This window comes from Saccostrea echinata, unplaced genomic scaffold (genome assembly GCF_033153115.1).
Source record: "Saccostrea echinata isolate AGI-Se365-2 ecotype Australia unplaced genomic scaffold, CSIRO_AGI_Sech_v1 ptg000062l, whole genome shotgun sequence".
Classification (NCBI taxonomy): domain Eukaryota; kingdom Metazoa; phylum Mollusca; class Bivalvia; order Ostreida; family Ostreidae; genus Saccostrea; species Saccostrea echinata.
The window spans coordinates 1,367,202-1,511,380 of record NW_026889811.1 but is presented as its reverse complement, the minus strand read 5'-3'; positions in this window follow the sequence as shown (position 1 = coordinate 1,511,380).

Genomic DNA, 144,179 nt, shown 5'->3' with positions numbered 1-144,179 from the left:
CACTGGCGTATCGAATCAATTGAGAGATATAAACCCCGCATGCAGGTGTTAAGGGTATATTGCTGCATAAGTTAGGGAAGTTGACGATTTAAAAGTTAAACTCATCACGTTTATCATAAAGCTTGGTTGTTAGATTACCAATAACGTCTTTTTTCCAATAAAATATCCAAATATGAAACAGATATGTCAGACTCTGTGATATGTTTTATCTCAAGCTCACTGGGATATATCGTGTCGACATCAGAATGGAAATAACAATTGTTAATTGACAATACGTCGTCGATATATCTAAATGTCGAATTGAAGGCCACAGCAAGTGTTTTTCTTCTTTTCACGTATAAGATTTTCAACAAATTCTGCTTCATATGAATACAAAAAAAGGTCTACTAATAACGGGGCACAATTGGTACCCATGGAAATTCCAATAGATTGTTGGAAGTCCTGGTCTCCAAAAACCATATAGATATTGTCAATCAGAAACTCGAGCATCTTTTTAATGTCAACTTCAGAGTGCTTGTATGTACAATCAGATTGTTTTTTTTTTTGTTTTGTTTTTTTGTTTTTTTTTACAAATTAATTTTGAAAATGACCAATGACAAGGTAAGTAAATTTACGAATTCCATTTAGATTGAAAAAGCACCTGTCAAAGATATCAGAAAGTCTGGACTTTAATTTATCGTGGGGAATAGTTGTATAAAAAGTTGAAAAGTCGTAATTAAGTTTTTATGTTGCTGATTTTGGTAAAATCTTGTGATCTCAAATGTTCCAAAGGTTCCTTGGAATATTTTTATGTCCACGTCTGATTTACACCACAGTACTCTTGAAGTTTCTCCTTCATTATTGTTAATATCTTAGTGAGGAGTAAAGAAAGAGGCTTGGTAGAACATTTACTGGAGTTGTTTGGGAATATCAAAAATATTCAAAACTGATACGTAATTTTGAAGAATTTCCTCCTAAGAAAGGGAGCTATGGGTATAAGTTGGATTTCCACTTGTAGAATTAAATCCCAGTTCCTCTAAAATACAATGTATATATAATGAACCTTACAAACAAAGATAATGTTGTTACCTGCTTTGTCAGCATGGACCAGTACGTACTGATCGTGTAATCTTTCTAATTCTTTTTTCACGTCTGAATTACTGAATACAGAATGATAGATGGTTTTCATACTGCCCCTCAATTAATGCAAGATTTTAACATATATCTGATACATTTAATCCATTCTGACAAAGTGTCAAGGTCTTCTTTTTCATGTCTGACCCAAAGCCTGGCGTAATCCTCTACAGAATCCATAATATGTATGAAATTACGACGCCATTTAAAGGATCGGGTTTCCCTATATTTAGGACCGTTTGAAATTATTTATCTCAGATCCCCATTATTAACTATATTTACGTCAACAGTAATAACATGTCCAGCATAGTTATAGGGTGAAAAAGAACATGAATACGAAGGAGGATTATGTTTCAGATATCCAGGCCCTGTAAAGTTTTCTTGTAATTACAAAATTTGGAAGCAATAGTCGATGTATATTTGTAGGAAATACAAGGTGTAGTCTTCAACTTGAAATATGGTGGAATACAAGACTGGAATTTTTTTTTGGTTAAGATTATTACTGATATTAACTGCGTAAATTCCTTTCTTGGCATATTGGAGTTTAAGGAAAAAACGGATTGTTTTAGCTGCATTTTCTTTTGTAAAACGTGGCGGTATAAAAAGCCATGATTTGCAATATCCATAATCACAGATCCGAGCCGGTATTCTGCTGTCGAGGAATCAAGAAAAGGACTTTCTTTGACCTCTTCAAGTAGGCTTTGCAAAAGTTTCAAAGGGACAGAGTAAAGTTTGGGTCGAGTGTGATGAAGACTTAAATGTTGATTTACATAAGGTATTAACGAATCAAAATAGACATCGCGTATTAAATGTTTATTGTAAGACCTTGACTAAATTACGTCTCTGTGTATGGTTGAAAAGTCCCATCACACTGACATTGTTACACTGTGGACTGGAAAGATTCCCATCCCTATCGACATTGTCATTGCATCCATAGGGAAAGGCCCTATTTTTGTAATGCAAAATTCTTCGCTGTCTACGGAAAGGTGTACTCAATGAAGGACTGTTTGTATGATGGTAAATCTTTTCTAGAATTCTAACTTTCATTGAAAAAATTGACTGATCAGGTATATTAAAGTGCTTGTAAAGAAGCTGCTGCCCTCGTTGTTTATGTGAAATCTGTGACCCGATATTCGTTCATGAAGTGATAAATAACCTTTTCAACTTCAACTCTGTGTTTTTGTTGTGGCTTAATATCTTGGTTGTATAACATATTTCCTGATCATGACAAGGAGCACAATGCAGATGTGACCGGTCGGCAGGGAATGCTCACTCCTTCATGGCACCTGATCCCACAAAGATTTCAAAACAAAGTTTAAGTAAATTGGAGTTTACAATATATGTCCGTCATTTTTCTTTCTTCATATAATGATTTCTTCATATTGAATGGATTTTCATTTTTTTTATTGTAAATACATGATGTTACAGAGAATATAACACTAATATTATATATGAAATATTAGCCCTAGAATGAAAACTATCAGTTATTTACAAAATATAACTTTTGGTGAAATTGAAGTGACCACGTATCCTCTGTGACAAAATGTAAAGAAACTGGGAAAAAGTGTTTCTTGAATATGATCAACTTTCCCCAAAACGTGTATGAACACGTTACACTCTAAAAAAAACTTATTTCCCAGTTTTCATCCTCATCTTCATTCATATACAGCTTTGTTGTTTTTATTTTTGTTTTATTTTTACATTGATCTTTAGGATGAAATTCTCCTGACATATTTTCCTGTTTTAACTTTCAGACATGTAAAGCACTGTATGGTCTATCTGTTTCTTCAAGTGATTCACCACAGAGACAACCCTCCTCAGTTAAAATAGGGTCGTATTCGCTTGATTTTTGCATATTACTTATATTTACAAGTTGATTTTCTGAAAAAGATCGATGCAGATTGTTTGAAGTTTCCAGAGTCCTCTCCCCTTTATTATTACTTACGCTCAAACGATCAGAACTGTTTTGGATTTTAGAAGCTTCATTCGTTACTGGGAAATCTAACGATCTGCTCAATCTAAGACATACGTACTCCTCCTCATCCTGAATAGGCTTAGTTCTAGCGAAAAAATTATCAGGACTCGCAACACTTTGTTTCTTTGTGAATTGTAATCGGTGATAATCAACATGGAAGGAAATCTTTTCATACAGGCTATGTGTAGGCAGATTCCCATTATCCGAAGTGTCATTTGTTTTTCTTAAAATCACAGAGGGGTTTGACCAAGCACCAGTGTTGCTGCATTGTTGAAAGTGCGATTGATGAATTTCATCATAGTCTTCAAATCTTTCTAAATGTACAGTCTCGGAAATCTCTGTGCCCTCAATGTTTTGGTTGTTCTGCAGATTGTTGTCATTTGTATGATCTTTTTGTTTATAAATTAAAGATTGTATAAGTGATGTTTTTGAAAATGGATAATTTTTACTTCATGATTTATTTCTAATCATTAATAAAAATTAACAGACATGTTTTGTATTAATCCTTACTGTATTATTTTTGTTTGATTTTTAGAGTGTCGGTGAAATAATAATTATAATAATGTTAATTGCTTGTTTGCATACTAATATTCGTACACAAGTAAAAGAAATGAAATGAATATTGGTTAATTTACCCAAACATGAAAATCCTGAATGGCAAGAATTGGACAGTGTACATCTAGGAGAAAATGGAGATACTCTTTGTTATATTGCTAATAATTTTTGATAAAATCAACAATGTTGCCACGAGTTTTAAATACAAAATTCACAAAAAAAAAAAAAAAAAAAAAAAAAAAAAAAAAAAAAAAAAAAAAAAAAAACTCACTGGTTTGATGAACGTAGGTAAATGAAAACTCCGCCAACAAAAATTGCTGATATAATAGCAATAAGAAGTAGGCTAGTCAACATCCAATGATCATTCTCGTTAGCAATCTTTAATGATCCTGACCTTGATCTGGACCTCCCTGTCACTTGGTAAGGTTTCTCCGATAGAGACGATTTTAGATTCTTTATCACTATGCTGGGATTCTTGAAGTGAACATGTGTTGTTGGCCATTCTGTATTGTTTGATTTGGTTTTTCTTTGAACATACTTTTGTGTTAAAAAAGTATATTCAGTTGCATGGACTGAAAATTCTGAAATGAAGGAATAAATATTGTTACATGACATGATATACAGTACATGCCTACAATTTGATCAATCTGTTTGTTTATTGTTGATAGAAAAAAAGATTGATTTCAAGCCTTTTTAATTATTAAAACTTCATATCGATCACATTTCCCTTAATTTTTTTCTTGCGATATACATGTATATCTTTCGGATATACTATTGGACAGTTGTTTAGTGTTGTAATTTTTAAATGTACACAGTAAAACAGCAAACGTGGTTGCTTCTTATACATTTTTCTAAAAAAAGTACATATGAATCATAAAGGAAAGCTTCCACGAACATCCTCATTAATTTTGGAATCTGATTAAAACGACATTGCTTCATCGTTTAAAGTAGCCATCAAATTTGTTTATTTAGTTTATTTTTTTAAGAGGTTAAACAATTTTGGAACTTTTATATACATTTTTTTTAACAGAATCACTGATAGACGCCTTTCAAAGAATGTCCGATTCATTACAACTTTGCTGGGGTTTCTCTAACAAGCATATAAACTTTTTGAATATAAAATGTTTGAGCACATTTTATATTTTTCAGAACATGGCTTATTTTTGTAGCTCATCGTGTACAGGTATTATAAACGAAAAAAGTGAACAATGACCAATCTCAAAAAAATCTATAATCAATACAAATCTGTGTACAGGGCATGAACATGGACACTCAAAAATTCCAGAGCACGGCGAGTGTGACGGGTCGCTAGCGACACTCACTTCTCCATGGCACCTGATCCCACCTCTAAATTTTAAGGTCCTTGTTTGCTCAAAATTTGTATCGTTTCATTGGACTTTCGAGATTGAATACTGTTCGTTATGTTCATATTTCATTTAAGAAATGTTCAGTGTTGTTTGGTGAGTTCTGAAAACAATATTTCCCTCACTGTTTTGTGAAGAGTCCACTCTTTGTGTGGTTGATCCTGATTGTGTTCCTGATTCTTCGGTTACTTTTGTTACCCGTTGTTTCACCTCTGTTGTACCTGTAAAGGCTTTTGATGATGTATTTGTAGCTAGTACAATACCATTTGACAAGCTGTCGGTCAATTTACATCTTTACAATTCATTTTCAATATGAAAAATAAAGTGTATACTACAAGGAATTTTATTTAAGAAAAACATATAAGGTAAATGATATTTTACATTAATAATCTTGTATAAATCGTGCATAAAAAAAACAACATTGATGTATGTGTGACACCGTTAGGACATCCGTTTATATAATGGCATATCTGTGCTTCACAATCACATGGACGCGTGCAAAGATGGCCGTAGAAACCTAATTTGCATTGATGTGAACAATTTACTCCAAAGCTTCCTAATGGACACTCTATCAAATCAAAAGAGTTCAAAATAAAAGTTAATCACAACAGTTTTACAATGTATCACTTGGCTCAGTATATGTGTTTTATCCAGAGCATAAAATAAATATTTTGGTTGAATGTTAAATTTCAGAAGCACTTATGATCTTTAAATTCTGTCCAAACAGTAATAGAGCAACAACAAAGATAAATATTTTCTACGTATGGTTTTGCTTGCTTACCTAAGCAGCTGTCACTGTCTGTATCAAAATAATAATTATAACCACAAAGAGAATGGTTCCTAAGGAAAAAAAAATTCCAATTTTCTTTGGTGCATACTTTTTAATATAAATGTTACGGGTAAAAAGAGGCATGGACAAAAAGGAATTAAAGGGAATTTTCCTCTTACCCTTTTAAAGCATCCATTTCTCCACCGGTTTTTGATAATATAGGTATCAATAAGCACCATTTTACAACAGATACCTTCCCCATTGTACATTTTATCTTTGAGGAAACAAACAAATTACTATTTAAGAGTAAAGTTTCAAATAGGATTATTTTTTTATTTTTGAAAACTGGTTTAATAAGAGGAAATTATTATGGCAACGATAAATTGATTAAATAAAAGGAAATCACTGATTTTATTGACAATGGCTATTGAAAGTTAGTTGTTTATACGAATGGCACCACTTCATACCTGATTTTTTTAACATTACCATTATGCATTTGAATACAATGTTCATCAGTAAAGTAATAATATATACATGTATATTTCATTTAAAAATGCTTCATGAAATATGAAGATAAAGAACAGTAATCAATCTCAATCCTTAGATAAAACTATAGTTAATTATAGTTTACAAAATTTACTATAATTAACTATAATGATAACTTTGACACTCTGAACACTATTGTTAACTATAGTAACAATTTTGACACTTTGATTTACTATTGTGATAACCTTAAAAAATTTTGATTTACTATAGTGAGAGAGAGGGAAAGAGAGATTATTTTGTAGTGTCTGCTCTTTGATATGTGTTTGCATTTATCTTTGCACATGCAATCTGTTGTCTTGTTATGTCAAATACATTTCAAAATCTTTGTTTGTGCTGTTAATAAAGAAAATTTTATTTTCCCTATGATACTAACATTGCTTTAGTTCTGTAGGCTCTGACTCCAAGGATCTATGAAACAAAAATTTCAAAGTAATGATATTCTTACGAATTCGTTTAATATTTGTATTGAATATCACTTTCAAAACTTATTTTCAAAGTCTCTAAACCACGTTAAACAAATACTTGTCAAATATGCTAATTCAGCTTTGGTTCCTTCATTTGCTATCGCAGAGGAGTAGAGGATTCCATATTTTGTTGTGGTGTTGTTTTTGGTTTTGTACTCCGACGTTGATATCAAAAAGGTGCTCCAATTTCTGATTGACAATATCTATGTAGTTTTTGGAGGTCAAGTCTTCCAGTAATCTGTCGGTCTTTCTACGGGTACCAATTGCACCCTGTATTGTGCCCTGTTACTAGCAGACCTATTATTATATTCGAATCAGAATTTATTCAAAAACTTGTACATGAAAAGCAGAAAACACTTCTTGTGGACTTTAACGGCATTTAGATATATCTAAGGCGTATCATAGATTAACAATTGTTACTTCCGTTCATATATCGACTCGATGTATCCCGGTGAGCTTGAAAGCAAAGATGCCACAGAGTCTGACAAATCTGTTTCCTTTTTTGATATTTTACTGGAAAAAGACGTTAACGGTGACCTAACAACAAAACTTTATGATAAACGTGATGGCTTCAGTATTTCTATCGTCATCTTTCCTTATTTATGTTGCAATAAACCTTTAACACCTGTATATGGAGTTTATGTCTCCCAGTTGATTCGATACGCAAGAGCATGCTCTGGGTACGAAAAAATTCTATGACGAGACAAGCTATTATTAAACAAGTTGATGATACAAGGATATCAACAGTTTTGATCGAGGTCATCATCTCTTAAGTTTCATGGTCTATAGAATGACCTTGTCAGCAAATGCACTCTATCATTAAATCGAATGCTGACTGAGATTTTTCATACTTATTGTTAGGCCATTATTTACAAAGTCACTAAATTGCCTACGGATTTTTCAATTTTTCCCGATCATGATAAGGAGCAAACAGCGGATGTGACCGGTCGACAGAGGTTGCCTACTCCTCCATGGCACCTGATCCCACCTTTGGTGTTTTATAGGTCCGTGTTTGCTCTGCTCCCCATTTGTTTTGTTTTTTTAAATAGACTTTCGAGCTTGATTACTGTTCGTTTTCTCCATATTTTAATGTAATAAACATTTCCTCAACAACCATTTAATTGATACTCTAGAAGAAAGATTGAAAAAAAAATATATTTACCTTGAAGGTGTTATAGCTTCTTTAAGGCATTCAACTACAGGGTCACATTATAAAACTTTACTCGTGTAGGACATGACAATTTCAAAACCTACCATATTTTTTTTTCTTCACAAAGTTGTTTACAATCCCCATGCTATGCTTCCATATTTGCATTGCATGTAATTTATTTTATAAACAGGAGAAGATAATGCTATCTATGACAATTTTAATTCTTTTCATAAAAATAATTCAGTACAATTTTAAACAGAAATAAAATCATGATTTTTTTTTCAAATATCAATATCATCAATACGCAAGACTTTTCTACACTCTTTACAAGCATTCCTCAATTAAAAGTATAATTTTTGATGGCATAGACAACTGCTTCTTCAATAAAAATGGAACTCAGAAATTTTCATATATTGTTATTGGTTTTCTTCAAAATCACTCTGATTCTACACTAACAACTGAATTGTATGATAAACAAGATAACTTCATGCATCTTTTCCACCATCAACTTTCTTTATGTATGTATGTATGTATGTATGTACGCTATCACCTGCATATGGTGTTTACTTCTACAAACATATTTGATAATGAAGAGCATGGTCCGAGTTCGATCAATTTTAAAAAGAGGCAAGTTAATGATACTTGATGTTACAGGGATTTCATTAACATTCATTGAAAGTCAGTATTTAGTAATTTCTATATAAATTCAATATATCCCAGTTCACTCGAGATAAAAGACCGATTCATATTTGGATGATATACTGACTGAAGACGATAATGCTCAGCGGTGTGACAAACGGGATGACTTCAGCTCTTCCATGACAATTTCCCTTATTCATGTAGTAATATTGCAACACCACTTGCAATTGGATTTTATGTTTCCCAACTGATCCGATATGCAAGAGCATGTTCTGAGTACGATCGTTTCTAAAAAAAGAAGCAAGCCACTGACAGATACGTTGATGTTACAAGGATTTCAACAATCCCGTTTAAAGGCAGCTTTTCGCAAAATCTACGGTCTTTTAAATATTGATTTTAAATACAACCTATCGTAAAGGTTTATATTTTCCTGACATTTTTCTAAGCATTTTTGCTTGGTAATTGCATTTGTACTTGATTTGACTGCAGGGTACCCATATGTATGAGCAGTGCATGGGGATCACGGCGGTTGTGACCGGTTTGCAGGGGACGATTACTCCTTTTAGGCACCTAGTTAGACCTCTGATGTTTTCGGGGATATGTGTTTTTGCCCTGTATATGATGTTTTTTGTACTGAATTGAGGAGATTGGTCACTGTTCGTTATTATCACCTTTTAAACTTCACTTATTTTATTATTTATCTATATATGATATTATCAATTTTTGCATTTTAAGATTTAAATAAATCTTTGTTGGTATTGTTATTTGAGTCAAAGAATTCGTTAAAGTGGTCTCTACAACCCTGTTGCTAAGTACTTCGGTACTAGCTTGAAAATACGGATATATACTGTAGATTCCTAAATATACGGGAGGAATTAATTATCGCGTAATTACGCGAGAAGCGCCACTCGCAAAATAAAATTACTCGCATTTTTTTTTTTTTGGTGCTGAAATCAATGTATAATCCCTTGATCAACCGTCCACTCGCAAACTATTGTTCTCGCGATTTGACGTGAAAGAGCTATTTCGCGATAATAAGTACTCGCCAAAAAGTAAGGAATCTACAGTATTTAATTGCTGTTGTAAAATTTATAAATTTATTTCAAAATTAAGGGATATCTCCCTCATGCAGTTTCGACGTATTTGGCTCCAATCTTTGGCACCCCCTTTTCAGCTCTTGAAAGTTTATTTTTGATTGAAAAATTTTGGATTTCCAACGTTTCGGAATGAGCTTCAATGAAGAGACATAATTTGTCGAAATGCGCGTCTGGTGCATCAAAATTGGTATCGTATATTATGTACATTTCAACAAGAAAAAGGAACATATTTTGATAAACAAATAAAAAAATAAATATTTATAAGAAGGAGGAGATAAGAAATTAAAAGAACAATAAATGTACTTTTACCTAATGGCGCCTTTCTTTTTATTGAATTTTAGGCTTTAAATGATGCATGTTATTTGTTTAGCTTTTTTGAGGTATGAGATGCTATACGTCAGATGAAAGTTTCTTATCATGATGTGATAAGCTTACTGTATGTTGTTGATGTAGGCTTGACTCACCCGGTTAGTTGGCTGTTGTGTTCACATCCACGGGGGAAAAACTGGTCATGGGGAAGTAGAACAGTACCTCTGCAGGTCCTCGGACAAGGCGAGTTTTACTCCCCATCACCCTAACTGGCGAACCGATAGACGCTTTCGTTTTCCTCTTACTTTGTTTATACCGTTGGCATCTCACTGATAGTATTTCGATTGCAAATTAAATTTCTTAAAACGGGAAAAGCATTGTTGCTGCTTGATAATTCAGAATTTTATGGGATTTTCTGCTAGGGCATCCGGATAGTATATAACTCATATATAGTTGACGCTATCGATACCGGATGTCAAAAACATAATAAAAATTGATCGATATATAAATATCAATTAATCTTGATTTTTTTCTTTTTAAAAATAAAAATATCAATTTATCTTGATTGTTTATTTTTCCGTTAATTGTGAATGGATCACATGTGTTTTTGAAATTAAAAAATGCTTGAAAATTGTACTTAATTTAATGATATATATAGAAAATATTATTATTGTATCAAATGTTTACCGCCGACCCTTGTCAGGTATTTGTAAAACATTTGCTAAATAGAAAGATGAATGGGCTCTTTCTTATAAATAAAAAAAGAGCAATAAGTAAAGCGAGAAACTATAATCATATCATCACCATCTAAGCTTGTTTTGACGTAGATGATCATTGTATTGTGGTATTCCTGAAGTTTATCAACAAATTTAATAAAAACGAAAACTTTTGCAGAATTTGAAAAGTATTTTGTGTAATTTAACTTATTTTTTGTGAACAATCTTTGTTTTACTAAAAACTTTAGCATAATTGCTTAAAATTGAATCACGAAATTCTGTTGAAACAAAATGTTTGTACATAACTATAATCTATTTCCAGAAGAATGGTTTTTTATGCTGAATCATGTAGAGACAATGTTGATAAAAATATGAAGTGTTTAGTAGTATTGATAAGCTAACTGTTTTGTGAAGTTTCCTCTCTCTGTGTGGATGACCCAGATAGTGATGCTTCTTCTGCTATTTGCGGATTTTACACTGTTGTATGTATAAAGGTTAAATGTATTGCAGAACCTCCTGGCACGCTGGTTGTCAATGTTGCATCTTTATTCAAAAATTAAAAAAAAAGTAAAGTAAGAGCGAAAAAAATATTTAAACTTCAGGCTTATCTAATTGCATTTTTCAGTAAGAAAACGAATTTATCGTAGTAAACGGAAAGACACCAAACGAGTACAGGATATACCTTTGAAGCATCCTTTTATAGGATGACTTCTATTAGCTTCAAAACTGACTTGTGGAGTAAGAAATTAAAGTAACTACAAATGTATAATTTGCCTTTCTGCACCTTTATTTTTATTGAAATTTTAGCTTTAAATGATTCATCTAAATCATTTTCTTGTCATTCAATCAATCCTTTATCAATCTAAAGTCAAAGGCATAGCATATTCAAATAATCAATTTCAAAAAAGGAAATGTCATAGCGTTCCAAAGAGAAAAATCATTTAGCTTCATCACTCACTAGTTGAAAAGGCATTTTTTTAAAAAAATGATTAGAAATGTAAACAGGATTATATGCTGAAAAGGTCACTAATTAAAGTTATCACAAATAAAAAGTTCGTTTACCGTATTACAAAAGCCCATCAGATTTAATTGTTGAATTACTTGGCTATTTGTGGGCTTCAGATAAAATGTGACAATAATGAAATACTTTGCAATGTAATCTTATTATATTTTGTCCAAATCTTTGGAAGGATGCCATCTTTTCCATCGTCAGTTGTTTTTATTAATGTATTGATATTTCACAATCACCTGTACATGGTGCTTATGTCCAGCTTATTCGATATAGAAGAGCAAGTTTTGAGTAGAATCAATTTTTTATTAATCGAGACGGGCTTCTGTAACCTTAGTTGATGTAGCTGAGATTTGGACAATTTCGTTAAAAGAATTCCGAAAATTCTACTGACGTATAGCTACTTTGTATACAAATACAGCATATCGTTATTTCGTATTTTGACTTACATTTGACTACGGATTTTTCTGTCTTACTAATCAATACATAGGGCTCACAGCGAGTGTGACCGATCGACAGAGGTTGCTTACTCCTCGTATGTACCTGATCCCAACTTTGGAGTTTCAGGGGGTCCGTGTTTTATGCCCATAATTTTTACGAATTACGAGATCGTTCACTTATCGTTATATTCATCTTTTCACTGTAAAGGCTCTGGAATATGTGAAAAAACAAACGTGTATTCATATGCTAGGCTGAGTTTATAAGATTCTTTTGCCTATATTAAGACTTATTATTTTGCCCAAAATACTGTGTATACGGATAATCTTTTAATGAAGATGTGGGAAGTGTTTTTATGTGATTTTTTTTTTTTTTTTTTTTTTTTTTTTTTTTTTTGGTTCATAGATATTCCTGGATTTTACGAAAGTATAAACGCGAAGGGTAAAAAAGTCGGATTTCATTATCAAAATTATTTATGTCAGAATATTCCTAAACCTTTGCCAAAGTTAATACACATAACCCATTGTAAAGAAAACATCAAACTAGATATTAATAGATTCGAGAGGAATGAAAAAGGTGATATAACGAACAGTGATAGATCTCAGTTAACCCAAAAAATAATTCAAATAGAAAAAAAAAGACTTTCATTTGGCGGGACTACTAATTATAAGCTTTCCAGAGAGAAAGTAACCCTATCAAAAATTTAGTATAGTTAACTACAGTAAAAACTTTGATACTTTGATTTACTATGAAACTTTACTTTGATATCAAAGCTTAAAATCTCTAAAATTCGATAACTAGTGTAAAATTTGGAAATGTGTGTATATACAAATAATATTTCAATTTAATATGAAAAATGTGTAGATATGAATTGAAGAACAAAAAATATAACGCTCTGAAATCCATAGTAAAAATACTTTGATTTTCTATAGTGAAAAACTTTGATACTATAGTAAACTATAGTTAACTATAGTAAACTATAGTTAACTATAGCAAACTATAGTAAACTATAATTAACTATAGTACTTTTTTGTTAGGGAATGGCTAGAACATTTTTTATTGTTATGAAATTTATCAATATTATCGAGAATGTTTCGGTTTGCTTTTTTAATTACTGAAATAGGTTCCTATAAATATCAATTAGTGTTTAAATTTCCGTTCTTTATAATGTAACAAGGATATTTAAATACAGAAATAATTTGTTTTTTTTATTGAATTACAACACATCTGGAAATAATATTAAACGTTTAAATTTATGGATGTTTGATTATCAATATAAAAGGCTTCAAAGTTCAATTTCTAAGGAGAGCATGATATATTGGCGTGTTTTCCTCAAAGCTAAATTGTTGCTAAGGAGTCAAAGAATTTTAACATTTATCAAAAATCATTTTTGTTTTTAATTTTCGTGTGTTCATCATCAAGATTGATTTTATACTAGAAATTTATTTAAAAATTTATATTTGATTGCTCTTTTTAATTGATCTGAGTTTAATTTAAAGGTTGTACGTTACAATTGCATATTATTGTGCAAAATATTTGGTTAATATACTTGATATTTTTAATTTGTACAAGAAACTCGTCTATGTCATATCAAAAATAGAAAGGAAAAGGAGCCCATGTAAGAAAACAGGAAAGTTAAAGCTTTATTATTAAATTTTTAGCACCAAAAGCTTTGACTTTTTAACACTTTATTTAATCAGCCATGACATATTTAACACCATTTGACGTCACAGACAACTGCTCCTTTAAAAAGAAAACGGAACTCGTTTATATATATATATATATATATATATATATATATATATATATATATATATATATATATATATATATATATATATATATATATATATATATATATATATATATATTGATTATCTACAATCTTATCTTGTCATATAATCATTCCGATTCTGTACAAGTACTCTCAAGTTCGTATTAAAAAGTGATTGAGTTTTTCATTGGCAATATCCTGTATGTAGTCTTTGGAGACCAGGTTTTAAAACAATCTGTTAAGAATTCAAAGGGGGAACTAATTGTGTCCTATTCTTACCAGTTTCCTATTCCTATGAATCAGAATTTATTACAAAACGTCTACTTGAAAATGAAAAAAAAAATGTTACTTTGGCCTTCAAATAGAAAATAAAATATGTCGATGGCGTTTTATCAATTGATTAAATTTATCTTATTAAACTCGAAATAGAGGATACCAAGTCTAAAAAAAACTGGTTCATATTTGTATGTTTTTATTAGAGAAAAGACATTGAAAGCAAACTAAAATCTCTACACTTTATTAAAAACTTGACGATTTCGAATTTTCTAAATCAGATATATGGAGATAACGAACAGCAAACAATCTCAAAAGTTCATTGAAACAATACAGATAGGGAGCTGAAGAAACTCGGACCTCCAAAGACATCAAAAATGGGGTCAGTTTCCATGGAGGAGAAAGCATCCTCTGCCGACCGGTCACACCCGCTGTGTGCTCTTTATGTCATGTTCGGGAAAAAGAGAATATCCATAGACAATTCAATGTGTGAACAATGGCCTAACAATATGAATTAGAATCGTCGGTATTCGACTTAATGATGATTTCAAACGAGACTATCGAAATTCTTGTTTAAACAACATGTTTGTCAATAGCCTGCCTCGTTTTAGAAATCTTTCGTACGTAGAGCATCTCTTGCGTATCGAATTTTATATAAAGTCAACATTTCGCAAATTCTATGGTCAATATGTCGATGGTCATTGACACTGTTGTCAAATTCTTGTTATGTCGAATGTTGATTGACGTCTCTAATACAAATTGTTAGATCATTTCTCATACTGCATTGGCTACGTTCTCTGTTTATTGTTAACCCGATCATGAGGAAAGAAAACGACGGATTACCGGTCTGCAGGTGATGAAAACTCCTCCATGGCACCCGAGCCTACCTCTACTTTTAGAGGTCAGTGTTGGTTCTGGTCACAATATATGTTTCTATAATTTGTTTTTTTAACAGGCCCATAAAATACATGAATTATTTTTAGCTCATACGAACAATGATCGATCTCAAAAGATCTATAATCAATACAAATCTGTTAATACGGCATGAACACGCCCCCCCCCCCCCATCAACCCTCCTCCCTCACCCCAACCCCCACTGAAATTCCAGAGGATTTAAGAAATGTTCAGTGTTTTTTGGTGAGTTTTGAAAACAATTTTTAAATTACTGTTTTGTGAATAGTCCACTCTTTCTGTTATTGTTCCTGATTGTGTCCCTAATTCCTCTGATACTTCTGTTACCATTTGTTTCACCTCTGTTGTACCTGGAAAGGCTTGTGATAATATATTTGTAGCTAGTACAATACAATTTGACAAGCTGTCAGTCCATTTTCATCTTTATCATTCATTTTCAATATTAAAAATAAAGTATATACTACAAGGATTTTATTTAAAGAAAAACATTTAAGATAAATGACATTTTACAGCAATAATCTTGTATAAATCGTGCATAAAAAAAACAACATTGATGTATGTGTGACACCTTTAGGACATCCGTTTATATAATAATAATATTTACAATCGCATGGACGCGTGCAAAGATGGCCGTAGAAACCTAATTTGCATTGATGTGAACAGTTTAATCCAAAGCTTCCTAATGGACACTCTATCAAATCAAAAGAGTTCATAATAAAAGTAAATCACAACAGTTTTACAATATATTACTTGGCTCAGTATATGTGTTTTATCCAGAGCATAAAATAAATAGTTTGGTTGACTCTTAATTTCAGAAGCACTTCTGATGTTTTAATTCGGTTCAAAAAGTAATAGTTCTGCAACATGGATAAGAATGTTTTTGCTTATGATTTTGTTCGCTTACCTAAACAGCTGTCACTTTCTGTATCAAAATAATAATTATAACCACAAAGAGAATGGTTCCTGGGGGAAAAAAACATTCCAATTTTCTTTGATGCTATATTTTTAATATAAATATTACGGGTAAAAAGAGGCATGCACAAAAAGGAATTAATAGGGATTTTCCTCTTACCCTTTCAAAGCAAAATATAGGTATCAATAAGCACCATTTTACAACAGAAACCTTCCCCTTTGTACATTTTATCTTTGAGGAAACAAATGAGTTACTATTTAAAAGTAAAATTTAAAATAGGATCATTTTTTTTTATTTTTTGAAAACTGGTTAAATAAGAGGAAATTATTATGGTAATGATAAATTTAATAAATAGGAAATCACTTATTTTATTAGCAATGGCGATTGAAAGTTAGTTGTTTACACGAATGGCACCTCTTCATACCTGATTGTTTTAACATTACCATTGAATGCATTGAAATACAATGTTTATTAGTGAAGTAATACTATATACAGATTACTCGGTCGGAACGATGGTAATTGGTTAGAAAATCTGCAATCGGTTAGTCGGAAAAAATAAAATATTTGTAAGTTTGAAGGCAATTTTCTTAAAATTCACTTTTAGAAAGGAAACCTCTCCATAAAAGTTGATAATTAAGCGTTTTTAAAACATCTATTTAAGCTTATATCACCGGGGAAAATAAGTGTAAAAACTTTCCGGCAACAATGAAACATAAAAATGCTAACGATGGAATAGCACTTTATTATAACTTAGGTCGGTAGGGTGAATTCTGGAAATCCAAAATTACACCCGAACAATCCGAAGCCTAGGACTTCACTGATTAACAATGATGCATGTAACATATAAATAATAAAGTATAACAATGACAATTAGCACGATTCTGAACATGAGTGACAGATGGCCTAGATAGAATAACTCATGACATGTTGAGTAAATTGATTAAATTGGCGCGTTTTGAGTAACATAGTAATTAGCATAATTAAAGTTTTTCGTGATGTTTAAAGTAATTACAGATAATTAAAAGTATATTTCAAAGTCAGGTAAAACATGTCATTAAAATTGTTTTTATCAAAATTTACACTGTGATACTTATGTGGAGGTAATTAAGGCTCCCCGGATTGAGACGGATGGGTAATAAGTCAGTTAGTAAAGTGTTAATTGCTGCTTTTAAAAACATGTCGTTACCCCGACTATACTGTAAATCTTTAATGATATTAAATAAATCATCGTTGAGCACTGTGAATTAGTCATTGCACTATGAATTAGTACAGGGTGTTTTCAGAAAACATGAAACCATTTTGATGTATTACATTTTACTGGTGTTTCAACCAAATGAATACCATCCACCGTGTTAAACTGTCTAGTATCTTTTGCTGTTAAATTTTAAATTATATTGTTAGAAAAACATCGTATATTAAGTTAAAGTTCGGGTATAGTTTTGATTATGGTGATATTGCAGAATTTGAATGAATCATGTGACATCTGCTCCGGAAAATTATCCATGTTTGATTTTTCAGGCATTATTCATGGTTTTCTTATATATTTTTTCTTGTCTATTGAAATCAAAATAAACTAGATGCTGTCATAAGACAGTAATACCCGCACTAAGGTGTTTGCCTCTAAATGCACACGCCTTCATATTGGGCTTACCAATGAAAAAGTCCAAATAATTCCATAATTTACACAGTACATGTATTCGTCATGCTCAGGTGACCATGTGACCCATGAACCTCTTATACGCATTTCATATACTTAATTCATTACCAGTCTGAAATAACAGAATTTAATTAATAATGTAAATTAGGTTTTGATAAAAGGGGGGGGGGTATAAATTTTTGGCCCATAATTGGAACTTTTTAAATTTATTTTCTCAATTTGATTAGGCAAAAACCTCCTTTAAAAGCCATTCCCAATCAATTTTGTCACCCCCCCCCCAACACACACACACAATTTGCCTGTTTTTGGAAATAGGCCTAGATGGCAAAGTTATGTTAAAACACCGTTTGTTATGATAATTTAAAATTTGTTCTTGTACTTTACATGTATGTGAACACCTTTTTGAAAATTTCTACATCACATTGGGCTTGCGTCACCCTACCAGTACTAGTACTAGTTTTGCCATTATCATTTTTAGATTGCACATGCCATGTGACATGGTGCAGTGTTACATGTATATCAGTGGAAATTAATTCATATTTGTGTTTTAATTGGATTATATTTCATGAAGTTGACAGGACCTATGACAGTCGGTAAGTACAAGTTTAAGTATAGATTGGGGTAAAATAAACCGAAATGCAAATGGTTAGGTTAAAGTTTAAAAAGGATCAAAGATCATCAGCAATCTCCTATGCAGAGTTGTCGTTCGTTTCTCTCTCAGACACTGAATGTATGAGCCGATGGTAGAGAGTGGATCATTCTGAAGAGTTATCTCCCGTTGTCGACATTACATTCAGTTACAGGCACAGATCCGGGAATTTTTTTCCGGGGGGATGGGGGGTTCACACCTCGGTCCAAAAAAATTCCAGCCCAGAATTTCCTGAGGAGCAAAAAAAAAAAAAAAAACAACAACAAACAAACAAACAAAATAAAAACAATGATGGTGGGGTCCATGTTTTTAAAGGGGGAGGGCATCCAAAGTCATTTTTTATTTGCTTCTGTAAATCAGTATATAGTCCTATTTAAATAACTCTGCAAATTCCAGGGGGGGGGGGGGGAGGGGTCCAATCTCCCTAGCCGCTCCCTGTCCCTGAAATGGCAAATGATCATGTGACTCCTAAATAGTAGAAAACTTTTCCATTTGACTATACATAATTTTGTTTCTTGTGTTATTATGTCATGTACATCTAATGGTTTAAGGTTATGAACCCCTGGAGGTCATCCCCACTCTCTTAATGAACTGGAAATGTTCATAATATGACTACATCAAATTAAATAAAAGTGCATCAATGATAAGATTACTTGACATTTCATTCATGAATTTGGGTCAACCCATGTACTCTCCTAGAATTAGGATTGAAAATCATTCAAAGAGATGGACCATTAAACTATTTGTATATATTCACATTTTTTTCTATGTCAAACCAAAGTATTAGACTAGTTTGCATACATGAACAAACAGGGGTCTGGGAAGGGGCAAGGGGAAGGAGTTATCTCTTTATATCTTAATTGTTGAAAATTCCTAAAATGAATGTTAACCTCAAATCCGACTTGTACGTCTTCATTACTTTTAAGTGGTGGTGTCTCCGTATGAGTGAAAAATTCCCAAGAGGAACATTTAACAACAAACAAACATTAATGACTTAAAAAACACAATATACATGTACATGTTTATTAGTCAATGGATATACTTCTGATCATATCTCTAGTTCTCCCTTGAATCAGAAATGATGAAATAAATATTTTAAGAATGATTAAGAGTTGAAAAGGTTGTGCATTTTAAAATTCACTAAGCTCTGTGGTTGAATTAGCTATACCAGTTTAGCTTATTTTGCTACTCAAAGCACCTTGATTAACTATTTTTAATCATACTGTTTTCTGAAATGTGAAGTTTTTTCAACATGTATACAAGTCATACCTTTTCAGCTTCTGAAAACAATGCATGAAAAAAAACTGCTTTTCAAATACTGTAACTCTTTCCAAATACTTGTGATCATCAGTTTTTAGCTCACTTGAGTTTTTCTGGTTTTCTGATCACATTTTGTTTGTCATCATCTGTCCGCCTGTAAACTTTTCATATTCTTGTCTTCTTCACTAGAAGCGCTGGACCAATTTCAACCAACCCTGCCACAAAGCATCTTTGGGTAAAGGGGATTCAAGTTTGTTCAAGTGAAGGGTCACACCCTCTTTCAGGGGGGGGGGATAATCAAAAATTAGTGAAAATTTGGTGGTATCATTTTAAAAAAGTCTTATCAAGAACCACTGACTGGGCCCAAAAAGTTGAAACTTTCTTTACATAGACAGTGTAGCTTCAAATTTGTTAAAATTATGACCCACTGGGGTAGGGTGGGGCCACATATGGGGATCCAATGATTTACATAGAAAAATGCAGGGGTTTTTTTCCATCATAAATCTTCTTCTCATGAACAGCAAGGGCATTATTGTCGTCCGTTTTCACAAAAGGGACCTAGGGGACATTAAATCTCATTTGTCTGTCAGTCTGTCCGTTTGTCAGTCTGTCCGTCTGTCACTATAAATTTAACCTTGGTCATAACTTCTGAATAATAAGAGATAAGGGCTTTCATATTTCACATGTACATTACCTTCAAGAACTTTCTAAACATACCATGATTCTTGAACCCATGACCTTGACCTTGAAGTTTGACCCACTTTTCAAAAAATTTAACATTATTTTAAATGATCATTTTGAAAGAGAAAAGATAGGGCATTCATATTATACATGTATATAACCTGTGACAAGACCTTTCTAAATATATCACGACTTTTGACTCTGTGACATTGGCCTTGAAGTTTAACCTACTTTTCAAAAATGTTATATTTCCTTATAACTTTTGATTGAGAAGAGATAGGACTTTCATATTTGACATGTACATTACCTGTAACAAGATGTTTCCAAGCATGTTATGATTTTTTTACCCCTTGACCTTGATGTTTTTTACCTAATTTTCATAAATTTTAACTTTGGTGATTACTTTTGAATGACATATGATAAGGCCTGCATATTTGAAACAATATGACATAAATAATGGCATCCCATCCACTAGGACACGGAAAGCAGGGGACTACAATTCTTTGAATTTGCTTGTTAGTCATTTTGATATGGAAACATCCTCATATAGTGTAGATTCAAGTTTTTTATGCCCTGCCATGAATATGGCCAAGGCATATAGTGTTTATCATGTCCGACTTCAATAAAACGTCATATGCTGATACATACTGATGTAAGCTTTTCAACTGCATCAAAATTTTTGACCTTGACTTTTCCTTTGACCTTGACCTTACTTTTCTGAAATTAGTGTCTAGATCAGTTTTGAATAAACAATTCAAGATATATTTATCAAACTTCATATGCTGATATATACTGCTGAGAGATATCAATTGCATCAACTTTTTTGATCTTGACTTTTCCTTTGACCTTGACCTCACTTTTTTAAATTAGTGTTTATTTACGTTTTAAATAAACCATTTCTGATATTTTTATTGAACTTCTATGCTAATAGATAATACATACTGATATAAGCTTTTCAACTGCATCAGCATTTTGACCTCAACCTTTCCTTTGACCTTGACCTCTCTTTTCTCAAATAAGTGTTAAGCTCAGTTTTAAATAAATCATTCAAGATATTTTTATCAAACCTAATATGCTGATATGTATTAGTGAGAGCTATTCAACTGCATCAAAAACTTTTCACCTTGCACTTTCCTGTGACCTTGATCTCCCTTCTCTTTAATTTGTATTTTGCTTAGTTTTAAAGAAACAATCTAAGATATTTTTATGTAAGTATGCACTTATACATAATTTTGTGAGAATTTATCATCTATATCCATTTTTTTTTTAGATTTTAGTTTCAATTTTAAAGAAACTGTTCAAGATATTCTCATCAAACTTCATACACTCATACAAATTTTCATGTTGCATTAGTAATATACATTCGGCGGGGCATTTATGTCCTATGGACATATTTCTAGTTTTCAAATCATGACCTCCGAGGATAGGGTCAGGCCACAATAAGGGATCAAAGTTTTATAGAGATTTAAAAGGAAAAAAAAATATTCAAAATTCTTCTTTTTAAGAACAACAAAAGCATGATTAATATGGAAACATGCCCAAGAAGTGTAGATTCAAGTTTGTACAAATCATGACCCCATGGGTTAGGGAGGGGCCATTTTTTTCCTGCCCCTATTTGCTATCCACATGGAAATGCAAATTTTAAAACCATTTTACACATCCACAGGACAAAATAAATTATCTTCCAAATGAACATGATTTAAGGCTAGTGCATAAAATATAAAGGAGGTTCTGGGAACCAGGATGTCTAAACATGTTAAATATTTTTTTAAAAAAATTTGACCCCCATTTGACCCCCGGGGGGAAAATAAGAATTCCGAAACCTTACTGCACATCTATAGAACACCACCAACCATCTCCCAAAAGATGATTAGGCTACTGTGTAAAATGTAAGAGGAGTTCTGATAACCAGGGGCTTTTTGCATAAAAAACGTTATTTTTCGACCCCTATTTGACCCCATCGTGAAAATGAAAATTCCGAAACCTTACTGCACATCTACATGACACCACCAAACATCTCCCAAAAGATGATTAGGCTACTGTGTAAAATGTGAGAGGAGTTCAGGGAACCAGGGGCTTTTTGCATAAAAAACATCATTTTTCGACCCCCATTTGACCCCCAGGGTGAAAATGAAAATTCTGAAACCTTACTGCACATCTGCAGGACACCACCAACCATCTCCCAAAAGATGATTAGGCTACTGTGTAAAATGTAAGAGGATTTCAGGGAACCAGGGGCTTTTTGCATAAAAAACGTCATTTTTTGACCCCCATTTGACCCCCAGGGTGAAAAGGAAAATTCCGAAACTTTACTGCACATCTACATGACACCACCAAACGTCTCCCAAAAGATGATTAGGCTACTGTGTAAAATGTAAGAGGAGTTTGAGAAATAAGAGTGTGACAGACGGACGGACGGACGGACAGACGGACGGACAGACATGACTAACAACAATATACCCGAACTTTCTTTATAAAGTGCGGGTATAAACATACATATAGTGTCGTGATCAAGATAATAAACAGAATATTTCTAACTTCTAGCATCTTTTTAGTTTTCCTGTGTATATGAATTGAAAAAAGGCCCCACCAAAAGTGCATATTTTGATACGATTAACCGGTTAATCGGTCGGAACGTCTTGCGGTTAACCGATTAGCATTTCTGTAATCGATTAACATCCCTACTATATATATATATATATATATATATATATATATATATATATATATATATATATATATATATATATATATATATATATATATATATATATAGATCTATCTATCCGCGTAAGCGGGTTATGTAATTTTTTTCTGCAATAGCTGCGACGTTAATTCCCGTACTAACAACCAAAGAAAGACATTTTATTGTTTATATTTATATCTGTATAAATAATCATTTGAAATGGGATAAAAAGATTAATTATTGTATTTATTGATATGTATGTTATAGTATGTTTCATTGATGGAACAGCTACTGATCAAGAAATCTGTACAGGTGATATTCCAAGTGTTGTTCATGAAGTGATAAACGGCAATGGTTTTCTTTAGAAATAAAGGAGAAAATATTCAGTGGATGTATATATATATATATATATATATATATATATATATATATATATATATATATATTAAAACTTTGTTAGAAGGATAGTTTTAGTATTCCTTGTTATATTTACCATATCTGCTGTCTCTTTCTCTGAAGCCCTGTGAATCCAAAATATATACGTTCTAATACGAATTTTGTATTTTATATGATCCTTCAACAAATTTATCCTTTTAGATCTTTTCAACAGTTATAAATTATACATGTCCTTAGTTGAGGATGTTAGGACCGAATTGCTTTCTTCATGTGAAATTGTTGACAAGATGAGTGTTCCATACGTTGTTGTTGAATTTGATAAATCAAAGTGTTTTGTTTTCTCCCACCAGAACCCTACGGAAGATAAAAGTAAGAGGTAGAACACTAACTTACAGTCACCATTGCTGTTGAAAATGGAATGACATTACCACAGTCAATATTCAATTGATTAAACAACAAAATGCATTTCATGTTAACAATGCTATAAGATGTATTAAACTTGAAAGTGTTGTTGCGCTTCGATTTGTGGTTGTTGAAAGGCATCCAACTACTGGGTCACAATAAAGAGAGTCACACGTGCAGGCCAATCTGCACAAATTTTCCGTATTATCCATGCTTACAAGGTTTCTGACATTTCCAGCCTATTCTCCCAGGATTGCATTCTAAAATGAAAAACATTACTCAACGGAAAACAAATGCCTAGGACAAGACAATTAAGATTCATTTAATGAGATTGTCTTTTTTGATATGTAATGTATTGATATATTGAACCTCTACACGTCTTGTTCTCGGGATCAAAGTATTCATTGTAACAGCAAGGGACATCATCTGGTCTAAAAGTATCATAAATTCGGATGAGTTGGGGCAAAATGAATGAAATCTACTAGAGAAAATTCTTAATAAATCTGAACTTTTTTTTAGGAATTCAATCCGATCAGGATTAATAATCATTAAAGGATTAAACGTTCTTTTTTCGGAATTTATCGATGTGTAAACTCATACCTTTGTACTCACAATCTGAATAAAAGTGCGAAGTTAATATAATAAGCTTATAAAAACTCTTCGAATATTGTTTAAGTCAACAAATATCGTAAATACAAGTAGACTTCAAAAGAATTCGTCCTTGACCATGTTGACAATATAACGACAGACGCTCTAAAACGAAAGTAGCAGACCGACAACAACCTTGATTTGCTCTGGTTTGTTCAAAGACGGGACAGAATATAGGATGTAGAAAAATGAATTTGATGCTAATAAGGCAAGAGTCTAAGGTACGTCTCTCTTTCCTATCATAGCGCTACCGAGAATTGAGCTGATTTGTTTTTACTTCAGAGATTTAAAATTCAGACTCGTGATCTGACAGTGACATAAATATAATATTCTCGTCTGTCAGTCCTGTATGTCGTCAGCTTTGTTTTTATTGAATTTCAAGTTTCTGTAATTGTTTAGCTAAAACGCAGAATAGAAGTAACGATTTGTTTCATCTTTTATACAATAGAACCTAGGTCAAGAAAGTAGTTCTGATTGAGAATTTATCGATGTGTAAACTTTTTCTTGAATTTGTTCTCGTCCAATCAAAACACAGGAAATTAATGAATAAAATTAAGATTGGAATTATTTGACATTAAATAGATCTAGCTTCTTTACACTCATTTTATAGTTGAGCTGTGTTTTGATAATTAAAATGAATTTATTTACAAAATAAGAAATGACATAGAGATAGATATGAACATAGAGCATAATACATACCCTTTACCTTATTGCATTAGGTATCAGCCCGAGACATCAATATTGGCCAGAAGGCCGAATGTCTGAGTGCTGATATTGATTAAGGGCTAATACAGTGTGTGATGTGGAAAAAAGGTATGTTTTATTATTAGTAAGTGATGAAATAGAGCACATGTTTTCATAAGCAAATTAATTACTGACTAGCTTATAATATCAAAGAACAGTAATTTAAAAAATGAAGAAAACATGAACGAAAAAATGAGTCTATTATCACAAGTATTGCTTTTAAAGTAAAATATGAAGATAACGAACAGTAACTCTATAAGGAGTTTGATATAAATCCGTATGAACCGTATGATTCGGCTATTGTGACAGCAGGCATATGATATATACCAAAACCCTGTATTTATTACTAAGTATGTAATAAATAAGAATGATTCCTTACCTTCGACATCCACTTTTGGAGGCTAGTATATATGTTATGATGTTTAAAAACACAGAAATAAAATCATGATTAATCTTCATTTTTTATATAGATAAAAATACAATTATGCGCGGTGATCGTTAGATATAATGACATTTTCATTAGAAAGGGTGCTACATGATCATAGGGATATATCCTTTTAAATTTACACGAATCAATACAACTGTATAAACCCCTATAATCCCAATAGAATAACAGACAAAGCAGGTGTATTTAAGTCTGACTGTTTTGTTAATATGAAGCTATTAAAGCGTTGTACGACGCAAACAAGGACATTGAAATAATATACACGAGGAAAATTCTTTTCCCTATCAGGAAGAATGGAATTTGAAAATGATATAACAATTCAATACCAAAAAAGGGATAAACACAGGATGAAACTCTGCCATTCAGTTAACTGGAAGGTGACTGAATGGTAGAGCTCTGCCATTCAATGACCTTTCCAGACCTTTCGATGACCATTCAGTTAACTGAATGTTGCAGGTTCATCCTGTGAAAAATCCGGGATCCTCTTGTAATAAAGCTAATGATATGTGTATTACAAGATGGCGACTTACTAGTAAAAGAAGGAATGAAATGATAAAATTTTATAATTTAATGCGGACACTTTGAAGTACCTGTCTATTTATAGAGGAATTGAGCCATTTCTATATAATGCAAATATATTCTATGTAAAATTCAACTGCGATCTTGTAACACTCCTTTCTCTATTGTTGGATTTCTTAATCAATCTAAACATTGTACAGCGTGAAAGGCTTGTCTTCCCAGATATCAAAATAATCTTTCATACTGATTCTTCAATCATTTTTGTAATGAAGCGCAGTTTTTACGTACGCCCTTATTTTCATCTTCTTGGCAGAGACCACCATTTTGAAAAAGTTTTCAAATCAGTGTAGTTATCATGCTTACTTTGAATAAGAATTTTTTGTGAATACGGTAGGGAAAAGCATGCGGTTTTCGGTTATTATGAGTTCTTGAAAAGAACTTCTCTACTACGAAAAAAAATCAAGTGCTTCTACAATTATTATGATAAACCATATGTTGCATTTCTTATTGAACGACCCTCGTATAAAATATCTTCCCCTCTGATTCCATGAAAATTAACGACAGTAGATGGACAGTAGATGTACATACAGAGTACAGGCATGTAACTCTTATTTTAAAAGGGAAAAGGTAACGAAAAGAAAAAAAAAAGAGGACCATGGGCAACAACGTTGACCTCAGCGTATATGGCCCTACTGTTCTTCATAAGCAGATTTTTTCTGTTATATGTTCCTATGAAAACTTTGAACCCTGTTGTAACCTCAACATACCCCCAGGTGACTTGAACAAGTCTGAATCTACATTATCTGAGGATGCTTCAATTTCAATACGCTTAATCATGGCTTTGTCGTCTTTGAGAAGACTTTTAAAGATTTGTTTCATCCGCCATTATGGTCCACCCTTCTAGGGCCATGATTTCAAATGGATTCCTAAACTTTATAAAAATCCTTTTTAACAAAGATAGACAGTTGGTTCCAATAAATGTTCTGCCAAGCCTCTTTCTTTACTTCTCACTAAGATATTTCAGCAGTGAAGGAGAAACTTCAGGGGTATTGTACAACAGTTTGTTCGAGAAGTGATGTAAATCAGGTGTGGATGCCTGAAAACCCCACGGAACTTTCAGAAAATTTGAAATCACAAAATTTTACCAAATTCAATAGCATCAAAACGTTCGACTTTTCAACACTTTTTACAAGCATTCAAGGCTTTTTGACATGATAAGTAGCTGTTTTTTCAGCAAAAATGGAAGTCGTAAATTTACATACCTAGTCATTAGTCATTTGCAAAATTATTTTGTTAAAGCACATTCTGATTGTACACACAAGTACTCAGAAGTAGATAGTTAAAAGATGCTTGAGCTTCTGATTGATAATATCTATGTAGTTTTTGGAGATCAGGTCTTCCAACAATCCGTTGGAATTCCCATGGAACCAATTGCGCCCCCTTATTAGCAGCCCTATTCATGTTTTCATATGAAGCAGAATGTATTCAAAAACCTTTACATGATAAGAAAAAAACACTTGCTGTGGCCTTCAACCCGACATTTCGATATATCGACGACGTATTATCAATTAACAATAGTTACTTTCATTCATATGTCGACCTGATATATCCCAGTGAGCTTGAAATAAAAGATACCACAGATTCTGACAATTCTGTTTCATATTTAGATATTTTACTAGAAAAAGACGTTAATGGAAACCTAACAACGGAGCTTTATGATAAACGTGATGACTTCAACTTTTCAAAAATCATCTTCCCTTACTTATGTAGCAATATATCCTTATCACCTGCATATGGGGTTTATGTCTCTCAGTTGATTCAGTTGATTCGATACACAAGAGCATGCCCTATGAACAATTTCTAAAACGAGGCAAGCTATTGACAAACAAGTTGATGAAACAAGGATATCAACAGTCTCGTTTGAAGTCATCTTTTCGCAAGATTTACGGTCGATACAATGACCTTGTCAGCACATACAACCTATCTTTGAATCAAATGCTGACTAACGTTTTTCATACTGATTGTTAGACCATCATTTATACACTGAACTGTCTACGGATTTCTCCATTATTACCCGATAATGATAAGGAGCACGCGGCGGGTGTGACCGGTCGGCAGGGGATGCTCACTCCTGCATGGCACCTGATCCCACCTCTAAAATTTGAGTTTCGTGTTTGCTCTGCTTCAAATTTGTATCGTTTCATTGGACTTTCAAGATTGAATACTGTTCGTTATCTTCATATTTCATTATGGTAAACTAAGATAAACTGAAAAAATGTATTTTTACTTAGTAAAATCTTTAGGATTTCAGCTGTTATGCCCTCTTGACATATTAGTATTTTTATATGTTTTTTGAGATCGATCATTGGTCGTTATATTCATTTTTTTTTTATTAGAAAAAATTGCTATTTATTTATAACCTTTTTCAACGAAAAAAAAAGATAAAGATAACAAAGACCTATCGATATCATCTATAAACAATTTAAAAAAACTTGAGAATAAAACACATTTTTCCATTTCACATTTAATATCAGAGAATGGGAACAGTTGCCTATACAGGACACGAGCCTTATTTATTGTTCTGGTAGGTCAAATATCCCATAGTCAAATTTAGTATAAAAACAAAAGTCTCTACAATTTGCATGAAACACCGAATCAGGTAAGTACAATCCATAATAGGTTATATTATCTAACGATTTCATTATAACGATCAAATAATTTACGAAACTGACGTTGAACAAGGTTGTTGAAATTCCTGTAACATCAGCTTATCTGTCAGTATCCTGCCTCAATTAATAACTTGATTGTACTCAGAATGTGCTCTTGAATAAATTTGGATATATGTAGTTGAAAGCTGAATATTACTACAAAGATAATGAAATTTGACGATGGAATCTGTTGTCATCTCGTTTATCATACAATTAAGTTGTTAGCTGGCCTTTTTGTCTATAGTCAGTAAAACATCAAAATATAAAACATGTATGGCATATCCTGTGGTGTCTTTACTTTAATTTTACTGGGGTATATCTACACATATGAATCCATTTTTTTTTTCAAATTTGATTACACGTTGTTGATGTATCTGAATGTCGAGTTGAAGGTCACAGCAAGTGTTGATTATATTTCTATCAGCATGTCAACGATTTTGTTCAAAATGAGTGCAAATACGCAAAACATTCTATTATTTTTGTATTCATATAAAGCAGAATTTATTTTTAAAAAAATCTACATGCAAATGAGTTACGGTTAGGTATAGGCATTTCTATGCAAGCTTGAGATAAAAGACACCACAGAGTCTGACACATCTGTTTCATATTTGGATATTTTACTTGAAAAAGACGTTAATAGTAATCTAACAACAAAGCTTTATGATAAACGTGATGACTTTAACTTTTCAATCGTCAACTTTCCTTACTTATGCAGCAATATACCTTCATCACCTGCATACGGGGTATATATCTCTCAGTTGATTCGATACGCAAGAGCCTGCTCTACGTATGTACAATTTCTGAAACGAGATAAATCATTAACAAACAAGTTGATGAAACAAGAATATCGGCACATGCATATAAAAGAATGCGACATTTTTAAGAAACCTATAAACGTTATCATCTATAAAGTAGCAAAATAATCAAAGAGAGAATATGCGAATACTCAATTTGCAATAGGTCTATTACGGAGATGATTAATTGTTTCATTCAATTACAGAACAATATCTAAAATGTCGAGTTGAAGGCCACCGCAAAAGAAGTCTTTTTCTCATGTATAAAATTTTGAATAAATTCTGCTACATATGAATATAAAAATAGGTCTGCTAATAAGGGGGCGCAATAGGTACCTATGGGAATTACAACAGATTGTTGTAAGACCTGGTCTCCAAAAACCACATAGATATTATAAATCAGAAACTCAAGCATCTTTTTAATATATGTGTACAATTAGAATGTATTTCTTAAGAAGTTTGAAAGGACCATGTAATTTAACTCATTTTTGTACCAATTTTCACATGTGAAGTTTTCCACTCGCTGTGTCGACGTGTTGGATAGTAATGCTTCTTCTACTATCTGTTGATTTGTCTCAGATGTACGTATTAAGGTTTGTGGCGATGTTAAAGTTATTTCAGCATCTCCTGCCACGCTAGTTGTCAATTCTGAATATATATTTTTAAAAAATAAAAAAAAACATTATATAAAAATCATTTTGAATAAAAAACGGAAAAATAAGGATTTTTTAAACATTGCACGAGAAACCTTTAATGCATTCATTTACGCGATTACATCTTTCAGCTTCACATGTGCATGCATTCGTGCACAGTCGACCGTTGAAACCTGCTATGCATTGTTCCGTACAATTCTCCCCAAAACTTCCGAATGGACACTCTATATAAAGTAAAATAACTCATTATAAAACTGTTCAATAGTAATTGTATAACATGACTTTCTAAATTCAGTTTTTCAAATAAGTATTTTTGTAAACATTGTTTATTTTTATCATTTAGTTTGATTTTCCAAGGCATTCAATCAATATTTATGTTATTCAAAGGACAAAGTTGGATAGAAAATATCGAAATAAGATGCTATTAATTTTGAATGCTTTGTTAAGCAGCGGGAATTGTGTTTATCAAAATAGTAATTATAATCACACTTATGATGATTCCTAGAAAGAAAATTATGGAGTTTTTGTCTTTTATACCACGCTTGTTTAATGGTTTGGAATATAGAATTAAGGCAAAAAATGAAAGGGAAATGTAAATCGATCTTACGCCTGTAATATATCAAATATATCACCTTTTGCCTAAAATCAAAACGAATAAGTATCATTTTATAACGCTTGTATCCTCCATCGTACTTTTTATCCATGAGGAAACAAATCTATAAATGATATATTTATGTATAAATATATTATTTTTAACAGGTTTAATAAAAGGAAATCAATTCTTCAATTGCATAAAGTTGACAAGTGACTTGTTGTAAACCGATATCATTTCCGGCATGGCTGTTGTCTAAACATTTCAATAGGACTAGACAGAAAGGAAATATTAATAAACACTTGAATTTTAGGAATTTATGTAAATTAAACTGCATGTCATACAGATACCCAGATGGAACATTCCCTTGTCAAATTCAGTATAAAATCAAAGGCCTAACATTTGGTATAAAGCAAGCCGGCTAAAATACGATCCAATGATATGTCATAATTTGCTTACAAAGTCATTATAAAGACCAGATAATTTACCAAATGTCGGCTGTTACATCAACTTATCAGTGAGTACAGGAATAATTTTGTTGCGAGACATAAGCACCATAAGCAGGTGATAGTGAAATACTACAACATAAAAAAGTTGACGATGGAAAAGCTTAAGTCATCTCGTTTGTCAAACATTTTTTTTTATTATTTTATTATTTTAGATTCTCTCCGTTTACAGATCTGTTCACATGTTATTTTTATCAAAAAATTATTGCATTCCCTTTTAATTCGTAAAATTTTGATGACTATTAAAAACGTTACTGGTCAAAGTGTTTACCCCTGTGAGGACTGTAGTATTGAAATTTCTCTATTTTAACAATAGCTATTTACATTGAATTTCATATGTCGACGCGATGTATCCCAGTCAACTTGAAATAAAAGATACCACAGAGTCTGACACTTCTGTTTCATATTTGGATATTTTACTAAAGAAAGACGTTAATGGTAATCTAACATCAAATCTTTATGATAAACGTGATGGCTTTATTTTTTCAATCGTCAACGTCTCTTACTAATGCAGCAATAAAGCCTTATCACCTGTATGCTTGAGTTCCTGATTAACAATACATTATCTATGTAATGTAATATCAACATAGTTTGCATTACAAGTCTGAGTTAACCATACTCTGTAATTTACTTTTAGAACTATTCTAGCACTGTATGTTCCAGCCAACATGGGAATACAAATATTAAAATACAATACATATTTACAGCAAAGGAAATCTTAAGAATTTCAAATTGGTTCATCCACAATAAATATGAATTTTATACACTGTGCCTGGACCTTTGTGCTATACAACCGTGTAAATAAAACCATTGTTTACAAATTATTTTTGGGACAAAAAAGGATAGCATATAAAAAACACAAGTGCAAGACAATGTTAAGGAGCAAAAGTTTAGTTGCCACAGATTTCCAAAGCCTGTAACATTATTTAGTCATATTTTGTCCAATGCTATTTGCGAGTTTTTACATGTCAGAGCTTTCTTGCATCATATCAGAGAGTGCTTATATACGGTTCCAAACCAATATTTTGTGGCGTACTATAATCAGACTGCCTTCCATTTCTTTGGGGCGTACTGTAATAAGACTGTCTTCCACTTCTAACCTGACGTTCTCTGTGTGACAAAGGAGTATACCCGCGCTCCATTGTTCCGACAGGATAAAAAGTATTCATCCTGTGTGCATACAACTGTTTTAATCCTGTAGAGAAAATGTAACAGAAATTCTATATACTTTTTATTTCAAAGTATTCATTTAACATATAAAAACTAGTGCACCAGATTTAAGGTATTTTTTCATTGTTTATTTAAATTCGGTGACATTACAAAGAAATAATTTATGGAATAGGTTAATATGGTACATATATATCTTACATGTCTTATTATCAATATAGATGGCCTCTTTGAGCCAACTGAAATGGGTATATATATAATTTTTTATACTTTGACGTTTTGAGTTACATGGAACATACCTATAGGTAATTTTGTTTTTCTGGTACGCGTCCAGATGTAATACCTAGAAAATGAGAGGACTATTTCAATAATACTTTATAATATTTTTCCTTCAATACTTGTTCTAATACATGCATACAAGCATTTTTGTTCTTCTAGAGTTATAAAATATAAATTGTTTATATAAACAGTTTATAAAACAATTTTTAATAAATATGAAATAAATTTCAAAAATAAAATCTAAACAAAAGACATCATATAAAAGTAGAACTTTTTAAAATTGTCTTAAAAATTCTTTCTATGGCTAATTCTAAAAAGGAAAAAAAGTATGAAACAAACAGATAAACACAATTAAATTTGCTACATACACCAGGAAAGGAATTAGAATGATGACACAGCTCACAATCAAAAATAAGGAAATGCTCATCAACTGTAGGTGCTTAGATATCTGCTCTAACTCCTCTCCATTATTTTCACTGTTCACACTTTGACCTAAATACATATCAATGAGTTATCATAGATGATGTATTCATTCTTTTTATGTCTTCAAATTAAATATGTTGTCTTGATTGTAAACTGACAAAAGGTAATATTGTTACAATCAATGGCATATGCATATGACTTGTATAGGCTAAAAATTTTTAATTAATTATATTTCAGCGATAAAGTTTTGGAATTATAATTATCTTTCCGTATTTCGATAATTTTTGCTCATTCAGTTAGTTATACTTACGTTGGAGATGTTCCTCTGAACCATGAGGTAAAGAAGTTAATTTCATTCCCAAGATTTGTCCTTTTGCATCTGTTATGGAAATAAGGGATAGATGGTTTCACGTACAGCTTTCAAAAATAAATGGAAATAAAACGAGAGAGAGAGAAAGAGAGAAGGATACCTTTGCTTGTATTTGCTCTTTGTTCGGTTCTATCACGTATCGTTGTGGGTATTTCTGGTACGACTGACATCTTGGTAGGGTCTAGTTTAAGTCAATGTCAAAAAAGTTGAAATATAAATTTGTGCGAGGGCTGTTCGATATGTAATGTATATTGTACCAAACTGCGATACCACGTTGCACGATTTTATGAAAGATGATACTCTGGAATAGCTCTATTTAATACATTTCCAATGGTACATGTATAAACGCTAGACCACAGCTCCATTTACTTTTAAAGTTATAGTAATTTCAATAGATCCACTCGTTTACCACTGTTGTAAAAATGCTTGGGAACGGGTTGAGAGTATTAAAGAAATTAGAGCTTATATAAATGTTCGCACAAAAATGTTATTCAGTAATGTACATTTTTACAATTGGGAAAGTTTTTGGTTCTGATAAGGTATCTTACGGGACAGATTGTTGGGGATAAAGGAGTTTTTGACTGGCACAGAGTCCGTCAAACATGCAGCAAAATCCGGCAGACCTGTGACTGTAATAGGCAAGACAAATATCTCAAAATTCAGGAGAATGATTAAAAGTGATGGCAGATACACTATTCGTGATTTTTCAACGCTGTTGGCATTTCTTTATCGCGGATTCATTTCATTTTGAAACGTTTTTTGAATGTACAAAAGGTTTCAACCGCATGGATACCGCATATATTGACAGATGACCAACAACAGGAACGGGTACAAACAGCTTAGAAATTGTTGAAATGTTACCGGAATTATATCAAAGGCAATTTGCAAACATTGTAACTGGTGACGAAACTTGAGTTCACTATTTCGAACCACTAAAGAAAACTGGAATCGAGATATGGCTAATTCAACACAGCAGAAGGCCTGAATTGCCAAAAGAACCATAAGCACAAAGAAGATTCCTTATGCATATTCATCCCATGTAATGGTATAGCCGTACAAATTCCCGTGCCGAAGGGCAAAAGTGTTACGGGTCGGTATTACCGAGATGCTATGCTAAAAAGCTCAATAAATTTTATCATAAACGACGCCCTGTGTCAGGATGTAGGCATGATCGTCTACCATTGCATATATCTGAGCTTGTGAAGCATTTTTTTGAAGTCGGAGAAGGTTACCACCTGGCCACGCTCATCATATTCTCAAAATCTTTTTTTTGCTTTTTCCAATTCTTAAAAAAAGTTATTTGGTCGTCGTTAGAAGTCCCGACAAGCCATTGGCTCAGCCACCAAACAGTGCCTAAGAAGTCTACCTAAATCAGCGTACCGTGATGCATTTCAAAAATAGATTCATAGATTGAAATTATGTATTGCAACCGCGGAAAATACTCTAAAGGAATGTAATGATGTTTTCAGTATTTGAGTCGAATGCTTTTGAGATAACGTACAATAGACATTACATATTGCACAATCGCGGAAAATACTCTAAAGGAATGTAATGATGTTTTCAGTATTTGAGTCGAATGCTTTTGAGATAACGTACAATAGACATTACATATTGCACAATTCTTTTCATGTATAGTTTAATTGTTGAGATTTTGTTTTCAATAGTAATTATGAATTTACTTAACCTCTACACGTCTTGTTTTCAAGATCGAAATATTCATTGTAACAACAAGAGACGCCTGGTGGTCTAAATATAAATTTGGATGAGTTGAAGCAAAAGAGGAAGTCTCAAATAAAATAAAAGGAACATGTTTTATCAATCTAAAACCCACATAAGAAATATCATTCTCTCGAGGAATAATTATCATTTGATTTTATTTAGACACACCTTCTTTACACTTATTTCATAGTTGGGTTTGAAGAATTCATTTGCAAAAAAGACTTGACATAGCGATATATAAAGAAGAATATGTCCTTACCTTCGACATCCACTACTGAAGGCTAGTATATGTGATATAATGTTTAAAAACACACAAATAGCAACAGGATTAAGCTTCATTTTTACATTAAAATACCAATCATGCGCAGTCCAAAGTCATATATAATGCGCATTTACAATAGAAATGGTATTATATGATAATAGGGAAACATCCTTTTAAATTTTAACAAATCAATGTAACTGTACATCCCACTTAATTCCAACAGAATTTCGGACACAGCAGGTTAATTAAGCCTAGCTGACTGTTAATGAATAGCTATTTAAAAATTGTTAAAAGCAAACAAGGACATTGAAAAAGATTCACAGAATAATTCTTTTCATGATAAGGAAGAATAAATTTTGAAATTGTATTAGGACAAGGAGCATATGGTGGGTGTGACCGCTCGACGGGGGAAACTTACTTCTCCGTGTCATCTGATCACACTTTAGATGTCCTAGTTTTCCCTGCTTCTAATATATATATTGATTCAATAGAATTTCGAGCTTGATTTCTATTCATAATCTTCAAAAGGAAAAAAAAAAGAGAAAATTTGAGATCACGCTGGGTTATCTACAGTTTTTGTCCCCCAAATGTGGGGAATATTAATTTCTCTCTGTCTGACCGTCCGTCCGTCTATCCTTCCGTCTGTATTTCTGTAAGTCTGTAACACTTTCGGTCCAGGCGATATCTGCAGCTTTTGAGCTTTCGCAAAGAAATTTTACATTACAACTCCTTATGGCCTCAAATGACCCCTATTGATTTTGAGGTCAAGAGGTCAAAGTCATAAATTCATAAATTCCCCTATTAAAGTATCCTGCCCCGTTTTTTTTTTTTTTTTATTTTTTTTTTTTTTTTTTTTTTTTTTTGCTTTTTTAAGGCAAGTGCCTCGTTGATGTAGGGGTATGATTCCTGCTTAGCATATGAGAGGTTCCGGATTCAAATCCCGGACGATCCCGTTTTTTTTTCGCTTTTTTTTTTTGTTTTTGTTTTTTTGTTTTTGTTTTTGTTTTTTTGTTTTTGTTTTTTTTTTTTGCTTTTTTTTTTTTTTTTTGATTTACCAAATGATAGTATTCAACATATGAAATGAAGAAGTAATGAAGTCTGGCGTGTACAAACTTTCTTATAAAATCATTATTACAGTGTGATAAATATTTGATATAAAAAGAATCTTTTGTACACATATTAAAGAATAAGCAATCAAATCTATATATTCATTTTGACAAGATTACGACTTGAATAAACTGATCATCTTTCTGGAAATCGGGCGATGAATAAATGGTGAATAATGTATGTGTATTAAAACCGACTTTTGGCAGCTTTGGCTAAGACAATGATGCGCTAATTCATGAACACAGCTAGGAATTCTTCAATAAATAAATTACATGGCTCTGACGTATGCAGCGCTAATTCATGATTATGCAAAGAACTCCATACCCAGTAATTGCTAAAAAACCAAGCCTACATACCTATACCCAGTGAAAATAACGAAGTAATTGATCTAAATGAAAACTACAAACAATCCACATCTGTGAAGAGGGTATAAACAATATCCTAGTAAAGTCCAGAGGTAGAATCGTGTTTCTGGGGAAGTAAGCATCCCCTGTTGACCGGTAACACCCCAACGTCCTATGTATTGACCAAGTTGACAGAACATTCCGTAGTCAAATTTAGAAGAAAAAAGACAAAGACATACAATGAGATGTCAGAGACAGACAAAATATGACCATAAAACTCTCTTGAGCTTTCAGCTCATCAATGTTAAATGGGGAAAAATGTTTGTGGATTTCCTGGATCACCCTTGTCCACGAATTTACATCTTCACGAACAATTATTTTGTCAACATTTTTATTTATTAAATTTCCTGTATATACAGGTTACCCACGAAGTTATGTCCCCATGAACCAAAAAAACTGCTTACCCACCAATATTGATTCCCACGAATTGAAATGCTTACACAGTAGATGAGACACTGCTTTTCCATATGGCAGCAATGAAAATGTCGATAGTGTTGAGAATCTTTCAAGTCAACCGTGTAACAATGTAAATGTAGAGAGACTTTTAAAATAATACACTGAGAGAAGTGTAGTCATGGACATTGGACATACAATATGCCTATTATACACCGTGTCACTACTACCTTATGTGAATAAACAGTTATGTCTTAATTACATTCGCAAAGAAGTTATTCCTTTATACAGTCCCTATGAAGTTTTAATAGTCTGAAATCAAGGATTTGAAGTCAAGATATTTGGATTCCAGACTCGGATCTGTGATTATGGAAATTGCAAATAGGCTTTTAAAACCGCCACGTTTTACAGAGGAAAATACGGCTATAACATGAGTAATATTCTAAATCACAAAAGGGTCCAGTCTTCTGTTTCAACATACGAGGGGTTGTCAAAAAGTTCGTGGACTGATGCGATAAAATTAATACTATGTAGTCTGTGCTTGCAAAATTTATTAACAATATATATATATATATATATATATATATATATATATATATATATATATATATATATATATATATATATATATAACAACAAAAATTTAAGAAATCTTGAAAATTTCAGCTTGATATGATAACAAATTGCCATATTATTATAAAATAAAAAAGACATTATAAGATCACCTGGCGCTGTTGCCGTTTAGTTTCATGAAGTCCGACAACGTCATTGTTTCTCAATGTCCCCACCCTCTACCTCATACACTTATGTAGAGGAGATTCCCTCAAGTTAAGTAAGGACTTAAACCATTCTTGCTTTTATGACTTTAGAATGTCAGAAACAGCTGCTTTAAATGCACAAAATATAGTAAATATATCTATTCACTGGGAAAGATTCTCACTTGATTATGCCAGCAAATAATTGCCTGTCGGAGTTCAATATCTACCACGAATGATAGACGTCACTTTTCGACATGACAAACTTTTGACACTCTTACTAGAAATCGACATTAACTGTGCATCTCTAATCTCTGAGAATCTTTTTCGACCTTTAAAAACAAGTACTCTGGGGGCATTTTATTTCTCTGTAGCCCATTTAAACATTTTCTAAGTCTATACCAGTTTTTCCAGGGGCGAAACTTTATAGAATGTTGGAAAAAGAAACCACTCCACCTTCATGACGTCATTTTCAAGTCATTCATTGTTTTAACACTCCATATAAAATTTGAGATAAAATTTCATAGAACTTACAGAATGAGATAAACATTGCAAATCTTACGAAACAATTGTGTCATATCACATGCCTCAGTTGACGGGGTTTTTGGGATGGCAAATGCTCATATCAAAAGAGTTGTTCTTAGTTACACTCGGGTAGAAAAAAAAATCGTCATGTTCGAAGTTGCGCGACTGGACATACCGTTGCTTACAGAAACATTTGCAATTTATTAAATAATAAAACATATCATTTATGGTTTATTTTAAAGACAGAAAAAATGAAGCTTATTAAATATGCTTAAATTCATTAAATGTGCCTAAAGCGGTTTTAATTTTATGGCGCTAGTGCACGAACTTTTTGATTACCCCTCGTATTCTCAGTTTGAGTACACATCTTGTTTTCCTTACAAATACACATCGACTTTTGCTTCCAACGTTTTTACTTACAAAACACTCTACAGTGCCTACATATCAAAATATCAAACATCTGAACATAATCATCCAACGTGGTCATGTTCTTTTTATCCCCCGCTTTCACTGAAAGTGAAGGGTATGGATTTCGGTCTTTCTGTCCATCCGTCCGTCCGTCTGTTATTCTGTCTGTCGGTAACAATTTCTTTTTTTGCGCGATATTTCGAGAAGTGTGGGAGCTTTTGCAATGAAATTTTACAGGACTACTCCCTATGGCATAAAAAGACCCTATCGATTTTAAATTCAAAAGGTCAAAGGTCAAGGTCGTAAAATTCATACATTCTGTCTGTTCGTATCCGGGTGATATCTCAAGAAACTTTGGAGCTTTTGCAATGAATTTTTTATACCATAGGGCCTCTCTCGCTCCTCTCAAAGTGACTCACAACGTTTTTTTTTTTTTTAATTTATTGTATTTGAAGTCGCGTGGCACTATTTTAGCACAGGAGCATGTGGAGAGTTATTTCATAGGTTGTCGGCGGACTTCGCAGCTCTGCTAAGGCTGCATAAAGGGGGCGGGGCCTAATTTATACGGGAAATGTCTCTGTGACATCACACAAATATAGCAATTCCTCACAACAATAGAAAATGAAATAATTTGCGATTTCAAACTGCATAAGAGTGATAAACTACATCAAAACTTACCACTGCATTCATTTTTGTCGCTAGTTAAATCACACACAGCAAGATATAAACAAGTCACTGATCGCAATGCACTTGTCGACATGACGTCATCATGGTAAAATTTGACGCATTTTATGTGCAGTGAGAGGCGGATCAAGTAATTTTTCCGCAGTGGAAAACGCATTTTATTATTAAACAGAATATTAATTGCAAATCTTAAGTAGACATTAATACAAATCTGAAACCTTTGTTTAGTGCCATTATTTAAAAATCATAGAGAGAGTGTACTGAATTAATTCTACCGTGTTTTTGTGTACAGGGTGTGCATGTTTCACGCCGAGGTGCCTCATTAAATCGCCTTTTCGCAAGGGCATACACTTAATAGATTTTGACCATTTTTTTAATGTGCATAACAGAAACATTCCTTAACTTGAAAAGTGCTGCTGCTTTCCTGAAATCGAGAGCATTACTAACTAAATAAATAAAATACATGGTAAAGGTCACACATATTTCGACTAGGCCCAAATAACTTGAAATTTAAACTAATAAAATGCGAATTCTATTCAAAGCAGCAGCACTTTTTATAAACTACAATTAAGTTATATAGATATAATTTATTACTGAAATTTTTAATTCTAACTAGGGTATGCCCTTGCGATATTGAAATTTGTTTATGACCTACATACAGTACACATTATATGCATTTATCACGTGACTGTCAAATTTAAGTAACCAAACCATATTCTGTACAGAGCGGGGTATACAATGTTATTTCAATTAAAATTAAAGTCATGTGATAATATAGTAGCTTTACAAAAATAAATTCAGTTTAAAAAGGTATGTGTTTATGCACGTTTATATTCCGTTGATTGCTTCGTAGTACGCCTTAACAGTCCTGCGTTTATATTCTAGTTACATCTACTAGAACTGTTTAGTAAAGGCTAAATTAGACACCATGTGTTGTGTAAAATTCTGACAAAATCGAACGTGCATATAAACATGTATATGTTACCCGATGTTTGCATTTAATTTGCTTTGAAGCAAATTGTCTCGTTGGTCTAGGAGTATGATTCTTGCTAAGCAGATGAGGGGTCCTGGGTTCAAATCCCGCATTTTTTTAAATTTTATTTTATTTTTTTTTTTTGGATTTAATTAATGATAGTTTTCAACATATGAAATGAAGAAGATATGACGCCTGGCGTGTACAAACTTCCTCATTAAGTCATTATTATTATAGTGTGATAAATATTTTTACATAAAAAGAATCTTCTGTACACATATTAAAGAATAAGCAATGAAAATCTATATATCCATATTGGCATTTTTTATTTGCTTCTGTTTACGTGTATACATTTAAAAATTGTGCAATGCCAGGGGCAGGTAACCCCCCCCCCCCTTCCTAGATCTGCACATGCTCTTCTTTTTTCCTTGAGCGGGGGACACGAATTCTCTAAATAAGCTTGTCCACTCTACAACTATGAAAAAGAAGACCTTTACGCTATGTCAGAATATATTAACGTATTAGATGCATGCTAAAATCCTGCATTAAACAATTAAAGGGCAATATGGAAACCATCTATCCTTCTGTCTTCAGTAACTCGGCAGTGAAAAAATAATCACACTGAATTCTCTACGGATTTTTCCTTTTTTTTTTTCGATCATGACAAGACACGGAGGGTGAGACCAGTCGGCAGAGGATGCTCACTCCTCCATGGCACCTGATCCCACCTCTAATTCTTGTGGTTGTCCATGTTTGCTCTGTTATCGATTTGTATTGTTAAAATGGATTTCGAGCTTGATTACTGTTCGTTATCTCCATATTTCTTTGATTGTCTTTGTTTGTAAGGCTGATTATTTTAATTGTTTTTTTTCAGAGGAACTGGGATTTGATTCTGCAAGAAATAATCCAACTGCTACCCAAAACATATATCACTTTAAAATATTTTTTAATATTCCTAACAATCAAAATGAATTAGAATAACAACAACCATACCGGATCCATAAACATTATAAAAGTACTTACAAAGATACATAGAGGGTTCTAGTAAATGTTCTAAGAAGCCTTTTTCTTTACTCCTAATAAAAAACGTTAAAAGCATTGAATGATAAACGTCAGGAGTACTGAGCAACAATATATTCGAGAAGTGGTGTAAATCAGATGCGGATGCTTAAAAACTCGAAGGAACTTTCAGAAAATTTTAAATCATAAAATTATACTAAAATCAATGACATCATAACGTACGACTTTTCAAAACTTTGTACAACCATTCCCCACGATAAATAAAATTCAAGGCTTTTTGAGATCCTAAACAGCTGCTTTTTCGATAAAAATTGAATTGGTAAATATACTTATCTTTTCATTGGCCATTTGCGAAATTATTTTGTTTAAAAAAACATCCTGATTGTACACACAAGTACTCTGAAATTGATATTAAAAGATGCTTGAGTTTCTAATTGACAATATCTATGCAATTGTTTTGGAGATCATGACTTCCAACAATCTGTTGGAAATTTTCATGGGTACCAATTGCGCAGAGTTATAACCAGACCTTATTTTGTATTCATATGAAGCAAAATTTATTTTAAAAATTATACATGAAAAGGAGAAAAAAATTTGTTGTGGCCTTCTTCCAGTCATTCAGATTAGACTTTATCAATTATCAATAGTTACCTCCATTCATATATAATTCAGTGATCTTGAAACAACAGATACCATAGAGTCTGACATATCTGTTTCATATTTGGTTATTTACTAGAAAAAGACGTTAATGGTATTCTAACAACACAAAGCTATGACTAACGTGATGACTTTTCTATCATCAACTTCCTTTTCTTATGTAGCAACCTACCCTTGTCACCTGCATACGGGGTTTATGCTTCTCAATTCATTCTATACGCAAGAGCATGCTCTACGTACAAACAAATTCCAAAACGAGGCAAGCTATGGAAAAACAAGTTTGAGAAACAAAAATATCAACAGCCTCATTTAAAGCCATCATTTTGCAAGTTGTATGGTCGAAACAATGACCTTGTCAGCAAATACATCCTATCATTAAGTCGAATACTGACTGACGTATATTATACTAATTATTAGGCATTTATTTACACATTGAATTGTCTACAGATTTCACCATTTTCTTCAACATGTCAAGGAACACACGGCCGATGCGACTAGTCGACTGGATACTACTCTTCCATAGCCTGATGCCGCCTCCGATGTTTTTGTAGGTCAGTGTTTGTTCTGCTCACAAATAAGAGAATTGCAGTGTATTGTTTCAATAAACATATGAGCTTGATTGTTTTTCGTAATCTCCATTTTCATTCCAACTTAGCAACTTCAATTTACAAAATCTTCGTCGAACAGCCAAAAGAGAAAAAAAAGAGAAAATGTCCAAAATCGAAATTAACTTCAATGGTTGATGGGATGAGAAAGAGTATTTGGGTTGTTGAGTAAAGAAAGCAAAACAGTTACATTTGCATGAAATTATTGACTGCTTAAAACACAGTTCTGTGGTAATTTTGAAGTTTTTGTGTGTCATTTGGGAGTTTTATATCACAACGCAGACTCCTCTGCAAATTAATGAAAATAAAAAGAAACTGCAAGAGATCAATGCTAAGTATAGAGAGGAAAATGTGAAAACAAAGATTGTGGGGAACAAGCTCGTATTCCCGAATGGATCTGTGTACCGGGATAAGGTTCTACCACCAAGAGCCGAGGACCTCCTGATGCTCGACAGAGAAGAAATTGAGAAACTAGAAGAAGTTGATGTTAATAAGAGTGATACGGTTACAGAGGATGGGAATGTCTTTACATCGTTGGTTTCAGAAATTCAAACCTATGCACAAGTTAGGAACTTGTATAAAACGTCTTGCGCAATCCAGATTATGCTTGTGCTAATCATAACATTTTAGTGTATAGGTTCAAAGATGCACAGGGGCGAGTTCACGATGGTAACTGTGACAACGGGGAGTATGGAGCCGGGCGTCGAATGCTGAAGGTACTTGTTAATGCGGAAGTATCAAATACTGCAATTATTATTTCGAGGAAAAAATGGCAGGCATTTGGGACCCCGTCGCTTTGAAATTATGAGCGAACTTGTCAAAAAAGCGGTTAGACATGTTACGACTTACAGCTTTATGTTTAGCGGCGTAACATTGTGGGGCTCCTTAATCTGAATGTTGAACGAAAGACAACAGGATATAATTTGTTTTTAATATTTTATTAGATTTTATTCAATAAACATCCAAAATATTCTTCTTTGGCTCTGCGGTCCTCACCTGAAATAAAAGCAAACCAACCACCCTTTCCAACAAATGTTAATTTATAAACCACCCTTAAACAAACCCTTTAATGAATGTAAATAGACCTAATGCCTTTAGGTCTTGAATAAAGTTCCAACTAGTGATTTCTTCACTTAGTGAGTATAAATATAAAATGTCAGGTTATAGCAGACAACTAATTGTATAGGGACAAAAAGTTATGCTAACATCTCAACAAAACTCAATACAATGCACCATGCATTTGTTAGTTTGTTGTTAATAATAATGTCAGGAGTTATAAATATCACGTTCAGATCACTACTTGTGTCTGAATAAAACTCATTAAACTAATAAAGCCATCAAGTGTTGCTAACAAGTCAATACAAATTGAGGGATAATTACCCATCTAAACTCCTCTGAGCCTTGTTCTTGTAAGGTCATCGTTATCTGACAGATTTGGCGACCGCACAGTGAGTGAGACAGCAGACGTCTGACTGTCAGAGCCCGGGGAGCTCGTATATAAAGCCTTTACACCCATTATGACGTATATTGCATGAGATTTGGCGCCATAACTTCAAATAGCCGGAAAGCTTCGGATACATTTAACTATTATACGCATCCGAGGTGTTCAGAATGTACTTTACATCTTTTGCCGCTTAGTATGAAAAAGCAGAGTGTAATTGTAAGGTTTTTACTCTAATTATCAGTGAATGGATTTATTAATTACCCCAATTATCAAAGGTAAGAATATTTAGTACTATATAAAAGCATTTGTAGACCAGTGAATGGTTTATTTACGTTCCGTATTCCTCAAAACGTGGAGGAAATTCGGTACCTGGTGAACAATTTGCACCTAGCACATCATTAATTTCAAATAACTCTAATAAATAATAACAGGTAAGCAAGAATAAATATCAATACATCTCATTCATTCAATCATCCATCGAATCATCATTTTAATGACTCATATAACAAGAAACATCTTGTTTACTTATGCATAACAATAGTGGAGAATGTCAAATTCGTAACAGACACACTTACTAAATATTTTACATTGAAAAAAAAAACAGTAAATAGAAATCTTGTACAGTATGTAAAAGTGAAATTTCTATTTTTCCATCCTTATCTCTTTTTTTTTTCTTCTTTTAAGATTATTTTTCAAGACTATTGCATTTATTAACTTTCCGGGAAAACATACATTAACCATACATACTTATGTTTTACTCGGCAATATTTGTTTCCGATAGTAATTGTTTTGGGAATTACCATTGCTTTTTTGAGGTAAATACAGATTGACTTATTCCTTTTCTCCATTAGGAGATATGTTCAATCGGCTGGCGTTAGCTTTAGCCTTTTGTTTGTGTAAATATGCAACATTTTTTTTTTCTTTTTTGGATTCATTTCTCTCCTTCTCTTTCTTTACTACGGGCACTATTTTGATTCTTTGTTGATGTTCCTGTGTGGATACGGTTAAAGAAAACCATTTAAAAATACTCACAGTTAACTGCCAAGGTCTCGGAGATAAAAATAAAAGATAAGATGTTTTTAATACTCTAAGAAAAAGGAACTGTAATGTTTATTTTCTACAAGATACTCATTTTATAAGTGATGATGAAAAAATTATTCAAACACAGTAATGTCCATAAAGATAAATAACTTTGTAAAAGGCAAAGGTTTGTGGAAGTTTTACAATTCCCTTTTAACAGATAAGGATTATTTAAGACTGATAAAGGGAAAAAAAATGAATTGAAAACTGAATATGCTTGCCCAGTATACAACATGGTCAATCTTAGTAGTATCGATAATGAATTCTTATTTTTTACTGTCAATGACCAGTTATTTTTAGATATTTTACTTATGGAAATTAGAGGAAAGACTATTTCTTATTCAACATATAAGAAAAAAAAAGATGATCGGAAGAGAATCAAATTTAGAAACAGAGATTCTATGTTTAGAACAAAATCTGACGGAAAATTTACTTGCAACCCTTACAAAGAAGCAATCAGAACTTGAAGGTATACATAAGACTAGATTGAAGGGACAGGTTATTCGATCTCGAATGAAATGGATTGATGAAAGGAGAAAAACCAACCAAATATTTTAGTTCAGTTAGAATCTAGAATTATATAAGTAAACAGATACCAAGAATAGAAAAAGAAAATGGTACCATTGTTTCTGAACAGTATGACATTTTGAATGAAACTAAATTATTCTATGAAAATCTATATAAAAAAAGAGATATTTTACAGAATGAAAATTATAGTGAAAAACTAACAGAATATAAGGATATCCCAAAGTTGTCCTTGGAGGAATCTCAAAGTATAGAGGGCCTTGTAACAAAAAAGGAGGTACTTAATTTTATTAAACAAATGAAGAATGATAAAAGCCCAGGTCCAGATGGATTTACTTGTGAATTCTTTAAATTTTTTTGGATATATATTGGCACATTTGTGACACGTGCAATAAATGACTCATACGTAAAACAAAGTTTCTCTGAACCCAACAAACTAGGTGTAATAACTTGTATTCCAAAAACTGGAAAACCACGACAATTTTAAAAAAAAAAAAAAAAACTGGCGTCCTATAAGTCTCTTGAATGTTGTATACAAATTAGCATCTGGAGGTATTGCTGAAAGAATAAAAAATTTCTTAGATAAGTTAATACATAGAGATTCACCATTATGTTCCTTCTGTGATACCGATATTGAAACTATTGATCATCTTTTCGTTGATTGCTTCTGTGTTAAAGAACTTTGGTTGGAAATTGAAGAATGGATTTTAAATAAACTAAACCGGTTATTTGTTTCGATAAGAAATCAATCTTGTTTGGTAAATTTACAAACAGAGAACAATACAAGTTTGAGAATCTCCTTATTATGACTATCAAACAGTACATTTTTTCAAGTTCAAAAATCCAATAAAATTAAGCATTGAGGAATTAAAACATGTAACTACTGACAGAATTAGAGTTGAAAAGTTTTTACTGTTAAAAAACTGTAAATTTGAGGAATTTACAAGAAACTGGCAGGAAATTGTTGAAAAATTGTAAGAATTCAAAAATCACTTTTTATTAATATTTTGAAGGTTAGTGCCCCTCCTTTCTTATCCCTCTCCCCTCCCCATCTTTCCCCCTCTTCTTTTCTATCTTTTCTTAATCCCCCAAAAAATAAAATTCTTTCACACATTTTTTTTCTTTATATAACTGTGACTGTTTGTATTTATAATTTGTGTGATTGAAGAATAAAAAAAAATTTATTGATTATAATTTTTAAAAAATGCGAAAAGGGGTCAACCGACTTTCCAAGGAACATTTTTATCTTTCTAATTTAACAATGATTTGTTATGTTCTGCAACTAGAAGGAGGGCCCATAACACCCAGTACCATATGCCTGGAATAATACGTGATGTAAATGAATCTATTTTGAAGCTGAAAAAAAGAAAGTTTAAACTTAAAAGGATTCTTCTTTATCTAAGTTTAATTTCGTTCCAGATGCATTATAATTGCGTTACATTGAACTGCTGCAGTGCATATGCAGGATAATCAAGCCTTTCATAAGAAGTAATTTTCAATGACAAAAATTATTATTTTTATTATTATTTATCTTTTTTTTTTTATTATTTTTAGTTATTTATTTATTTATTTTTATTTATTTATTTATTTATTTATTATTATTATTATTATTATTATTATTATTATTATTATTATTATTATATTTTTTTTGCAGTTCAACAAAAAAGCATTTAAAGTCAATAATCAGGTTGATGACAAAAACTAATACAGATCATAGAAGAGACGTTTAATGTTAATATTAGAACAAAGCGAAATTATTCTATCGCTAATAGGCACTTTTGGTATATGATAATTGTCACAATTTTGTTTAATTTGATTATGTTGGATATGGTGTATCATAGGTTCATTCTCATCGTATAGTCGTTACGGATAGTTGGTCACGGCTATCAGACCGGTTTTAACAATTTGTCTACGTGTAAGTTAGTTCTGAGCAGGCCGTAGAAGTTAGAAGGTGTGTCCTTCCTAAGTACAGATGTTGTATGACCTGTGTGGTCGCGAGAATACGCAGTACAGTTAAGGTGCGCAATGGAAATATCGGACATTTTTAATGAAACAATATTTTTTTTTTTCAGGATGGCGATTTTTTTTTTAGTTCTTTACTAATATCGGACAAATGTAATTATGGTTATTAACTACATATTTAGGACGATTAGATCTTCCATTTAGACTTGTCAGGTGATGTGGCAGTCACGTGATTTTAGCACATATACTTGCTGTATTGAGGTCACCTATAAATGTCCATAGTGCAAGGGCATAACGAAGTTAAAATTCAAAGTTTAATTTTTAAATAGTTTCAACACCCATTGTAGTTTATGAAAAGTGCTGCGATCCTATAAAGATTCTACTAATTCATTGTTAAAATCATATTTGTATGAACGCATACTGAATTTTTTGCTGGCCAGCTTCATTAAATATAGAAATGATTAATTCAGTTTCAAGATTTCAACAGGATCGCAGCACTTTTCAAATAGCTTAATACTTCTAGAGTTTATGATTAAAAACTTGTCATGATCCACTGAGGGTATGCCCTTGCTCTAGATCGATTTGTCAAGACCCTTAGATCATCCTCCAATGTACCTGCATACAAATATACGGCAGTATCCGTTAATTGGGAAATATATGGGAAATATATGAACAAATGCATAAAAAGGACATTGCTTCCAAATCAATAGCCTCTTAAAAATCTTAAAATGATATTTCATTTATTAATAAAATACATTTCTCTGTTGTGAAAATATTACTTGATCCGCCTCTCACTGCATACAAACTTCGTCAAGTTTTACGGAATGACGTCATATCGTCATATGAGTGCAGTGCAATCAGTGACTTGTTTAAACCTTGCTATGTGGATTTAACTAACAACAAGTCGCATGTTATAGTAAGGTTTGATGTAGTTTAATTATCTCCTACAGTTTAAAATCGCAAATGAATTCATTTTGATGTATTTGTAAGGATTGTTAGTTTCCTGTGATGTCATAGTTAATATTTCCCGTAAAAATTAGGCCACGCCTCTTTTTTGTAGCCTTAACTGTGCTGCGTAATGGCTGTGTGCATTTGGCCTGAATGGTTTGTGTGTGTTCGAGAAGTTTTCCTGTGTGGACAGTAGAGTTATTTTGAGAACTTTAGCAGCGGTGAGTTTGAACTGTATATTTTGTTAGCTAGGTTTATTTTAGCTGTAGAACTGTAGCTCTCTGCTTGAGAAAATTCGGACAGATAAAGCAGAGAGCTACAGATCCAAGCGTTGTAAAAACCTTCGATCCCAAACAGTCCTTTATGGTTTTGGAATGTTAAAAGCTAGTTTTTTTTTTTTAAGAAAAAGTTATTTCATTACTTTGTTAGGTTAAGTTTTATTTGTACTAGGTAATGTACCCGACATATTCAAGTATTCCGTATGAATGCGTTTATTACCGACTATGGAAACCCAGACCTTTAAATAATGTGTTATTATAGGTGTATGTGCGTGTTTAAGTAGCGGGTGAACATTATTGCATACTGAGACATCCGAGGAAATCGTAAGTATTAAGGCGTTGAAGGCAAGAGGGACGTGCGACCTTTGGACAGTGTCGTAACCGTAATTGCATGAGTACTGTGTGTCCACGAACTGTATACCTTAACGTCTTGGGTCAACCTCTGTGGTTTCGCCAGTCAGTGTTTCCGATTTTAATTTTATTTGCACATGGCAATGAAACATTTGTTGGGTCTGGTATGACGCTATTATAGTCGGTACTGATACTATTATTATTATTATTATTATTATTATCATTATTATTATTATTTTTGTTTATTAATATTTTGTTTATTTTTTTTTATATGTGTGAGTGTTGTAGATGTGTTGTGTGTGTGCAGGCGTGAAGATATTCTTTGCATTTTTTGGAGCACTATAATAAACTTGTTTGCACGTACTCTTTGTTTTGGTTACAGCGAGGGAATATTTCCATGCCATTATCACAAATTGTGGTAATAATGATCGATAAATATTAAGATTTGAAAAAAAAATATCAATTTAAATTGTCCTTAATAAAGCCTGCATTTATTGTTTGCTACTTTTATTATGATGAAAAAGATAAAGATAAGGAAAAGTGATTGATCTCATAAAAAGAACAAACAATACATTTATGTGATCAGGGCATAACACGGACCCCGGAAAGAAAAAGTGCACGTACGGGCCCCGATAAAACGTGAAAAAATAAAAGGTGAAAAAATGAAGATTCAAATGAAGCATAATTTTTCATCTCACATCAGCAATTGATATCTGAACTATAAGATAAAACAAATTCAAGCGCTGAAATTCATGTATATACAGAGAGCAAAGCCATACAATGCGGTAGGAGTCAGCCAATTTCTGATTTTCTATAGTAAATAGGGGACGGGCATTCATTTCAAAGCCTTTGTCCGCCTTGTGTTGTACAAACTTGCGCCAAAGACAAGAGACGTATTATACATTAAATAATGTGTGTGAAAGTAGGAAATTTGAACAAAATTAAGCTGGTACCTAAAATATTTTTTAAAAATATGAAATGTTCGATGTTTTTCCTATAGCAAGCGAGAGCTATTTACCTGTGTGGCCTTTGTTGAACCCACCTGTGGAATAAATTATTTTAAATAGTCACGTGAGTTCTACCCGGCATACATTCCTCAGAAGTGATCACCGTAAACACAGCCACGTTTTATACATGTATCGTTCGCCAAAGTCGTGTCACTTTAGAGTTGTTTGCATGTGTTCGGTTTTATGAAAAACGGGAGGGTAAATAGATTTTAGAGTCGTTTAAAATATCATCATACATAAAAATGTCAAAAAATTTTAACATTAATGAAAGACGATGGTACCGGTAATGAAAGCCATAATTTTACGCAGTTATAAATGAATACGATAAATTACATGCATGACTGTACAAATATTTTAAATCAGGATAACCTATTAAAGCTTAGCTTGTTTCCAATGGGTTTCTTAAATAGACGGATGGAGAAATGATTAATTAATCAACAATTATTTCAAGTTAATTACTACAAAACTAAATGAAAATGATTTGCACAATTTTCTTGACTTATTGTTACTGACATATTTAGCTCTATTGGTTTTAAATAACATCGATAACAGATAAATCAAACTATATGTTCTTAAATGACAGCACAGTAAGTTCACTCTATACACCTAAATACCTTTTTTTGTAATTTAAAATTGATAAAGAAAATAATATTAATATTTATTGGATTATTTCAAATGTAATCGTGCAAAATTCTTAAACGCGCCCGTCGATGATCCACCACCAGATTCTTCAAGTGCCGATTTAAATGACTCCTCCCCCTGATTTAAAAAGACGAAACTCAAATAGATTTGGTAAGAATTTTCCGGATTTGGGGTATCTATAGGCCTTTAAAAATCTCTAATTGTTTAAAATCCATGCTTATTAAGAAGAAGTTAAACGTGATTTTAAATTAGAAATATCCACCAGTGTTTAACTATTACCAACAGACAAGGATTTGGTAATATATTCTATATTAAAACGGCACTGAAAAAGGGTCTATTTTCTATTGCTTAAGTGCACTTGTTCTTTCAGAGTTAGGATTAGGTGCCTAGGAAGAGTAAGTTAACAGAATTATATAAAAAAAGCTTATGTTTTGTTGATATCATTTTGTCTATTTGTATAAATAGTAAGGGTTTTTTTTTTTTCAAAACGAGTCATTCTTGACATTTAACTCAAAGTGCTGAATGAATGAACTGTATTTTGTTTTTTGTTTTTTTTTTCTTAACATCATTCATAGCTAAAACTTAAAACTTAAGGAATCTCTAGATTTTTGGTCTTCTTCCCATATTTCGGAAATTCTTCTCATTGGAAATAATTATTCTCAGTTATAAATATCCTAATATAGCTGAGAGTTTGTCTCTCACTAAATAACAAGTTATTATTTTATCGTATGCAAGGAAGTTTGTTCCAGGAAATGTACATTCACTGAATGATTCACTCTAATTTCCAGGTACCCATACAAATTTGGCTAAATAATGTAATGGATTTTAAAAGCATAAATCTGATATCGTTAAGTATTTTCGAATAAACTGTGATAAAATTAAACAAATGATATTTGATATTGCTTGAGTCACTTCCCTTCTAACGTTCATAAATGCTGAAGGTAAATGATCTTACAAATATGGGAATCGTGGAGCAATATGATACTCTTGTTAATACAATCAAATATGGAATACGGTTATCACTAGTACTTAGAATTGATTAAAGAAATAGAAAGGTACGCTATAATTTTTCATTAAAACTAAAAAAATATATATACAAATTTGGCATAAAACAGAGACCAGAGGCGGGAACAGGTCGATAAAAATTAAGCATCCTCTGTTGATCGATCACATCCGCCATTATTTATTGCATATTATATTACATTGATCAAGTAGACGGAACATTTTGTAGTCAAAATTACTTTTAAAAAGGCTTCATAATTGGTATGAAACAAGTCAGCCAAAATACGACAAAGGTTATATTTGCTAAGGACATTATAACGACCATATAATTTTTGAAATGCTGACTTTAAACACGAAAACAGTCATTTAACAGATGATTTTCTTTTTCCCCATAAATACGAAATGGTTTTGATTTTCTAAACATATTGTTCTTTACTATAACCTTTTTTTAGTATTTGACGTCTGTTTGACGCCAAATCGTTTTATATAATGAATTGCTGAGCTATTTATAGCCTTTTTAATTCGCACTAGGAAGTTTTTACATATAAGTATCAATTGCTTTGTCGACTGCATGTGTGAATAGAAAAGAAAGAGATAACGATCGTTGATTAATCTCATAAATCCAGTAAAAATGTTAATCGTGGACATGAGTTCTACATAGTAGTCACGAAAAAGTCTGTCGTTAAATTAAGTATAAAAAGTAATGACCTAACAAATACAATGAAACATGTCAGACAAAAACGACCAAACGGTAGGTTGTATTTACAAGAAAGGCTTATGAACGTAGATTTCAAGAAACGATGACTTTAAAATTGGGTTTTTGATATTCAGATAAAATTAAATGTCAAAATAGATGTTTCACAGGCACAAATAGCTCTCTGAATATTTAGAAAAATAAGAATTTAATTTTGGATAAAAGATGATGTATAAGACGTAATCAAAACTGTTTGTACGACTTTAATTTGACGCAACATTTCGTAAAGGTTGTTTATTGATTCTTAAATATTTATATCAATTTTGTTCTGTTATGATGCAACAAGATTGAAAACGTTTGACATTCAATTTTTGATTATGTAGTAATTAAAGCATCAACTTCTTACGGAGATCAGTTTTATTCCTATTGCAAAGAATTACTAGAATATCTACTTTTCTTTTATGTTAAGCATTTAGAGGTTATTTTTTTAAGAAGGATGACCATTAATGTCATATTAATACATTTTCTTATTACAAAGATGCCTTTTGTATCAACTTTTTAAATACAAAAATAAAGAACATTCAGTGCTTATTGAACCAGAGTACCGAGCAGAGGACTAAATTTGAAACCCTTCGCCGGAAAAAAATGACGTCTTTATGAATGATATTTCTCGAATCGGATTTAAAACAACTTATAAACAAACAAACCCTCCTTATTGCGTAATAACATTATCTGTTCTTTTTTAGTAAACATAGTAGGAAAGAATTTTCAAGAGATTAGTTGTAAATATCTCCAGGTTTACGTATATACACATATATGAAATATGTAATAAATCATAAAAGGATAGAGAGAGAGAGAGATTTGGAGATGCATGTACATGTAATTGCAGTGTGATTGTTCAAAGTTGGAGATATTAATTGATCTGAAAAACATTGTCCATGTGTACTTATCTTCACATAAAGATCACAAAGACGGACTTATATTTGTAAGGAATTTATGCAAAACGGACAATTAGTCGCTCTTAAGATTTTTCTTAAGAATTAATTGCCTAAAGATATCTTTTAATACATATGAAATGCACTTTCATTAAAATTAACATCAAAATATCTAATAAGAAATCCTTTTGTTATAGTTTAACTATGAAGTTCAATCTTTGATGCTTGTTTAGTCATTTTGCTTTAGTTTATTGTATTATGTTTATGTTTGCGTTTAAATCGTATCCTTTATATTCTGAAATGAAATATTCAAATGAAATACTTATATTCATACTAAGCTTAAAACAGTTCTTCAAAATTCTTCAAAACTGCTATTAGCATTTCATAAACAAAGGTTTTATGTGCTCCTTGTCCCCCCCCCTTTTTTTTTTTTACTTTTTATTAAAGTTTAACTTTTATAATTTTCATTTGCATTGAAATTATTGATGTTTCAAAGTACTAATTAATTTTTTTTTTCATGTACTCTAACCTTTTGTCTTTGCAACAAGGTACTCAACCATATCCCAAAACAGCTGGAAGAGGAAGAAAAATGCACAAGGAAACAGGAAAATTGAAGTTTTATTCCTTAACAAGAGCTAAGTAACACTACATTGTAATATATTTAATTTAAATAAGAGAAAATGCCTATGGAAAAGTAATTGAAAGGTTTGGACTTAAAGTATCTGAGTCTAAAGGTCAAACGACGATAAGCAACGCATTTGTCAAAAACCTTTTCTGTACTTATGCTTGAAAGGGTATAATTTTTTTTACACTTTTCCCAGAAAAACTTTTCACAAATGTAAGGAAATTTTAAATTCTTATAACATTTGAAGTCCAGGGACTCTTCAAATATTCCACTGCTTCCCTCTGACTTTCTATCTGGAATCTCTATTCAACACTCATGTTGTCATATTCAACATCCTGGTCACTATCAAAAATGTCCTCATTATCCGAAAATTCTTGACTTATATCAATTTCCTCTGTTATTTCTAAATTTTTTGCTAAGCTGTACCGATATTTGGGTTTGTTATCACAAGGATGTGTACCTCCCCGACCTGCTTTAATTTGGTCATCTGGAATACTGTTTGGTGTGAATTCTTTAATTTCAGTGCTGATTTCTATGAATTGCTTGGGGTTCTTATTCCTACCCGTGTCCTCATCTCTAAACGTTAGTGAAACTTCGTTTCTTTCAGAATTTTCTGTGATCGACGTGGAGTGTATTTTCCTTGTTTTACAGATCCTGCTATTACATTTCTATGCTTAGATTATGTAATTCAATAGAAAAAATAGATGGATTCTAAGAAAAACAAACTTTATACGGTTACTTGTAGTGATTTTCTTAGTTAAATTGTATTTTATTGTATCATATGTGAAAAATAAAAAATACCTGAAATTAATTGCACGTCTTCTTTTATTCGACTGTAAAAAGTTTATAGACATTGATGTTGAACTTGATATGTTTCAATTGTTTCTAAGTGCGGTAAATGAAACCCAGTTAACGCAACATTACATTTAAGGAAACAATAACTTACCACACTTGATAACAGAACAGAAATGCAATGCATCCAAAGGACAAAATCATAAGCACGGAAGAACCAATAACTAGAACCCAGGAATTATTCTTAAGGAAGCTTTCCAAACCATTGTTAGCTACAAAACATGTTGCTGAAAAGGTTACTAGCCACTCAAAATAAATGGAAGAGCATATGTGAAACATTTTATTTTAAAGACAACAAAGACATTTCAGATACATCTTTTTCTCCATAATCTTTAAAAAAATCTTTAAAATCTTTTAATCTTAAAAAAACCCCTTACAATTAGAGGTTTGGTTGGTACATTGCCCAGTGACTTTGTCACATGTAAGCTCGCAAGATGTGGGACATTTTGATTTACACAGACGTCCGAAGTAACCTTCTTTGCAAGAATTGCTGCAGTTAACTCCATATGTACCATCATCACAAACTTTGAATATTAATTTTTGATTTTATTTGATTTCATGTGGTGTTTTATTTACCAATAAAATATTCTTTTTTTCTCTTTTTGATTTTCCAGACATTTCATACTTTACCTTTACATAAGCCATGATCTTTCATGTAGTAATCTGAACAACATAAACTGGGTCTAAGAGAAAAAAAAAATATTTGCATTTTTCAAAATTTATTGATGGAATTAGCTATAATACTTGTTTAACAAGTATACTTTTCATTATGCAAAAACTAAACATGTAAGCTCAAGTTTACAGTATTTATGGGTCAGGAGTTTTGAATGCGCCATTTTATAGACAAGCATTGTGCGTGAAGCTATATTATCAAACATTATATTTATGTAATGTTAAAGCATTATGATACTAAAGTGGCACTTACCCACACAGGCCTATTTTGCCGGTAGTCTGACAGAGGGTTGAAGTAAAAGTTTGAATAAAATAAACGAAATGTACAGCGTTTTGAAACATCATTTTATTCATTTCTGACATATCCGTTTAGATTCTCTGTAACATAGTCCATTGGAGGAAAATGATTTATTGGTATATTTTCCTTTTTAACTTTATTGAAGTTAAATACAACATCGTACTTCCTGTTACAAATTAAGATTATAAATGGAATCAGAAGCGGAACTCTTATTTTTATCAACAATTGGTAACAGATTAGGCATGGGAATGTGCAATAAAAAAATTTTAACAGTATGATGCAACACGCTACATTAAAAGATTAAAAAAAAGATTTTGTTGAATTCAATTCATGATCTATTGTTACATGTAACTACAAAACATGTTGCTAAAAGGTCACTAGCCACTCAAAAGTAAGTGGAAGAGCATATATGTGAAACATTTTATCTTAAGGTAGTATGGGATAGCTCCACCTTATGACGTATTTCCGTTTGAAGTATTGTTTTGATTTACGTGAGTGCTTATTGTCAGGTCAAAATTTGTAGATATATCGTTTAAAACAATACTCTGAAGCTATTTCAATGCAAGTTCTCACAAGTTGGCATTTTAAGTAAAAATAGACACAAAAAATTGCAAGTATAAAAATTTATTTATAAATGTACTACGGACATTTAAAAAGCAAACCCCTGTAAAAGATAGTATAAACATTGCTGCTTTTGAACAATTTTAAGCAAAAGCTGTATTACAATTGTTTGAGTAACTGTACAGACTTCCCATTAAGTCATTATGATTATAGTGTGATAAATATTTTATATAAAAAGAATCTTCTGTCCACATGTTAAAAAATAAGCCATGAAATTTGTATATCCATATTGACATTTCTTATTTGCTTCTGTTTACATGTATACATTTAAAAATTCTGCAAAGACAGGGGAGGCGACCTCCCCCCCCCCCCCCCCCCGACCATCCTAGATCTGCACATTCTCTTTTTTTTTTCTTGAGCAGGGGACACGAATTCTCTATATAAGCTTGTTCACTCTACAGCTATGAAAAAGAGGACCTTTACGCTATGTCAGAATATATTAGCGTATTAGATGCATGCTAAAATCCTGCATTAAACAATTTAAGGGCAATATGAAAACCATCTATCCTTCTATCTTCAGTAACTTGGTAGTGAAAAAAGAATCACACTTAATTCTTTACGGATTTTTCCTTTTTTACCGATCATGACAAGACACGGAGGGTGAGACCAGTCGGCAGAGGATGCTCACTCCTCCATAGCACTTGATCCCGCCTCTAATGTTTGTGGTTGTCCATGTTTGCTCGGCTATCGATTTGTATTTTTAAAATCGATTTTGAGCTTGATTACTGTTCGTTATCTCCATATTTCATTGATTGTCTTTATTAAGGGTGATAATTTTAATTTTTTTTTTTTTTTTTTTTTTTTTTTTTTTTTTTTTTAGAGGAACTGGGATTTGATTCTGCAAGAAATAATCCAACTGCTACCCAAAACATATATCACTTTAAAATATTTTTTTGATATTTCTAACAATCAAAATGAATTAGAATAACAACAACCATACCGGATCCATAAACTTTATAAAAATACTTACAAAGATACATAGAGGTTCTAGTTAATGTTTTACGAAGCCTTTTTTTTTACTCCTAATTAAAAACATTAAAAGCATTGAAGGATAAACGTCAGGAGCACTAAGCAACAATATATTCGAGAAGTGGTGTAAATAAGATGCGGATGCTTAAAAACTCGAAAGAACTTTCAGAAAATTTTTAAATCATAAAATTATACCAAAATCAATAACATCATAATGTACGACTTTTCAACACAAAATCTACAACCATTCCCCAAGATAAATTAAAGTCCAGACTTTTTGAGATCATGAAATATATGGAGATAACGAACAGTATTCAAGCTCAAAAGTCCATTAAACAATACAAAATAGGAGCAGAGCAAACACGGACCTCCAAACATCAGAGGTGGGATCAGGTGCCATGGAGGAGTGAGCATCCCCTGCCGACCGGTCACACCCGCCGTGTGCTCCTTGTCATGATCGGGAAATAACGGAAAAATCCGTTGACAATTCAGTGTGTAAATAATGGCCTAACAATCAGTATGAAAAACGTCAGTCAGCATTTGACTCAATGATAAATTGTATTTGCTGACAAGGTCATTGTATCGACCATAGAACTTACAAAATGATGACTTTAAACGAGACAGCTGACATTCTTGTTTCATCAACTTATTTGTCAATAATTTACCTCGTTTTAGAAATTGTACATACGTAGAGCATGCTCTTGCGTATCGAATCAACTGAGAGATATATACCCCGTATGCAGGTGATGAAGGTATATTGCTGCATAAGTAAGGGAAGTTGACGATTGAAAAGTTAAAGTCATCACGTTTATCATAAAGCTTGGTTGTTAGATTACCATTAACGTCTTTTTCAAGTAAGATATCCAAATATGAAACAGATTTGTCAGACTCTGTGGTATCTTTTATCTCAAGTTCACCAGGAAATACCGTATCGACATAAGAATGGAAATAGCCATTGTTAATTGACAATACGTCGTCGATATATCTAAATGTCGAGTTGAAGGCCACAGCAAGTGTTTTCTTCTCTTCACGTACAAGATTTTGGACAAATTCTGCTTCATATGAATACAAAAAAGGTCTGCTAATACCGGGGCGCAACTGGTACCCATGGGAATTACAATAGATTGTTGGAAGAGCTGGTCTCCAAAAACCACATAGATATTGTCAATCAGAAACTCAAGCATCTTTTTAATGTTAACTTCAGAGTACTTGTGTGTACAATCAGAATGTTTTTTAACAAAATAATTTTGCAAATGACCAGTGACAAGGTAAGTATATTTACGATTTCCATTTTTATTGAAAAAGCAGCTGTCAATGATATCAAAAAGCCTGGACTTTAATTTATCGTGGGGAATGGTTGTGTATAAATTTGAAAAGTCGTAAGTTTTTAAGCTGTTGATTTTGGTAAAATCTTGTGATTTCAAATTTTCCAAAAGTTCCTTGGAATTTTTAAGTATCCACATCTGATTTACGCCACTTCTCGAATATATTGTTGCACAGTACTCTTGAAGTTTCTCCTTCACCTCTGTTAATATCTTAGTAAGGAGAAAAGATAGAGGCTTGGTTGAACATTTACTGGAACCCGCTATGTATCTTTGTTTGTAAGGATTTTTATGAAGTTTCGGAATCCAATATAAATATGGTAATTCGAATGCATTTTGGTTGTTTAGAATATTAAAAATATTCAAAACTGACATATGATTTTGAAGAATTTCTTCCTTAGAAAGGGAACTATGAGTATAAGTTGGATTACCATATGTAGAATTAAATCCAAGTTCCTCTAAAATACATTTAATATAATGAGTCTTACAAACAAAGACAATGTTGTTACCTGCTTTGTCAGCAGGAACAGTACGTACTGATCATGTAATCTATCTAATTCTTTTTTCACTTCTGAATTATTGAATACATGAAGGATAGATGGTTTTCATATTGCCTCTCAATCTTTTAATGCGCGATTTTAACATACATCTGATACATTTAATCCATTCTGACAAAGTGTCAAGGTCTTCTTTTTCATGTCTGGCCCATCGCCTGGCGTAGTCCTCTACAGAATCCATAATATTTATGAAATTCTTACGCCAGTTGAAGGATCTGGGTTCCCTAAATTTAGGACCTTTTAAACAGCTGCTTTTTCGATAAAGATTGAATTGGTAATATACTTATCTTTTCATTGGCCATTTGCGAAATTATTTTGTTTTAGAAACATCCTGATTGTACACACAGGTACTCTGAAATTTATATTAAAAAGATGCTTGAGTTTCTAATTGACAACATCTATGTTGATTTTGGAGATCATGACTTCCAACAATCTGTTGGAAATTTTCATGGGTACCAATTGCGCCGAGTTATAACCAGACCTTATTTTGTATTCATATGAAGCAAAATTTATTTTAAAAATTATACATTAAAAGGAGAAAACATTTGTTGTGACCTTCTTCTAGTCATTTAGATATAATGACGTTATCAATTATTATTAGTTACCTCCATTCATATATAATTCAGTGATCTTGAAATAACATATACCATAGAGTCTGACATATCTGTTTCATATTTGGATATTTACTAGAAAAAGACGTTAATGGTAATCTAACAACACAAAGTTATTACTAACATGATGACTTTTCTATCATCAACTTCCTTATCTTATGTAGCAACATATCCTTGTCACCTGCATAAGGGGTTTATGCTTCTCAATTCATTCTATACGCAAGAGCATGCTCTACGTACGAACAAATTCCAAAACGAGGCAAGCTATAGACAAACAAGTTTGAGAAACAAGAATATCAACAGCCTCATTTAAAGTCAACATTTTGCAAGTTATATGTTCGAAACAATGACCTTGTCAGCAAATACAACCTATCATTATGTCGAATGCTGACTGTGTTTATTATACTAATTTTTAGGCATTTATTTACACATTAAATTGTCTGCGGATTTTACCGTTTTCTTCATCATGTCAAGGAGCACACGGCCGATGTGACTGGTCGACTGGATAATACTCCTCCTTGGCCTGATGCCGCCTCCGATGTTTTTGTAGGTCGGTGTTTGTTCTGCTCACAAATTAGAGAATTGCAGTGTATTGTTTCAATGAACTTTTGAGTTGATTGTTTTTCGTTATCTCCATTTTCATTCCAACTTCAATTTACAAAATCTTCTTCGAACAGCCAAAAGAAAAAAAAAATAGAAAAATGTCCAAAATAGAAATTATCTTCATTGGTTGATGGAATGGAAGAAAGAGTGTTTGGGTTGTTGAGTAAAGAAAACAAAAATTGTTACATTTACATGAAATTATTGACTATAATTTCTAAATTAAATGCGAAAAGGGGTCAACCGACTTTCCAAGGAACTTATCTTTCTAATTTAACAATGATTTGTTATGTTCTGCAACTAAAAGGAGGGCCCATAATACCCAGTACTACATGCCTGGAATAATACGTGATGTAAATGAATCTATTTTGAAGCTGTAAAAAAGAAAGTATAAACTTAAAAGAATTTTTCATCTAAGTTTTATTTCCTTGCAGATGCATTATAATTGCGTTACATTGAACTGCTGCAGTGCAAATGCAGGATAATCAAGCCTTTCATTAGAAGTAATTTTCAATGAATTATTTTTATTTATTTATTTATTTTAATTTTTTTTCAGTTCAACAAAGAAGCAATTAAAGTCAATAATCAGGGTGATGACAAAAACTAATACAGATCATAGAAGAGATGTTTAATGTTAATATTAGAACAGAGCGAAATTATTCTATCGCTAATAGAATAAGTGCACGTATGGAAAGAACAAGTGCACGTATGGGCCCCGATAAAAGGTGAAAAAATGAGGATTCAAATTAAGCATATTTTTTTTTTCATCTCACATCCTTAATTGATATCTAAACTATAAGATTCAACAAATTCAAGCGCTGAAATTCATGTTTATACAGAGAGCAAAGCCATACAATGTGGTAGGAGTCAACCGAAATTTGTGATTTTCTATAGTAAATCGGGGAGGGGCATTCATTTCAAACCCTTTTTTTATTGTCAGCCTAACGTTGTACAAACTTGCGCCAAAGACAAGAGACGCATTATGCATTATATAACGTGTGTGAAAGTATGAAATTTGCACATCTTTAGGCTGGTATACCTAAAATTTTGAAAATTTATGAAATGTTCGATGTCTTTCTTATAGCAAGCGAGAGTTATTTTCCTGTGTGGCCTTTTTTGAACCCACCTGTGGGATAAATTATTTTGAATAGTCACGTGTGTTCTGCCCGGTATACATTCCTCAGAAGTGATCACCGTAAAACACAGCCACATTTTATACATCGTTCGCCAAAGTTGTGTCTCTTTAGAGTTGTTTGCATGTATTCGGTTTTATGAAAAACGGGAGGGTAAATAGATTTTAGAGTCATTTAAAATATTATCATACATAAAAATGTCAAATATTTTTAACATTAATGAAAGACGATGGTACCGGTAATGAAAGCCATAATTTTACGCATGAATACGATAAATTACATGCATGACTGTACATATACATTATATCAGGATAACCTATTAAAGCTTCATAGCTTGTTTCCAATGGGTTTCTTAAATCTACAGATGGGAAAATATGATTAATTAACAATTATTTCAAGTTAATAACTACAAAACTAAATGAAAATGATTTACACTTTCTGACTCATTGTTACTTACATATTCAACTCTACTGGTCTTAACGTAGGACGCGGGTTTGCAGACCTTTTAAAAGTGTCCGAAAACATACCATGAAAATTAGCTATATGAATCCTCTACCTTCGTTTTACATTCTCTGAAAATTTTATAAAATTCGTCTGCATTGTTTTTGTGTAATTAAATCCCAAACATGCCATTGGTGTCGTAATATTTTCAACATTATTCTATTGAATTATATAGGGAAAACATCATTTTTGGCTCGTTTTGAGGCAAGATTTTGTTTCAGAAAATATCAATAAATTTTAAATGGTGCAGACGAAATTGTTTCCCTTTTGGTAATTTAACACAGAAATGATTTGAAATACATCTATGTGAAAAAATTAATATGTCTTCGGGTTAGTTTTCTTGTAAATTAAATGTGGATAATTGCTTTTATATCGCAAAATGTAACATTTTTAAGGACGACGTCATAAAATATCACGACGTCACGCTTTACTTTGTGAATATCAATCCGGTATACAGTGCAGAAAAACAAGAAAAATAAGGGACGCAAAACAACACCCTTTTCTTTATGTGTTGTTTTCTTGCCGTGTCTTTTCTTTTTGTTTTGTTTTCTTTTTTTCGTAGATTAGAAGTATATGTATCGTAACATTTGGCTGTGTATTTTTTTTTCAGCGTGCTGGCGAAAAGCGGCATCCTCTAAATATGAAATGTTTTATTTAGCACATTCAGCAAGGCGCTCAAATCTACAATAACTTGTTAATACATGAATTTCCGCCAAATATCGTCCAGGTTAAATACAATATATTTTCAGCATACATTTAAAAAAAAATTACACACCGGAAGCTAGTTCCTATATGTTTTTCTTTTTTTTTTTTATTTTCTTTAATTAGAAATATAAAATAGTTAGTTTAAGAAGTATTTTATTCACGATATACAAAGAAGTATATACAATGAATATGGAATGAACAGCAGGCAAAAGTGGCCTATATTAGTTCTCTAGTTTTCTCTAGTTATGGAGAAATATAAAATAGTTACATATCATTCTCCATTTTTTTCACATTTTTGAAGCTAAAATGGATGAATTCTTTTTTTATTCTTTAAAAGAGCTACATTTAAACATAACGCTAATCTTATAATATTTTGAAACATTTAAATGCTTGCTACATACAACTGCTGCTTTAATGTACAAATTGTTTCTGTGGTATCATCACACGTCGTCAGCGTTTCTCCACTCCGTTCGTAAATTAAAAAAAAAAGAGTATACCAAGAACTTACTCGTGCTTTTTCTGAAAATATCACAAATTTCTACTGGATTACTGATATATTTAGTATGTCGAATTTTTTGTTCATGAATCGTTCAATATTGTCAGCGTTTTTGCAAAGCCTCGTATTTAAAATGATCGATAGAATTTATCCTCTGGTGAACAATTTTTATAGATACAGAGGCACATAATTTCAACCAAACATTAATTGACAAGTATGAAAAAAGTTATCAGACATTCTTGTGGGGCTTTTTCGCTAACCAAGGGTTTCCGGTCCTGACTCCGCCTTTATGGGGAGTGGAGTGGACCGAAAAACCTTGCATGCATGGATAGCGATAGCGAAGATGTTGAGGGGTGCAACCGCAAATTAGCTTTGTTTTCTGGTGTGTAGTACATACATCCCCCAGTTTTAACGGGCCTGATGCACCTTTTTCTGTAGCACAACTAAACTCTAAAAATTCCTGTAATCTTTTTTAATCAGACGAAATAACACATAAGTGCCGCTCGCCCTGCTAAATGTTGCGATTTTAGACCTTTCATTTCTTCGTCGCAGTACTTTTACTATGTTCAAATCTCTGTGGTAAACTGGTAATAAATGCAAACTGTAACATTAATTCTTGATACAAGCACATTATATGTACCTGTATTTATACGTATATTTACACTGAATTCCTCACCGATATTTCTCCATTCTTGCAAATAGCCCAAGCGATTTTTTTCACATACAGACAGAGGAGAAGTCAAAAATTAATCCTGATCTTGATTTTATGTAGTATACGTATAGGAATTAAAAAAATAAATAAATAAAACAATCGAACGAGACATTTCAAGAGGGGTAAATGGGACGAGAACCTAAAAAATAATTTTATATGACCTAATCGACAGGCAGATTTTTTTTACGATTGACTTTTCAATTTATAGAACATTACTTGTTGGACGTGGAAAGCAAAGTTGCAAATAAAATCTGTAGCTAACAGCATTGTAAGCCGTTATTTACAGGAGGTCAGTGACGCTCAAAAATTGTCTTTATCTTTCATAGTACCTTAGTAGTTTTTAATTTGTGATTAACTTGTAGGCCTAGATATGTTTTAAAAATGTCCTTCTAAAAAATTAAGTGTAAACTTTTGATGTAACAGGTGTATTTGCGATTGTTTACATAATAACTTCTTTATTAATAAAACAAACTGTTAAAATACGTTCAATGGGAAAAAATGTCAGTTTAAACGTGTCCATATTGTGATACCATTTGTAATCTCAATGTGATAACAAATCAATCGCATCTTCTCGGCCCTTTCGGCAAGCTCGGAAAACAAGCGGTTGTTTTTCGGCCTGTCGGAAAAGCCCGAGAATGAATAACAATTTTCTAATACTTCCTGTGTCGATCAAGTCTTCATTATCTGTGATAACTTAGTTTGTTCCATAAATAGTATAGCTAACACCAAATTATACGTTCCAACAAAGTAATATCTAAATATTGTATCGAATATTCAAATCGTGTAAGCCTTCATTATTTGTGATAAGTTTGTTCCTTAAAGTTTGTTCCTTAAATAATATGACACTAAACTATCAATTCCAACAAAAGTTATAGCTAACTCATGATATACCGAAGAATTCAATTAAAAAAAGTCATTGCAGATTTCTTTTTCATTATTGTGACGTCATAATCAAATGTGCACAAGAAAGTTGTCCAAATCATATAAATTGCGTACCCAGTTTTAACGACGTCAGCAAACCCGCGACCTACGTTAAATAACATCGATAACAGATAAATCAAACTATATGTTCTTAAATGACAGCACAGTAAAACAGTTCACTCTATACACCTAAATACCTTTTTCTAATTTAAAATTGATAAAGAAAATAATGTTAATACTTATTGCATTATTTCAAATTTAATCGTGCAAAATTCTTAAACGCGCCCGTCGATGATCCACCACCAGATTGTTCAAGTGCCGATTTAAATGTCTCCTCCCCCTGATTTAAAAAGACGAAACTCAAATAGGTTTGGTGAGACTTTTCCGGATTTAGGATATCTATAGGCCTTTAAAAATCTCCAATTGTTTAAAATCCATGCTTATTAAGAAGAAGAAGTTAAACGTGATTTTGAATTAGAAATATCCTCCAGTATTTAACTATTACCAACAGACAAGAATTTGGTAATATATTCTATATTAAAACGGCACTGAAAAAGGGTCTATTTTCTATTGCTTAAGTGCACTTGTTCTTTCAGAGTTAGGATAAGCTGCCTAGGAAGAGTAAGTTAACAAAATTATATAAAAAGCTTATGTTTTGTTGATATCATTTCGTCTATTTGTATAAATAGTAAGGTTTTTTTATCATCAAAATGAGTCATTCTTGACATTTAACTCAAGGTGCTGAATAAACAAACTTTTTTTTTTTTTTTTTTTTTTTTTTTTTTTTTTTTTTTTTTTTTTTTTGTTTCTTAACATCATTCATAGCTAAAACTTAAAACTTAAGGAATCTCTAGATTTTTGGTCTTCTTCCCATATTTCAGAAATTCTTCTCATTGAAAATAATTATTCTCAGTTATAAATATCCTAAAATAGTTGAGAGTTTGCCTCTCACGAAATAACAAGTTATTATTTTATCGTATGCAAGGAAGTTTGTTCCAGGAAATGTACATTCACTGAATGATTCACTCTAATTGCCAGGTACCCATACAAATTTGGCTAAATGATGTAATGCATTTTAAAAAGCATAAACCTGATATCGTTAAGTATTTTCCAATAAACTGTGATAAAATTAAACAAATGATATTTGATATTGCTTGACTCACTTCCCTTCTAACGTTCATAAATGCTGAAGGTAAGTGATCTTACAAATATGGAAATCGTGGAGCAATATGATACTCTTGTTCATACAATCAAACATGGAATACGGTTATCACTAGTACTTAGAATTGATTAAAGACATAGAAAGGCACGCAATAATTTTTCATTAACACTGAAAAAAATATATATACAGGGTGTTTCATAATATATGTTACATTTTGAATCTTCCACTTAACAAACACAAGAAAAAGATACACACAAGTGTTTTTATCAACTTGATGCATGTATCCATAAGATTTATTATGAACAATTACCAACTAAAATATCAAAAGCTGGACGAAATCTCAAACATTAATGAAAATAAGTGAAATTTTTAAATTACGTCATTTTTTGTTACGTTGAATTTCACAACGTCAAAAGTCCACGTTACAAGTTCTTAATGATCTCCACTATTACACTTACAAATGAAAGTTGCTTCTCGAAATTTGTATAACCTTGTCACACATTTTGCTTAGACACTCCTCATTTGAAGGTTGGTTTCTTTTGAGCTTATTCAGTATCTGTTGTCTAGGATTGTAGACCCTGTTCCTAAAGAACCCCCACAAAAAAGCCCAAAGATTGAGATTGGCGAATGCAGAGAGCAAACTCTTTTCTTGGTGTATTGCATTATTGAAAATTTGTACGCTGCTAACTTCATATCATATTTCAAAGTTCAATATATGATGGAAATGCTGATATTGACAGCATCAATTTCTGAAAACATCCGTCTGACACTTTTCTCAGGAGTTTGCTAAACTTTCTAAGAGTCTCCACTTCACCAATTAAATCTTCGGTTCTTGAAGTCCTTAGGCTTTCTGGAGTTATTGTGTCATTTATCGCATATTACCCGTACCTGTCCTTTAACCTTGTCTAGCCTTCTGATAAGCATCCTAAAGAGCTTCCATTCTTTTGGAATATTTCCTTAATCAACCTCTGAATGAATATTGGCGACATGTATTGAAAAAAGGCTTTACAATTCAGCAATATGTTGATAAGTTAAGTTCATTTCGAAAAATATTCAAATTATGACATCGGCGTTTATGTCACAATTAATCATTGTTATACCGTGATTTTCTTGACTTTTTCACATGGAATAAAAATGCAGGATTTGATGTAAAAAATGATATATATACTTTGTAATAGAAATATGATAGGTAAGAAAAATAATCAGATTTAAAAATGTAACATAAATTATGAAACACCCTGTATATACAAATTTGGCATAAAACAGAGACCAGAGGCGGGAACAGGTCGAGAAGAATTGAGCATCCTCTGTTGATCGATCACATCCGCCATTATTTATTGCATATTATATTACATTGATCAAGTAGACGGAATATTTTGGAGTCAAAATTACTTTTAAAAAGGCTTCATAATTGGTATGAAACAAGTCAGCCAAAATACGACAAAGGTTATATTTTCTAAGGACATTATAACGACCATATAATTTTTGAAATGCTGACTTTAAACACGAAAACAGTCATTTAACAGATGATTTTTTCTTTTTCCCCATAAATACGTAAAGGTTTTGATTTTCTAAAACTATTGCTCTTTACTATAACCTTTTTTTAGTATTTGACGTCTGTTTGACGCCAAATCGTTTTATATAATGAATTGCTGAGCTATTTGTAGCATTTTTAATTCGCACTAGGAAGTTTTTACATATAAGTATCAATTGCTTTGTCGATTGTATGTGTGAATAGAAAAGAAAGAGATAACGATCGTTGATAAATCTCATAAATCCAGTAAAAATGTTAATCGTGGACATGAGTTCTACATAGTGGTCACGAAAAAGGCTGTCGTTAAATTAAGTATAAAAAGTAATGACCTAACAAATACAATGAAACATGTCAGACAAAAAGGACCTAACGATAGGTTGTATTTACAAGAAAGGCTTGTGAACGTAGATGTCAAGAAACGATGACTTTAAATTGGATTGTTGATATTCAGATAAAATTAAATGTCAAAATAGATGTTTCACAGGCACAAATAGCTGTCTGAATATTTAGAAAAATAAGAATTTAATTTTGGATAAAACATGATGCATAAGACGTAATCAAAACTGTTTGTACGACTTTAATTTGACGCAACATTTCGTAAAGGTTGTTTATTGATTCTTAAATATTTATATCAATTTTGTTCTGTTATGTTGCAACAAGATTGAAAACGTTTGACATTCAATTTTTTATTATGAAGTAATTAAAGCATCAACTTCTTATGGAGATCAGTCTTATTCCTATTGCAAAGAATTACTAGAATATCTACTTTTCTTTTATGTTAACCATTTAGAGTTTTTTTTTTTTTTTAAGAAGGATGACCATTAATGTCATATTAATACATTTTCTTATTACAAAGATGCCTTTTGTATCAACTTTTTAAATACAAAAATAAAAGAACATTTAGTGCTTATTGAACCCGAGTGCCGAGCAGAGGACTAAATTTGAAACCCTTCGCCGGAAAATAATGACGTCTTTATGAATGATATTTCTCGAATCGGATGTAAAACAACTTATAAACAAACAAACAAACCATCCTTATTGCGTAATAACATTATCTGTTCATTTTTAGTAAACATAGTGTAGGAAAGAATTTTCAAGAGATTAGTTGTAGATATCTCCAGGTTTACGTATATACACATATATGAAATATGTAATAAATCATAACAGAATAGAGAGAGAGAGAGAGAGAGAGAGAGAGAGAGAGAGAGAGAGAGATTTGGAGATGCATGTACACGTAATTGCAGTGTGATTGTTCAAAGTTGGAGATATCAATTGATTTCAAAAACATTGTCCATGTGTACTTATCTTCACATAAAGATCACAAAGACGGACTTATATTTGTAAGGAATTTATGCAAAACGGACAATTAGTTGCTCTTAAGATTTTTCTTAAGAATTAATTGCCTAAAGATATCTTTTAATGCATATGAAATGCACTTTCATTAAAATTAACATCAAAATATCTAATAAGTTCAATCTCTGATGCTTGTTTAGTCATTTTGCTTTAGTTTATTGTATTATGTTTATGTTTGCGTTTAAATCGTATCCTTTATATTCTGAAATGAAATATTCAAATGAAATACTTATATATATACTAAACTTAAAACAGTTCTTCAAAATTCTTCAAAACTGCTATTAACATTTCATAAACAGGTTTTATGTGCTCCTTGCCCCCCCCCCCCCTTTTTTTTTTTTTACTTTTTATTAAAGTTTAACTTTTATAATTTTCATTTGCATTGAAATTATTGATGTTTCAAGGTACTAATTAAATTTTATTTTTTCATGTACTCTAACCTTTTGTCTTTGCAACAAGGTACTCAACCATATCCCAAAACAGCTGGAAGAGGAAGAAAAATGCACAAGGAAACAGGAAAATTGAAGTTTTATTCCTTAACAAGAGCTAAGTAACACTACATTGTAATTTATTTAATTTAAATAAGAGAAAATGCCTATGGAAAAGTAATTGAAAGTTTTGGACTTAAAGTATCTGAGTCTAAAGGTCAAACGACGATAAGCAACGCATTTGTCAAAAACCTTTTATTTACTTATGCTTGAAGGAGTATAATTTTTTTTTACACTTTTCCCAGAAAAACTTTTCACAAATGTAAGGAAATTTTAAATTCTTATAACATTTTAAGTCCAGGGACTCTTCAAATATTCCACTGCTTCACTCTGACTTTCTATCTGGAATCTCTATTCAACACTCATGTTGTCATATTCAACATCATGGTCACTATCAAAAATGTCCTCATTATCCGAAAATTCTTGACTTATATCAATTTCCTCTGTTATTTCTAAATTTTTTGCTAGGCTGTACCGATATTTGGGTTTGTTATCACAAGGATGTGTACCTCCCCGACCTGCTTTAATTTGGTCATCTGGAATACTGTTTGGTGTAATTTTTTTAATTTCAGTGCTGATTTCTATTAATTGCTTGGGGTTCTTAGTCCTACCTGTGTCCTCATCTCTGAACGTTAGTGAAACTTCGTTTCTTTTCAGAATTTTCTGTGATCGACGTAGAGTGCATTTTCCTTGTTTTACAGATCCTGCTATTACATTTCTATGCTTAGATTCTGTAATTAAATAGAAAAAATAGATGGATTCTAAGAAAAACAAACTTTATACGGTTACTTGTAGTGATTTTCTTAGTTAAATTGTATTTTATTGTATCATATGTGAAAAATATAAAATACCTGAAATTAATTGCACATCTTCTCTTTTTCGACTGAAAAAAGTTTATAGACATTGATGTTGAACTTGATATGTTTCAATTGTTTCTAAGTGCGGTAAATGAAATCCAGTGAACGCAACATTACATTTAAGGAAACAATAACTTACCACACTTGATAACAGAACAGAAATGCAATGCATCCAAAGGACAAAATCATAAGCACGGAAGAACCAATAACTAGAACCCAGGAATTATTCTTAAGGAAGCTTTCCAAACCAATGTTAGCTACAAAACATGTTGCTGAAATGGTTACTAGCCACTCAAAATAAATGGAAGAGCATATGTGAAACATTTTATTTTAAAGACGACAAAGACATTTCAAATACATCTTTTCCTTGATAATCTTTAAAAAAAATCTTTAAAATCTTTTAATCTTAAAAAAAAACTTACAAATAGAGGTTTGGTTACTACATTGCCCAGTGACTTTGTCACATGTAAACTCGCAAGGTGAAGGACATTTTGATTTACACAGACGTCCGAAGTAACCTTCTTGGCAAGAATTGCTGCAGTTAATTCCATATGTACCATCATCACAAACTTTGAATATCAATTTTTGATTTTATTTAATTTCATGTGGTGTTTTATTTACCAATAAAATATTCTTTTTTTCTCTCTTTTTGATTTTCCATATATTTCATACTTTACCTTTACATAAGCCATGATCTTTCATGTAGTAATCTGAACAACATAAACTGGGTCTAAGAGAAAAAAAAAATATTTGCATTTTTCAAAATTTATTGATGGAATTAACTATATTACTTTCTTAACAAGTGTACTTTTCATTATGCAAAAACAAAACATGTAAGCTCAAGTTTACAGTATTTATGGGTCAAGAGTTTTGAATCCGCCATTTTATAGACAAGCATTGTGCGTGAAGCTATATTATCAAACATTATATTTATGTAATGTTAAAGCATTATGATACTAAAGTGGCACTTACCCACACAGGCCTATTTTGCCGGTAGTCTGACAGAGGATTAAAGTAAAAGTTTGAATAAAATAAACGAATTGTACAGCGTTTTGAAACATCATTTTATTCATTTCTGACATATCCGTTTAGATTCTCTGTAACATAGTCCATTGGAGGAAAATGATTTATTGGTATATTTTCCTTTATAACTTTATTGAAGTTAAATACAACATCGAACTTCCTGTTACAACTTAAGACTATAAATGGAATCAGAAGCGGAACTCTTATTTTTATCAACGATTGGTAACAGATTAGGCATTGGAATGTGCAATACAAAAAATTATTAAAAGTATGATGCAACACGCTACATTAAAAGATTAAAAAAAAAGATTTTCTCGAACTCAATTCATGATCTATTGTTACATGTACATGTAGCTACAAAACATGTTGCTAAAAGGTCACTAGCCACTCAAAAGTATATGGAAGAGCATATGTGGAACATTTCATATTAAGGTAGCATGGGATACCTCCACGTTATGACGTATTTCCGTTTGAAGTATTGTTTTGTTTTGCATGAGTGCTTATTATCAGGTAAAATGTGTAGATACACCGTTTAAAACAATACTCTGAAGCTATTTCAATGCAAGTTCTCATAAATTGGCATTTTAATTAAAAATAGACAAAAAGAAATTGCAAGTATATAAATTTACTTATAATTGTACTACGGACATTTAAAAAGCAAACCCCTGTAAAAGATACTTTAAACATTGCTACTTTTGAACAATTTTAAGCAAAAGCTGTATTTCAATTGTTTGAGTAACTGTACAGCACACTGTGTGCGATGAGGAGTGGATAAGTATGATTACTTCACACTGTGCTGAATATATGACCACTCAATTATCACGTTAACCAGAGCTAGTCTTCTTTGTTATTTAATTCGAGAAGAAACTGTTTGGTCACAAATCAGCTAGCTGTTGTATAGTCCCAAAACTTTTAGACGAATGCGATTATTCTCTACAAGACACGTCCTGGAAAGCGATTGTGCATGCATCGTTTTCAAAACAGTTCAAAGTTGAAAACTACCACTGCAACAAAGTGCAATTATTCTTATGTTTGGGAAAAAATGCTCATCATTTCTGAAATAGCACCCAGGTTTTTTCAACCCTTGGAAAATGAAGAAGGATAACTCTTCAGCTCGGATCTTTTAATTCAAAATATTTTTAATGCATTTTATATCTTCCATATGTATAGATATTTTCAATTTGTTTATTGCACTTTGCTAACATATTAAAATTCATTCTAATTGTAGACTTTCATGAAATGTTATTCGTCTGTTTTCAAGAAATGATGTTTTCCCAGTTTTTTTACGCTTATATTTTGTTAAAAATTTTAAAAAATACTACACAATATTTTACGTCATTCTTGTTTTTATATACATTTTATGTTTATTTAGTAAACTTATGCCTATAATATTAAGCTTTTGAAAAAGAATTATACAAAAAAATAAATAATATTGTATTTCTCATTAAAATAATTTGAAAAAAATCAAAATTACAATTTAACATACTGAAAGGTTGGGGTATTTCAAATCCTCCTAATTTTGGTAAATAAATATGAAGGAGAAGTTTCGATTGGTGTCCCATACCATCTTAAAGACAACAAAGACATTTCAAATACATCTTTTTTGATAATCTTTAAACAATCTTCAAATTCTTTTAATCTTGAAAAAAAAAACCTCACAAATAGAGGTTTGGTTACTACATTGCCCAGTGACTTTGTCACATGTAAGCTCGCAAGGTGAAGGACATTTTGATTTACACAGACGTCCAAAGTAACCTACCTTGCAAGAATTGCTGCAGTTAATTCCATATGTACCATCATCACAAACTTTGAATATCAATTTTTGATTTTATTTAATTTCATGTGGTGTTTTAAAAATTTACGACTTTTCAACTTTATACACAACCATTCCCCACGATAAATTAAAGTCCAGGCTTTTTGAGTTCATTGACAGCTGCTTTTTCAATAAAAATGGAACTCGTAAATATACTTACCTTGTCATTGGTCATTTGCAAAATTATTTTGTTAAAAAACATTCTGATTGTACACACAAGTACTCTGAAGTAGACATTAAAAAGATGCTTGAGTTTCTGATTGACAATATCTATGTGGTTTTTGGAGACAAGGTCTTCCAACAATCTATTGGAATTCCCATGGGTACCAATTGCGCCCCGTTATTAGCAGACCTTTTTTGTATTCATATGAAGCGGAATTTGTCCAAAATCTTGTACGTGAAAAGAAGAAAACACTTGCTGTGGCCTTCAACTCGACATTTAGATATATCGACGAAGTATTGTCTATAAACAATGGCTATTTCCATTCTTTTGTTGATACGATATATCCTGGTGAACTTGAGATAAAAGATACCACAGAGTCTGACACATCTGTTTCATATTTGGATATTTTACTTGAAAAAGACGTTAACGGTAATCTAAAACCAGGCTTTATGATAAACGTGATGACTTTAACTTTTCAATCGTCAACTTCCCTTACTTATGCAGCAATATACCTTCATCACCTGCATACGTGGTATATATCTCTCAGCTGATTCGATACGCAAGAGCATGCTCTACGTATGTACAATTTCTAAAACGAGGTAAATTATTGACAAATAAGTTGATGAGACAAGAATATCAGCTGTCTCGTTTAAAGTCATCATTTCGTAAGTTCTATGGTCGATACAATGACCTTGTCAGCAAATACAATTTATCATTGAGTCAAATGCTGACTGACGTTTTTCATACTAATTGTTAAGCCATTATTTACACACTGAATTGACGACGGATTTTTCCGTTATTTCCCGATCATGACAAGGAGCACACGGCGGGTGTGACCGGTCGGCAGGGGATGCTCACTCCTCCATGGCACCTGATCCCACCTCTGATGTTTGGAGGTCCGTGTTTGCTCTGCTCCTATTTGTATTGTGTTATGGACTTCTGAGCTTGAATACTGTTCGTTATCACCATATATTTCAATTACCAATAAATATTCTTTTTTTCTCTTTTTGATTTTCCATATATTTCATACTTTACCTTTACATAAGCCATGATCTTTCATGTAGTAATCTGAACAACATAAACTGGGTCTAAGAGAAAAAAAAATATTTGCATTTTTCAAAATTTATTGATGGAATTAACTATATTACTTGTTTAACAAGTGTACTTTTCATTATGCAAAAACAAAACTTGTAAGCTCAAGTTTACAGTATTTATGGGTCAAGAGTTTTGAATCCGCCATTTTATAGACAAGCATTGTGCGTGAAGCTATATTATCAAACATTATATTTATGTAATGTTAAAGCATTATGATACTAAAGTGGCACTTACCCACACAGGCCTATTTTGCTGGTAGTCTGACAGAGGATTAAAGTAAAAGTTTGAATAAAATAAACGAATTGTACAGCGTTTTGAAACATCATTTTATTCATTTCTGACATATCCGTTTAGATTCTCTGTAACATAGTCCATTGGAGGAAAATGATTTATTGGTATATTTTCCTTTATAACTTTATTGAAGTTAAATACAACATCGAACTTCCTGTTACAACTTAAGACTATAAATGGAATCAGAAGCGGAACTCTTATTTTTATCAACGATTGGTAACAGATTAGGCATTGGAATGTGCAATACAAAAAATTATTAATAGTATGATGCAACAAAAGATTTTTTAAAAAAGAATTTGTTGAATTCAATTCATGATCTATCAATTTTGCAGTTATCATTCAAGCAATTTTTATTACTGTTTGCTTCTTCTATAAATATTATATCTATGTTTTATTAAAATTTGATGAGCGATTTTAATATTGACCGAATTTACCATAATTTCCATAATTACCCGAAGAATTTAATAGCTATCATTTGGGTTAAAATAAAAGATGAATGAACACAACTTATTCTGAAAACATTTTTTTCACTTGAGTTGTTTTTGGCCGATGTCTTTCATTCCAAATTCCAAATTTTTGATTTTACAGTTTTCAAGGTTAAAAATAAAGTTGATACTGTGAAACCTGAAATGATCTTTAGCACCTTTTTACCGAAGACAGGCATGATCTTAATTTTCCAGATTACTCGGGGGTTGTATAATAAATACGCTTTTTCTCTTTCGCAAAAATCATTATAGTGAAATTTTGCATTTGCCAAGAAAACCAAAGATTACTTGGAGTAATAGAATTCCTTGGTATCAACATCATTCTTTTCCAGTTTACTAAAAATTAGTTGTGTTAATATTAATAGCAAAACTTTTCTCATAAATTAAAAGTATCAAATATATAAAATTGATTTAAGGATCTCGTATTTCCGTGATCATAATAGATTTTGATTTTACAGATACAGTACATTATGCTTTTAAAACACAGTGAAATTGTATTCTATGTGTATAAATACTTAGATAAATCTAACTATGATCTATCATTCATTGGTGCTAAGAATTTTTATTATTCTTATTTTTCACCTTGTGCTCCCAGCCTCAAAGTCTCTGTTCTCGTGAACAGGCCTCTGAATGATCGTGTAGACATACGTAGTATATCTACTTATTATTTTTTAAAAATAAATAAATGATAAATGAATAAATAACCACCGTGTTACCCAGTCAAGAAGACTGAAGCAATCATTTTTTGGCGGCCGACCATACATGGAGTATAATGTCAACTTAATATATAGAGAAAACAAAGATGAGATAAAATTGCAAATAGTAACAAAAAAGGGGGGTGTATTTCTTCAATAATTGTTGAACATAAATTAGAGATTTGACATAAAATTATATAAGACATATAGGGTTGTTAAAATAGTAATTTAATTAAATGCATAATTGGGAGGGTGTATGTGCGAGTATTAATTATAGATTTAGTTTAAAATTCAACACAAGCGAAGGGGGGGGGATAGTATAATTTAGATTTGCTAAATTGTTTTTAGTTAGTTTGCAATACCGTAAGAAATTTAAATTAGTATACCAAAGTACTGCTCACTCGGGTTAAAAAATACATGACATTGTAGATTTATATATTGTTTTCAACTAACAATAATATACTGTACACAGTTCAATAATCTATAGTTTATGTTCAACAATTTTTGAAGAAATGCACGGTGGTTATTTATTTATTTATCATTTATTTAGTTTTTAAAAAAAAAAAATATTAAGTAGATGTACTACGTATGTCTACACGATCATACAGAGGCCTGTTCACGAGAACAGAGATTTTGAGGCTTGGAGCACAAGGTGAAAAATAAGAATAATAAAAATTCTTAGCACGAATGAATGATAATTCATAGTTAGATTTATCTAAGTATTTATACACATAGAATACATAATAGATTTTGATTTTACAGATACAGTACAGTATGCTTTTAAAACACAGTGAAATTGATCTCTTAATTATTGTAAATAAGAGATAAATATACACACATGAAAAAAAAAAAATAAACAGGAATCTAATTTCTTGTCTGTCATGTTGATAGTGTTACAGAACTACACAATTCTAATGTCATATTTTCGTGTTTTCTACAAAAATATTTATAATGTCTTTGACAAGCATGTCAAATATAAGAGTAAAAGAGTTAAAAGTGAAACCCTGACAAAACCTGCGAAATAATGAGGCTAGACATTTATAAAACTTTTACTGACCACCATCAGGGGGATATTGAAAATTCCCTAACATGGAAAAATAAAATTATACTCTTGATTGAAAATGCAAAACAGATCACCTTCAAGGAGAGTTCAAAGCCCAGAGAAATATAAGGATTTTTAAATCAACTGGCATCTTATTAATAAATGATTACCCTACACATATATCATTCATAATGACTCAAAAACTGATAGTTTATTAGAAATTGCTAACACTTTTTAATAGCCTTTCACACGAATTTAGAAAACCTTTACAAAATCTTTCAAACTGCATTTTGATAAAAAAAAATATTTATAACAATTTAAAAATCAAAATTTGGTGATGAAAACATTTCTAGCTTTACAATTGTAATCGAAACGGGAGCATGAAAAAGCGTGAAGATAGCGTACAGTGATTTGATTTGCATATGATTTGTTGAAGTATTATAAATTATAGCTTAGTGATGAAAATGATTCTAGCTTTACACTTATAATCGAAACTCAAGCATGAAATATATGGAGATAACGAACAGTAGTCAAGCTCAAAGTCCATTCAAACAATACAAATCAGGAGCAGAGCAAACATGGACTTCTAAAACATCAGAGGTGGGATCAGGTGCCTTCCCCTGCCAACCGGTCATACCCGCTGTGTTCTGCTTAACTTCTGAGCTTGAATACTGTTCGTTATTTCTATATATTTCATGATTTTTATTAATAAACGCTGATGAATACCGATTAAAGTTTAAAATGGATTTTATGATTTCTTGTGGCTTTTCACGCATAATATGATCCGACCAAATTTCAGTCGAACGAGCTCGTTAGAAAATGGCCATCGGATGTAAGAGTCCGAGGTATATAAGGGACGTAGGGACGTTAAAGGTAGGAGTAGTAGGAGTAATGTAGACTTAGTCTGATATAACTTAACACATGGAACATAAAAATAACGAAAAGTTATCATGTTCAAAAGTCCATTGAAATTATACAACTATAGAGCAGAACAAATAAAGGCGTCTCAAAGCAATCGGTGGTGTGATCCGGTCGATCCTGTCGACCGGTCACACAGGCTCTGTGCTCGTTGTCATTACCGGGTAAACGTTAAATCCATAGATACCTTGATAGTGTTACAAATAACCTGGAATTCATATAGACCAAACACTAAATTTTCAGACCCATGTGGACCCATATATAAAATATTTAACTCGAAGAAAATTGTTTTACAATACTTCTATACCACCTTCTATTAATATCGATTCTCTGTAAGGACCAAAAATGCTTGGCCACGCACTATCATGGAATTTTATTTTATCACTATAATATTAGAGAGTGCCCTATATAAAGACTATTGGTGGGTAAATTTTGGACAGTACCTCCTTGGTTTCCATAGCAACGACTTTGAAATATTTTGTTATGGCAAAACTGACCTGATTGTCATCACTATGTAAAATAATTCCGTGCTTCCTTAATGTAGGAAAGTTATCAACATAACATGGGTTTCATTTTATAGCTAAGTAATTAAAGTTTCTGTGCATCTAAATTTTATTCAATTCAACCCAAGGTTTTTAATATGATACAGATCAATTTACATGAATTTGTCATAAAAATGAATACAAAGGTGCCTATTTCTTGATATGCGTATTAATTTTTGCAGGCAATTGAAACTTAGAAAAAAGATATTTTCAGTAAGATCGAGCTTAGATCCAAAAGATGCAAAAAGATTTGAGGTGGGGAAATCAGTTAAAAGTCATATTCCAATCTCCTCAAATTATAACTTTTCCTAAAAATTAACCTAGAGTTATTTCCCTTTGCTGACTCTTTTGCACTGAAGACAAAAAATTAAACTGGTGTTATTTCCCTTTGTTGACTCTCCTGTATTGAAGTCTAAAGAAGTTTATAACAACATGTGGCAAAAACAGACGCCAGAAAAATAACCATGAAACAATAACAGAAAAATGATGTGTTTTTCAACTTTTTAAAATGGAATTTAGGTGTGAATGACAAAGTAAGTCATCAAAAGAAGGAGACACTGCTCTCTCAGCATTCAACTTGATAATGAAGTATAGGTCTTTATTAATAATAGATTTTTAAAGTCAAATTCACTTTGCGAAATATTGAAACAAATTTTATGAAGTCTGACTTGTATTCCCATCATGTGAGATTCCATGTACTCTCTAAAACCCATGAGAAAAATGTAAGATGCAATTGGAGGAATACAACAAGCAGAAGATACGGCAGTCATTGGGAATGGTTAGAACAACCCTAGGCACAGGTATAAATTTGATTTTTTTCAAATATTCATTTTGTATAAAAACTACATGTAAGAAGCTTTTTCAATTAAATTGACATAATTTTTAAATCAAATATTTATTTTTGTATAATAGACTTAATTGGTCTATATTCAAAGATCACCATGTTAGCAGGACATTCCAGATATACATCTTAGTAATATATTTGCATTATAGGAATTTTTGCCTGCTTCAGAAAGCAACTTACTTTGGCAAATCATAACTACAAAGTTTATCAAAAGGAGGAGAATGTTATAGAAGATGTAAGTATGTATGTAATGAAAAATATACACAAGGCAATTTAATATTTTAAAAAACATATATTTTTGGTAATGTTGTACACAGTGGCGGATCCAGGAATCTTGAAAGGGGGGGGGGGGCAGTTTGGTGTCGGGGTAGGGGCTCAAGGCCACACCAAAAATTGATTTATTAAATCTGATGTATATTTTGGACACAAAAGGGGGGGGGGCTGGGCCCCCCTCTAAAACCGCCAGTGGTACAGTTTAAAATCTGATTTGGCCAAAAAAGTAGTACCGGTAGGTGGTGGGTAAAAATTAGAGATGGTCGACTTAACGGAAACACATATTAAAATTTTTTTTAGCCTAAAAAGAAGTCATATAATTCAGATTCACTGTAAACAAACAAAACATATTTAACTGTATTCTCTATTGAGAAGTTGATGGCTCGTTTTAATACTCCCCCTGCGGAGGAGAATTAAAACGAGCCATCAGCTTCTCAATAGAGAATAATTTAACTGCAGCTATAAATACACACTAATAAGATATAAATATAATATACCCATGTAAATGTATGTATTCATGATTGACAATAAGAATGAATTTCTTTAATTGAAAAAAAATATTTTAAACATATTTTATATGCACTGGTGCTTTGAAAAAAAGAAGATGAAAAGATACCGGTACATAAAGAGAACCTTTATTCTTGCGTTTTTATCATCTTTATTTCAACACAAAGGCCAAATACCAGAAGCAGGAGACAGTTACAAAATTAACTAATGGAGAAAAAAACCTTGCAATTGACCGTGAGAACTGAACATCGGACAATATCTTAACTGAACAATATTCTTTTGGAGAAGATTCTGTTAGAGTATGGGGACAGCTTTTGGAGTAGGTGATGGTAAATTGTTTCCGTTACTTTTACCTTGCAATTGGCTACACTGAAAATACTGTATGTGTACATAAATTGGCATATTCAAAATTTAGCGCAATCACTGGGTATGGAGTGGTTGGCGTAATCATGAATTAGCGCTACATACGTCTGCGCCATGTATTGTATTTATTAATGGTTTATTTGCAGTATTCATTAATTAGCAAATTGTTGTCTGCGTTTTTTTTTAAATAAAATATATTTCTATGACACATTCACAAGGTATTACAATTGAAAAATCCAAAATATAATTTGAAACTAACCTTTTATAAAATTCATACTTTCTGATACTAAAAGTTCTCTTTTAGTATCCAAGAGTATGAATTTTTATAAAAATAAATAAAACAATGAACTTCATGTGTATAAACTATAAAAGAAGATGGATTAACTGGAACCAGATATTTGAAAACATAAACATATAGATAAATTTATGTCATCTACATTATTATTTTACTATATCTTGTGTATTCATATTTTTTTTTATTTCATGTTTATTCCTAAAAATCTGTATGTAAGCTTTCCAGCCGTGGTGTGTCTGTGTTTGTGTATGTGTATGTATGTTTGTTTATGTCTAAAGTCAACTAAAAAAAAAACTTTGTGAATGTGTCATAGAAAAGTATTTTATATAAAAAAAAAGTCGGGGAGAACCCTTGGGGTATGGAACGCAGGGGGGGGGGGGGGGTCCCCAAGCACCTGTGATAGGAAGCCTGCTTTTTAAAGTACACATGCAGGAATTCTGAGGCAATTTATTTGGAGGTGTAAATACTAACTACTAGCTTAGTATTATATACATTTTAATAAAAATAGATATGCTTATATACTTGTATTTGTTATCACATGAAAAATGTAGTAGATATTAAACAATTGATTTTTAATTAAAGTACATGTATGTTTTTTATTCCAGGGGAAAAGATGAAGATGATTATTTCAAGTTTCACTTTTCAAACCCATTTAAAATTCTTCTTGACTGGTCAGACACAACACCACATAATGGCCAACCTCTGATGTAAAGAGAAATCATGGAAACATCAAGCCTAGCTGTTTCTATTGCCTACAAAATTGCTATATAGCAGTAATTTTCTACATTTTGTTTATCTCTAAATACACATTTTGGATAATGTTTAGTTGTAGATTTTTGCTTGATTAATAATTTGAAAAAAAAAAACTGTTTTTAAAAGTAACGATAAAATTATACATATACACATGAAAATGTGTATGTTTTCTGATTGTAAGAATATACATTTATGGTTTTATTTTTAATGGGGTGTTAATTTATGGTAAGTCTAAATACTTCTAAATTTCTTTATCCAAATAAAATTGATATCTAAAGATTTGCATCTGGGAACAAGCAAAATTTAAATGGAGGAAATTAACATTAGCTTATCAAATTTCAAACCTGCTAAATTAATATCTACCTACCTATGCATGAAAAAGTAATTATTTATTATTTATTCATTTTTTTTTTTTGGTTGAAAAGTATCATTAGAGTTTTTATCCATTATCTTTTTCCATTATTTATCTAGTATTTGAAAATGTTGTTTACTGAAATAAGTTCCAGTGAAAAGTTGAATAGCTAATTTTCTTTAGGTTTGAGTTATCTGCCCTTTGTAAAGGATCATAGAGAAACAATAATAATTCATTTAATTTTGTTTTATCTTATTTATTATCTTTAATAATATTTACTTATCATTCTGTTTGTCTTATCTATTCGTGAGAAAAATGTTTGGAAAAGAAATTTTATAAAACAACCAGTGTCTAGTAACATTTTGAAAAAAATATTATTTGGCAAAATGCCAATTTTCGAAGTTAAAAATATCGAAAACGAAAAAAATCCCCACTCTACTTTTCATAAAAGTTAACTAATATTATTATAGTGTTTCTAAAATTACAGGTGATTTTTTCTTGAATTGCCTGCATTTCTTGAAAGACTTCTTGAAATATAGGGTAAAAACGACCATTTTCAAAATGTAAGAATTTGGTCATCTTTGAGCCATCAATTGAAGAATTTACAGTGACTTGTAGAATTTTTTTTTATTGTGTTATATAGTGCTTCATTTGTTCTATTCATATAATGTATGAATTATCTCAAAATAATAAAGATGATTAAACCACATGAAATCAAGTATGTAGCATTTTTATGCTTGAATTGAGAGTAAATGGGGCAAAAATCTATATTATCCCGTTACCATGGCAACCAAGGTAGTAACCTTAATTTTGAATGTTGATTATGTCAAGGTGTATGGGCATTAATCACCTGAAAAAGTTTCATGAAAATCGCTCATGGTGTGTGCCACAGCCCTACAGTAAAATTTTGGTCCTTACAGAGAATTGATGTTAATTATTTTCAGACTATATGGAGTAATGCACTAGGGAATTTCATGGAGAAAATATATGAGCTCCAAAAAACGGACCAATAGAAATATTTGAAGCTGCCACTGATGTTCATGCAAAGGCATTATTTCAACATATCAGGATATTTAGAAAATTTTAGGATTTTTTTTTTTTTAATTAGCAACTTTACACAAATGCATGTATCTTTTTGTACATTTTTTTTACACCAAAACTTTAGTTACCTATAAGGTTAATTTGTTTTTCAAACTTCTACAAGTACTGGGTCTGGAAAAAAAGAAGTATTTGCATTTTTTTCGATATAAGACATGAGCAGTTCTGAATTTTTGATCCTGTGATGCGGTATTGTCATACAATGAATATCTAATACATTACAGAAAAGAGCTTTTTTTTATGATGGAGTGGCACTTACTCGCACTGGCCTATATTACTGATAGTCTGACAGATAATTAAAATGAAAAAATGAGTAAAATACACAAAATCTACAGCCTTTGGAAACTTTTCCGGTGAAAATTCACCTTTGACACGTCCGTTTATATAGTGTCTGTGTTATATAGTTCATTCAGGGAAAATAATTGATGGGTAAATTTTTCTGTATAATTTTATTAACGCTTTATAGAATAGTATATACTTCCTTTATCAAACTGAGATTATAAATGGAATCAGACGTGGAAATCAATTTCTTTTATCAATAATTTGTAACAGATTAGGTTTTCGACTGTGCAGTAAACGAAATATAACTATGATGTTACAAATGCACAAAAAAAAAAAAATGAAATTTAGCAATTTACCAAAAGAACAAAAGATAGTGTGGTTTAACAGAACTCCCTTGATATTTGCTTCATTCTTTGCCTGTTTTTTTAAAATAATATTTGTATAAATATAACGAACAAAACTCCCTTCATTGTTTAAAAGTATCATGTATATGAAATGATTTAAGAGTCTCGCATTTCCGTGTCAATTATAGTATTTAAAATAACAAATACCTAATATAATGCTTCAAAAACACCATGAAGTTGATCTCTCAAATATATTGAATAAAATACGAATATACATAGACCGAAAACTAAACTTATTTGAAATTGGTTATGCTAAAAACAAATTTCATTATTACAGCATGTGAGAAATGTCTTCCAACTGTTTTAAGTGTATGCTGTAAGTTCGATTAATTTTTAATTATGAACAAGCTACTAATAAATATTTTGATATTACAATAGTTTTTGTGTGAAGGTGCGATTTTGCAAATTCTATGATGGTCATAATGACTTTCGGTTTTTTTTTCCTTCATCCAGCGTTCTGCAGTGGACGTCATAACTAGTGATAAACTCCTAGAAAATTTGAAATCACAAAAGTATACCAAAAATCAATAACATCATAACGTACGACTTTTCAGCAGTTGAAAATTATTCTGTCAAGAAAAAACATTCTAGCTGATTGTACAACCAAGTACTCCAACCAACTGAACCGTCACGGTAGCTCAGTCAGTAGAGCGCTCGCTCTGTGATCGGCATGTCGGCTGCATCTGATCTAAGTCGATAAAAAAAAAAGATAGGTAGTAAGTGTTCCTTCGATAAGCGCTCGGCAATTTGAAGTGAAAGTTGTGGGACCTTCAGATAAGACCCTAAAAAACTAGGCCTTGTGTCACGGTAGGCGTTGGTACGATAAAGAACCCTCACTGTCCAATGGCCCTGAGTGCCGGGTAAAGGTCAAAATTCAAAGCCCGGTATATGATGACGTCTCTATATGATTGAAAAACTCTCGAACGGACGTTAATCAACGTACAATCAATCAATCCAACCAATTGATATTTATATCTACAGATTCTTGAGTTTTGATTGAAACTATCTAGTAGTAATTTTCGGATATTAAATCTACCAACAATCTGTCGGAATTCCCACGGGTACCAATTGCGCCCTATTACGTATTAGCAGACCTGTTCATCTATTCATACGCAGCAGAATATATTCTTATTCATCAGGAGAAAAAAACACGTGCAGTGGCATTCAACACGACATATAGCATGTATAGATATATCGACGACGTTTTATCAATTAACAATAGTTAATTCTATTCATATGTTGCATTGATATATCCCATTGTCTGATAAACACAATTTCTCAAATATATATTGTTCTACAGGATTCCTGAAGGATTTCCTTTATCGTTTTTTAATTTTGTGTGTGTGTGTGTGTGTGTGTGTGTGTGTGTGTGTGTGTGGTGAGGAGTTATGATAGGAGCTTTTTATAGATAACGACTAGCTGAAATCCCGCACAAGCGCAGGGGATTGAATGTATACCACTACCGACAGAATATATATCGTATATTCTACTGACAGCCTACAGGCTTATAGCAGGAAGAAATACTGTTCAAAATCCCGCACGAAGTAGATGTCCGTCTCCACCCCCCCCCCCTTTTAGTAAAAACTTGAAAAATAACAAACTTGAAAACCTTTTATACTATGTTATACATGTAGATATTGTACTTCAGATACTCTTATTTCATAGCGAATATGCACATTTTACTGATAAATTGATGGGGGGGGGGTGTTAAAATTCACAGGTACGTGGGTCTTGGTTTATAAATATGTATGTACCTTATTCATATGTAAAAAAAATATATATACTTTACTTTTTTTAGCTTTTAAGCCTTATGAATAGGGCGAGTTTTTGATACAAAAGAGCATTCAGAAAAAAACTGAAATGTATTGATAAAGCACAAAATTCTACAGCTTTAATTGTATTTGAACAATTTCTTATTCATTAATTTTCTATTTTCATGTAAGCAAGCTTATAACGAAGTACAAATTGTACTTCGGGTTCGTTGCCACGATGCTTTCAGTGAGGAATATATACAAATTTTACCGATAAATTTATTAGGAAAACCTACCACATACTGTATATGTAATAGTCTTTCGATATATATAAATATGTTCACAACTTAAAGTGTTATCAATGATTTACCAGTATTTCAATGACCATTCACACAAAAGCTTTTTTTATGTTCATGCAGCTAAAATCGCCTCTTTTTTTTTTTTAAATCGGGCTCGAAGCTATAGGATGTTCTAGAAGCTTCCGTCAAAATTAAGATCGGTGAATTACGAAAATAATTTGGACATTTCCCTTTGTAATCGGCAATTACATCTTATTTCTTTTATATCATTTAAATTAAGTTTTGATTGCATTATTCAGTGATGACGTTTTATGAAATAACTGAACAATTGCTTGTTGTCAGTTTCATTAAAAATTGCCAGTAACTTAGATCCGCCAACCGGAAACGCCACCGTACTCACGTTTTTACTATTTCATGGCTGTTTATAGAAAATGAAAGTAGAGTTTTAATTTAATGTATGATAATTACTATGCGAGTGAAATCTAAATATAGTTTACGGACATCATATTGTATATAGTGTATCCTTAGAGGAGTAAGTAAGAACTCTGGTGCATCCGTTTCGGAGTTTATTTGCAAAATTTATCAATTTATAAGTATAGATAATTACTCTAAAGACACAATATGTATTTATTACTCTATATATGTTTTAATGACATAATTATAGACAAAATTGGCAGATTCATAAGAGTAATAAATCGGCAAATTATCTAAAAGAAATACAGAAAAAAGATAACAAGGAAAATTATGGAAAGTCAATTTAGACTGCAATCTACCAAATGTGTCCATAATTGGCACTCGTGCTCTTTCTGGTTTGTTTGCTGATACCTGAAGATCGAAAAGTTTTGAAAGACCGTTTCATTGGGAATCCGGAGATTTCTACACTGCCACTATTATTTGTATCGTCATCAAACTCGTCACTATTAAATACATCTTCACCCTCAGGGCATGTCAATTCCTGAGACACCTTTAACTTCCGGACTAGACTGTAGCGCTTTTTTGGTTTTGGTTTACTGTATTCTACTTCCGGTTTGTCTATTTTACTTTTATCTGTAGAAATCTTGGCTCCTCTACGATCCTGAGCTCGAGGAGGTAGAATGGGGCTAGTTGAGTTGTTATGCATATTTCTGTCACTTTGATACCTTTCACTGCACAAAGGAATTTGAGTCTGGTTTGACGGTGAAGTATTATCTAATAAATACAAGAGACCATTGGATCATTGAACAAGACTTAATAATGCCCCCTCCAAAAAAAAATAAAAGTCATGTTTATCTGGTGAAATCTCCTTTTTTATCTTAAAATTAAAATTGGATTGATTTAATTATTTGTCAATGTGTTTTTAAGTTGCTCATTTAAATTTACCCAAGGTTTCTTTTCTCTTCTGTCTAGCTTTACTGAAAAAAAAATGAAAGTATAATATATTTGTATGAAAAAAGTGCTCAATTTTCAAACAAGCAGACATAAACGGAATCAAAGAAAGGAATGTTTCCATCTTAAAGTTTGTGTATACATCTAATGCTTATATCTAAGTAATGGTAATTATGTATAAAAAATTAATGAAGGGACATGAAAAGTTATTGAAAAGAGTGTGGACCTTTAAATTGCATTCGAATCTAAAACATAAAGCATTATTAATGCAATAGGTATACTCCTCCAAAGCACAAGATCCCATATCTGATCATTTTAGAGATCTGTGTTTACTCTACTCCAATATTTTTAAAGTTCCTATGGACTTTGAGCTTGTTTACTGGTCTTTTTCTTTATATTTCATATAAAAAATAAAAAAAAAAAAGATAACCAATATGTCTTGCTGAATAATTATGATAAAAATACAGACAATGGACAATAGATAAAAGTACTGACGGTGTAATGGACAACAACCACTAGAATTTACGTTTTACCACTTGTAGAAATATACCCTTATCACCTGCATATGGAGTTTATGTATTCCAGTGGATTCGACACGAATGAACATGCTCTTTATACAAACGGTTTCTTATACTATGCAAGATATTGACAAACAAGTTAATGAAAAAGGATATCAACATTCTTGTTTTAAGTCAAAATTTCTCAAAATCTTTGGTCGATACAATGATCTTGACAGCAAATGCAGTCTATTATTACGTTGAATGCTGACTGACGTTTTTCATACAAATGTTTGGCCATTGAAATGCCTTAGGATTTTTTCGTATGTCTGATGATGACAAGGAGTACACGGCGGGTGTGACCTGTCGACAGGAGTTGATTTCTCTTCCATGGCACATGATTTTCTTTCTTTTTTTATTGGCTCTTACATTTTACAAATTGAGAAAAAATACAAATGTAACATTGCAGAAGGAATGTATAATCAATATTGCTTAAAATTATCTTAAATAATAAAAAATTCTAATAATTGAATATGTTTTTGGGCTTAATCATGTATAAAAATACTTAAAATCAGTTTTCCAAATTCTCTAATAATTTTTGCCATTCATTGTAATAATTTTCTAATTTTTTCTTACTACAATATAGAATTTTTTTAATATAAAATTTTTCCCTTAACATTTTTCTTAAAACAGTAAAATACAAATTACATTCACAACTCTTGTGTATTTCTAATCTTATAACTAGATGCTGTCATAAGACAGTAATACCCGCACTAATGTGTTTGCCTCTAAATGCAGGCACGTAGCATGGGGGGGGGGGGGGGCAGAGGGGCCTGCCCCCCCCACTTTTTTCGAAACATAACTTATTACTATTGAAAATGTTTATGAAAGGGTGGTTGTCCCACCCCCACCCTCCCACCCCCACTTTTTGTTGCATTATAGTCAAATAAAGGTAATGTAGTAAAGTATATATAAAATTGGGGTACTGAAAGAAGCTGGAACCCACCCCACCCCACGAAATAGGATTATTGAGTTTTGAAAAAAAAAAATTGGCTTGTCAAGTTTTTTCAGGTAAGTTGAAATTTTTTTCTCTGGCTGCCCCCCCCCCCCTTTCATAAACGTTGCTACGTCTCTGAAATGTGCTCCGACTGCTCTCCTTCAAATTCTGGTAACCAGGGAAGAAGCACACATTTAACTCAAGCATAAAAAGCTCAGGTGAACATGCAGCCCTCTATGGGCCTCTTATGTAAATCAGGTGCGGATCCGGGATTTTTTTCCAGGGGGATCCAACCAAGAAATTTCCTGACAAGCAAGAAAAAAAATTAAACTTCTCTCCCAAATGTGAAAACCTATTTCAGGGTGGGGGGGGGGGGAGAAAAGGGGGGTTTGGCCGCTCACTTTTTAAGCTTCATATGCATAACTTTTCATACCAACTTAACAGGTTTCCGTGTTTTCTAGGGGGGGGGGGTTTCCAAGGTCACTTTTAGTTGCTTTCGTACCCCGGACCCCCATCCCCCCTCTAGATCCGCGCATGTTATATTTCATTACCAGTCTGATATTACCTAATAATGTAAATTCTGATAAAGAGAGAATTTTTGAAAGATGTGTGTAAAAAAAGGGGGTGGTGGTTAATTTTCTACCCATAATTAGAACTTCTTGAATTTATTGTCAAAACAACAAATATTATTGTTTTAGTGCATAGCTTTTTTATTAGATGAAAAAAAGACAACTTGTGCAAATTTTTATCAGTATTTGGGTAGGACTCGGAGAACCCCTTTCCAAATCTTGACCCAATCAACTTTGTCAAACATCAACTCCCACCCACGATTTTCCCCTTTTCCTGCCATATTTAGAATAGATAACACAAACTTATGAAAAATAAATTATATGTAATTATCATATAAATTTTACAAATGTACACCTTTTTGGAAAATTTCTAGACTCGTGCGTGGAATTACGTCACACTGCGAGAACTGCTTTTACCGTTATCATTATTGTTTTGCACATGGTGTATGTACATCATTATTACCACTGGGATTATTAATAATGCGTGGAATTACGTCACACTGCGAGAACTGCTTTTACCGTTATCATTATTGTTTTGCACATTGTGTATGTACATCATTATTACCACTGGGATTATTAATATTTAGTGTGTGTTTTAAATGGATTTATTAATCTGTCAAGTTAACAGTACCTATATCAGGCAGTAAGTACATTACAGTGATTCATTTTGAAAATGGTTATCATGGGTCCAAAGGACCCTTCTTAATGACAACAATGAGTCCCTTGCCAAAATCAATGCGTCCAAATCCAAGGGTACCGTATATTTGATGTTACACAGGAAATTCTGGTGAAATAAAAAAGGGTATTGCACGAAAGTGCAAATGTTTTATTGTAGCTGTGAATGATTTATACTTTTACTATCAATGGTCCAAGTAAGAGTACATGATTTTGTGTCATAAAAATAATATATTGTCCACTGTGCACTTTGGTTTATTTTTAGATCGTACATACGATCTCACACATTGTATCAGTCATAAAAATGCACAGAAGCAGAATGAAGTAAACAAAAAGTTTAAGAAGAAATGACAAATAGTCAGAAATAAAAATGATTAAATTTTATACTTCTTAGCTTGTAAGGAAAAACCGAAAAGAAAAAAAAAACAATGATACAGGTTACAGCTTAAATACAAAGGTATAGTATTCGCTTCAGAAACGTTCCACAGTATAGACATAATCAGTGATAATCGAACTATGCTATCTAACTTTCAAATATTTTCTGATAATTGCTTTTAACTGCAGCTGTGAAATCTGACCTGTTGTTGGCAACCTTATACCTGTTAAAAATCGTTCATGCATATCGCTTAGCACGTGGATATGATGCAATCGGTCAAGTTTTGAATCAGATTATACCGATATAATTTAAAATAGTACATGTCCTTCTATAAATTTATTGCGTCCATTGGGATGCACATTTATTGAAATAATGCGTCCTGAGCAAAATTTGTGCGTAATTTACGCAGGACGCACATCAAAATGAATCACTGCATTATGAATATATTATTTTAAACGTTTAGTATAAAACGGGGTTTGTTTGTTGTTTAACGTCCTTCTCGAGAATTTTTCACTCATATGGAGACGCCACCATGCACTTGCCGGTGGAGGGTTGCTAATTCTAACCTATGGTGGACACTTAGGGCCATTGAGCAGTGAGGGATCTTTTTTGTGCCAACAACTACTGCAACACGGGACCTCGGTTTATACAGTCTCATCCTAAGAACTGGTCTCCACGTCCCGCTGTAGATTCGAACCCGCGACTTAAGGATCAACTCCTTACTCCACAACTCTAGAGCAGACGTTCTAACCACTGCGCCACACGGGCGACTAGAACGGGGTAAAATAATTGGAAATGTAAATGGTGAGGGGTCTATAGGTGGAAAAGGGTCAAAGATCATTGGAATGCCACAATTATACAAATTATACACTGAGGCAAGTCTCTAGGGTCATTCCACTCGATCTTTGGAACCGGAAACAATAAAATAGCTTTCATTAGAGCAAAAGCCTCTAAGTCATCTTTGTATTATGACACACTAAATAGGATATATGGGGCCATGACCCCCCAGAGGTTATTCCCAACCCCTAAAACTTAAATGATCATAATTTACACTGTATCTTGAAAATGCTTGAAAACTATCCCCTTAACCACATATAATATTGTCCCTCGAGTCATTATGCATTAAATGGTATAAAGGTTATGACCCCTTGAAGTCATCCTCATCCTGAAACTGGAAATGATCACAATATGACCTGTGTCAAAAGTGTGTTAGTGATAATCTGCTTGACATTTTATTCAGGACCCCCTAGGGTCAGTCCACCCTCCTAGAATTAGAAAATGAAAATCATTCAGAGACCCGCCATTATACTTTGTGTACATGTACATTTTTGTATTATTCACAATTTATTTTATACCAAAACAAGTTATAAATAATTTGTATAAATAAACGAGCCTGGGGCTGGGAAGGGGGAAAAGGGGAAGGAGTTATGTCTGGATGGTCTTAAATGTTGAAAACTCCTAAAATTTGTGAATATTAACCTGGTTGTTTTCCACTTGTCATCATTATTTACTGATCTTCTCACATCATACATGTGTCTTTATTAAATCAATAGATCATGGACTTTTTTGGTCTAGCTCTCCCTAGAATCAGGAATAGTGATACATGTATAAATATTTTAAGAATGATAAAGAATTAAAACAGGTCTTGCACAATCTCTTAAAATTGATTAAGCTCTGTAGTTGAATTAGCTATACTGGTATAGCTTGGTTTTGCTTTTCAAAACACTTTGATATAGCTATTTAATCATACTTTTTTTAATGTACATTTTTATCAATATTAATAAAAGTTGCACTATGTTGACATGGGTATAAATTTTAAATTTTTCAGCTTTGAGTTTTCTGAAAAAAGTGCATGAAAGAAAATTGCTTTTCTAAAATTGTCTCCTGAGAATTTGCTATCACAGATATATATATATATATTTTGCATGGGGCTATATACCTGGAGTAATCTCTCTCTCTCTCTCTCTCTCTCTCTCTCTCTCTCTCTCTCTCTCTCTAACATCTACTTGAGTCAAAATTAAAGTGGAATTATAAGACAATTTTTTCAATTGATGACTTTTTAGGATTTTACACTAATTCATACTGCAGCAAGAATGTTATCCCTCCCAGAAAAAAAATAAGTTTACTCACTATCTTGTCTTTGATCTATATACCTATAATTACAAAAGGACACAGCCAGAAGTCTTTGAATGTGGTTTGTTACAAATTTCACTTGGAACTCCTATAATTTGCTCAAGATCAGTATTTTCAGTAGGCAGAAATGAACTTGATCAATTATGCTTGAAAAGTACTCACTGTGAACAATCACCTGACTTGTTGAAGACAGGTAAACATACCCTTCAGGGTATAATTATCATACGAAGGCCTGTACAAAATTGAAGTCATAATTAAATCATCATTATCTAAGTTTAAATTAGAAGAAACACACTAGAGGTGTGAGGAAATATCTAGAAACACAAAGAGTTTTATTTCTCATGCAAAATATTTTTTCTTGTGTAAAACAATTGTTCAAATGAAGGGCCAAACCTTCTTTTAAGGGGAGATAAGAATGAGTGAAAAGAGCTAAATCCACGAAGGGGCTAAATCGGCCCAGTCATCAAAATAAATGAAACTTTCTCACATAAAACTCTAAGATTTGTATGTTGTGAAACAATTTATTTTTTAACAATATCTTTTCTGGTTTTCTTTTTACATTCGTTTAAATTTGGTATTGTTTTCCTAATTAACACTATCACGTCATTACGTTGACATTACATACTTTAACGTCGTGACGTTGACATTTTGTATAAGAAAGTAACATAATTATGTACGTTAACGGAATAAAAATAACCAATATAGACTCTTCTTTAAAATTTTGGGAAAATTTTATTATGAATTTTTCAAGAAGTTCTGAAAATTTTAGTTTTTTTTTAATTAAAGCTATTTGTACTCTAAAGAAATGCCAAATATTTGTTATATACAACGGTTTTCTGGTATAATCGTTGATACATGTAACACATTTTAAATGATAATAAGAGACACGTTAAGCTGAAAACAAGCACAACGTGTTAATCCGTCATAGTTGAGTAAAACTGAATTAATGTAGTAAAATATATACTATAGTAGCCATGGATAAGGATTTTATTCTTAAATGTGTTATTGTATGGTCATACGGCGTACAAACAAAAGATAAACTTTTTTTCCGAAAATACACAAGTACTCTTTAAAAACAAAAACATAAAATTAAAATGAAAAGTTGCATTAAAAATGAATACGTTTGAAGTTACCATCTATTTTATTGTCATTTTGAGAATTTCGTTGCACTTACGTAATTTATGGCATTTCCCGGACATTTGAAATGAAAATGTAGTTCATACATGTAATACACGTAAAATAGTGATGTTTGACGGTAATCCTGCGAACCACAGATTGACAGGAAAGAAACCACTACAGCCTTTTAAACAAGAGTGATGCAAAGCATCAAATCGGGCGCAAAAAAATTATGATAAATATGTTATATCATCAAAGAGAAACTTTTTTATATACCCACAATAGGTATGAAAAGAGATTTCAGATGACAAAAACGATCGAATAATTTATTGCTAACTAATCGTTTTCTTATCTATTATCATATCTTACACACTCCCATTTTGGGGTGTACCTATTATAAACCCTTTTAATAAAATCATAATGTAATGATTATCTGGTGAGAAGTGAAAATTAAATTGAAACATAACAACGTCTAAGACTTTCATGTAGTTCAAAGCCAGTTTTAACATTTTACTCATAATTTTCAAATATTTAAAATAACATTTCGATTCTCCATGTGCAATTTCTAATACAACTACAAATAGATAGGCGATAATGAGTAGAGAAGACGATAAAATAATCATAATATCGTATACATATTGCATATATGAGATTTTTAACTTGGACGTTTTCGGATCGTTACTCTTTGTAATTAAACAAAAATATACGAAAAACAGCTACAGGCAGTAGTAAATGGCAATCATTACAGACCGTCTAAAAAAAAATTATAGACCACATGTAAAGCGACATATTACCATACTCCCCCCCCCCCGCCCCCGAAAAAACAATATCATATTCTGTATAGACATCCTTTAAAAAATATGATAGACAGGCAAAATTAGCAGTTATATCCGTTAATAAAAATAATACATTCAGGATACATGGCCGTAGGAACCGGGGGATGGCCATGCCCCCCCCCCCCCCACCTCCCAATAATTTTGCCGATATATAGTATACTATATAAAACAAAGCTATTATATGCTTGTGCCCCGTCAATAAAAACGTCTGATGCCCCTCTTTTTTTGCTTCTCAACGAATTTTGGTAGTTGATAATGCCCCCAACTGAAAATGTATGGATGTGACCCCTTCCCGTCCAAACTGAAATTGCTACCTACAGGCCTAGGATATATAATAAATTTATGCAATGACCGAGTCACGAAAAATCAATCGTTTTTAAATTAATTTTTGATCAAGGAGATTGAAAACAATTGAAAACTGCTATTGAATTTATGTTTTTATGCTATATATATAAGGAGTAATATAATTGGCATTGTTATTTATTCACTTTACTACTTTCTTGTTTATAAATGGCAGCAGTAATTGGTCGAACTGTCCCACGTCCCACGTATTTAATGTGTGAGAGTGGGAATCCCGAACCCCCCCCCCTTTCCTCCCAATAACCCCAGTCTTTTTTTTATATTTGTAAATGTAATAGGTTCTTTTTTTTGCTTCATATTTTATACCAATGCTCTAATCACCCCTTTATGAATTTACACTACTACATGTATAAACATGCTTGCTAATTTTGGTTGCCCTCTCTCCCTTGGCCCTGTACATTTAAGCGGAGTAACTCAAAATAGAAAGAGATAGCAAGTAGCTTCCCTGTGACATTTTTTTCATGTGTTGGCTAGGTCACAGCATGCATGCGATACTGAAATTACTTAAAACCATAAAGAGTTGCCACTGCCTTGGAAGTAAGTTATTCGTTTATACAATATAGGGCATTTTTCTTATAGAGGCCTATCACAAATATTACACGCGATCTGTAAAATCAATCTATTGTTTATTTGATCTGTCAACTCGAATTTTCTAGGTTCTATACTTCGTGACATAATTTATGTTAAGAGGTCTCGGATCGGTAAAGGTTTTAACTAATAAATATTAATTAATCTTTTGTCTTAAAATGCCACTGGCGATTTCTGAAACGCATATTATAACTATACATGACATTGTATATTTATAATAGACTCTAAATTGCATAACATTAACCATTTGTATGCTGTCGATGCAAAATTCACATCAAATCATTATAAATACGTCTTGGCAGTTGCATCCGATGTAAATTGTTTAATATTCTAGGCTATTCCGACACGGCTACTCAGGAAAAAATAAAGAATGATGTAGCCTACATGTTTCTCGGGTGATCTCCCTTTGATTACATAGTGATCATGGTGACGAGGAGCCGGGAGTTATTCAGAAAACAAATTCAAAGCATTAATAAATAGGCTTTCAGAGGAAAAGAGAACACGTTATTTTTTTTTTTTAAACATTTCAGCATAATGATGAGTTATAGATCAACTTCTTGAAGGAAAAGTCTTGGGTCAGGACTAAGGCACGTAGTACACAAAAGGTTGACATTATTGCATCTACATGCAGTCATGCTTATCGATAATTTTTTCGTACTTTTTTTGCACCACAACACAAAATAACTTATAATAAATATAATATTTGCATTTCGAAACTTTTGAATATTTACAACAAGAGGCCCATCGGCCACATCGCTCACCTGAGTAACTTTGGCCATGCTGTTCTTTACCAGATTTCCCCCTTGTAATACCTATTGTGACCCCACCCTACCCCGGGGGTCAAAATTTGAACAATTTAGAATCTACACTACCCCAAGATGCTTTTACATAAGTTTCAGTTTTTCTGGCCCAGTTATTCTTGAGAAGAAGAATTTTAAAGATTTCATATTTCAATGTAAAACTTGGTTTCCTTATTGTGGCCCCGCCCTACCCCGGGGGTCATGATTTGAACAATTTAGAATCTTTACTACCCCAGGATGCTTCCACATAAGTTTCAGCTTTTCTGGCTCTGTGGTTCTTGAGAAGAAGATTTTAAAGATTTTTCCTATATATTTCAATGTAAAACTTGGATTCCCTATTGTGGTCCCGCCCTACCCCCGGGGGTCATGATTTTAACAATTTAGAATGTATCCTATTCCAGGATGCTTCCACATAAGTTTCAGCTTTTTTGGCCGAGTGGTTCTTGAGAAGAAGGATTTTTAATGACCCCACCCTATTTTTGTCTTTTCTTGATTATCTCCCCTTGTAAGGGGATTTGGCCCTTTATTTTAACAATTTAAACTCCCCTTCAGCCAAAAATACTTTGTACCAAGTTTGGTTAAAATTAGCCCTGTGGTTCTTGAGAAGAAGTTGAAAATATGAAAAGTTTACAGACGGACGGACGGACGGACAGACAGACGGACGGACAACGGACAACGGGTGATCAGAAAAGCTCACTTGAGCTTTCAGCTCAGGTGAGCTAAAAACACTATAGAATTTTTTTCTTTTCTATTTATGCAGGGTAATCCCCGCTATTTTCACAGTGTGAGTCGGTGCTAAGGTATTTGAATCGAACGAAAAGTATTAATTTCGATGTGGCCACACCCCTCGAACAAAATAAAAATAAACTTTATTTATTCATATTTTAATCGTCTTTTCAATGGCATAAATTTTATTTTGTTCGAAGGGTGTGGCCACAGCAAAAATTTGAACCCAAGACGAAAAAATGCTTTATTTTGATAAAAACTAGCAAAGTGCACGTGTTTAGACGTTTTCTGTATAAATATGACGTCATCAAATAAAAAAAATTGGCATAAACTTTTTAAGTTTGATACCCAAGGATGATATTTCTATTGTTAATTTTCTTCTTCCCCTCAGTTTAATTTTCCTGAAAAAATAGGCCGATTTAGCCCCTTCGTGGATTTAGCTCTTTAATGTTATTTCAAAAATCTTCTTCTGGAGAACCACTGGGTCAGAAAAGTTTAAAATTATGTGAAACTTCATTACTTAGTGTAGATGGGAATGTACAGTAAAACACGCTTATAACAAAGTACCTGGGACGGATGATTTTGCTTTGTTATAAGTGCAATTGCTTATATCCATTAAGTTAACAATATATTTTAAAGTCACGGGGAATGAAAATCGCTCTGCTGTAAGTGTCAATTCATTATAGGCTTGTTTCGCTATAAGCATGCTTTACTGTATAAGAAAAAAATCCTTTTCAAGAACCACTAGGCAAGCAAAATTGAATCTTATGTGATAGTTTCATTTCATAATCTAGAAACAAATTTGTACTTTTTTGCTTATGAATAATAGAGTCAATCATCCCTGGACTGAATTATCCAGGTGTTATATTTACAGTGGACACCCAACATGGCTGCCTAGCGGCAGAAAACGAACTTCAACAAGTTGTGGGGGAAATTGTAGTTACAATAATGATTACTCTTTATATTTAAGGTAAATGATGATTAAGTTGACATATTTTATATCTCAAATAAAGATACAATTAATTTTTTTTTAATATATGGAATCAGCTGAATGATCAAACCAAAGAGCAAACACATATTTGGCAGGAAAAAAAATCCACCAGGGGGTAATTTGAATGGGTCAGTCGGGTTACAGGAAACAAACATAATCTTTTTTAGACCTTAGCTCAGTTTTAAAGATACCATTCAAAATAGTGTAATTAAACTTCTAACGTTGATACATACTGATGTAAGCTATTTAACTGCATCAACAGTTTTTGACCTTGACCTTTCCTTTGACCTTGACCTCATTTTTCTTAAATTAGTGTTTAGCTCAGTTTTAATGAAATCATTCAAGATATCTTTATCAAACTTCATATGCTGATACATACTAATGAGAGCTATTCAACTGCATCAATATTTTTGACATTGACATTTCCTTTGACCTTGACCTCACTTTTCTTAAATTAGTGTTTAGATCAGTTTTAAAGATGCCTTTCAAGAATGTATAATCAAACTTCATATGTTGATACATACTGATGTAAGCTATTTAACTGAATTAACATTTTTTGACCTTGACCTTTCCTTTGACCTTGACCTCACTTTTCTTGAATTTGTGTCAAAATTCATAGATGTGAATATACACTTAATTTGATTGCCGAAATATGGCTGAAATATTGCCGACTGGGCTTTAAACAATAATAATTAATCAATCAATCCAAAAGATGATTAGGCTGTTGGTAAAATGTAGGAGTTCTGGGAACCAGGGTCTTTTTGTATTAGAAAAAACATCATTTTTAACTCCCATTTGACTCCCAGGGTGAAAATGAAAATTCCGAAACCTTATTGCACAACTACAGGACACCACCAACCACCTCCTAAAAGATGATTAGGCTACTGTGTAAAATGTAGGAGGAGTTCAGGGAACCAGGGGCTTTTTGTATTTAAAAAAAGCGTCATTTTTCGAGCCCCATTTGACCCCCAGGGTGAAAATGAAAATTCCGAAACCTTAATGCACATCTACAGGACACCACTAACCATCTCCCAAAAGATGATTAGGCTACTGTGTAAAATGTATTAACCTTTCAAATACATTATTTACAGTGATTAATTATCAAAGGTGAATGGAAAAGGGAAATAACTTCTCTCAGTAGAGTACAAATTAATAGAGCCCTGCCCAGGACCAGAATGCATAGAGAAAAGGTCCAGATGTTCAAAAACCTGGTAAAAATACGCTTACTTATATCATTTAAACTTTTACTCAGTTTGCTTCCGAAATGCCCAGAAGCAGAGAAGAATTTCACAGGTACAATGCATTTTCACTACACATTCAACAAAGCCTTACCCTAACACCAGAACCCAAGACCAAGGGTCAAGAAATTTACAGATTTGGAAGAGTTACCCTCATCATCATAACTATGGACTTCAAAGAATTAACACTTTTCCACTATATTATCAAAAGCCCCCCCCCCCCCCCAGAAGCCCTGACCCTAGGACCACAAGATTTAAAAATTCTGTTCGAAGCTCCCATTTTCATCATAGCTAAGCAATTTATTTATCAGCTCAACACTAAGGAGCAGACAGGATTAATTAATGATTAATTAATACAATTAACGCTTTTTCACTATATAATCAATAGAGCCCCCCCCCCCTCCTCAAGAACCCCCAAAACTGAGGCCATATATTTAAAAATTTTGAAGAGGCATCCTTTCCTATTAAAATCATGCACTTAGTTTGTTTAAATAATCTCCAGTAGCAGAGAAGAAGATTTTCAAAGAATTAATGTATTTTCACTATATAATCAATAGAGCCCCGCCCTAACACCAGAACCCCTAAACCTGGGGCCATGAAATTCACAATTTTTGAAAAGGCATCCTTATGCATCATAATCATGCACTTAGTTTGTTTAAATAATCTCCAATAGCAGAGAAGAAGTTTTTCAAAGAATTAATGCATTTTCACTATAAAATCGATAGAGCCCCGCCCTAACACCAGAACCCCTGACCAAAGGGCCATGACTTTCATAATTCTGGAAGAGGCCCATCTCCTCCTCATAACTATGTACTTAGTTTATCACCTTAATGCCCAGGAGCAGAGATTTTCAAAAAAATAATGCATTTTCACTATATAGTTGATAGAGCCCCGCCCTAACAACAGAACCCCTGACCAAGGGGCCATGAATTTCACAATTCTGGAAGATGCACCTTTGCTCATCATAACTATGTACTTAGTTACTTTATTTAATACCCAGGAGCAGAGAAGAAGATTTTCAAAGAAATAATGTACTTTCACTATTTGATCTATATAGCCCCACACTGGGGCCAGAACCCCTGACCCTGGGGCCATGAATTTCACAATTTTGATAGAGAACTCAATGCTTATTATAATGATGCCAACAGTTTGACTGCTTGATGTCCAGGAGTAAAGAAGAAGATTTTTAAAGATTGCATTATTTTTGGTGGTTTTAGCCCCACCCCTCAGGCCCCAGGGGGGCAGGAACCATGAAATTCACAATTTTTTCCCCTTTACCAATAGATGCTATATGCCAAGTTTGGTTGAAATTGGTTAAGCGATTTCAGAGAAGAAGCTAAAAATGTTCAAATGTTAACACACGACGCACGCCGACGGACGAGAACGGATAGCAATAGGTCACCTGAGTGACTCAGGTGACCTAAAAATAAAACCTGTGTTCTTTTGTATCAATTTCCTTACATAATTTACATAATAGTGATTTATTTACACCCATGTTATATAATAGTTTTCCATGTGCTATAAATCTATGAATTAATTTATAATTAAAAGATTGCAAATAAGTTTCACTATTGCATGAAAAGGAAATGGTAAAGATATTCTTCATATCTGATTCTGTAATACTTCTATCAAATGTTGTTTCCCATTTTCTGATACAAGTTGGTTGCTCAATCAAGTGTTCTATCATAGTTCAGTAATAGTCTTTGCATTGCATTTTTGAAATATCTTATCTATAGAAAGAGTTAATGTATTTCTATTAAAATCAGGTTTTTGCTTTTCTCTAAATAATTTTCTCCATTTGTGTGGTATTGCCATTCGTAAAGACATGTAATCCAGGAAAGAAACATTTAAACCACTGAGCTTGAGAATATCTTCATGACTTAAAAAGTCTTTGTTTTCACCAATAATGTCACTTACAAAACATATCCCACATTTGTACCAGTTTCCCCAGCAGATGGATAAATTGTTTATCTTTATTTTATCATTAAACCACAAAATTTCCTCAAATATTTTAGGTTCAATACAAACATTATCATAAGTTCTAAATTCCTTCCAACAATATAAAATATCCATATAAAATTGTGGTATATAAATGTTTAAAATATCTATACAGCATTTTGATTGAAGTAGAGTTTGTAAGTCTATATCTTCTAAATAAGCTTGAAAAATCATGAACCATTTTGGTTTGGTCGGTTATTGATAAAATAATACATTCTCTTTATCCAATTGAGTCTAATTAACTTAATCTGATATTCAAAGTTTGGAACTTTAAGTCCACCCTTGTTTATTTTTTGACATGCTACAGTTAATTTAACTTTTGGTTTTTCACTATTCCATATAAAAGACGTTATTAATTTGTTTATTTCTTTTATCATTTAATTGGAAATGGGTAATACAGTTGCTTGATAAATAATTTTTGGAATTGTTAGTGTTTTTGTTATTAAAATCCTTCCTATCAAAGAAAGGTGCCTCATTTTCCAGAGGTTGCGAGATGCTTTAATGTCATCTAATTTGGAATTGAAATTTTTTACTAAACAGTCATGTTCTCCATGTTCATGTACACTAAACCAGATTCAAAGTGTAAAAAAATAAACCATTGGGCCATTTTACTGGTAAACTTCCTGGAGGAAAATTCCTACAGCTACCAATCCATATAGCTTCTGTTTTATTTAGATTGATCTTTAAACCAGAGCAATATTTAAAATTTTGGATGATTCTCAATACTTCAAATCCTGATTTTTCATCACTTAAGAAACAAGTGGTGTCATCTGCTAACTGACTGATTTTAAATTCTGTTTCACCGATTCTTATACCGTGAATACTTTTATTTGATCTAATTGCAATCTAATTGCAATAGCCATTAATTCAATAATAAGATAGATAGATAGATAAGGTGATAAAGGACATCCTTGTCTAATGCCTCGAGAAATCCTGAAAAAGCAGGAGGAATACCCATTATTAATCAAACAACTTAAAATGCCTGAGTATAGGATACGTACGCATTGCCGTAACCCTCTACCGAATCCAAAAGTTTCTAATACTTTATCTAAATATATCCATTCAACTGTATCAAAAGCTTTTTCAAAATCTACCAACAAAATAAGTCCAGGAATATTATTTAAACTTGTGTAATCAATAAGATCTGCAATAGTTCTTATATTCTCTCCTATATATCTATTTTCAATGTGATTTTCTTTCTGCTTATTTACAGGCCCGTGTTTACTCTGCTCCCAATATTTGTTTCAATTATTGTTTCAATGGACTTTCGAGCTTTAGAGCTTGAATCCTCACAGGATGAAATCGCACCATTCAGTCGACGGAATGATAACTAAATGCCCACTGAATGGCCACTGAAAGGTCACTGAAAAGATCCTTTCCAGTGACTTTTCCGTGATCTTTCAGTTACATGTACAAATCAGTCTACTTAATTGCAGATAGATTTCAGTTATCTTTCAGTTGTATCTTTTAAGTGAATAATCGGCTTATTTTTCTAACTTAGAAAGTTTATTTCACGTTTTCTTATTACAAAGGTACTAAAATAATCTATTTTTGAATTTAAAAAAATGAAAAAGTGAATGTAAGAAAAAAAAATTCTTGCAGAAAGCTATGGTCGAATCCCGTCCTCCCGCTTGATAGTCTGTGACGTTATCAATTACACCACGGCGTCTTAAAAATAATACGTGATTTAAAATCAATAAATTTGTAGAGATCGAATTGGGAAACCCAATTCACCTGTTGTGTCGAGGAGCTGGCCAGTGTGTATATACCTTGTATATATTTTGTATATTCTATGTTAATTGCGCGGATTTGGGGGACAGAGTAATTAATTACACATCTCTAATCGGGATGGTAGCAATTATCGGCGACGGGCACCTATTTCTGTTTTTGTTTTTTTTTTCCCTAAAGAAATGACTCAAGATAGATCTTCACCTCAGAAAACTTTGTAAATTCTCTTTCTAGAAAATAATTTTAAAACGATTACTTTTAAAAAGCTAAATTATCATGCGATTTTTAACAATTAAGAAACAAAATTTAAAATATTAAGTTTCTTCCACAAGAGGCATAAAATAATTCTGTTTATAGAAATTAATTTCAAAACGATATCTTTTTAAAGGCTAAAATATCATACGATTTTAACATTTTAAAAATTAAGAAACAAATTTACAATATTAAGTTTTTTCCAGAAAAGGCCTACATAATTAATTCTGTCTCGTCTTTTGATCACTACGAGACATTTCTATGAAACCTAACAGCAATACACACTGTCTTAGATGGATATAAAAAAATAATGAATAACTACATGTATTTTAGAGCTGGAAAAACAGTAAGAAAACTTCTCTCTTGTTTATATTAAGAGCATTTTGATCGATATCATCGATTTTTTTCAGATTGATTTTTTTCTGATTGTTTATTCATTTAACAACTTATTAAATTGAATAAGATTGTGAAAATATTTATCACTGATTTAGAGATTTTACAGAAAGAAAAAATAAGAGAATCCTATTTCCGTTAATTAAATTCTGATACGAATATTTGTTTGTTTGTTTTTTAACCATTTTGAATATTTTTTTCTAAATCAATTGTCACAATTTTGTTTAATTTGATTATGTTGGTTATGGTGTACCATAGGTTCATTCTCATCGTATAGTCGTTACGGATAGCTGGTCACGGCTGCCAGACCGGTTTTAACAATTTTGTCTACGTGTAAGTTAGTTCTGAGCAGGCCGTAGAAGTGAGAAGGTGTGTCCTTCCTAAGTACAAATGTTGTATGACCTGTGTGGTCGCGAGAGAAATAGCTACGTGCTTTGGGCCTGAATGTTTTGTGTGTGTTCGAGAAGTTTTCCTGTGTGGACAGTAGAGTAATTTTGAGAACTTTGGCAGCGGTGACCAGCTGTGTATGTGCGTGTTTACAGTAGCAGATGAACATTATGGCATACTGAGACATTCGAGGAAATTCTACGTACTAAGGCGTTGAAGGCTAGAGGGACGTGCGACCTTTGGACAGTATCGTAACCGTAATTCCATGAGTAACCAACGACTGTGTGTCCATGAACAGTATACGGTAACGTCTTGGGTCAACCTCTGTGGTCTCGCCAGTCAGTGTTTCCGATTTTGATTTTATTCGCACATGGCAATAAAACATTTGTCGGGTCTGGTATGACTCTATTACAGTCGGTATATTGATACTATCATTATTTTTTTTTTTTGTTTATTATTATTTTGTTTTTTTTTTATTTGTGCGAGTGTTGTAGATGTGCGTGTTGTGTGTGTGTGGAGGTGTGCAGATATTCTTTGCATTTTTTTTTTTTGGAGCACTATAATAAACTTGTTTGCACTTACTCTTTGTTCTTTTTCAAAGATTTGGTTACAGCGAGGGAATATTTCCATGCCATTATCACTAATTGTGACATCAATTTTCATGCAACATGTTAGAAATTCGAAAATCATTCAGTCCACAGTTGAATTGTTATCTATAGTATTAATAATAATATAATTAGACAAAATGTTACAGTTAAAAATCATAATTTAACATATAGAAAACAATTTGAAGACAACTAAACATCTAGCTATTATCAGTTCTACGTACCTGAATTTTATCACAATATGAAAACAAAAGCACATTTAAAGATGTGAATAATTGTATTTAAAAATTGTAAAGGAATAATTTAATTATATTTAATTTTTATTACTGATAAATAAATGAAAAGCCGATGAAAGGGTTGTTTAATTCCGACTGAAAGTTCACTGAAAGATGACAAAAAGGTCACTGAAAGACGACGGAAAGGTCACGGAAAGATAACTGTAATGTGTCCGCCGAATGGCGACTGAATGGTACCTGAAATGTGGCTGAAAAGTAACTGAAGAGTCACTGAAATGTACCTGCCATTCAATGACTGAATGACCATTGAAAAGTTACTGAAAGCCGCCTTTCAGTTTTAACTGAAAGTCTTGTTTCTTCTTCTGCCTGTTCGTTATCTCCTTTTTTAAGTATTTAATTTACTTACCAAACTTTACACAGGAGAAACACTCCTATGAAACTACAGGAAACGATAACAAGAACCGAGGAGGCTCCAGCAATGATCCATAGCTTATCCTTTAGGAACTTCTCTATCTTTTTCTCAAAACTGATACTCGTGATGTTTTCATGTGCATCAGGCTGGATAGTGCTGGAATTCATCACTCGTGGAGTTCCATCCGGGCTACTTTCTAAATTGACTAGAATGTTTGCTTAGAGTACAATTACTAGTATATGACCATTCATATTTTATTTATGAAATATTTATAATAACATTGTTTTAATATTTGTACATATGTTTTAATTTTTGTACATTTACCAAGTTAATGCAATAACTTCTGCCAATCAGTGAATCAATTTACTAGTATCTGATTTCAAATTACCTGGACATGTCCCTGTTGATTTGTTACATTTGCGTTCACATTCTATAGGACATACTCCCTTACATCTTCTTCCATAACGACCTTCAGAACATACTCTACTACAGTTTTTCCCGTGTGTTCCAGGAAAACATTCTGTAAATGACAATTTAATACAGTATATATTTCTTCCGATTATTTTTAAATGCAATATTTACATTACCTATGCCATGTCAGTAATATTTTCATGTTTCAAACTGTCTATGAAACAATGATTATTCAAAAAATAAGATACAGAGACTTTCACAACATACTTATTGTTTATCGATTAAATCTTATTCAAATGTAGTTAATTATTTTAATAAGTTATAATGTAAACATAGTAAGTAAACAAAACTATTTTTCGCTTTGGTCGAATACTTAGATGCATTTAAGCTGAACAACATGAAAGCTCATGCATCTAATTCAATGTCTTTTATGCAACTTCTAAAATGTCTAGAAAATGTATCTACCCTACAGAAAAAAATCCAAGAACTCGACAGATTTTATCAAAACATTTGATCACTGTCATAGATTTTTTTTTCTGTTTAATTAAAACTTTGAAGAACATAAATGCAGTAAGAAATCAGAAAAATACCACTTTTTTTCTATTGAAACACATCTTAATTATTTTTAATTGCTAAATGTTACCTGTACATTTGTTGTCGTTGAGGAAATAATCAGAGCAACATGAGCCAGGACTGCAAAATAACAGTAAAAATCTTTTAACGTTTCTTCCGGCTACTGGCAAAAGCATGTATAAAACCTACAAAAACTGTTTTCCGTACCCACACATGTTTGGATCGTTTGTGACAGCAAGATGTAGGACATTGAGGAACATGGCCAAAAACAGAGCGTCCATTTTCAGATTTGGTAAAATTATTTCAGTGACTGCTTCCTGGTTTATTCTAATTTATGGCAGTTTTATATTTTTAACAACAAGGAAAAAAATGTCTTCCTCTTCAGTTGATGCAATTCAAGTATTTATTTTTATAGAATATGTCAATAACATGTATCCTGAAAAATCCTTTAAACATATTTAGCAATACAAAAATTGTGGGATATTTTTGGAAGGCAAAGTAACAACTCATATATTTTCTTCAAATATTTTGTTCAATTAGTGAACTATCTAATAATTATGATAAGCTTTCTCTGTCCAGGATTACTATAATAAGCATACAGCTAGTTTTCATTGTAGTCTTGCATTAAAACACATTCACAATCATACGTTGACATATTCAAACTAGATGCTGTCATAAGACAGTAATACCCGCACAAGGTGTTTGCCCCTAAATCCGCTCTCCTTCAAATATTGGTAACCAGTAATCAAGGAAGAAGCACACATTTAAATCAAACATAAATTGTTCTGGTGAACATGCAGCCCATATGGGCCTCTTATGTAAATATTTCATTACCAGTCTGATATTACATAATTTAAAAATGAATTTTTGAAAGATTTGTGTAAAAAAGGAGTGGTCAATTTTTGACCCATAATTGGAACTTGTTGAATTTATTGCCAAAACAACAAATATTATTATTTCTGTGCATAGCTTTTTTTGATGAACTTAAAAAAAGTTAGGTGCCCTAATGACAACTTGTGCAAATTTTGATCAGTATTTGGGTAAGACTCGGAAAACCCTTTTCCAAACCTTGACCCAATCAACTTTGTCAAAAATCAACAACCACCAACAATTCACCTGTTTTCCTGTTATATTTGGAATAAATAACACAAATTTATGTAAAAATGAAACATTGTGTTTAATTATAATATAAATTTTACAAATGTACACCTTTTTGGAGAATTTCTAGACCCGTGCATGGCGTTGGAATAAAGTCCGAACCACGAACACTACTTTTATCGTTATCACTATTGGATTGCACATGGTGTATGAAGGCCTATGTCATAATTACAAATAGAAATATTAATAGTCAATGGATTTATTATTCTGTGAAGTTAACAGAAATAATAACAGATGGTAAGTACATTATGTATATAGTATTTTAAAAGTTTAGTATAGAACGGGGTAAAATGGTTAGGGGCCATTAGTTTAAAAAGAATCAAATATCATTGGAATGCCATATGCAAATTATACATGAGGCAAGTCCCTGGGGGTCATTCCCACTCTTTGGAACTGGAAACAAAACAACTTTCATTACAGCAAAAGCTTCCAAGTCATCTTTGTATTACGATACACTAAATAGGATATATAGGGTCATGACCCCCCGGAGGTCATTCCCAACCCCAAGGCTTCAAATGATCATATATCTTGAAAATTTAATATTCTCCCTTGATTCAATATGCATTAAGTAGTAAAAAGGTTATGACCTGCTTCAAAATTGTTTCAATGATAATCTGCTTGATATTTTATTCTTGACCACCCTCCTAGAATCAGAACATGAAAATCATTCAGAGATCCACGAATAAACTTCCTCTACATGTGCATTTTTGTATTTTTCACAAATTGTTTTATAACAAAACGAGTTATAAATAATTTTTATATTAGGGATGGAGTTATTTTTGCATGATCGTATAGTTTGTGAGTATTAATAAGCCGTTTCCTACTTGTCATCATTTTGTACTGATCTTCTCACAACATGCTTGTTTATTAAATCAATAGATCATGGATTTTTGGTCATATGCTTATCTCTCTATTTGGGGGAATTCAAAATGGGACAAAATATTCAGGCCCATAGAAAGCAGGTGGGGACAGTTTTTGCTATGGTAATTAAAATAAATTTTCCTCATTGTCCAAAAATTCCTGACAAATATCAATTTCCTCTGTTATTTTGAAATTTCTTGCTAAGCTGTACCGATATTTGGGTTTGTTATCACAAGGATGTGTACTTCCCTGACCTGCTACATTCTGGTAATCTGGAATACTGTTTGATGTGAATTCTTGATTTCAGTACTGATTTCTATCAATTGATTGGGGTTCTTGTTTCAACCCCAGTCTTCGTCCCTGAACGTCAGTGAAACTTCGTTTTTTTTTTTTCAAAATTTTCTGTGATCGACGTGGAGTGTATTTTCTTTGTTTAACAGATCCTGGTATTACATCTCTACGCTTTGGGTCTACAATCATAGAGAAAGAGAATTGAAGGATTCTAATGAAAAAAAATGTTCTATGGTGTTCAAGATTATTTTCCTATTTTCCTAGTTGAAGTGTATTTTAATGTATCGTATGTGGAAAATATAAAATATTGATTGCATGTGTTCTAATTTTTGACGGAAACAGATAAACATATGTGTTGAACTTTAAGTGTTTCAATGGTTCCCACGAATGATAAATGAATTCGGAGGTTGCAACATAATACTTATGGAAACAATAGGCATAACTTTCCACATATGATAACAACAGAAATGCAATACAACCAAAGGACAGAATCATTAGCACGGAACAACCAATGACTATACCCCAGGAGTTTTTCTTAAAGACTCTCCAAACTATTGTCAGCTACAAAAAATGTTGCCTAAAAATTACCATCCTCTCGAAAATGTCAAAGCATACGTGTAACATTTTAACATAGAAACAACAAACCTATTTCAGAAACATCCTTTTCTTGATAATAAAAAAAAAAAAAAAAAAAAAAAAAAAAAAAAAAAAAACAATCACAAATAAGGCCACTACATTTTTCAGTGACTTTATCACATGTAAGCGCGCAAGGTGTGTGACATTTTGATGTACACAGACATCCAAAATAACCTTCTCGGCAAGATTCGCTTCAGTTTATTTCATGTATATCATCGTCACAAACTTCCAACATTAATTAATGATTCATTTTAATTTTCATGCAATCATTTATTAACCAATTATTTAATGATTTTTTTAAATTGTGAAATTCTCAGAAAAAATGAAACTTGAAATTTTTTTTGTCTTTTGAATTTCCAGACTTTTCATACGGTACCTCTACATAGGCCATCTTTCATGCGGTAACCTGAACAAGTACTGGATCTGAGAGAAAAAAAAGTCTTTGCATTTTTCAGTACTTATTGGTACAGAATTTGTTGCAAAGTCTTAATGATATACTTTTCATTATGTTTAAACTATAAAAGTAAGTTTACCATAATGAAGAAACGGCAGTTCTCAGTTTGTCCTGTTTATAGACAAGTATTGGGTGTGGTGCGGTATCCCTATACAAGAAATATTTAATATATTTATATAATGTTTATCATGATAAAGTGGCACATACCCATATTGGCCTAAATCAACAGTAGTCTGGCAGAGAATTAAAGTGAAAGTTTGAGTAAAATGCACAAAATTTACAGCGTTTAAAATCATCATTTTATATCCCAGTAAACATTCATTTTTGGCATGTCCGTTTAGTATCACTGTATTAAAGTTCATTCGAGGAAAATAATCCATGGGTATATTTTACTTAATAATTTCATTATAACCATAAATAAAACACTACAGTGTATATTCCTCGTAACAAAGTGAGATTATAAATAGAATCCGAAGCGGAACTCAATAAATTATAAAGTAACAATTTTGACATTGGAGTGTACAGTGCAAAAATTAATATGATATAACAAGCCTGCATCAAACGAAATTTCGTAAGATTTTTTTTTTAAATTCCGTTCATGATCTATCAATATAACAAATATCATTCAAGCAGTTTTGATTACTGTCTGTTTCTTCCTGACGTGTTTATATGTTTCATTTAGATATGATCAACCCTTTTTATAGTCACTGAATTGACTATAATTTAGATAATTTAGTGACTTAGTGAGTTTAAAAAAGGACTAATAAAAGCAACTTATCCTGAATCTTTTTTATTGTGTATTTTTTTGGTAAAAAATGTTACATTTCGAATTCTTATACGTTATATTTGACAGCTTTGAAGGTAAAAAATAAAATAGATATTGTAAGAAAAATAAAACATTCTCAGCACATTATAGACCCAAAATGTGCAATAATGTTATATTTTATAATATTTAAAGTGAGTTGTCATATATTCAAAATGATTTTGATGCCATTAAATAGTGGTTCTGCAATCATGCACACACTATTGCACCTTAATTTTCCAGATGGGGGGGGGGGGGTCAACAAAGGTTTTTTTTTTCTGTTATGCGTAATCAATGTAGTAAAACTCTTAATTTACCAAGATAATAAAATATTGTTTGGAGTAACAAAACTCCCTTAGTATTTACAACTCTCTTTTCCTGATATTTGATATTTCCCTGATATCATAAACATAATATGATGCTTCAAAACATGGCATTATTCTTCAAACTATAATAAATAAAAGATTAATTAACTAAGCACAAAAATTACACCTGAATATAATTTCCTGTCTGATTTACAAAATGATCATTATGATAGTTTTGCAGAATTGCACGATCCTAATGACATTCTTGACACTTTCTCAAAACGTTTAATAATGTCCTTGACAGGTACACCAAAGTTAAAAGAGTTAAAAGTGAAACTCAACCAAAATGGCTAACATAGAAATTAGCGAAGCTAGACATTTACAAGATTTTTTATTACCATCAGGGAGATTTTGAAAATTTGACAATGGAAAACCTTTTATATCAGATCACCATCGCGGACAATTCAAAACCCAGAGAAATGAGGGAAAATTTTACTCCTGCCCATATATCATTTACAATGACTCAGAAACTAACACTTCATAATGAATTGCTAATATTTCAAATGAGCACTTCAAAATAATTTCAAGAAAACATAATCTACCAAACTGCAGATTTTACCTAGAATTATTAAGACAATTTAGAAAGTTTTGGTGATGAAAACTTGTTTAGCTTTACACTTTTTAGAGAGACTGAAGTATCTGATTTGTAGAACGGGTTTGATGTTAATTAATCGACAGGCATTGTCCCTCATTGGACCTCATATCCTAAAATAATCCGTCAGTATCTTTGGTACATCAGTCCTTCATTTAATTAATGCTTTTATCAGTAATGTACTTTTTCATCAAAGTTGAAACAAGCAAAAGTCACCCCTGTATACAAAAAGGGCAACAGAGCAAACCCGTTAATTACCGTCCCTTTACCGTTCTTTACTACCAACATTATCCAAAGAAATAGAAAAGCACATAGTAAATTACCGCAACTTTTAATCTAAATGCAAATTCCCAGTATGTGTTCAGAGAATTTCACTCCTGTTAAGCAGGATTCATTAAACTAACTGATGCTTGGTTGAATGTAATGGATCAAGGTAATCTCATAACCATAAAACTTTTGGATTTCAGCAAAGCTTTTGATTTAGTGAGTCATGACATTCTTATAGATAAATTAAGTAATTACAATTTTGATTGATTTGCAATTTAATGGTTTCACTAATATTTGAATGACATGACACAATGTGTAGAAATTGGTACAACTTCTTCTGATTTCTTATACCGTTATGTCACAACAGGTGTGCCACATGGATCAATATTAGGCCCATTAATGTTTTTGTTATATATCAATAACCTTTACTTACATGGTTGTCATAACAAACATTGATATGTTTGCTGATGATGCAGCTCTGCATGCTTATGGGAATAATATATCGTGTAATGAAATATCTCTAAACTTTGATTTAATAAAAAAAATATTGAAAATCAAATGTTTTTTTTTTTCATATTGATTAAACAAAATGTAGCAACAAAGATAAACGAAATTAAATAATTCAAAGCTGGGTTTACATGTTTATGACGCCTTGACAGTGTTGAAAAGCAAAAACTAGACTCAGTTTCTGAAAAATCAAGAAATTTCACCCTCTGAAAACTAGAAAACTATTTTACAATATCTTGATACTGCGTTCTATTAATCATTGTCTGACTATCTCGGGAACTGCACCAAGTAGTTACATGTAGAGAATATAAGCTCCAAAAATAGAGTTATACTTGAAGGGTCCCCTGATGCGCCATCAAAGGCATTTTTGAAAAATTGGTCTAGCTATCTGTTTTTGATTTAGCAACTTTGCACAAATGTAACTTATTGTATAAGACATTTTTCAACCAGAGAATTAATTTCCTACAAGATTTATTTGTTTTCAAACTTCTAATGATTTTACTTTACATTCAGAATCTAACGTGACATTTGCCTACCAAAACACCGATCAAATTTGTTTAAAAATTCCCTCCAGTTATTCTATAGGAAACTCTCTAAACTATTGTCAGCTACAAAAGATGTTTCGTAAATGGTACTAGCCACTCTAAAGGAAGTTAAAAAGCATATTTGGAACATTTTAACATAAAGACAGCAAACAAATTTGAGATACTTCCCTTTTTTGATAATCTAAAAAACAACTCACAAATAGAGGTTGGTGCGCTACATTGCCCAGAGACTCGCAAGGTGTGTGACAATTTGATGTAAACAAACGTCCAAAGTAACCTTCTCGACAAGATTCGCTGCAGTTTATTCCATGTCTTCCGTCTCCGCAAACTTTGAATATTATTATTTTTTTAAATTACGAGGGGTTATCAAAAAGTTCGTGGACTTGCGCCATAAAATTAAAACCGCTTTAAATACATCAATGACTTTTAATACATTTAGTTAGCATCATCTTTTCTATCTATAGAATAAACCGTAAATCATAAAATAATTTTTTTTAATAAATTGTTAATGTTTTTGTAAGCAATGGTATGTCCAAGCGGCGCAACCTCAAATATGACGTTTTTTCTACCTGAGTTTAACTGAGAAAAACTCTTTTGATATGAGCATTTGTCGTCCAAAAATCCGGTTAATTCAGGCATGTGATACAACACAATTGTTCCGTAAAATTTTCAATTTTTACCCCATTCTGTAAATTCTATGATATTTTATCGTAAATTTTATATGGAGAATCCAAACAATTAAGGACTTGAAAATGACGTCAAAAAGGGGGAGGGGTTTCTGTTTCCAACATTCTTTAAAGTTTCGCACCTGGAAAAACTGGTATAGACCTAGAGAATGTTTAAATCGGCTACAGAAAAATAAGATACACCCAGAGTACTCGTTTTAAATACCCAAAAAGATTCAGAGAGATGAAAGATGCACAGTTAAAGTCAATTTGTAGTCATGGTGTCAAAAATCAGTCACGTCGAAAAGTGACATTGATCATGTGTGGTAGAAATTGAACTCCAACAAGCTAAGTATTCTGGCATAATCAAGTGAGGATCTTTCCTTATATATAGATACATTTACAATATTATATGCATTGAAAGCAGCTGTTCATGACATTGTAAAGTCACATAAACAAGACGGGCTAAAGTACTTACTTAACTCCAAGTAATCACTTTAAGATAAGTGTATAAGGTAGACGGAGTGGACATTGAGAAACAATGACGTTGTCGGACGTCATGAAACTAAACGGCGACAGCGCCGGGTGATCATACAATGTCTTTTTTAATTTAGAATAATTTGGCAAATTATCAACTTATTAAGCTAAAATTTTCAACATTTCTTAAACTTTTGTTGATTTATGTTTTTCATAAATTTTGTAAGCACAGACTACATAGTATTAATTTTATCACATCAGTCCACGAACTTTTTGATAACCCCTCGTATTTATGATGTCATTTACAAACCAGTAATGTAATGATATTGTTTAATTGTCAAATTCGCAGAAAAAATAAACCTGAATCTTTAAAGCCTAGTTTTCTATTTTTTCAATTTCCAGTAGTTTAAAACAGTACCTCTGCATAAGCCATAGTTCATGTGGTAACCTGAACAACAGGTATTGGATCTGAGAGAAAAAAGTACATGCATTTTTCATAATTGATTGATACCAAACTTGTTACGAAGTTTTAGCAATATATTTTTCAATATGTTAAAACAATCAAGTACGTTTCCTGTAATTATTCGTTGACAGTTCAGAATTTGCCATGTTTATGGACAAGTATGGGGTGTGCTGCGATATTGTCATAAAATGAATAATTAATACATTTATGTAATGTTACATGTAAAACATTATTATGATAAAGTGGCACTTACCCACATTGGGTTGAATCACCGGTAGCCTGGCAGAGGATCAAAGTGAAAGTTTGTGTAAAATACACAAAATCTACAGCATTTTAAGCCATCATTTTATTTTCCGTTAAACAGTCATTTTAGATATGTCTGAATTATAGTTCATTCGAGGAAAATAATTTATGGGTATATTTTACTTTATTATTTGATTAAAGCTAAATAGAACATATTCTTCCTGTTTCAAATTGAATTTTATCAATACAATCGTAAGCGGAACTAATTTATATCAATTGGTAACAGATTACGCCTGGGGCAGTGCAGTATCAAAATGACTATGATGTAAGACGTTGCATTAAAAGAATTTTAAAGAACATTTTTTTTAAATTCAGTTCGTATCATGTGATTTGTCATAAAAAACATTTTAAAATCAGCAGACCTATTTTTGTATTCATATGAAGCAGAATTTATTAAAAAAAACTTGTACATGACCAAAAAAAAAAACACTTGCTATTAGATATATCGACGACGTATTATCAATTAACAATAGTTACTTCCATTCATATGATTGTTGACTCGATATATCCCATTGAGCTTGAAATAAAAGATACCGCAGAGTCTAACACATCTGTTTCATATTTGGATGAAATATATGGAGATAACGAACAGTATTCAAGCTCAAAAGTCCATAAAACAATACAAAATAGGAGCAGAGTAAACACGGACCTCTAAACATCAAAGGTGGGATCAGGTGCCATGGAGGAGTGAGCATCCCCTGCCGACCGGTCACACCCGCCGTGTGCTCCTTGTCATGATCGGGAAATAACGGAAAAATCCGTCGACAATTCAGTGTGTAAATAATGGCCTAACAATAAGTATGAAAAACGTCAGTCAGCATTTGACTCAATGATAAATTGTATTTTCTGACAAGGTCATTGTATCGACTATAGAACTTACGAAATGATGACTTCAAACGAGACAGCTGATATTCTTGTTTCATCAACTTATTTTTCAATAATTTACCTCGTTTTAGAAATTGTACATATGTAGAGCATGCTCTTGCGTATCGAATCAACTGAGAGACATATACCCCGTACGCAGGTGATAAAGGTATTTTGCTGCATAAGTAAGGGAATTTGACGATTGAAAAGTTAAAGTCATCACTTTTATCATAAAGCTTGGTGATTGGTTTGGATATTTTACTAGAAAAAAACCTTAACGGTAACTTCTTGACACCAGCATGTGGGGCTTAACGTGGTAACAATTTCTCAAGCAAGACAAGCTTTTGACGAACAAGTTGATGAAACAAGAATATCAACAGTCTGGTTTAAAGTTATCATTTCACAGGTTCTACCGTAGATACAATGACCATGAAGGCAAATACAAACTATCATGAAGTCAAATACTGACTGACGTTTTTCATACTTATTGTTAAGCCATTATTAACACATTGAATTGTCTGCGAATATTTCCGTTTTTCCGATCATGACAAGGAGCACATTGCGGATGTGACTGGTAGACAGGGATGGTTACTCCTCCATGGCACCTGATCCCATTTCTGTTGTTTTTAGAGGTCTGCGTTTGGTTTGCTCCTGATTTGTATTGTTTAAATGGACTTTTCAGCTTGAATATTGTTAGTTATATCTTTATTTGTTTACACGACTTTTTGTTCTGTTTCCTAGCAAGTATTTGATCAGTAGTTATGACGTCTTGGGAAAGGGGTAAAGTGTGTTTCTAATAAAAAACAAAAACAAAAAATTTAAATAGCTTTACTCTTCCTACTAGTTATTTAATTTGTGAGATATTTATACAAAGCGGACAATTTATTGCTGTAATGAATTACAAGTAACAAGATGTGCCTAAACATTTCTTTTATTACAAAGAGAATACAATATTATTAAATGTGATAATTCCTGACCATAATATCAAAAACATCTGAATCAGAAATTCGATCTTATTATAGTTTGAGTATGAAGCTCAAATATATATTTATTTTTTGTTACATTTAAATCACTAATTTTTGTGGGGATTTAATTTTTCGTCGTTTTCGAGGTACGAAGACACCCACGAATCCATGTCCACAACTAAATGTAAAATGTCAGATGCATTATTACTCAACACTTCCCCAACCACGAAATCAATTCCCATCGAACCAATATTTTTTCTCAAACCTCGACAAATTGACCCTACGAAAATTTGTGATTTACAGTATCTAACTTCTTTGTCCTGTTCTTGATTCATATGTTATAATTTAGAAAATAACTATGTGCAACATAATGACATAGAGTTCTGATTATTTGGATAGATCAAGCTCTTAGTACAGTGGCTGCAACGTTATTGTTGACAGCTTACACGAACGATCACGTTACACGAACGATTCCGCACGATTAACGCACGATAAAATCTGTTACACGAACGATCCTTCACGCACATGATTCTACACGTTACACGATCTTACACGATTGCTAACGCAAACGCTCGATTCTTCTAGCAAAATAGTTCAAATTCTTTAGGAATGGATATTTTCAAAACGAAATAAGGCTTAATACTTATTTTAGATTTGAAATAATTATTGATATTATATCATCGACTTTGAAAAATGAAAAAAAAAATAGAAATGGATATTTCTGGAACTAAATACATGTAAGACTTATTAATTATTTTAGATTACAAATAATTATTTACGTAATTCTCCGACTTAAGAAAACTGATTTTTTTATTTCGTTCTATCAGAAGATGTACAAGTAGGTGGACCGTGAGTTTTGATTGAATTGGATTTAATGATATGCAAAACGGATAGGTTTGAAAAAAAATGGCATGAAAATAAAGTGTAAGTTATATCCATGTTTCCATTTGTGAATCTCTAAAATCAATAATTATTTTACAAATCATTTATTTGCAGAAATTATAAAAATAATTAAAAGTAAGCTCCAGAGATAAACACTGATAAACGAAACCCCGACAATCATGTCGTGTACATGTACATTCGCCGACTAAATATTTGTGTAAGCATTGAGAATTATTTATTTATTTATTTGTAAAAATATCTATTGATTTTAAAAATATACTGACATAATTAGCCGTAAACATAATTAACATCAGAAAAAAAATCCTTAAACATCTATACGGTTTATCACAATGAATCACGCTATTTGACGAGAACACAATATTGTACAACTTACTATATTGCTTATTTCCAAGCGAGAATTAGTTCGTTCTGTTTTCAATTATGTAAATCGCTTTTCATTTATTTTATTTGGATTGAAAAAAAAAAACAGACAAGCGAAATGCTTGTTAAACAGATAACATTCCGATAAAAACATACAAAACGAAATTTACACGTTTCTTAACGCACGATCACGCACGATTAAAACCGCAAACGATTGAGTCTGATACACGCACGATCTCGCACGTTACACGAACGATTCTACACGATTGGTTTGTCAACAATAACGTTGCAGCCACTGTATCGTGACTATTGATAATAGACTTGTAAATAATATATAAATAAAAATGAGACAAAACTAACTTAACTTATCTCATTAAATGTTCTTCAAAGACCAAGAAAAGGCAACGTGAGAAGGAATGATATGGGTTTAATAATAGTGGTTAAATGCTATTGTTTTGTTTAGCCTGCTGATAGTGACAACTGGGGCAAATACATCTACTTTATGAGTTGTTACTGAGTACTAGATCAATTATTTCGTTCATCCCTTATCATCCTATTTCTCTTGTTTTTGGGCAACATAGCTTCATCTATAGGTTTATTTTGTTTTTTATACTTCTATTGATCCTTTACAGGGTTGTATTACTCTCAGGTTCTCCTGTCTTTTTCATGTCTTTGCACCAAACGACACATCCATGTCACAATGCATGGAAGAGGAAGAGAGACGGAAAAGGAAACAGGAAATTTGAAGTTTTATTTCTTAAAAAGAGACACAAAAACTTCGTGTTTATTTCTATGTATTTCATATAAATAAAAGAAAATTGCATATGGAAAAGTATATGACTGTTTGAACTTTTAGTTAAAGTATATATGTAGAAAGATCATAAAACGATAAACTACGCACTTGTCGAATAAATAAACCCCTCTCAGGTATACTTGTGCTCGAGAGGCTATACATTTTCCTATCCTTTTTTCCCAGAATAACTTTTCACAAATGGAAAGAAATTTTAAATTTTATATTTAAAGTTCAGGGACCCACCATATGTTGCACTGCTTCACCCTCACTTTTCTTCTGAAATCTCTTTTCAACATCAATGTTGTCATATTCAACATCATGGTCACTATCAGAACTGTCGCAACTGTCAGAGAATTCCTGACTAATATCAATTTCCTCTGTTATTTCGAAGTTTTTTGCTAAGCTGTACCGATATTTGGGTTTGTTATTACAAGGATGTGTGCTTCCCTGATCTGCTTTATTTTGGTCACCTGGAATACTGTTTGGTGTGAATTCTTTAATTTCAGTACTGATTTCTATCAATTGTTTGCGGTTCTTGTTTCTACCCGTGTCTTCATCTCTGAACGTTAGTGAAACTTCGTTTCTTTTCAAAATTTTCTGTGATCGACGTGGAGTGAATTTTCCTTGTTTAACAGATCCGGGTATAACATTTCTATGCTTTGGTTCTGCAATTATAGAGACATGAAATAGAAGAAATATAAGGAAACATTTTCTACACTTTTCATGATTATTTTTTTAGTTGAATTGCATGTATTATAATGTATCATATGTGAAAAATATAAAATACCTGATATTAATTGCATGTCTTCTCTTTTTTGGCTGAAACAGTTTTAAAAAATATCAATGTTGAACTTGAATCGTTTTAATTGTGTCTAAATGCATTAAATGAAACACAGTAAACACAACATAACACTTATGGAAACAATGACCACAACTTACCACATATGGTGACAGAACAGAAATGCAATACATCCAAAGGACAAAATCATTAGCACGGAAGAACCAATAACTAGAACCCAAGAATTATTCTTAAGGAAGCTCTCCAAACCACTGTCAGCTTCAAAACATGTGTAAAAGTTACTATCCACTCTAAAGTAATTGAAAAAGTATTTCTGAAACATTTTTGCATTTTATACGCATACTTTTCTTGATAATTTAAAAAAAAAAACTCACAAATAGAGGTTTGATTGCTGCATTGCCCTGTGACTTTATCACAGGTAAGCTTGCAAGGTGTAGGGCATTTTGATTTACACAAACGTCCAAAGTAACCTTCTCGACAAGATTCGCTGCAGTTTATTCCATGTCTTCCATCTTCGCAAACTTTTAATATTATTATTTTTTAAAATTATTTTATGATGTCATTTACAAACCAGTAATGCAATGATATTGTTTAATTGACAAATTCGCAGAAAAAATTAAAACCTGAAACTAAAAAGCCTTGTTTTCTCTTTTTTTCAATTTCCAGTAGTTTAATACAGTACCTCTACATAAGCCATCTTTCATGTAGAAACCTGAACAACAAGTATTGGATCTGAAAGAAAAGGTTCTTTTGCAGTTTCTGTCCGTTTTCCACTACTAATCTAATGCTTATTGACAACAAATTCATTAGAAAGTTAACTTGTATTCTTCCTATAATGTTAAAAATTTAAAATCCAGCTTACTGTATGCACAATGTTTAAAGATAAGTATTGAGTGTGACGCGGTATATATTGTCATACAAAGGATATTTAATATTTATATGTAATGTTAAAACCTTATTATGATAAAAAGGCACTTACCCACACTGTCCAGCATCACCCGTAGTCTGACAGAGAATTAAAGTGAAAGTTTGAGTAAAATAAAAAAAATCTACAGCGTTTGAAAGCATCATTTTATATCCCGGTAAACATTCATCTCTGGCATGTCCGTTTAGTATCTCTGTATTAAAGTTCATTCGCGGAAAATAATTCATGGGTAAATTTTACTTTATAATTTCATTATAGCCATAAATGGAACACTACAGTGTATATTCCACGTAACCAATTGAGATTATAAATGGAATCTGAAGCGGAACTCAATACTATACAATTATTCCTGTTTTTTGAGGTCAATACGGTGGTTAAGCCACCTGAGGAATACAATATTCACCAAGCCCGAAGTGGGTTTTTTTAAAGAATAAATACAACTTATCCTTAAACTTTTTTGATTGAGTACTTTTGGTCAATAACTGTTCCATACCTAATTCTTATACATTTAATTTTGATTTTACAATTTTCATGGTAAAAAGTAAAGTAGATATTGTAAGAAATGAGATTCTTAGAACTTTATAGACCAAAAAAGTGCTGTAATGTAAGTAATTAACTATAGTTTAGTTTACTATAGTATTTTTTGTTAGGGAAAAATGCACTTCACTATGACGTCAGCATGTGACAATGTCAACATTACCACGGGGTCAATTCCTCGCTGTCTGTAGAAATAATTATGTAAAACATCTCTGGGCCATGAAAAGTGCTATTAAAATCATGACAGTCACAGAAGTAATTATTCCATACGTTTGCATGAAACCTTAACAAACCCCTTACATTTTGTACATACCATCGAAGAATTTTCATCAATTCATGCTAACTGCACGATTGTAGCAGCACTATCGAAGTAATATTAGAACCCAAAGTCTCCATATCCACAGTGTAACGATGTAAAAGTGATGGGACTTTTTAACTATACACAGAGACGTAAGAGTAGTCATTGGCATTGGTCTTACAATAAATCTTTCATACACGATGTCTCTTTTGATTCATTACTACCTTACGTAAATCAACAGTTAGGTCTACATCATATTCGCGCCAAACTTTATTCTGTCCCTTTGAAACTTTAATGTAGTCTTCTTGAAAAGGTCAAGGAAAGTCCATTTTTTGATTCCTCGACACCAGAATGTAGGCTCGGATCTGTGATTATGGATATTGCAAATATAGGCTTTTTAAACCCCCACGTTTTACTGAAGAAAATGCAGCGAAAACAATCCGTTTTTTCCTTAAACTTCAATATGCCATCAAAGGAATTGAAGCGGTTAATATAAGTAATATTCTTAATCACAAAATGGTCCCTCTTGTATTTCACCATATTTCAACATAAAGACTACACCGTGTACTTCCTACAAATATACATCGAATGTTGCTTCCAAACTTTTTAATCACAAGAAAACTTTACAGGGCCTGGATATCGAATATCTGAAACATAATCCTCCATCGTGTTCATGTTCTTCTTCACCCTATAACTATAGTCCTGCTGGACACGTTATTACTGGTGGCGTAAATATAGTTGATAATGAGGACCTTAGATCACTAATTTTAAAAGGTCCTACATATAAAGAACCCCGATCCTTCAACTGGCGTGGGAATTTCATGAATATTATGGATTCTGTAGAGGATTACGCCAGGCGATTGGCCAGACATGAAAAAGAAGACCTTGACAGTTTGTCAGAATGGATTAAATGTATCAGATGTATGTTAAAATCACGCATTAAAAGATTGAGGGGCAATTTGAGAACCATCTCTCCTTCTGTATTCAGTAATCCAGAAGTGAAAAAAGAATTGGATAGATTACATGATCAGTACGTACTGGTCCCTGCTGACAAAGCAGGTGACAACATTGTCTTTGTTTGTAAGGCTCATTATATTAAATGTATTTTAGAGGAACTTGGATTTAATTCTACAAGTGGTTATCCAACTTATACTCATAGTTCCCTTTCTAAGGAAGAAATTCTTCAAAATCAAATGTCAGTTTTGAATATTATTAATATTCCAAACAACCAAAATAAATTTGAATTACCATTTCTATATTGGATTCAAAAACTTCATAAAAATCCTTACAAACAAAGATACATAGCGGATTCCAGTAAATGTTCAACCAAGCCTCTTTCTTTACTCCTCACTAAGATATTAACCATAGTGAAGGAGAAACTTCAAGAGCACTGTGCAACAATATATTCGAGAAGTGGTATAAATCAGATGTGGATACTTAAAAATTCAAAGGAACTTTTGCAAAATTTGAAATCTCAAGATTTTACCAAAATCAACAGCTTAAAAACTTGAGACTTTTCACCTTTATACACAACCATTTCGCACGATAAAGTAAAATCCAGGATTTTTGATATCATTGACATCTGCTTTTTCAATAAAAATGGAACTCATAAATTTACTTATCATTTCCAAAATCATTTTGATAAAAAACAATCTGATTGTACACACAAGTACTGTGAAAATGACATTAAAAAGATGCTTGAGTTTCTGATTGACAATATCTATGTAGATTTTGGAGACCAGGTCTTCCAACAATCTATTGGAATTCCCATCTTCCAACAATCTATTGGAAATCCCATGGGTACCAATTGCGCCCTGTTATTAGCAGACTTTTTTTTGTATTCATATGAAGCAGAATTTGTCCAAAATCTTATACGTGAAAAGAAGAAAACACATGCTGTGGCCTTCAACTCGACATTTAGATATATCGACGACGTATTGTCAATTACGTTACGATATATCCTGGTGAGCTTGAGATAAAAGACACCACAGAGTCTGACACATCTGTTTCATATATGGGTATTTTACTTGAAACGGACGTTAATGGTACTCTTACAACCGAGCTTTATGATAAACGTGATGACTTTAATTTTTCAATCGTCAACTTCCCTTACTTATGCAGCAATATACCTTCATCACCTGCATACAGGGTTTTTATCTCTCAGTTGATTCGATACGCAAGAGCATGCTCTATGTATGTACAATTTCTAATACGAGGTAAATTATCGACAAACAAGTTGATGAAACAAAAATATGAGCAGTCTCGTTTAAAGTCATCATTTCGTAAGTTCTATAGTCGATACGATGACCTTGTCAGCAAATACAATTTATCATTGAATAATGACTAGGACTAAAAAGCAAGATCATATCATCCCAGTCCTGATTTCTTTGCATTGGTTGCCAGTGGAATTTCGGATCCAATACAAAATATTAATAACTGTATTTAAGGCACAGCATGGGATGTCACCGTTATATATTCAAGACCTTGTAAATTTGTATTTCCCAGCGAGGTCATTCCGTCCTGAGAATTGCAGGTGTTAAGTTCAACCATGTGCTCGAACCAAGTCATATGGAAATCGACGTTTCGATGTAAGCGCAGCTGCACTCTTGAACAGTCTCCCGGCAGATTTGAGACATGAACAAAATTTATATAGTTTTAAAAAGTGTCATAAGACTCACCTGTTTAAAATGGCTATTTATCATTAATATAGTAATTATTTAAAATTTTATGTTCTTGTTTATACACACAATTTATGGACTTTTTTGCTTTGTAATTCTATTTTATGTTTTAAGGTATTTTTCCCCAATTCAATAATGTATATAGTTATAGCTACCTTAGGATCTAATATTTAAATAATCTTTATCATTATTATTTTTTTAAATATCTTTATGTTTATTTCAGATTCTAAATTATCTGTTAATTATTTTATATTTTTATATTTATGTTCAAGCGCTTTAGAGTAATTTTAAGTATATTTAGCGCTATACAAATTTTATAAAAATAATAATAATAATTGAGTCAAATTCTGACTGATGTTTTTCATACTAATTGTTAGACCATTATTTACACATTGAATTGTCGATGACGGATTTTTCCCTTATTTCTCGATCATGACAAGGAGCACACGGCGGGTGTGACATGTTGGAAGGGGATGCTCACTCCTCCATGGCACATTATGCCACCTCTGATGTTTTGGAGGTCCGTGTTTGCTCTGCTCTTTTTTTGTATTGTTTAACGGACTTTTGAGCTTGCAAAGTATGCATAATAATATTGTTGTCACTAGAAAAAAATTAATCCCCTTCCCCATCCCACCTATTGTTTTAATATTCATTTCATAAATGCATTTAGTACTAGTCCTATTCGTGGATGAAGCGAATGTAGAAAGTAACAATATCATAAAAGTGACACTGGCCATGTACTTTGTAAATATTTGAGGTTTTATCCCTCTTTGGTAAACATAGAATCTGCCACATAGACTTGAATCTCCACCCCCCCCCCCCCCCCGAACTCAATAAATATAAGCTGTGAATTATGACAGAATATATACATCAAATAAAATTTAACTGTCAGCACATCAGATCTAATTTCTTATTACTTAGAATAACCTCTCTTCAAAGGTGGCGATGAGAATAGAGGCCCCCTATGGTTATGCCTCTGATCTAACTGATGATGTCTCTCAATCCCCCTTTTCAAAACGATTTTGAATCTGTATCAGCTATAATCGTATACGATAGCAAATACATGGTACAGAAGCTTTCACTGAATCCCAAGTGAAGTGAAGATTCATTTGAATTCCCGCCCCTGCAAGGTTAATTCAATAACAATATTTTCTCACTTCTTTCTCAGAAATATTTATATATTTATATCGATATAACTATATATTTATCTTTACATATCGACATTTTTATATTGAAAGGATTAAATATCTTGCTTTGATCAATATCCTAAAATCAATATTTTTTAGGTCGGTAATACTTATAGCAATAAAATCAATTAAACAGAAGAAAGTGCCTTACGCAAAATAAAAAAAACCCATCTAAATACAATTCAAAAAATGTGTATGAATAAGGCATTATAACACTTTATAATTTGAAAAGACAATAAAATATAAGACAATATACAAGTTATAACACAACAAGTGTATAGAGACCTTAACGCTTCCGCAGTTAGGGTAAATCTTTAATAGAATATCAATTATTAATGTACTTAGGATTGAGTTTGTATATTGAAATACAGTGAAGATTGGTGAAAACTATATGGATATATCTATATTTGGTCACACCTTGCAAATGGATATGGTTTAATATCTGGGGGTTTAGATTAAGGGTTTAGTTGATAGGCGTTGCTCACTCCTCCTAGTCACCCGATACCATTACCTGTGGTTCCAAAATCTGTGTATTTCTCCTTTGAACTTAGTTTTTTGTTTGTTTGTATGTTGTTTAACGTCCCTCTCGAGAATTTTTCACCCATATGGAGACGCCACCACTTGCCAGTGGAGAGCTACAAATTTTGACCTATACTCGGCACTTACGGCCATTGAGCAGTGAGGGATCTTTTTCGTGCCAACACCTACTGCGACACGGGACCTCGGTTTATACGGTCTCATCCGAAGGACCGGTCTCCACGTCCCACAGTGGGATTCGAACCCGCGACGTAAGGATCAACGCCTTACTTCGCGACTCTAGAGCAGACGCTCTAACCACTGCGCCACGCGGGCGACTTGAACTTAGTGATTTGTGAGATCGAACACTATTCGTCATCACTCTTTTTTTTATCTTATTCAAAGATATACTGTATTTATCTGCAGTAACAATGATGAAATATGGAGTTAGCGAACAGTATTCATATGTTTGTTACCAAATTGAAATGAGAATTCACTCACAAAGAGGATTCCATACTTCAATAAACAGTTAATTTGAGGATTTTGTTTCTTCTCATTTTATTTATTTATGGATTTCTTTTCCTTATCGTCATTAATGCTTATTTTGACCTTCGTCATTTATGCTTATTTTGACCTTCGTCATCGTTTGCAGGCTCATCGTTCAGTTTTGTAGGTTAAGGAACTACAACATTCCATGTTAATATAACCCTTTCGTGGTGAAATAGAGAGATGAATAATTCAACTCTCAATCATTTTCTAATATAAGCAGCTTAATTGATAACGAATTATATGTTTTCATGCAATTCTCGGCTAAAATGCAACGTTAAAATACTTTGCAGACAGATATATGAAGGAGAGCATTATGTAAAAGATATATTCCAAAATCTGTATTTTCGATTTCAATTAGTTTAAGAACAGTGTTCAAAACTAAACGAAATTAGATCTGATGAGTACTGATACGATATTCTTCAAGGAACATTTAATGATGCAAGACATACAGTTATTAATATCATACTTAAGTAAAAGTTTCCTAGGGTGAAATATCGCATATGGAGAAAGAACATTGTTGAATGTTAGCCCTGCTGCATACTTATTACTGCCTTACTTTCCGTATTATTTTTTTCTATACAGAATGTTTCGTATATTTGCATAAAACAGGATAAATGTGAGCTAATAAAGGCAAAACACTCAAGGATTTTACATCAAAATCTTCCTGATTCCAAATAAATAGTTAATAATTACAAAGCGCAAATGTTTTTCCACATTATTAATCAAACATGAGTTTTGCATTAAGTATATACCTTACAGTACATCACATATGCAAAAATATGATTTTTGAAAATACTAAAAATTCATAAATATTAGTAACATTACTTAAAGGTTGAATAATCATAAAAATATACTTACTTTCTTTGAAAATATATTAAATTTTAACAAAGCTGCATTTATACTGCAATGGCAGATAATTACCATCATAATTATTAGGCATCCTATATCACCAATTTTCTTACCGGAATATTGTAGACGGATTGTAGCCGAAATTCCATTATCTTAAATTTCTTAAACAAGAAAGGACAGTTGATACAACTGACACTGTCCTCTTGTCCACTATAGATGTCTTACAAAGAACGCATTTTACCATTCTATTCTGTATATAATGTAACAGAGGTGTAACATTATCTTAAATGTAACCTTTCATAGTTCATAAAAAGCTGATAGATAATGCATGTTTATATTGCACGGAATAAGAGATTTTATGTATAGATAAGATTTAAGATGTTGAATGTTTCATTAAATATAATCATGTGTTTTTGTTCATGTTGATCTTACGTATTACATTTATTCATTTCTATCTGAATTTAGGTTTAGCTGTACAATGTACATTGACTCTTTTCAAATATTTATTTAGTAATATTCCGTTATCACCTGCATATGGTGTTTAAGTCACCGAACTTATTCGATACTCAAGGGCATGCTCTGAGTACGATCAGATTTTAAATCGGGGAAGGTTATTGACAGAAAGTTGTTCTTACAGGGATTTCAAAACCCTTCTTGAAAGTCAGCATTTGGTAAACTCTATGATCGTTATGATGATCTTGTTAACAAATATAACCTATCATTGGGTCGTATTTTGGCTGATGTTTCATATCAATTGTTAGACCTTTTGTATTTATACCAAATTTGATCACGGAATGTTCCGTGTACCCGATCAATACATAGGGCTCAAGGGTGTGACCGGTCAACAGAGGATGCTTACTCCTCCTAGGCACCTTATCCCACCTCTGGAATTTCCAGGCGTCCATGTTTTATATCTTGTTGTCAATTTTTTATTGTTTCTAGGTTTTTTTTTTTTGAGATCGATCACTCTTATTTCGATCTTTTTCATTATTAATGATAACATAATTACATTTTTTTTTACCATGACTCTTCTTGATAGTTTTAATTCTACATAACATGTTTAAAATGATTAATTCTATGTTGAGGTTATTTCAGTTTTAAAAAAATTGAAGATTTTTTCCCAAATTATTATCAATAGATATAATTTAACTTTATCTTTGTTTTATTGAAATGATTCTGCTTCCAATATTCCAGAAAAATACTAAGTCAAACAGAAGTCTACTGTCTACTTATGAGAAGATTACGAACGGTAATTAAGCTAACAATCCATTGAAACAATATTATAAGGAACAGGGGAAACACAAGACTTCTAGATTATCAGAGGTGGGATCATGTGCCATATAGGAGTAAGCATCCCCTGTCAACCGGTGTCATCTGCCGTGTGCTCCTTGTCATGATCGGACAAACTAAGAAATCCCTAGACAATTCAGTATTAAAATAATATCCTTAAAATTTGTGTGAAAAAAGTGAACATTCGACCAAACGATAGATTGTAGTTGATAATCAGATTATGGTGTCACCAAAGAATTTGCGAAATATTGTCTTTAAAACGAGGTTTTTGGTATTCTTTAATCATCACCTTATGTGTATAGATTGCCTCTTTATTGAAATTGTTTGTACGTAGAGCATGTTCTTCCGTATCGAATTAACTGGTAGACATTGACTCCATATGCAGAAGATCATGGTATATTGCTACATAAGTAAGAGAAGAAGACGGTAGAAAAGTTGAAGTCATCATGTTTATCATGAAATTTTGATATAAGGTTGCTATTAATGTCTTTTTCTAGTAAATTATTCAAATATGGAACAGATGAGCCAGACTCTATGTTTTTTCCATGCTCAAAGGAATATATCGAATCAGCGTAGGAATGAAAATGAATATTGTTGATTGATATAATAAAGCGTTGTCGATATTTCTAGAGTCTATTTAAAGACCACAGCAAGATTCTTCTCTTTTTCATGTAGAAGTTTTTGAATAGATCCTGCTTAATATGAAAAGAAATATACGTCTGCTTTTTACAGGGCACAATAAGTACCCATGAGATTCCAACAGACTGTTGTAAACTTGTTCTCCGAAAACTACATAGATGTCATTCAGAAATTTAACATCTTTTTAATATCAACTTTGAGTTCTTGTCTTCTGGACTTTAATTCATCGTGGGGAATGGTTGTATAAAGTGTTGAAAATTTGTGACTTTTGTTGCTGTTGATTATGGTAAAACTTTGTGATTTCAAATTTGCTGAACGTCTCTTGGGGTTTTTTAGTATCCACATCTCATTAACAGCACTTCTGATGTTTCTCCGGAAGTTTCTCCTTCACCGTTGTTACTATTTTGGTGAGAAGTAAAAAAGAGGCTTTGACAGGTTATGATAATGACTCAAAACAAAATATACTTTTATCCTTGTATATACTTCTAATGATATGATGCTTAATATAACTTTTAACACCTTTACGAATATGGATGGGTTGTGATTTTGACTTATCTGTGTGTAATTTATAATAAAATATAATCAAAATTAATATCTATATCAGGCTTCAATGCTAGCAGACTGTATAATTTTGATTATCGAGAATAATTTGTACTTTAATGAGATAAATAAATGGGCAAATTGTAAAAATAAAACACTGAAAAATTTACCTAGGAAAATTCTGGAAAGACATCACTTAGACTTCAATCTACCAAATATGTCCATAATTTGTACTTGTGCCCTTTTTGGTCAGTTTGTTGACACCTGAGGATAAGAAAGTGTTGAAAGACTGTTTCATTGGGAATCCGGAGATTTCTACACCGCCACTTGTATTTGTAAAGTCTTCAAATTCATCACTGTCAAATACTTCTTCATCTGACATCTCCGGGCATGTCAATTCCTGTGACACTTTTAACTTCTGAACTAGACTGTAGTGCTTTTTTGGTTTTGGTTTACTGTATTCTACTTCAGGTTTGTCTGTTTCACTTTTATCTGTGGAAGATTTGGCTCCTCCACAATTCTGAGCACGGGGAGGTAGAACGGGGCTAGCTGCGTTGTTATGCACACTTATGTCACTTTGATACCTTTCGCTGCACGAGGAAAGTTGATACTGGTTGGACGGTGTACCATTATCTAATAAATAAAAGAAGCTGATTCAATGAATTAGATTTTATTATGGTTTCCAGATAAAAGTACAAACAATATTTTTCAGGTGAAATATATTCTATTTATGCCCCCGTAGTCGAAGGCATATAGTTTTGCCTTGTCCGACCGACTGTCTATTTGTCCGCAAAAACTTTAACCTTGCCCATATCGTTGGTTGGAGCTATGACTTGCATATTTCACATGTGTATTTCTTGTGACAAAATCTTTCTTTGGAAACCATCAAATTTGACCTTTTGACCTTGACCTTGGAATTTGACCCACTTTTACAAAATTTTCTGAGACTATAACCTTGAACATAACTTTTGAACAGTTGGAGCTTGGACTTTCAAACTTCACATGTTTATTACCTGTGACAAGTCCTTCCTCTTGACACCAACATCTTTGATCTTTGTCCTTGAACTTTGTGTTTGACCTACTATTGAAAAAAAATCTTTAACTTTGGACATAACTTTTGAACAGTTTGGGCTAGGTCTTCCATACTTTGCATGTATACTCCTTTTGACAAGAACTTTCTTTGGATACCAACAACTTCGACCTTTTGACCTTGACCGTGGAGTTTGACCTAATTCAATATCGAAAAATTTTAACCTTGGCCAAAACGTTTGAACAGTTAGTGTTAGGGTTTTCACACTTCATACTTCACACATGCATTCCTTTTAAAAAGACCTTCCTTTAGATGCTAAAAAAATTGATCCTATGACCTTGACCATGGAATTTGACCTGCTTTTGTAAAACTTTAACCTCGTCCATAACTTTTAAACAGTTGGTGTTAGGTCTTTCATACTTCACATATGCATTCTTTGTGTAAAGATCTTCCAGTAGATATTAACATCTTTGACCCTTTGACCTTGACCTTAGAGTTTGACCTACTTTTGAAAAACTTTAACCTTGGCCATAACTTTTGAACAGTTGGTGTTAGGGCTTTCATACATGTATATTATTTTGTGACAACACCTTCCTTTGGATACCAACAATTTTGGCATTGACCTGGACCTTGAACTCTGACCTACTTTTAAAAATTCAAACCTTTGCAAAAACATTTGAACTTTTGGTTCTAAGGCTTTCACATTTCACGATCATGTGTATCACTTGGGACAAGACTTTCCCTTGGGCATTATTGACCTTGACCTTGCCGTTTTACTTTCTTTGAAAAATCTTTAACCTTCACCATAATTTTTCAACGGTTTGAACTAGGGCTTTCATATTTTACAGGTATATTCCTCAAGACAAGACCAACATTTTTGATTTCTTGACCTGGAGTTTGACTTCGCCACAAGCTGCCATACGGGGGCATCAGTGTTTCACAAACACATTTTATTCATTTATATATTGATTCAATTATTTATTAATGAGTATTTTTCTCATGCTTTTTAGTCAAATTTACCCAATGTTCCTTTTTTCTTCTGTCTGCTCTTACTGAAAAGAAACGAAAGTATTAAATATCGGAATGAAAATGGAAATCTTCAATTTTCAAACAGATGCAAACACTGCAAGAATTAGATATGAACGGTATCATATAGAGAGAAATATTTTCATTTTTTGCATACATCTAATGCTTATGATATATCCAAGAGGTGACTATCATATTCAGAAAGTTAATGAAGGAGCATCAGAGGTTATTGAGAAGATCGAACTTTTCAATTGCTACATACGAATCTTAAACGAAAACATAATTAATCTAATGGTATCCTTACTCCTCCATCCACTTCTGATATTTATAGAGGTTCTTGTTTGCTCTGCTACCCGTTTATATTATTTCAATGGACTTCTGAGCTTCATTATTGTTTGTTATCTTCATATTTAATTTATTATTTGAAAATAAAAGAAATGACAAACGAAAAGAAGCGGACAAGGTGTAATGGATAACAACCATTCGAAAATACTTGTAACTATTTTATAATAATAAAACAGTGTAATAACGGTCGGGGCAAGCAAACGTATATTTTAAAATAATGCATAAATGTACTATGATAAAAAGCTTTATACACTTTTATTATAGACCCTCTACTTCAAGCAGCAGATGTAGCAGGACTTAGTGTTTTATCAACCCTTAAGCAAATTCAATTCATTTTTTTTTTTAAACTTTTGCATGATTATCATAAGAATGTAAATTTGGCAGTGATATGAGAATTGCAGGAAAATGAGGATCATATATTATTCTATAAAGTCATCCTTTGAAAAAGCAATAAAAAACTTACCAAACCTTGCACAGGAGAAAAAGTCCTATACAACTACAGGAAATAAGAACAAGAACAGAGGAGGCTCCAGCAATGATCCATAGCTTATCCTTCAGGAAGTTCTCTATCTTTTTCTCAAAATTATTATGGGTATCAGGCTTGGTAGTGCTGTTATTCATCAAACTTGGAGTTTCATTACGGTTATTCTCTAAATTGACTAGAATATTTGCATAAAGTAAACCTACTTGTATTCAAAATTTAGAAAAGCAACACTTCCTATATGTCTGTATATATAACATGTCAGAGCAATAGTTTTTGCCAATCAGTGAATCCATTAACTAGTAGTATATGATTTCATATAACCTGGACATATCCCTGTTGGTATGTTACAACTGCGTACACATTCTGTTGGACATTTCTCCTTACATGCTCTTCCATAAAGACCTTTAGAACACTCTTCACTACAGTTGATTCCGTATGTTCCAGGATGACATTCTATTAAATGCCAATTATATAAAGTATATATATATATATATATATATATATATATATATATATATATATATATATATATATATATATATATATATATATATATATATATATATATATATATATATAGATAGATAGATAGATAGATAGATAGATAGATAGATATAGATAGATATATATATATATATATAAGGTGACAAAATGTTACAAAAAAATGAAAAGTAATCATCAATTCAATGTTCTTTGGGTTCATCGATTATATAGATATATTTATCATATGAACTGCATGGTAGCTAAGACATCTAAGACATTATCTGTAATGTAAAGTATGAATATGATTTTCTTGCATCGCGTTTAAATTATTTTAATCGCTAAATGTTACCTGTACATATGTTGTCTTTGAGGACAAAACCGGAGCAGCATAAACCAGGACTGAAAAATTATAGTAAAAGTATAATTGGTTTTTTTTCCGGCTATTACAAAAAACATTTATAAAACATACAAAAATTGTTTTCCGTACCCACACGTGCCTTGATCGTTTGTGACAGCAAGATGGACAACATTGAGGAACATAACAAAAAAAAGAGAGTCCATTTTCATTTTTGGCAAAATTATTTCAGTGAATGTTTCCTTGTTTATCCTAATTTATGACAGTTTTATACTTTTAACAACCAGGAAAAATGTGCTTCCCTCTTTAGTTGATGCAATTCAAGTAATTAGTTTTGTAAAATATTCCAATAGCATGTATCCTTTAAATATTGAACGGAAATATATTTTTAAAATCAATTAAGTTTTTACATTACATTAAGTTACACGATATGTCATTGAAGGCAAGATAACAACAGTTAATTTTCCTTGAAAAACACGTTCTCTAAAATATGAGTGAACTATATAGGATATAGAAGGAAAAAATGACCAAAGCAAAAACAAATGTCATATACATGTAAGTATAATGATCAAGAGAGAAAACTATTATTGATTTCATGTAATCAACGAGAACCGAATAGCTCTACATTGAATCGTACTTGCATTCACTATTTACACATCAATATCTACATTTTCCACTATAAATGGCTTCTACAAACTTCTTTTTTGTAATGCCACACCTAAAGTTCTGAATGACTTCTTCTTGTAGTTTCAGGTAAATTCGGAAAACATACCGATGGAGAATTGTTTCTTTGATTTAATTAAAAATACTGGTGTTCCATAACAAAGGTTCCGTTATAAGAATTTTTTTCGGGAAAGATTATCTTTCTCATACGAAAAACTTTTTTCAAAATAATTTGCAATATAGCAAAACTTGCCTCTATGGAACCAATGCTATATTACAGATCACCCTCCAAGATCACCCCCCGGAATGTTTTGAAATATAGTACATGTTCTTTCCATTTATAATTGTTTTTAGATTATGAGTATTCTGTTTTTAATTGTGTTATACAATCGAATTCTACTGAGCTATTTCCAATTATATAGTGCCTTCAGGCACAAGTCCTTGATTAAGTGTGACATAGCACACTATTGTGAGATCTGTGAGACGCATGTCAATTGACAGCTTATAATCTGCCGAGACTGTTGGAAGTACAAAATATAATAATAATTTGAACAATTAAAATTGAAATTCAGAATATATATATTTATATATATACTCATACATTTCAAATCGTTGGGCAAACCAATCGTCCCTATATTACTTTAATTGTACATATAAAATTAGAACCGATATTCTAAATGTAGGAAGTTCTGCTGTGCAGAATCTTATTAAGATAACAAATTTCCCTCATGGGGGATGATTTGGAGGTCTCGATTCAAAATTTCTGTTGTTTAAATGAACTTTTCAGCATGATCACTGTTCTTTGTCTTCAGATTTCAAAGCAATTCATCTGGGAAGGGGGTGTCCTTGGTATTGGGGAAGTTTAATCAGTAAAACGCGTTAAGAATGAACAGGATATTGTGCATTTACGAATATAAGGAAGTTTTTTGAGATCCCCGGATACATTTTAAACAGATCCTTGTCAAAGAGCTAAATCCACAAAGTGCCAAAATTGGCCCAGTCATCAAAATAAATGAAACTTTCTCACATAATACTCTAAGATTTGTATGTTGGAAAAAAATTATTTTTTAATAATCTTTTCTGGTTTTATTTTAACAGACCTTTAAATTTAGTATTGTTTTCCACATCAATACTATCACGTCATTGCGTTGAAGTTAAATACTTTAACGTCGGGACGTTGACATTTTGTATAAGAAAGTAACATATGTACGTTAATGGAATAAAAATAACCAATATAGTCTCTTTTTTAGAATTCTAGGAAAATTTGAATTGAATTTTTCGAGAAGTTCTGAAACTTTTGGTTTATTTTTTAAATGTTTTGAATATTTGTCGGGTGGCAGAAAATTCAAATCAAGCGAGTTTATTGGTCTGTAGCGATAACTATAACGGGTTAGAAGGTCGATAAAATATACAGTATGGTTGAAAAATAAGTCTGGAATTAGGGAGTGAAAGGAAGTTTATTGACCAATGCTGGAAAGTGGAGGAATTTACCCAAACCGTGCGCAGAAAATCTTGCCCCGTTAATTGCACAATATTTGCATTACGGGATCTGTAGCGTTATGGTCAAAAACTTAAATATAAAACCATAACCCCAATGTCGATAGTGTTGGGAATCTTTCAAGTTCGCAGTGTACATGTAGCAATGTATTGTGAATGTGATGGGAATTCTTAACAGAACACAGAGACGTAAGCGTAGTCATTGACATTGATCTTACAAAAAACCTATTATACACGATGTCTCCTTTGATTCACTACCACCTTATGTAAATAAATAGTTAGGCTTTCATCACATTTGCACAAAACTGTACTCTGTCTCTTTGAAAGTTTGAATAGTCTATTTTTAAAATAGTAAAAGTCAAGGAAATTCCAATTTAGGATTCTTCGACACCAGAATCTGTGATTATGGATATTGCAAATCATAGGCGTTTTAAACCGTCACGTTTAGAGTAGTCCAATCTACTTTTGATATACAAATGTTTGTTCAAAATGTATTTAAAAGTCTTAAATAATTAAAAACTCCGTTTAAAACCCAAAACATTGAAGAAAAGCCTTTTTTTCAGCAAAACATGGTATTTTAAGCGCAAACGGTATTTATGGCCCCGAATATTTACAAATGATTTCATCTTTGGCTATCCTACGAGCCTAACCAATGGACTCCAGCATGACACAACTTCCAATCAAGATTTATCCCTGATCTGACCCACATCAAACTACAAATGAAGTTAACCCTCCCCTCTCCCCGTCTTGTATCAATGTAAGTTGATTTTTTCACAATCAATTTTTTAATGATGAATTTGTTCATCTGTGTATTTGTTCTTGCCATTTCCAAAGTTTTTTTTTTTTTAATTTTTGTCCTTATGAATGGAAGTAACAATTGTGTACTGATAAAACGTCGTTAATATACCTACTAAGTTATTTGAAATAAACAAGCAGAAAAAGCTTATATTCACTACATAGGGAAGTAAGTAACTGAATACTGTAATCAGTGTATATTGTAAACATTCAACGTAAACGCAAGCCATATTCAGGATTATCAATATTTTTTTTCTATAAATTCTTGTTATATACCTTTAAAAAACGTGATCGGCATAATTATATAACTTACACCAGTTAGGTATTTCTTAGTGCATTAAAAAGAATTATTTTATATTATGTATCAAGAGTAAGCTTTTTCTGCTTGTTTATTTATCTGTTTTGCAGAAAGCTGATTCTCAAATTGTTTTGTATTCTGCACAAATTGTGTTAAGTGCTAGTGATGCAGATCGTGGTCTGGCTTAGTCCATAAATGGAGGGAAGGAGTACTGTTTTTTCATATTTTTTCAAGATATCTAGCTGAAAAAACATCAGAGCTGGCACCAGGTGCCATGGAAGAGTAAACATCCCCTGTTGACCGTTCACACCCGCCTCTTGCTCCTCGTCATGATAGGGCAAAAGACAAAAATCCGTAGACAATGCAGTGGGTAATTACGGTCTAATAATTTGCATGAAAAAAGTTAGTGTCAACATTCAACTTAATGATAGATTGTATTTGCTCACAAGGTCATTGTACTGAACAGAGATTTTGCGAAATGATGACTTTAAAAGAGATATTTTTGTTTCCTCAATTCATTTTCAATATCTTGCTTCGTTTTAGAATTTTTTTTGTATATAGAGCATGCTCTTGCGTGTCAAATCAACTGGGAGACATAAACTCCATATGCAGGTGATAATGGAATACTGTGACATAAGCAAGAATAGTTGACGGTAGAAAAATTGAAGTCATCATGTTTATCATAAAGTTGTGTTGTTAGTTTTCAATTAATATCTTTTCTAGTACTATATTCAAATATGAAACAAATGAGTCAGTCTCTTAAATGTTTTTCATTCGTGTTTCAAGAGATATACATGGAATCGACGTAGAAATTAAAGTGAAGATTTCTAATTGATAAAACGTCGTATATATTTAAATGTCTACATGAAAGCCACGACAAGATACCTTCTTTTCATATAGAAGTTTTTAGATAAATTCTGCTTCATAAGATAAAAAAAATAGGTCTGCTAATAACGGGGCGCGATCAGTACCCATGGGAATCTCAACAGACTGGAAGAATTTATTTCGAAAAACTACCTAGATATTGCCAATCAGAAACTCAAGCAACTTTTTCAATATCAACTTCGGAGTACTTGTGTGTACAATCGGAATGTATTTTAACAAATAATTTTGCAGATGACCTTTGACGACGTATGTAAATTTACAAGTTGCATTTCTATTGCAAAAGCAGATGTCTATGATATTTGGATTTAATTTAACGTATGGGATAGTTCTGTAAAGTGTGAAGAAGTCAAACGTTTTAATGGTATTGACTTTGGTACAATTACGTGATTTCAAATTTTCCAAATATGTTTCTTGGAGGTTTCAAGTATCCCCATCTAATTAAAAAAACTTTTCGAATATGTTATTTTACATTCTGAAGTTTTTCCTTCATTAACCGTTAACATTTTAGTGAGAAGTAAAATTTGTTAGAACGTTCTTAGACCCGTTGTGTATCTGTTTAAGATTTTATATTTAGTTTAGAAATCCAGTACATGTATGGTATTTAATTCAATTTGATTGTTTGGAATTTTAAAATTATTTAAACCTGACCTATGATTTTGAAGGAACTATTAGTATAAGTTGGATTACCACTTGCAGAATTAAAGCCAAGTTCCTCTAAAATACAGTATTTACTGAGCCTTACAAAGAAAGACAATGTTGTTACATGCTTTGTCAGCTGGGACGAGTACATAATGATCATGTTATCTATCTACAGGCAATTCTTCTTTCACTTCTTAAGTATGGAAAATTATAGTGATACTGTCCACTTGACCTTTACTTTGACCTACTTATTAAAAATGCCCTGAAAGGATAATTTATTTTTTGTCTTTTGAATTAAGAGGAGCAGTGCTTGTGTAACTAGAATGTATTTTTTGCGAGCATGACTTCATGACCACAGAAGCTGAAATTTAAAATTTGAACAGGAATTGCAAGTAAATGCAGACTGTCATATCTTTCTATTCACGAATGCGGGAGATTGCTGTAATTAAGACCTATGAATGAATTAAAATAAGAAAAGTTTATTTCTAAACATTTGAATTCCTATATCCATTTTAGCTTTGATGGTTGATTAATTATATTTTATTTGATTGTCACATTTTGTGATATTTTATCTTCATATTTCATGATAAATGCTAATCTGAAAATGCATGAACTATGATACCAGTGAGCAAGAAAAAGCTAACCACTGTTAGATTCATTCAAATCCTTAATGATGCATTCCTGGAACAATCAAGTTAAACTTTATTGTAATACTGGATTTAAAAAATGTAAATTTATTTAATTTTTTAAAGTCGCAAAACTTTATAAAGGTTTCATTAAATGCGATGAGATTGCTGGACTGAAATTTCAAGTGGTTTTTCACCACAAATATGAAGCTTCCATTTCAGTCTGGTAAATTGTACATAATCATATCCTTATATTTAATTTTACTTAATTGCCTCCCATAAGAAAGGACTATAGCACTTGTTTGAAAGTAATTCAATCTTTCTTAACTACATAAGACTGCATGCCGCGAGCTACGAACTGATTTTTTGTTGAAATTGGCCCTGCGGTACTGCATTGGTAGTTTGTTGAAATACTTAATACTCAAGGAATTACACTTTAAAGAAGATGACAAAACATGGATAACAATATCGATAGAGTTACCAACAAAAACAAAACCTGTATGCTTAATCTGAATAGGAGATGAGTGCATACTTAGTATACTTTTAAGACCTTAGAATCCAATATAAGATCAGAATACACTCATTGCACTAAAGGTAATGAACAGTGATCCACAGCTTGTTTTTCAGGCACTTCTTATTTATCCTTCATTTTTATTCATGCTGCAACTGGAATGTTTGGTCAAGGTAATATGTACCCTCTAATACTTATTTCACATTTTAATACTTCTTTTCTTCGTAAAAGAAATATTTCCGGAGACTGACATTTAAATCACAATTCAGGAAAGCTTTTCTTTTTGCTAACCAGCAAATCAATTAATATGATTTCATATTACCTAGACATTTTCCTGTTGATATGCTACAACTGCGTACACATTCTACTGGACATCTCCCTTTACATTTTCTTCCATAACGACCTCCAGGACACTCTTTAGAACAGCTGAGTCCGTATGTTCCAGGAGGACATTCTATTAATGATAATTTTATGTAGTAAATATTTTTGCCAATTAATTTCTACATTCCCTATGTAAGTTCGCTTGTATCTTCTATAGTGAGTTCACCATGCATCAGACAATGAACTTGCATCCATCCTGAATATCTATGTTATAATTTGTTGTGTCTTAAAACCGAGTATTTACACCTTTTAATAACGCCGTTTTTTTATACAATATGATGTGATAAAAAAAAATACCATGATGATGTCGTTGAAATATATGGAGATAACGAACAGTATTCAAGCTCAAAAATCCATTAAACAATACAAAATATGAGCAGAGCAAACAAGGACCTCCAAAACATCAGAGGTGGGATCAGGTAACATGGAGGAGTGAGCATCCCCTGCCAACCGGACAAACCTGGCGTGTGCTCCTTGTCATGATCAGGAAATAACGGAAAAATCCGTCGACAATTCAGTAGTGTGTAAATAATGACCTAACAATAAGTATGAAAAACGTAAGTCAGCATTTGACTCAATGATAGTTTGTATTTGCTGTCAAAGTCATTGTATCGACCATAGAACTTACGAAATGATGACTTTGAACGAGACTGCTGATATTCTTGTTTCATTAACTTGTTTTTCAATAATTTACATCGTATTAGAAATTGTACATACGAAGGGCATGCTCTTGCGTATCGAAGCAACTGAGGGATATAAACCCCGTGTGCAGGTGATGAAGGTATATTGCTGCACAAGTAAGGGAAGTTGACGAATGAAAAGTTAAAGTCATCACGTTTATCATAAAGCTTGGTTGTTAGCTAACCATTAACGCCTTCTTCAAGTAAAATATCCAAATATGAAACAGATGTGTCAGACTCTGTGATATCTTTAATGGATTTTGGACAAATTCTGCTTCATATGAATACAAAAAAAAAACTGCTAATAATGGGGCGCAATCAGTATCCATGGGAATTCCAATAGATTGTTGGAAGACCCGGTCTCCAAAAACCACATATATATTGTCAATCAGAAACTCAAGCATCTTTTTAATGTCAACTTCAGAGTACTTGTGTGTATAATCAGAATGTTTTTTAACAAAATAATTTTGCAAATGACCAATGACAAAGTAAGTAAATTTACAAGTTCAGTTTTTATTGAAAAATCAGCTGTCAATATCAAAAAGCCTGGATTTCAATTTATCGTGGGGAATGGTTGTGTATAAAGTTGAAAAGTCGTAAGTTTTTAAGCAGTTGATTTTTGTAAAATCTTGCGATTTCAAATTTTCCAAAAAAGTTCCTTGGAATTTTTAAGTATCCACATCTGATTTACACCACTTCTCGAATATATTGTTGCACAGTACTCTTGAAGTTTCCCATTCACTACTGTTAATATCTTAGTGAGGAGAAAAGATTGATTGATTGTATGTATGTTGTTTAAGGTCCCGATCGAGAATTTCTCACTCTAGAGACGTCACCATACCAGTGACGGGCTTCAAATTTTGACCTTTACTCGGCACTCAGGGCCATTGAGCAGTGAGAGATCTTTATCGTTCCAACGCCTGCCGTGACATGGGGCCTCGGTTTTTAAGGTCTCATCCGAAGGACCCGCAACTTTCACTTTAAAGTGCCGAGCGCATGGCGAAGGAACAGTTACTACCCATTTTTTATCGACTTAGGTCAGTCGCGGTCGAGATTCGAGATCACGACCTCCCGACTGAGCTCGACTGAGCTCGAACTAACGCTCTACCGACTGAGCTACCGAGAACGGTGAGGAGTAAAGAAAGAGGCTTGGTTGAACATTCACAAGAACCCGCTTTTTATCTTTGTTTGTAAGGATTTTTATGAAGTTTCGGAATCCAATATAGATATTGTAATTCAAATTCATTTTGGTTGTTTTGGAAAATATTCAAAACTGACATATAGACTTAGAAAGGGAACTATGAGTATAAGTTGGATTACCACTTGTGGAATTAAATATAAGTTCCTCTAAAATGTATTTAATATAATGAGCCTTACAAACAAAGACAATGCTGTTACCTGCTTTGTCAGCAGGGACCAGTACGTACTGATCATGTAATTTATCTAATTCTTTTTTCACTTCTGAATTATTGAATACAGAAAGATAGATGGTTCTCATATTGCCCCTCAATCTTTTAATGCGCGATTTTAACATATACATGTATCTGATACATTTAATCCATTCTGACAAAGTGTCAAGGTCTTCTTTTTCATGTCTGGACCATCACCTGGCGTAATCCTCTACAGAATCCAGTATATTTATGAAATTCCGACACTAGTTGAAGGATCGGGGTTCGCTATATTTAGGACCTTTTTAAATTAGTGATCTAAGGTCCTCATTATAAACTACATTTACGTCACCAGTAATAACGTGTCCAGCAGGACTATAGTTATAGAGCGAAGAAGAACATGAACACGATGGAGGATTATGTTTCAGATATTTGATATCCAGGCCATGTAAATTTTTCTTATAATTAAAAAGTTTGGAAGCAATAGTCGATGTATATTTGTAGGAAATACAAGGTGTAGTCATTAACTTGAAATATGGTGGAATACAAGATTGGACCCTGTTGTGATTAAGAATACATGTATTACTTATATTAACCGAGTCAATTCCTTTCTTGGCGTATTGAAGTTTAAGGAAAGAAAACGGATTGTTTTAGCTGTATTTTCTTCAGTAAAATGTGAGGGTTTAAAAAAGCGTATGATTTGCAATGTCCATAATCAGAGACCCGAGCCTATACTCTGGTGTCGAGGAATAACAAAATGGACTTACCTTGACCTTTTCAAGAAGACTAATTAAAAGTTTCAAAGGGACAACGTAAAATTTTGTGCGAATATGATGTAGACCTAACTGTTGATTTACGTAAGGTACATGTAGTAATGAATCAAAAGATACATCGTGTATTAAAGGTATTAAATGACTTCATATTTGATATCTTCAAAGTGGAGTAAACAGAATTTTATGATTTTGCAAATTTTTAGAATTGTTTTTCTTTCATATATTAACTTTAAAGGAACGAGTCCGCCTTGGTCGAATTTTGTTAATGATTGATAATTTTATAGAAAATTTCAAGAAATTTCATTTCAAAGTTTGTATTTATTTTCCTAGACTTGTTTTTCTGCTATTATGATCATTTAACCATACTTAGGAGCCATATGAACCATACATCGGACATAGTCAATTGTATAGATAATAACTTCCTTTTCGTACAGAAATAGCACAAATAATACCAAACTGACAACTGTTTTTGCTGAAATCTATTTTTGCTGAAATAATAAAATATAAACTCGACATATTCAGTGAAAATACAAGTTACCAATTTATAACACCTACAAATGTTTTATCTTTATTTCTCCAACTAGAAGACCTACCCTATAGAACAAGGCGCAAGTTGCCATATTACGAAGCACTGTATTGCAAGGCCTACCTTAACTGATGTGACTGATCTAAAATCTCTCAACATTTGTGCATTGATCAAATTTCAGTAGAGTCTTGTTTTGTAAATAAAAATATTTTATGTCACTTATTTACAAGCATTTAAGATATTTTTAAGGCCATAGCGATAAAGGTACGACATTTTTGTGGTTCAATATTCCGTTTGCCGATGTATGGTGAATATTACCCGATCCATGATGAACTCTGGCAAATTAAAAAAATGTTTTTAATGATATTTTCTCAATAAATAGCAAACCATTCTGTCACAAATTCTTATTTTCATCACCAAATACATGTTAAGTACCACTTTGATAATATTCGGTCGGTTGCAATATCGATACAACTTGCAGAAGTATGACGGTTTTCGATGCATGATGAAGCCACCCTAAGCAAAGAAGATAAATCTTCGTGTCAAAACACCCAAAGATTAGACAGTTATTGCTTTAGCAATTTTTGGATACAATAACAATGGGATTATTTTCTTCTGTTCTATTTTAAATAATGATAAGCATATACAAAGTTTGCAATCAGAGTAATACATCTAACCTCTTACCTTGAGACATCTAAATTAAATCTAAATTATTTATACTATACAAAGTTACCTGTACATTTGTTTTCTTTTAGAAAATAATCAGAGCAGCATATACCAGGACTGAAAAAATAATAAGAAATACTTCTTATTTCTTATTCTATGACTTAACTATTGCTTAAGGTTTTTCCACCCTCACAATTCTATGGGTTCAAAGTACTGAATATAGCTTAAATTATTTTATAATTGTTAAAAAAGTATATGTTGCCATATTTAATAAGATGCAAGACATAAATAAACAGAAATATATGTCAGCATAAAAATTTGTAATTTTCATTAAACAGTATAATTAACGAGGTTCGCTCCTGAGCTTTTGAGCAGATTTTTATTTTAACCTATATTTAAAAAAATCTGAGTAATGCTTTAATTCTTGCAATGAATTTGGATTCTACAATGCCAAATAAATTATATTCAGTTAAAACTCCATGATTAAATTCCATACCAAAAGCATTAAGTGAGAAACTATATTTTGTGGCGGAAGG